This window comes from Hyaena hyaena, unplaced genomic scaffold (assembly GCF_003009895.1).
Source record: "Hyaena hyaena isolate Hyena2069 unplaced genomic scaffold, ASM300989v1 scaffold_108, whole genome shotgun sequence".
Taxonomy (NCBI): Eukaryota; Metazoa; Chordata; class Mammalia; order Carnivora; family Hyaenidae; genus Hyaena; species Hyaena hyaena.
The window spans coordinates 555992-698130 of record NW_024080741.1 but is presented as its reverse complement, the minus strand read 5'-3'; the positions used below and the strand labels follow the sequence as shown (position 1 = coordinate 698130).

At 45.9% G+C, this 142139-nt stretch overlaps 4 protein-coding genes across 8 annotated transcripts in view; 3 read left to right on the top strand and 1 right to left on the bottom strand.

Annotated features, from left to right (window-relative positions):
- The window catches only part of ADIPOR2 (adiponectin receptor 2), a 125707-nt gene extending 107476 nt beyond the window's left edge, over positions 1-18231 (top strand). For all 4 annotated transcript variants that reach the window (XM_039236330.1, XM_039236326.1, XM_039236327.1 and 1 more), the window contains exons 3-8: positions 2711-2830; positions 7959-8130; positions 10549-10735; positions 11000-11187; positions 13202-13395; positions 15344-18231. In XM_039236330.1, the coding sequence (XP_039092261.1) occupies positions 2711-2830; positions 7959-8130; positions 10549-10735; positions 11000-11187; positions 13202-13395; positions 15344-15472 (990 nt within the window). In that variant the 3' untranslated portion in view covers positions 15473-18231. The remainder of the gene's footprint in view (positions 1-2710; positions 2831-7958; positions 8131-10548; positions 10736-10999; positions 11188-13201; positions 13396-15343) is intronic.
- LOC120234467 (cytochrome c oxidase subunit 7A2, mitochondrial-like) lies at positions 4506-4910 on the top strand. Its single transcript, XM_039236331.1, has one exon. It carries the CDS (start codon positions 4514-4516, stop codon positions 4763-4765), a length of 252 nt encoding a protein of 83 aa, XP_039092262.1. The 5' UTR covers positions 4506-4513; the 3' UTR covers positions 4766-4910.
- Positions 18232-22757: 4526 nt separating the features above from the next.
- On the bottom strand, positions 22758-135713 carry CACNA2D4 (calcium voltage-gated channel auxiliary subunit alpha2delta 4). The gene is made up of 38 exons (XM_039236349.1): positions 135538-135713; positions 131746-131827; positions 129712-129828; positions 123363-123422; positions 121820-121982; positions 121350-121481; positions 111509-111569; positions 110697-110847; positions 108909-108983; positions 107907-107996; positions 107681-107794; positions 107110-107188; positions 105502-105635; positions 103686-103763; positions 102842-102922; positions 102198-102272; positions 98840-98926; positions 98214-98285; positions 87289-87350; positions 86162-86229; positions 83752-83797; positions 83562-83659; positions 81208-81301; positions 73333-73428; positions 71104-71231; positions 67360-67440; positions 40327-40388; positions 39279-39323; positions 39053-39115; positions 30293-30363; positions 29826-29901; positions 29243-29295; positions 28831-28886; positions 28494-28514; positions 25871-25988; positions 24062-24174; positions 23652-23734; positions 22758-22862 (listed from the first exon to the last, which is right to left on the bottom strand). Exons 1-38 carry the CDS (start codon positions 135711-135713, stop codon positions 22758-22760), a joined length of 3366 nt encoding a protein of 1121 aa, XP_039092280.1.
- On the top strand, positions 47860-64064 carry LRTM2 (leucine rich repeats and transmembrane domains 2). 2 transcript variants are annotated; one of them, XM_039236351.1, is made up of 6 exons: positions 47860-47901; positions 54528-54712; positions 55224-55365; positions 57946-58536; positions 61480-61893; positions 62976-64064. In XM_039236351.1, exons 3-6 carry the CDS (start codon positions 55299-55301, stop codon positions 62996-62998), a joined length of 1095 nt encoding a protein of 364 aa, XP_039092282.1. In that variant the 5' UTR covers positions 47860-47901; positions 54528-54712; positions 55224-55298; the 3' UTR covers positions 62999-64064. The 2 variants fall into 2 exon arrangements, with proteins under 2 accessions (XP_039092282.1, XP_039092281.1); XM_039236350.1 differs by having other exon boundaries at positions 61480-61957.
- Positions 135714-142139: the final 6426 nt, after the last annotated feature.

Here is a 142139-nt window from a genome sequence, read left to right as displayed (position 1 = left end):
ACATGTTGAACATGCATAAATATTTGAGTTGTTTTACATTTTATATGTAAATTGATATTTTGTACTTTAAAATCAGTCGGCTAATCATTTTAAGCTATTTTTTTTTCAGTTTTCATATAATTGATTTAAAATTTTTTAAATTATATATTTATTTTTGAGAGAGAAAGAGAGCGAGGAAGGGGCACAGAAGGAGGGAGACACAGAATCCGAAGCAGGGTCCAGGCTCTGAGCTGTCAGCACATGGGCTCGAACCCATGAACTGTGAGATCATGTCCTGAGCCGAAGTTGGACACTTAACTGACTGAGCCACCCCAGCACCCCATGTTTGTTTGTTTGTTTGTTTGTTTGTTTATGAGAGAGAAAGAAAATGTGAGTGGGGGAGGGGCAGAGAGAGGGAGAGACACAGAATCCGAAGCAGGCTCCAGACTCTAGGCTCTGAGCATCAGCACAGAACCTGACTCCGGGTATGAGCTCAAGAACTGTGAGATCATGACCTGAGCTGAAATCAGATGCTTAAGCAACAGAAGCCTCCCAGGCACCCCGTATTTGATGTTTTAATGAAGTTTATCATTTTAAATGTTTTTTTTTTTTTTTTTTAATTTATTTCTAGGAGAGAGAGAGAGAGAGACAGCGCGAGCAGGGGAGGGTCAGAGAGAGAGGCAGTCACAGACTGAAACAGGCTCCAGGCTCTGAGCTGGCAGTCAGCACAGAGCCCAACGCGGGGCCCGAACCCATGAACCGCAAGATCATGACCTAAGCTAAAGTCGGACGCTTAACCGACTAAGCCACCCAGGCGCCCCTGAAGTTTATCATTTTAATCTTATGTTTTATTAGGCACAATCCTTTAAAATTTTTTGTTGAAAAAGTTTTAAAGCATTAATTAATTGAGTCCACAGTGAAGTATGTAACATATTACACAGAGCTGTTCTCAGGGCTGTGGGGAAGAAGACCACAAAGACCCTTAAAATCTTGTTTAGGAAATGATCCACTACAAAAGTAAAATCCAGTCAAACATGAAATAAAACCGTGTAAATCATTGAAACAGAGTTGTAATTCAGATGTTATATTCATTGTCAAATGAGAGTTGCAGACTTCAAGTGTTAGAGAAGTTCAGAAGTGGAGCCAGTTGCTATGGGTTAGGTAGGGCATATACATTCTCTGGTAAAAACTGCTTCTTGATTGAGGGGGGATTGAAAAACTCTTAAATATTACAGTGGTTTGTAGCCCTCCAAAGGGCCATAGCACATAAACATATAATACAGTATACCTGGGTTAATAAAATTTTCTGGGAATGGGAGAAACAATCTAAAAATGCCTGGGTGGGGGAAGGTAGCAATCATGAAATTAAGGTTGAGAAACTGGGCACCGAAGGGCAGACAATAAGTTTTAGGTAAGTAACAAAGGGAGGGTGTTGTATAAGTAAGAATTGTAGAGCAGAGTCAAGATAGCCTTCTTGGAGAACATAATTTTTTAACAGTTGAGAGTGGGTATGTAACGTGTTTCACATGCCTCTTAATACTAAGCACCTAGTTATCTTGAAAAGTAAAGAGTAGGAAAATAAAATATTAGGATTTCTTTTTAAACATGTTCAAATTAAAGTGTTGTGGTAGATTACTGATTGTGCCTGCATGTTCAGCCTTAACAGTTTTCTGACTGGAGGTAGAAGGTATTTTCATTTCTTCATGCAGTCATGTTAGCAGTACTATTTATCTAGCAGACTTATTAGATATGGAGTTACTGTTCTCTTGTGCTTTCATTATTCACTGAGTTGCAGAATGTCAGTCTCCCTAGGGAATAGGGAGGACTGTAGATTAGTTTTAAACACCTCTTTTAGATTAGAAATGAGAAAATTGAGGCTCAGAAAGATTGAGAGACCTGTATAAAGTTCCATGGATACTAGTGACAAAACCAGACTTAGTACTGCTTAGGTCTCCTGACTTCTGGTCAGTTGTCCTTCTCACAGTACCCTTCTGTCTAGTATGAAGCTTCATCTGGAAAAAGAAGTCTTAATTTCTTAAGGTCTAACCAGATTGTCATTTCTTTCTTCATTTTGTCAATAGTGTGGAAAGACATTGGGCGGGGGGGTTTTTACTTTTTCACTTTAATAGTCTTAACCTTAGGCAACTTATTACCTCTTTGCCTAATGCTTTTTATGTGTTAAGTGGGGATAAGAATACTTATCTAATAATAAGTGGCTGTCAGGATTAAGTTAGATGGCCTTTATAAAGTCCTTTCTTTTGGTTGGCATATTTTAAGAATTGAGTAAATGTGTTTTTCTTTTTTTCCCTTTTTCCCCCCTAGAGCACTTATCACATTGCATTACAATTATTTATTTTATATTCACCAGGTGGGGTTCCTGGAGATTTTCCCCTCAGTAATTTCTCAACTTTAAATGTTTAGTAATAATATGTAATCTGTGAATATATTCTTAAAACAAAAAATGAACCATTCAAGCTACCCCAGGAATTTGGTACTGAAACATAGGAACACTCTTGTATTTCATTTGCCTGTTAGAGAAGAACTGAGTAACTGTTATTCATTTTTAATAGTCATAATTCTATAATAAACTGACTTTACTTCCCATATTGTTTGAGGCCTTGCTTTGACCTTAAGAGAGAATTGTTTCATTATAATTTTTCAAATAAAGTGTATTGATTGTTTTATTTGGCCCTGGTCTCTGTCCCTGACTGCTTCTACGATTGCCTTACAGATCTCTGAGGAACATGAATGCAATGATGAAGTTTCTCAGGAAGATGAGGGGTTTATGGGCATGTCCCCCCTTTTACAAGCACATCATGCTATGGAAAGAATGGAAGAATTTGTTTGTAAGGTAAGATGGCAGTTTCTTGTTATTCCTGTGCTATATACTTAACCCTTTCCAAACAGCAACTTTTAAGGAGAGTTGCAGTACCAGCCTATGGTTTACTTTGGGGATAATCTGTGGCAAAATGGAGACAGAAGCAATCTCGTGACTTTAACCCTGGTTAAGACAAAATACATTTGCCTGCCGCAACCATGATAAAGTTGTGATAAAACTAGAATATCCATCTATGAACAAGTGTTTCCTGATGTAAGTTAACAGAGTAGATGTCTTGTTGATAGTTTAGATAAGACAGGATGAAAGTTGTGTGTGTGGGGGGTGAGGGGGTGATGCTTAGATATACTGAAGCCATCTCCAATTCCCTTGAATCTCTTTTGTTATTTGGCTGTAAAGGCAAATGTGCTAATCTTTCTAAAGATTCCTTGGCTAGTCAAACTACTCTTTAGATAGAAATTTCCCGTTTTTCATGCACATCCAGTATTTCCAATTTAGCTGGCATGTTTTCTGTCTCTGAATTTTTTCTTCTAATGCATTATGTGATTCTTTAGGACCTATTATGGGGACTTTTTTCCTTCTAAATGGTAACTGAAATTGGGGGTGCTTTCTTAGAATAGGAACACTGGTAAATTTACAGCTTCTTGATAATCTGATTATTAGATAGGGCTCTGAGAGATCTAAAGTCATAAGTCAGTCTGCCTGTGTTTGTATGTGTAAATAGATTAATTTGTTAAACATTTCTGGGGAACTCTTGGTCATTTAGAGAGAAATTTTTGTGACTCTTATCTTTCTCAGGAGTTTCATGAAATCAAGACTTTTTATGCATATGGACCCTGAAAACTAAGTTAGGTTTTCCTGCGTTCACAGTGGTGGTAGAAATAATTGGGGTCAGTTGACTCTAGAATACTATACTTTGGACAAGAGGATGAGAAGAGAACATTATAATCCAAATATAGACATCCCTTCTAAGATAAAGGGATGGATGGAGAGTGGTGAGGGAGGGATATAAACATGGGTCTACTTACAGCCCAGGAAATTTTAATCAGTGTTTGAAAGTTGGTGAAGGAAGCCAAGCAAAACAAGAGATTCTTTCTAGTGATTGCTGTCTTAGGAATTAACATAAAAGGATGTAGAAGATATATTTTGTTTTTCAAAAAGCAAATTTGGTGGTAAATCTCTCAAAGTTGAATACTTAGTGTCTGGGCCATTAGGGATTTTTAATATTTATAGATTAGTGGGGTGCTATAGTTAACTTGACTCCCTTTTTCTCTTTTTCTGAACTGAGAGTAAAGAATAAAGCAAATAAAACTTTCAATGTAACAGCTAATGGGAGAATAAATAGGGCATTTGTTTGCTCCAAACTATGATTTACTGAAGAAAACTGAATGGAGCACAAAAATTATTACCATTCCCTTATCATCCTCTAGCAGTTTGTCTATGAGAGCAGACTGAAGGGGCTTCTTGTGACATGGCATTCTCTAAGCTTGCTCTACCTGCTGCCGTGGTGCACCTGAGTGTACTTGACAACTAACTGGGTCTAGTGACAAGAAAAAAAATTTTTTTCTTGGATTGAAAGCAAGTAAACAGAATTTAAAATGAAGTGTCCTGTGGCCTTGTTCGTATACTTACTTTCCCTTTTAAAAAAGCTTTTCTGGTGTTCGGTTTTCGCGGTTGGTGGGTAGTAACCGAGCCAACATGCTGTGGACTCTGCTGGCTCTTCGTCAGATTGCCCAGAGAACCATAAGTACTGCTTCACGCAGGCAGCTTGAAAATAAAGTTCCAGAGAAGCAAAAGATATTTCAGGAGGATAATGGAATTCCAGTGTATCTAAAGGGTGGAGAAGCTGATGCCCTCCTGTATAGAGCCACCATGATACTTACAGTTGGTGGAACAGCGTATGCCATATATCAGCTAGCTATGGCTTCATTTCCCAAGAAGCAAGACTGACTTCAGTTTATCATCTCAACAGGCAGTTGGTTCAGTTTCATTCAGCTCTCTCTGGACCAATAATTGATAAATAACTGAGTTCTTCTTTGGGGATCAATATTTATTGACTTATACTAACTGCCATCAATAAAGCAGTCTTTACCATTAAAAAAAAAAAAAGCTTTTCTTACAGGAATAGGGGAAATAAAATCATTTAGTCTTTATTGAGTATCCAAGTTTGAGCATGGTCTCTTTTTCTCCAGCTTCTAAAATTAAGAATAAGTGTTTTTTGTGTTAGTGGTCTAATACAAATCCAGTGGACCATTAGGGATTTTTGATATCAGATATATGCAGTACCTTTGTTATGCTTATAAATACATTTGTATTTGTATTTTTTTTTACACCGGGGGGTAGAAGAGGATGCCTGTTTGGGTTGGCATTTGGATTGACTCCAAGTTGAGAATTGAGGGTGCAATGTCCGTTGAATAAGACACTAATTTCATTATAATTATGAAAGTGTAGCTCCTTGGTTCAGCTTAGACCATTAGAATGTTTGTTTAGAAATGGAGAAAAATCACTCTGTTATATGCAAACATAACTAGTAAGAAACTCAACATATTCTTTCTGACTGCAAAAAGGGAGCATTTAGGCTGTGTGGGATAAAACAATAGCACTTTTCATATGGTCACAGCAGAGCTGTTTGCATATTGTAAACTACATAGCAATTGTGAGAATTGATTTCTCTTTTCCTCTCCCTGTTAGATTATAAAATTCTCCCAAAGTGAAACAGTAGCATCTTGTAAAGTTAACATTAACAGTAGCTGTCTTTTTTCAAGTAAAAATTAGATAAAGGAAATTTCAGTATCTTGGAGTGTTCTCTCTTTCTCCAGAAAGTCCTTATACCAGTAGACATTAAAAATCTAGATTAGTCTTTTGGCATTATTATTATTTTTAACTGTATATTATAAACAAGTATAGAATGGCCAGATTTGAGTTAGAAGGTGAGAGAGGAAGTGGGGAGGCTACGGAGTGAGTGAGTTTTAGTAGTGTTAAGAGGGCCACTTCTACTGTTGAATTCTCATTTCCTTTGGAGTTACACAGAGGATCAGTTCTTTTACAAATGTATTTCAGTAGAAAGGATCAAGGATAGCAGAGAACTGGAAAATGTGCTACAAAAGTCTTTTTGCACCATAGAGAGAGCGCTCCAAGTTTGTATAGCCTAGCCGTGTTATTTGTCATAAGAATCCTCAGGGATAAAGGTGGGAAGACATTGTCTGAGCTTGAAGCCTGTAGGTAGACCACGTACCTGGCATTTTTCCTTGTATCTTTATGGTTCATAGGAGTAAGTTAGTTCAGGATTAAGTGAGCCTTGTGATGTGTGCTCTCTGGGCTGAGAGACATTAAAAGAAACAGAGTGCAGGGATTGACAAACTTATTTTAAGAATGAGTACCAGGGGCGCCTGGGTGGCTCAGTCGGTTGGGCGTCCGACTTCGGCTCAGGTCATGGTCTCACAGTCTGTGAGTTCGAGCCCCACATCAGGCTCTGTGCTGACAGCTCAGAGCCTAGAGCCTGCTTTGGATTCTGTGTCTCCATCTCTCTCTGCCCCTCGCCTGCTCACTCTCTGTCTCTCTCAAAAATAAACAAACATTAAAAAATTAAAAAAAAAAAAAAAATGAGTACCAAATTCCTGATCCCTTTTCTGTTAGAGTCTTTGGGGGAGGGATAGTGAAGAAAAGGGGAGGCGGTGACAGGGCTCGAAGGGCAGTGAAGGTTTGAGTTGCTTTGCCATCTCTTTAGCACGATTGAGGGTAGATTAGTCACTGACTCCTAGTGATAGGCTCTGGGGATGGTCCTGGTGACATACCACCTGTGGGCTGGGTGGATGCTGGGGCTTGCTTTGAGTTATTTCATTTGATCCTTATGAAGGAATCAAAGTATTGTTGCCTTCATTTTATAAATGAGGAAACTGAAGCTTGGTGATTTTCTGATTAAAGCTCTTTCAACTAGTTAATGGCAGAGATCCAAGATTTTGACTGCTGTGCACTTTCTTCATCATGTTTGTTGTGGTAGGAAGAGAAGGGAGAGGGAGAGATTTTAGCAGAAGGCACAGAAGTGATTCCGATGTGAAATGTTGTTGGGGTCCAGGAGCAAATGTTCAAGAAAGAAATCTTGAGACATCTTTGGTGCAAAAAAGGTGGTTTTATTAAAGCACAAGGGATAGGACCTGTGGGCAGAAAGAACTGCACTAGGGTTGTGAGGAGGGACTAAGTATAATACTTTCAAGTTGGGAGGGGGTTAGGGATAGTATAAGTCTCTAAGGAGTTTGGGAGCAAGATTTCCAAGACCTTGAAGGGCTAGCTGTTAATAGGAAAAGGCCACTTGTCATGAGACCCTTCAGATGTATGTCAGTGGGCCGTATGCTTGGAGAATGATTGCTAATAGTTACCTTGGGGACTGGGGGTGGTCATAGGATCTTGGAGTTCAGGCTAATGTCAAGTTAAGGTTGCTTTTTGCCTCCAGCACAGTATTAACATTGAGTCCAGTGAGTTCCTGGAGGGAGGTCATTCTGCCTGTTCCAAGTACTTGTCAGTGGGCTGTAAGTTATAAGGAAATTTAATTTTTTTCTTTGGCTTTGTTTTTCACATCAATTTTGTATACCACTGCCCTTATTGGCCCTTGAATGATACAGGGATTAGAGGTACTGACTCCCCATCACAATAGAAAATCCATGTATAATTTTTGACTCCTCCAAAACTTAACTATTAATAGACTACTGTTGACTCGAAGCCTTATCAATAACATGAACTCAACACATATTTTGTATGTTATATGTATTCTATACTGTATTCTTTAATAAAGTAAGCTAGAGAAAGAAAATGTTTTTAAGAACATAAGGAAGAGAAAATTCATTTACAGGGCTATACTGTAAAAAATCTGCATATAAGTTGACCCACGCATTTCAACCCCACAGTCAGGGGTCATCAGTTCTTTTTCCACCAACAGAAATATTAAGTATAAGAATGGTAATATTTAATATCACAGGGCATTTTCAGAGGTAAAGTCTTGTGGATAATGAAGGAAGGAGAATTTGTATAGGTTGACCCTTCACTCTGCCTTTAGCCAAACTGAAACGAAGCTTGAAACCACTGCCTTAGGGCAACCAGTGTTGCTTCTTTGACATAACCACAAAAGTATTTGATATTCTTCTTCCAGGTATGGGAAGGTCGATGGCGAGTAATCCCTCATGATGTACTACCAGACTGGCTCAAGGATAACGATTTCCTTTTACATGGACATCGGCCCCCAATGCCTTCTTTCCGGGCTTGTTTTAAGAGCATTTTCAGAATACACACAGAGACAGGCAACATCTGGACCCATCTCTTAGGTATGTAATATCAGTGGTGTCAGGAACTAGTGATTCACTATGTTCTTTTTTTTTCCCCACCCATGTATTTGAGGGTTAATGATAAAACTTTAAAAAGGTATTTGGGACTTGCCCTTTTGTTTTCTGGATTTCTGATGATAATTTCTTATTGGTTTACTGTGTGGTTATCCTACTTTGCATTTTGATTTTATTATACCGAAGTCATATTTTTTTCTACTAGATTTTTAACCTTGTCCTTGAACCAGGCCAACACCATTTTGCTCTACAAAATGTGTATAGTATTTTAATGAACAATGTGAGGAAGGTGATTATTTAATAGAATTAAGCTGATTTTGGGGGCACCCCGGTGGGTCAGTCAGTTGAGCATCTGACTTCGCCTCAGGTCTTGATCTCATGGTTCGTGAGTTTGAGCCCCATGTTGTTCTGTGCTGACAGCTCAGAGCCTGGAGCCTGCTTTGGATTCTGTGTCTCCCTTCCTCTCTCTCTCTCTCAAACAAAAATAAACATTAAAAAAGAAAGAAGCTGATTTTTCAGTCATTACTTTATAAAAAAATTTTTTTATGTCTTTATTTTGAGAGGCAGAGAGCAAGCAGGGGTCAGAGAGGGAGACACAGAATCTGAAGCAGGCTCCAGGCCCTGAGCTGTCAGCACAGAGCCTGATGGGGGCTCAAACCCACAAACTGTGAGGTCAGGATCTGAGCTGAAGTCAGTCACTCAACTGATTGAGCCACCCTGGTACACCCCCCCCCCCTTTTTTTTTTTTAAAGTTTTTAATGTTTATTTTTGAGAGAGAGAGCACGTGTGAGGGAGAGACAGCAAAAGAGGGAGCACATTTAACTTCTTAATTTCTGTGCCGTCCTTCTATTAAATGGCCTTTTCCTAAGCAATAAGAAGAAGAGCAGTTTAAGAACTGGTTATGAAATAACATAAATAGGCACAATTTATTGTCCTTAACTTTTGAATCTGTTGAGTCAGTGGATAAGACCAGAGACGCATAATATTCCATGACATCTATTGATAGAGGAAAGCTGTATTTCTTGCCAGGGTTTGGAGGTATTAGAATTCATTGCAAAACAAACACAAAATGGACTTTTTGAAAGCTGGGCTCCAATATATGTGCCAAAAACTTTTCTTTCATGTTTTCTTTTTTAAGTTTGTTTATTTTGAGAAGTAGTACAAATAGGGGAGGGGCAGAGAGAGAGAGAGAGAGAGAGAGAGACAGAATCCCAAGCAGGCTCTGCTCTGTCAGCGTGGAGCCCAACGTGGGGCTCAAACTCAAAATGAGATCATGACCTGAGCCATAATCAGGTGCTTAACTGACTGAGCCATCCAGGTGCCCCACCAAAAACTTTCTAAATGAAATTTTATACTAGATCTAGAGGTAGAAGATCTAGTATAGAGGTAGAAGATCTATGGTGTTTTTGTTTGTTTTTTTGGATTATGCTGTTAGAGAAAGAAGTTACTATATTCTATAAACTCATTTTTTAAATAGTTTATTGTCAGGTTGGTTTCCATATAACACCCAGTGCTCATCCCCACAAGTGCCCTCTTCCATGCCCATTACCCCCCGGTCCCCTCTCCCCTATACCCATCAGTCCTCAGTTTGTTCTCAGCATTCAAGAGTCTCATGGTTTGCCTCTCTCCCTCTCCCCCACTATTTTTCCCCTTCTTCTCCTCCATGGTCCTCCGTTAAGTTCCTCCTAATCTACTTAAACATGCAAACATATGGTATCTGTCCTTCTCTGCCTGACTTATTTTGCTCAGCGTAACACCCTCAGGTTCCATCCATGTTGCTACACATGGCCAGATTTCATTCTTTCTTATTGCCATGTAGTATTCTATCATATAGATAAACTACATCTTCTTGATCTATTTGTCAGTTGATGGACACTTGGGCTCTTTCCATGATTTGGCTATTGTTGAGAGTGCTGCTATGAACATTGGGGGTACATTTGCCCCTATGTATCAGCACTCCTGTATCCCTTGGGTAAACTCCTAGCAGTGCTATTGCTGGGTCATAGGGGAGTTCTGTTGTTAATTTTTTGAGGAACCTCCACACTGTTTTCCAGAGGGGCTGCACCAGTTTACATTCCCACCAACAGTGTAGGACAGTGCCTGTTTCTCCACATCCTCGCCAGCATCTAGAGTCCTCTGATTTGCTCATTTTAGCCACTCTGACTGGCGTGAGGTGGTATCTCAGTGTGTATAAACTCATTTTTTGAGGCTGAGGAGTATAGGGTACCAACCATGTATGAAGTAGACCAAAATTTTGGATAAACTTCAGTTATTTGGAAAATTTTTCTTATGGAATGTTTGATTTAGATATCATTGTGATTGTGAAGGACTGAAAGCCTAATGAACACAGAGCACTGATTCTTCACAAGGATAATCTTTTCTCTTCCTATATTCTTTTCGTAGGTTGTGTATTCTTCCTGTGCCTGGGGATCTTTTATATGTTTCGCCCTAACATCTCCTTTGTGGCCCCTCTGCAAGAGAAGGTGGTCTTTGGATTATTCTTCTTGGGGGCCATTCTCTGCCTTTCTTTTTCATGGCTCTTCCACACAGTCTACTGCCACTCAGAAGGGGTCTCCCGGCTCTTCTCTAAGTAAGTATCTGAAAGTCTACATCGTAGTCAAATATTAGAGTCAGTGGTTAGGGGAAAACATCCAGTAGAGTTGGCAGAATTCTTGATACCATCTGAAGGGAATGTAAAAAAAAGTTGTCGTTGTTGTTGTTGTTTTTATTTAAAGCAAGCATCCTAGTTTGCTTCTTGGTTGTTACTGCTAGCTCATGTCATAGGGGATTAATTGGAACCTGTAGTGGGCAGTACATTTTAACATCAAATGGATTTTTTTCCCCCCTAATTTAGACTGGATTACTCTGGTATTGCTCTTCTGATTATGGGAAGTTTTGTTCCGTGGCTTTATTATTCTTTCTACTGTAATCCACAACCTTGCTTCATCTACTTGATTGTCATCTGTGTGCTGGGCATTGCGGCCATTATAGTTTCCCAGTGGGACATGTTTGCTACCCCTCAGTATCGAGGAGTAAGAGCAGGTAAGAGATGTGGGGGTTTTACACTGGACATTGATTTATTTGCCAGTCATTTATTAAAGGTCTACTTGACAAGTCTTATGCTGTGTACTTGTGATGCAAAGATACTTAAATTTAAGTCATAGTTTCTATTCTTCAGGGGCTTTTAATGTAGTGTTCCTTAGTTATCTTAAAGTGCTAGAGTTTAGAGTATTGTGAGCTTTATGAACTAATGCATATATTTTGTAATTCATTTGAGTTAACGGCTGTATGCTGTCCATTAGGCAGTGAGTGGCTCTGTAACCTTTCTAAAACAGTGATTCTTACTCTCTCAGCTTGGAGTGTATTTTTTTCTTAGTGATTGGTTCTTTTGTTGTTATTATCATTTTGTTTTATATTTTTATTAAAAAATGTGTACTGCTTTAGGTAAATAAAAACTTCATACTGATTGTATTCTACTAAAGTAGGCACCATACATTTCTTCTGATGTAGAGATAAAGAGGCTTTTCATAGTTAGAATAATGGCCTGTTTAGCTAGAGATCATATGGAAAGCCAAAAGGCTCTGGCTGAGCTTTCCTATAGAAGTATGGAGTTCAGAGAGACATGTTATGGATTATGTTTCCTTTTGACCTTTAAGAAAACAAAAACAAAACATTGAGTATTAAAATCCAAGCTGTGGTTCATTTATAGTTACCTAGAAGGTTAGAAGTTAGAATTTAACTTTTTGTTAATGACCATTGTTAGCAACAGTCTACCTACTTCCCTTTTTAAGTGATTATATGAGCAGATAACCAGTGATCAGGATTGGCTTCCAATAGTAACTTAACTGTGGTACTAAGCTTCCTTCAGCACATGAGATAAGAGTACAGCCAAACATTCTGCTGTGATACGCATCAGAAGAACCAAGTTCCTGAGGCTCTGACTTCCAAGAATGATAGTCAAGACCGCTAGAGCCTTTATTAACCACTTAAAGGGAAATAAGTGAAACAGTATCATGATGATTTTTCTTTAGTGAGGGGTAGAGGGAGGAAAAGGTTTTTATTTAGGCCTGCTTGATTCCTTTCTTTTGTGAGATGAGCATTGCCATTTTCCTCTTCTCTTATAGATGTATGTGTATACATTTATTGCTGCATACCAGCAATGTATTTGGTAATGTCCAGAGCAAGTAGTATGCTCCTTGTCATGTACGTTGAGTTAAACATCATTTTTAACTGTGTCAAAATGTAGGAGCAGTTACTGGGTGCTACAAGATGTTCCTGTGGTGTTTTGATGGACACAGATTTGTGTATATATTCATAAACTCACACATATATAAATTACTCCGCTTTTTTTACAAACTTTTACTTAACGTTCCATTTGTCACAGTCTGGTAATTTTTACTTTGTTTTAAGTTCATTTAAAAAAATTTGCTGATTGAGATCACTCAGTTGATTTTACTAATCTAGTTTTAATCCAGAAGTTTGAAAAACACTGCTGTAGATGATCTGGAAGGCAGTAGGGCTGTGGTGGAGTGATTCTGATAGATGTCTGTACCAGATTGGTACTTTCTGGCGCTGGGAGCTTTCCACAGCAGTCCTGCCTTCCCCCCTCCACCCTTTCACTCTGCTCCAACCCCAGGAATGTCTGGTGATTCAAAGGGAACATAAAATATGTAAAACTGCTGTTTTGCAATCTGTGTCTCTAAAGAGGCAACATTTAGGGAAGTTTAAACAATCTCCTTGAGCTGCCTGTTCCTGAAACACTTAGCGACATAATTCTGTACCCTTGGAGGACTGCTGACTTGTTAAGCTAAGCATCTCTCAGCAGGAGGCTCCTTGCATTGGTAAATAGATATACCTTTTAGAACTTAGCTGTGCTGTCTGGTGTGGCAATGTCCCAGAGTTTGAAGAACGTTTTTCCTTTCAAACAAGAAGCTAGTGTTGCATCGCGCTTGAAATATTCAGTTTATAGAATTACTAGTACTGTGTTGTAATATTGATGACTTCTTCCTTATTTCTCTTCTGCATTTTTGCTTTATTCTGTTCTTACAATCGCTAGGAGTGTTTTTAGGCCTTGGCCTGAGCGGAATCATTCCTACATTGCACTATGTCATCTCGGAGGGATTCCTGAAGGCTGCCACCATTGGGCAGATTGGCTGGCTTATGCTGATGGCCAGCCTCTATATCACAGGCGCTGCCCTATATGCTGCCCGCATCCCTGAACGCTTCTTTCCCGGCAAGTGTGATATCTGGGTAAGTATGACCAGGGGCAGTTAGTGTATATACATACATATCTGTTAGTTGGTTATTGGCAGACGGGGGAGTGAAGTAATTAAAAAAGTTGTAGACTTAAAATCGAGAGGGGCGCCTGGGTGGCTCAGTCAGTTAAGTGTCCGACTTCAGCTCAGGTCGTGATCTCATGGTTCTTGGGTTCAAACCCCGCATCAGGATGTGTGCTGACAACTAGCTCAGAGCCTGGAGCCTGCTTCAGATTCTGTGTCTCCCTCTCTCTCTGACCCTCCCCTGCTCATGCTGTCTCTCTCTCTCAGAAATAAATAAAACATTAAAAAAAAATTTTTTTTTTTTTTTTTTAATTGAGAGACCTGTATTCTGGCTGTAACTATCCCTCAGTAGTTGTATTTCTCTGGATAAGTACAGTGATGGCTAACATTTACTGAGCACTAACTTGGTGGCTGGCATGGTACTGAGTGAGCACTTTATACAGATAACCTCGTTTAATACCTTGGCCCTATAAGGTATGGCAACTATTATTGATGTTTTCATTTTGCAGATTAGGAAATGTGGTTTAGGGAGACTAGCAGCATTAAGACAAGTTACTCCTGGGTGGTAGGAGTAGAATTTGAATCAGGCTACTAATATCAGAGTCTGTACTCCGTATACTACACTGAATTGGCCATGCGTTTAGTTTGTTTTGGTTTCCTCATTTATAAAATGAGGGTGCTGGACTAGAGTTTTTACCAAAGTTCTTTTTGATACTAAAATTCAGTGAATTGTAATGAGAGATTGAATGTGTATATGTGTGTTAGGTTACAAGAGGAGGTAGAGCTAACTAAATTGTGGTTAAGAGAGAAGGAGAGGGGTGGAAAAGAAATAGAAGGGGCCAACAGACTGGAAAATTTTATAGCTGAAATTGGCCTGAAACATTTTCAATAGGTATAGAATTAGAGTGTTGTTGGATATGAAGTCTGACCTATGGCATTCTGTTCCTCAAACTTGTTGCTCATTATTATAGGCTAAGCTGATCACCTAGTCTTCTAAGTTTAATGTAGCCCTCCTTAAAATGAAGATAATACTAATTTAGGCAGTCTTACCAGATTCTAATTAGTTAATTTATCTTTGATTGCATCATCATCATTTTGACATTGATTATGGAGGTAATTCTCCCCCCACTTTTTTGGGGAGAAAATCCCCATTGGTTTCCTAGGAAGCCTTTCTTGGGATGTGACTTGTGGGTACTTCTAGTTTATACCTCTAAAATCAGTGTCTTTCCCTTGATGAATACTGTTTTTGCAACTGTACTTTTTCATTTTGAGAGTATAATGAGAATAGTGTAATTTTTTTAAAGTGATATTTGGTGCACTGAGCAGTTGATAACCCCTCTTAAGAAATGAACTAGCATTCAGAAGAACAAGTTCAGTCAGAAAAAAGTGTCACATGCTTGTAGACCAGTTTCTTATTTGAGAAGGAATTAAAAGGCCCTGACTTTTGATATAGTATGTTTTCCATGTAATTCCAGACTTTTAGAGCTGAACGGATACATGTTTTGACCTTCTATGTAATCCTGGAAATCCCTGTAATTTTTCTGAGAGAGAGCAACATTTACATGGCCATAGCTCTGTCCATTGCTGGGCATGGAGGGATCCTTGGGCCTTTGGTGTCTGTTGGCAAGAGTGTGTATATGTCATTTGCCCCTGAGTTCACCAGATACTGCAGTGTTACCTGCGCATATCTTCATGATGAGAACTTAGTGGCAGCACCTTGATTTCTTTGGGGACGGCTGGCCTTCATTTCAGTAGAATGTGATATGCCTAATGAATGTTCCAAGATCTGTGGACACCTCGAATTTGAGCTCTGTCACCTCCTTTCGCTGCCCTGCTCAGCACAAATGATCTGAAGACTCTTTAGCAGACTTTAATAATGAATGGATTTCTCTCTTCTCCCCACTCCCCCTTGCTTCCAGTTTCACTCTCATCAGCTGTTTCACATCTTTGTGGTTGCTGGCGCTTTCGTTCACTTCCACGGTGTCTCAAATCTCCAGGAGTTCCGTTTCATGATCGGCGGAGGCTGCAGTGAAGAAGATGCACTGTGACACCTTCCAGAAGCCAGGGACTGTGACCCTGAACCAAGGCCTGCGGCGCCTGCAGGCCTCTCTTACTGGCCATCGATGCCAGTGCCAGAGGAGCCCCAAAACTTTGACAGCCTCATGGGCTTTGTGATGCCCACGGGGCTCCACCTGGTACACGGCTGAGAAGAGAAAACAAAAATAAATCATACCTCAAAGGATGGAGTGCATCAATTTGGAGAAAAGGAGAAATGGCCCAGACCTTGACTTATACTTGGGATCTGTCAGTTGAGGGTTCTGCAAGACCCTTGCCAAACTGGCTTCTGATCCGTGTCATATTTATTTGTAGAAGATGGGAAAACAGTTTAGCTGGTGGTGGTTCTTCTCCCTTTCTCTCTCCTTAAATCAGTAATACAAACCAACTTAGGTGAACATTTGTATCCTATTAAAAGGGTGGGAATGTGATTTTAGATGCTCTTTTGGGAGAACAAAGAAATTCATGTAAATAAGATTTCTAACTTACTGTTTAAATAAGAATTTATATAAATGTTTAAAACATAGGGGTAGGGGAGGGAAGGGAATTTTTGTATAGAATGAAACATGCAAGTACCACACACTGTTTCAATTTTGCACAAAGTGACTGTAGGAGGATCAGGTGATGGCCCCAGAATGTATAATGCCTTGGTGCACCAAGGTGCCTTCTAAAGGCCGACATAACCTTGGACCCGGGTGGGGAGGGTAGAAAGTATAGCCCTAGCCCAGTGATCACATGACCACTCTCATGTCTGAGAGCCTTTGGGAGTCCTGAGGTAGAGGGAAGCTGTATGTGTTTTCTCAGTGGAAGCAGCACGTGAATGGCTAACAGGATGTGTTAGACAAAGGCTCTGGTTAAGGTATCATTTGAGAGACTGACCAGTTTTCTGTGCTGATAGTGACCCCTTCTAAAAAGTAGAGCCGTCTACTTGGGAAAGTCAATTATGCCAGCAAAGAGGTAGTGGAGACAGTAGAAGGAGCTCTGGAAATGTCCTGATCTGATTACTTCCTGGCGTCATATTCAATTTTGTGGTGATTTTTATCTGATTGCAGGGATGTGAGTTTTCTATATCCTTGCTGTAGAGCTCTGGAATGCCCTAGAAATTTCCTTCTGTTAAAGTCACTGTCCTAACTCCCTTTCTTCCTTCTGGGAATACAAATGGACCTTTCCCTGGCATCATAGTTCCTGGCACAGGAGCCAGCTACAAAAGAGATTCTGACTTGTCCAGGTGCCTCCTGAGCTCATTTACACAGGTTGGGAGAATGCTTCCTTTGAATCAGGAAAGATGAATTTCACCTCTGTCATCACTTAGTGAGCCTAGTTTGTGACACACACATCAGCTGTCCTTCGAACAAGAAGCCCAGTGGAGCTCTTGTAAAGCAAGGTCTAGTACCCACCATGGAGTTTTCAGTGTTCTCTGAACCCCAGTTTTGGGGGATAGCATGATGGGAAATTTTAAAAGAAAATTGTATATTACTGCCAGGGAATCTGGTACAGTCCTTCAGCTGTGTCTTTAAAGAGTTGCCAGGAATAGAAAAAGATTTCTCATGCCCCAGAGGTACCCTGTTATGGTATCAGGGAGAGTGGTAGGGGAAGGGTTTGGTTCATAGAATCCTGAGCTTGGCTCATAGGCGAACCACTGACATAGCACTCGTCTTAGGTTACTTGCTGTCATCCAAGACTCTAGGTGATTGAGTTACACCCTGGGGATTGTGGGCTTTAGAGGGAAACATTGAGGCCCTGAGCACAGGCACCAGCTCCCCCAAATAGGTTCCTGGGAATATGGGGAGGGCCTTCTGTTCAGTAATGAGTTTTCTTGGTCATTATTCTCTTTTTTCTCCCCTTCCAGTCTCCAGCAAAAGCTGGGAACCAGAAAGAAGGACTCCACTGTAGAACTTAGGAGGAACTTAATAGTATTTTGGTTCTGAATAAGGTAAACTGCCCTGGGTGCTAGGGGACCCAGCAAAAGACTGAGTGGGTGAACTGGTGCAGTGCCTGACAGAATAAAGAACAGTATTACTCCCTTTGAGGGAACAGTCCAGCAGGTCAGTGGCCATCAGGAAGAAAGCTCACTTAGTCTCATGGAAGCAACAGCACATATCAGAAGCCAGACTTGCTCTTTGGTCACGCACTTTGGGATATAGGGTGTAAGATGCAGCCCCGTTAACAGCACCAACAGAAGTAGCGGTTTCCGGGCGCAGTCACCCCACACCCCAAAGGAGGAGCTGAATCTGGTTCAATATAGCACAAACTGTTAGGAAAAATGAAATTAACATCAATGATGTGTAATCCAGTAAAACTCTCCCTCTTTAGGGTGTGTGTGTGTGTGTGTGTGTGTGCGTGTGTGTGCGCCCATTTATATGTGTACGTTTATGTGCAACTCACTACCAACAGCCTCACTGTGCACTTGGTCTTCACAGTGCTTGCTGAGAACTCTCACCAGGTTGGCGCCTGAATGCCTTACTCTCAGCATCAGAGGCTTGCTTGCTCTGTGCAGATTTTTAATTTTCTTTGTTGGCCCTAGGCTGATTAGGACCTCTACAGCTTCATTCTTTCACCATTAAATAGTGGCCTTTTTCAGTATTTTCCCCCTTCCCCTTTATAAATTGCTGAAGCCACAAAGCACATTTTTGGGGATCATAGAAGGTTAGGGTTCCAGAAAGGCCTCTGTGTGATGGTTCCATTCATCATGGGATTTCCCTTACTTGCTGTATTCTCAACTTCTAATAAAAAGAACCAAATGGAATATGAACTTTTGTTGTGTACTTTTTTACTGATTCAGCTTACTTTCCTTGAAGCCTTAATTTAGACACTGAAGCTTAAGAAATTTCCAGAGACTTCCCATTCTCAATGTACAAGTCGAAGGATGCCCAACTCAGTTTTCCTGACCTTTCTTGAACTTTCATGGCAACTGGGAGCAGTTGTAGAATGAATGGGGAGCTAACTCCAAGGACAGTTTTTAATTTATGGTTAAAGTTTATAAGAATAATACCTAACATAATGGACACTTCGTGAAGGTTTCTGTTGAAGGACTCTTGACATCTCAGATACTCCTTAACCACCTCCCTGTGAACAGATTAGTATTCACGCATTTCCTGGATGAGGATACGGAAGCTCAAAAAGGCCAAGTCCAACTCTTGTGCCAGCACTTGTTACAATAAGAAGTTTGGGTTAAATAGTCTCATGTATGTTGACTTAAAGGTTTGGGGATTTGTTAACCCTTTGTGTAATTTATGAAAGGAGAGGAATCCCTGCCCCTGTGCCTTGAATAAATTGTTTTTGCAAGGGGAATTTCCAGTATTTGAATTCTCATTTTTAAGTATAGATCTAATTTTAGGGTTTCCCTATATATTATCTGTGTATAGAACACTGGATTGCATTCTCCTCTTTTGAGACCCTTTTAAAAAAACTAGTCTTGGGGCGCCTGGGTGGCTTAGTCGGTTAAGCGTCCGACTTTCGCTTAGGTCATGATCTCGCGGTTCGTGGGTTCGAGCCCCGCGTCGGGCTCTGTGCTGACTGCCAGCTCAGAGCCTGGAGCCTGTTTCAGTCTGTGACTCCCTCTCTCTCTGACTCTCCCCTGCTCACGCTGTCTCTCTCTCTCCTAGAAATAAATAAAACATTTAAAAAAAAAAAAACTAGTCAAAAATTTTGATGTTTTTATTTTTCTGAGAGAGATAGCATGAGCAGGGAGGGTCAGAGAGAAGAGACACAATCTGAAGCAGACTCCAGGCTCTGAGCTAGCTGTCAGCACAGAGCCCAACGCGGGGCTCAAACGCATGAACCGTGAGATCATGACCTGAGCCGAAGTTGGATGCTCAACCGACTGAGCCACTCAGGCGCCCCTCCTAGTCTTGTTCTAAAAACTCAATATGTTCCCTTTCTCAGGTGATTTCCTGTGGATATCGCAAGGGAAATAAAGGACAAGTTTGAATTTCGACTTTATAGACTGCCAGGGCTCTGATTTCCTTTTAAAGAAGCTCCTGGCAATGTTGCTTTAAAGTTATCCTAGAAATAATATCCTTGTCTCTAGAATATTTGGCTTCAGTTATAGCACATTCTGTATTTTCCTCCCCTCACTGGTCATGAACTGTTGACCACTGCTCCCTGTGTCCAAATGTATGAAGTTTTACTGCCTTCAACTTTTTGACTTGGTGGAAACAAGGCCAGTCTGCCTCTGGTAACTTCTATTTGTGATGGCCTCGAGCAGGGAGTCGGGAAACTGAGGAAGCAGGGAATCTAGCTGCACAAACATGAAAGCCTCTCATTATGGCCCACTGTCATCCCTGCCTTAGCTATACCTACACGAAAAAAGAGGTTCAGAGTCAGGTTCTGCCATTTGCCAGTGACCTAGGAAGAGGTTGTTCTATGTCCCTAATATGCCTTTTCTTAGCTGTTAAAACGGGCTTATAAGATACTCTGCATCTTTCACTGAGATTAACATTTCTCAAACGTTACATAGTGGCTGGCATTACTGCCAAACTCTTGCTCTGATTCCTCCTTTTTGTGACCACCTTCCGTATATTTTCTAGTTTTAAGATCTGTCCATTTGCTAAAACTTCACTTATTATGAAATAGTGAACTCTTACCTGAAAGCACCTCTATTAAAATGTACAGGATTATTAGGTGGAGCTTGTAGTATCACTGGTACTGAGAACACAGGATGTGACAGCAGCTCTGAGTTATTGGTCATCCAAAGGTATGCAACATTGTAAAGAAAAGAAATGTCAAGATTCTGTCTTCCAGAATCTTGTTCTTTATTAAATGACTTTGGTTTTAACTTTGTTCCTCTGAAATCAAAGTGATGGCTCTTTAGCTTGAACTAGGCTGCCACCTGCTGTCCTTTAGTGGTTCTGTTAAAAGAAGAAAGGAATAGTTCTCACCTCAGGAGCTCAAGAGAACATTTTATTCAGCCAGGCAAGGAACAAGGTTAGTTTGTCAGAAGTGGTTCATTCCTTCCATTGGTTCTAGAAGTGATTTCCCAGTTTTACAGTCTCCTCTTGGCCACGCAGAAGCATGGGGATAAAGCAGACAAAACAAGGCCAGGAGCTGCCCCAGCACTTCTAACCTTGATTTTTAAGTTCTATAGCCATGACGGTGGTTACGTTTGCCTGAAAATGCCCTCCCTGGTTGGGCAGGGAAGACAGGCCTTTCAAAAGACAGGATTGCTGTTTTAGGGGAGAAAGACCAGCAGCCTGTGTCTGGGAGTTGGTAGTAGAGGTTGGATCCTGTTGGAAGCCAGGAACGTGGAAAGGCAGGGGGGTGGCCGTGGGTCCTGGTTGGTGGTGGTGGTGGGCAGGGGCGGGGGGTGCTGGAGCAACAGTTACGAAGTGTTTATGCTGCCATAAGGTCTTCTTGTCATGATGGTGGCGAAACGAGCTATGGTAACCGAGGGGGCTGGAGAAAGGTTTCCCTGATGCTTTCTCAACCACCTGTGCCAGGTGGACACCTGTGATCTTTGTCTATCATTCTCGGCATCCAAACTGTCCCTTCTTGCCCTTACCTCCATGAAACAAGGGAATAGAATAATAGCGGTTAACATGTAATTCATGCTTACTGTATGCCCAGCAAATTGCGTGAATATCACACTCAAACTTCATAGAGTTCTAGTAATTTGCACCCAATTTTCAACTCTGTGCTTCTATAATATGGGGCTAATAACAGTACATTATTCGGATGGTTATTGTGAGGATTAACTGAGTCAATACCGGTTACTTACTAGGTACCTGTAAGCCTTAGCCGTTTCTAGCATTATTTTGCCTCAAACTGGCTGAGCAGGTGAGCTTGAGTCACTCTCGTCTCTGAGGCTCGATTTCTTTAACTATAAATGGGGCTGTTAATGCCTACCTCGCAGGCTTGTTGTGAGACTAAATGGTGAACGTAACGTCATATAGTCAATAATACAAGGCATGTTACAAACACTGCAGTGAATGCACCGTACAGAGTGGGCCTACTCTAGGGAAATGGCACCATTTGCTGCTGGGCAGCTTGTGCTCTGAATTGTGGAGGGCTGGGAGGAGGGGCTCCCTGACGCAGGCCCTGCACGCTGTCCGTGCCCATCGTGGGACTTGGCTGGACCTCCTCACTGGGGGTTGGTTAAATTTAAAGATCTGAAGCCACCTAAGGATTTCTACATGGTTCTATCTTTAACATTGCTCTCACAGTGGAGACCGCTGTCTCTTAGGAGCCAGGGCTGAGGGAGAAGGAGGAGGAAGCTGCAGGGCCTTGAGACCCCTGGGGGGAGGTGTGGATGTGGAGAGGGAGTTCCTAGCTAGAGCACCCCTCCCAGTGGACTCTGAATATTGGAATGTTCCCTGAAATTCCAGCCCCAGCAATGGAGTCTGGTAGTGTCTTGTACAGATTAGTGGCTAGAAAAAGACCACCATGGGACCCAGACCTCCTGGGGAGTCTGGAGCTATCCCTCAGGAGACCCCTCACCAGTCCACTGTGAAGGACTGTTCTTTTTCCTGGGGCCTTTCTGCTTGGCTGCAGCTACATCTATACTTATGTCACTTACATCACCTTCTTAGTGCAGCAGCTGTATATTTCACCCTATTGGCTTTTTCTTAGATGCAAAAGTTCCTGTACGTTAGGGCTTTGTGAAGACATTTTTAGAAGTTTTAATAGCAATAGTCTGCATATATGCCACAGTAATATAAAAGGATTTAATACCTGTAGGAAAAGAGTTTTTCCCATTACTGTTTACTTTCCTGCCTTCTTTCTGCCTGTCTCTGTTTCTCTCTCTCTGTCTCTCTCTCTCACATGCACACACACAACTTGTTTGAGCAGCAGCTAGGAAACTGAGCTACCCTCTACCATGCATCTCATTTTGAGAAAGCTGTATTTCAGGTTGGTGAAGCATGTTCTTCATCTCACTTTCTGCTGTTGGCCTCCTTCCGCCCCCTCTTTCTCAGTACCTTTAAGTTCTTGGATTCTACTGAAGTCCAACCAGGTTCATTAGAAACAGCTGACCCTTGGCTGGGTCTGGACTTCCGGAAATTATATGGAATTGAATTCTTTTGTCTTGGTCCAAGTTGAGCTCATGCTGGGCTCCTGACGAGGACGTAGGAAGGATGGGAGATGCCCATCGACGCCCTGGAAGGTCTTTGAGACGTGGTTTCTGGTTCTGTCCAGCAATCTCAGGAGGCAGCGACCATTAGCCCAAGATTGAGATGAACAGTGACCTGGGTGCAGTGAGGTGGATCCCACATCAGTTGCTGACTCTTTAGAATCTCTCTGCAAGGACCATCTCATCAAAACAGAGGTCAGATTGGGCAGGTGTCACCGCAGCAGCTGGGGTGGCAGCACCCAGGCACACACAGGCAGCAGGAGCATGGGGAGCGAGGCTGAGAGGTCCGAGGTGCCGCCACAGTCCTGGGCATTTTCCTGTGAACCCAGAGCAGAGATGAAAGGGGAGCGTTCAAGATGAGGCAACCATCCCAGCTAGAGGAGGCAAGGAGTAGGGAGGAGGGTCCCTGGGGTGAATAGAAACCAAAAACCTGGAGAAAGAGGGAAGTTCCAGAAACCAGAGGAAGCAGTCACCTTTAGACTGCTTGCCTTTTAGGGAAAAGTAGATGCTGTACACTCAGCCCAAAGCTGGGCTCAAGCCTCTGCTTGTCTCCAGTCTTGGAGCAGCTGTGGGGCCATCCTCTTAAGAATGACTTCGGGGAAGCCATCAACTCTGGAAACTTCTCCGATGTGGATCATTTGTGGCAGTCATGGTCAGCAAAGACAATACCATGTGTAAAGCACCCAGGTTAAGGTCGTAAGCTAAAAGCACCTTACATAGTGGGTGTTCAATTAATGTCGCTCACCATTAGTATTACGCATATAATGGTTTCTTCCTGTTTGCTCAGATCATTTGGAGCTAAGTGCAGTAGTAAGAAGAGCAATATGGGGAAGCTGTGTTTTAAATCACTGAGGGCCCAAACCCTGGGAAATTTGGCCCTCCTTGTAAGAGCACCCTTGGCTCCTGGTTGACTTAGTATTTGAATGACACAGGGGCCCAAATGTAAATGCGAACGCACGAATGTATTCCACAGAGGTGCATGTGTATGGTTGTGTTCGTAAGTGTCCAGAAGCACTCCTATCTGCAGGTGTATTGGCACAGTACCAGAGCTGAGGATTTGGGGATGAAGACCAAGTCCTGCCCCTTGTCGCCCCTCCAGCCCTCACCTCTGGATGGAAGGCATGACAGGAATCTGGTCTCCTGCGAAGCTTCTGGGAGCGCATCCTCTCACACTTGACAGAGGCATTATGTGCAGAATTCACTGTTAAGGTGAACACCTCACAACAGGAATGGATTCTGGAGATTCTAGAGACCAAGTTCAGGAAAAACCTATCCTTGGTGGGACCAGCTGCCTTGCAAGCAGCTTCCAAGGTCAGAAGGCAGCACTCAATGGTGGGGGGATGGGGTGGAGGGCTGGAGAACAAATCATGACGCTCTGTGGGGGAGGATGGGATGCTGGTGGTGAGAGAGGCTGGCCTCGGCTTCTCAAAATTTGAGCCCCTCAATGACGTCTCTTTCACCTCCACCCCTCCCTCTGCCCGCATATCCTGGAGGAATGGAAGGATTAGAAGGATATATTTGACTTCTGTGGCCTCCTGCAGCACTAGTGGGAAGATGCTACAGTCACAGGTGGGGTCTGTCACCAGGAGGAGAAGGTTACTACTGGGAATCTGTTGCATCACAAATATCCTGCAGCAAAGAGAGAGGTGTGTCATGGAACTTGTCTATGGCAAGCTTGACGTTGAGCTTCTAGGGAGAGAATTTGCGGACACTTAGTGTGGAGTTGGGCTGGCCGAGGAAGGAACAGAAAGATGAGGCAGGTCAGATCAGGGGCAACCGCAGGGACAGTTCTAGGCAAAGATCTCAGTCCTCTTGGCTTATTTTACCCACAAGCCTTTGCTGTCATACTGCTTCTTTCTAGCAGATTAGAGGTGAAGAAATCCAAACTGGGACATTCCTGAGAGTGAAAGGAGTTGTTGTAAATATATGAAGGGACAACAGGCATACATCAAGACTGTCCCAAGCAGTCCTTGCTCGTGTGGCTGTCCTTGCTTTGGGTGATGATGGTGGAGGCAGGCCTCGTTGGAAAGATGCAGTGCTCAGTCTTGGCCACAAGGTGGCAGAGCACACCCACACACAGCCCCGGAGCCCGCCAGAGGGAGGGTGTGAAGGATTAGGGAAGGCCTGTTATGCACTAGGCCTGGTGCATTATATAACAGTAGCTGCCACTTCCTGAGCATTTCCTATGGAGTGGATGATTTTACACACACGCGCGCGCGCGCGCGCGCACACACACACACACACACACACGTGAGCGTATTCAGCCTTCACCGCTCAGTATGAGGTTGGTATTATTCCTGTTTCGTAGCTGAGAGGAACAGTCTAGAAGTGGTTAAATAACTTGCCCAAAGTTACACAACTAGGAAGTAGCAGAGCTAGTTTTTTTTAACTCAAATCTGTCTACTCTATAGTCTTGGCCTTATACCATTCCATTACTTTATCCTCATAACAAACCTTTGAGATAAACAAATAACAATAGTTCCAAGAAAGCTGTTATGGTGAGGTTAAAATCCCAGGCATTGCACACTAGTATGAGATGGAAATCTGACTATCTCATGCCACCATCTGAGGTGCTACACTATAAAATAATTTGCTTGAGGTCTAGAGCTCTGAGGTACATCCTGGGAAGCCCCTGGTCATGGCAAGGCTGGCTGAGGGGACACCTGAGAGAGACCCAGGACAGAATTTCCCAGGTTGGGAGGTCCCAGAGGTCGGGGTGCGAGTCGCCAGGAGAGAACTTTCTCTAAGGCTTCCCTGTCCTCCTGGGCCAGGGCTCGGCAGAGCCGGTCAGATCTAGCAGCCTATACAGGGAAGAAGGCCCTAGTCTGGGCAGGGCCACACACAGCTCCAGCCCCGGGAGTGGAGAGGCCAGGTGACAACGCTACGAGTCCTCTTCCAGCCCACCCACCCCCTGAGAACACCTTCAAACTCGCTAGTTTCTCTGCACAGAGATTTCCGAAGGAGAGCTGACTAGTTTCTTCCCTCAAAGCTGTCCTTGACTTCGAGGGCTCACAGATGCAGCCGAGCTTGCCTGGCCCTGACACTGAGCTGCTGTGGGCTATGCAGGTGTGAGTGAGACCCACACTGAGGGTGTCACCGAGAGAGGCTGTGGAGACTTTGGAGGCTGAGGTAGGGCGGGTGGGCCTGCATCTGGTCCCTGGACCAGCCCTTCCTCCCAGGTCCCCTAAGACAGCACACTGAACCGTTCAGCGCCCCCAGTTGGCCTGCCCTCCGAGACAGCCCACATTTCCTTCACTAAGGAAAGTGAGAAGCCAAGACCCTGGGAGCATGGCTAGGGATGCTGGGAGCTGCCCTTGGGTCTTACTTCTGGCAGGCCCCACACTCGATGACCCCGTTGGTCTCCCGGATGGCCGTCTGGTGCACAAACACGGGGTACTGTGTGTCGCAGGGCTGCAGCATGTCCTGTTTCTTGTGCTTGTGAGCTGCAGGGAGACAGAGTCACACATGGGGACGGGGCATTGCTGAATTGGGAGGGCCTCAAGAATCCATTGCCTGGGGGGGTCTCTGTGCCAGCACTGCCGGGGCAGGGGCAGCCACTAGGCAATGAAATGCCCCTTTGTCCATGTGCGTGCAGATAGGCCCCTTGTCAGGAGTTACAGAGAGGGGGCTGGGTGAGAGAAAGACAGGGACGTAAAAGGAACGGAATAAACGCAGCAAATGATATCACAGTGGGGAGGGCAGCAGAGGGGGCGTTGGGGGCCTTGGGCTCTCAGTTGTGTGTGATTAGCACACCAGCCCTGTGATCTTGGGGAAAGCACCTCCTCTCTGGAAGTCTGATCCTCAGTGTAAGCTGGCTGGTTGGGAGGAGGGGTGGAAGCAGACCTCTTGAAGGCGCCCATGAGCACTGACATCCGGGGTCCGAGAGGAGAGCAGAGGCAGTAGGAGTGCCAAGGGGTGGCTGCGGGAGACCCCTCCCATTCCCATTGAGTACACGTGACATTTCTCAAGTCTACTACAGTGCTCTGTAAATGCAGCTCCCGGACAAGCCCTAGGCTTGCTTCCTTACCCCCGGGGCCAGTGATGAGCAGAGCAGCAAGAGCTGCCCGGAGCTGGGGGAGGCCTGGCAGGGGAGGTGCCAGTGCCCAGAGCCACCTGAGCCCAGGAGATACAGCTCCCAGGCTTTGGGGCTCCCTGGTGTCTGTGCGGTGCGCTTGAGTCCACGCAGAAGGGGGCAAAGGATGGAGTGAACTCTGCTAAAGGAAAAGTTGAGGCCCTGGAAGCCCAGTGCTGAAGGACCCACATTTGCTCCTAAGGTGAGCAAAAAGCAAAAAAACAAGGCTGGTTCACAGGCTGAGTGACATTATTTTTGTTCAAAATAGCACTGTTTTGTTAACAGCACTTCTCTGTCTTCCAGGCACTTATGCCTTTCCCTTTGCTCTGAGGGCCCATCTGTGAAAGAGGGGGTGGGAGGTGGGCAAGTATCACTCCCATTTCACAGACCCCGATGTCAGAGTCACCTAGGTTAGGAGGTCTCAGAGGTAGTAGGTGAGCTATAGGTCTCCCAGACTCCCAGACCTAGAAACTTCCCACTAGACCTTGAAGGGGAGGGGAGAGGAGGCTGCAGCCAGAGAAGCCGGGCGTCTGCATACTCGGTCAGGTTCCACCAGACCTTCAAGGGCTCCTCCTGGGCAACATTGCTGTCTGGGCCCCCTCGGAATCTGAGAGTGGGTGCTCTGGCTAAAGCCTGCAGAAGACTCAGGGCTGACTCCACTCCTTCCAGGGCCCAGTTACACTGGCTTTGTCCCCTGAGCCTGTCCCCTGAGCCCCTTTGTGTGGGTAGGTTATCTCAGTGACAGTGATAGTAACAATGCCAAACCATGATAGGGAGAAGTGGCTTCCGTGCAGCTGGGAAAGGGCATCAGGGCCTCACTCATCCGTGTCCTTGGACTCCAAGTCAGCACTGCTCACTGAGGACATGGATGAGTGGCCAGACCAGGCCCGCTAGGCAGGAGGGAGATGCTCCAGGGACAGCTGCCCTGAGGATGAAAAATTCTGAACAAGCAGATTGAGGGAGAGCATTCCCAGTTTTTGCAAGATGCAGCTGCTGGCAAAGAGAGAAAGATAAGGGAGGGGAGCTGTGTCCCCCCCCCCACCCTGTGTTCCCATGCAGAGGGGAGGAGGGACCTGTTTCTAAATGGGTTGTGACACATGATTCCTGGTTCCTGTCACAGACACCATCAGGAAGCCAAACTCTTAACAAAAATGGGGTGGGGAGTGCAGCCCAGGCAGTGATGATGTTCCAGAACCCCACGGAAAAGGCTCTGTTAAAGTGGAGAATTGAGCAAAACTGGTTAAAGCAAGACAGTCCTGTGTGCTGGGGGAACCCTGTGCCAGCCAGGGACATGGAAGCCACTAGCTTCCTTTTTTGCATTTAAAGATCAAGTGGCCGCACTCTCCTGGGAGGGGCAGTCCAGAGTCACAGTTGATCTTTGGTTTGTGGTCAGGCCTTTGGAGGACAGTGTCCTCAGATACAAGGTCACAGGAGATGTATTATCCCCAGAGTGTCCCTGTGACCAGACCAAGGCCTCCACCTGCCATGCCTTCAACCCCAAGCACTGCTGGGGGCGCGGTGGACACCTGAGCTGGAGGCATCACTGTTTTCTCCTCTGCGTGAGGAGACTTGGTGGCTGCTCACCCTTTTCCTCTTGGACTCATAAATGTTCTCACCCAAGGAGGTGGCTTGAGTGTTCCTTCTCCTAGGGTAGGACTGGACTTGCGTGGGATGAGATCTGGACCATCCCCCCACCCTGTGAGGAGTGGGGCTTTAAGCTGGGAGAAGCCCTCTGAGTTAGGGAGTCCCCGATGAAGAGAGCTCAGCTTTCCTTGGATGCACGCCTGAGATGCAGAGCTGAGGACAGGCCCTTCGCAGTCCCTCCCACACACACCCCCCCAACCCCCCGCCGGGCTCCCCAGTGAATGCTACTTACACTGATGGAAGACCGCTTTGGCTGTCCAAGACATGAGGCCCAGCACAGGGTGGGCATGATGTCCCACGAGGACAGGATGGCACGGGTGGTGATGTCACATGGGATGAATGATGTCACGTGCAGCAGTGGTGTCCCAAGATGGTGTAATGTTGCCCAGAGAGGTGAGGGGAGCCAGGAGTGATGGGGAGGCAATGAGTGAGAGATGGCCCAGCAGGGTGAGAGGTGAGCGATGGACTTTCCAGAGTCCCTGTCCCCTCTGTCCTCTGCCCAGAAGTGACAGGTTCTACTGAAATGGCTTCGATAGTAAGCGCTCCCTTTTGTGGTCCCGTATACTCACCCTCGGCCCCACTGTGTACATGCCGGGAGCCCCAGGCACTCCAATCAAGCAGGAGCCTGTCAGATGCAGAGCAGAGTCCGGAGAGCTGCATGTCCTCCCCATCTGGGCCCTCAGGGCTGGAGCACCAGAGCTCCCCGATGGCCCCTGGGTCAGGCCCTCTCCTCCAGGACACCCTCTCCCTGCCTGAGGCTTGTAGGTGAGCAGAGGGCCTCCCAACCTCTGGCAGCAGAGTGTAGGGGGCAAGAACCATATGTGCCTGGCCAGTTCCACCCAGGAATCCTGCCTGCCTCCTCTGGGGTTGTGGGGATCCCAGGCAGCTCCTGCTCAAAGGGCTCCCTCATAAGCCATACCTGCATGAAATGCCCCACCCCACCCCGCCCCACCCCCTGTCCCAGATGCAGACCCCACTCACAGCAAGAGCTCATTCACTAGCCACCTGGTAGCAGTCAGGAGGGCGGAGATTGGCTGGGAGGGAGAGGGGACACACAGTTAAGCCCAGGACACCAGGACCCTGGCGAGGGCTTCCCTTGGCACCACCATTAAAGACCACGGGGAAGCTGGGGGAGTTCCCCCTTCTGCTGCCCCCATCCCCCACCCCTTCGAAGCAGAGGGAGCATTTATAACAGTTATCTGATAAATTCCTATTGTAAGGCAGACACTTAGGGTTAAACAATGCCCATTTAGAGGACTAGTCAAGTTCTCTTCCTGATGAGCCACTTGGTGACGTTTCTGGTGCTGGTGAAAGCATTAGCAACTGGGGTTAGGAACAAAGCAAGAGAGGAGTTATGGTCTGCTTTCTCTGCCAGAGGTCCTCGTTATCTCATGAGCTGCCAGAACAATTCCCTGAAGCCCCAGAGAGAAGACCTACTGGCCTGGGGAGGAGATCGGCTGAGAACAAGGAGCAGGGGTGCAGGAAGAGGTTGGACAGGACTTTCTGATCAGAGTCAAGAGTGGGGTCCTGGGGCTAGCAGATGGGAGTCTGGGGTGACACTCACGCTGACCAGGGGCCGGGCCGCGCTGTGGTGGTGATTTGGGGGTTTGCACATGGCCTGGTAGTCATACATAGTCACTCTGAAAATCAGAAACAGGATCTGGGGAGTCCAGACCCTCCCCTACCCCCTGCCCCCTCCCAGGGAGAGGTTTGCTGCAGGGTTTTCATTCACCAGAATTTGTGAGGGTGCATGAGTTAGGATGGGCAGATCAGAAAAGTACATCTCACACGTTGACTGCTTTAAAGAAGCTGAACGGCAAATTCGGTTTTCCCTCTAAGGGCCCATATGACCTTATACCTCTCTCTACCTCGTGTCAAGTCCCTGGCTTCAGAAAGGTTGCTGTGGGAGCTCTTTGGGGCTTTCGCTATGGGTTTTTGAGGTCAGGATCCCGATATCTGTCGGGACCATTTAGCATCAACTCTTGCCTTTTCTATGTGTATTCAGTCTGGGGAGAAGCATGTCCCACTTACTGGCTGAACACCCCCATGCTGAGCAGCTGGGTCATGAGAGCGCCATCCACCTCCCCCAGGAATCTTCCCATCTGTGAGGGAGAGAGAGGGGGGAGAGGGAGGGGAGAAGGAAAGGAGGGATGGAGAGGGAGGGAGGGAGGGAGGGGGTGGGGGGACACAGGGGGAGATGAAGGGGAGGGAACAGATGGAGGAAGAGAAGAAGGGGGAGGGAAGGGGGTGAGAGACGGGCAGAAGGGGGAGGGAGGGAGATGGAACTTGATGAGGACTTCTAGGTCCTCCACATTAGGCCAGGGCTCATTTCTGAGCTCCAGATTAGTTGCCAGTTGGGTTTCCCCTCAGATTCCTTTCAATATAATCAGAACCATATCCATTCCACCAGGTCCTTCCCTCTTTAACCTCTTCTGCCATATTCTCTATCTCAGTCCTTTTTAAACTCTAAGTTGTAACCCATTAGTTGGCCATGAAATCAATCTAGGGGTTGCAATCAGATTTTGTTTTTTTTTTAAGGCACAGAATTCCTTTGAACAATTTCGGGTGACTTGCACGCTGTTAGGTTAAACAGGTTTTACAAAATTTGGTTTGTTGTATACGATGCATGTGTATGTCCTAGATCGGATGTAACATGTATTTCTTTCTGTGAATCATGGTCTAAAAAGGTCCACAAACAGAGTTCTGTCTCTCACACTGGCATCCACATCACCCAGCTGAATCCTGTTTGCAGAACTCTGGAGCTGCCTTTGATCTCCTTCCCTCCCCGCTCCCTCCACCTTTCCAATTGATCAGTGTGCCCTGTGGGTTCGTCCGTTCACCTGACTCCTGGACAGTGACTTAACCCAGACCTTTGTCAATGGCAGCTCACTCCACCCTCCCGACTGGGCTGTCTCCTAGTCCCCAGCCCTGCTGCCCGATAACCTTCCTCAAACACGCTGGGATTTGGTCTCTCTCTTCTTCATTTCCTAAAGAACAAAACAGGACCCTCCTTCCTGCTCCATCCCTTTATTACCCAACCAGCCAGTACTGGTGAGTACCCACCACTGGGTGCCAGACCAGGCAGTACCCTCCACATTGTTGACACTCAAGCCTGCTGTGCTCTGGCCTCAGACTGCCCTCCAGCTGCACCCCTACACCAACCACCTCGCCTGCCTTGGCCTCTTGCTTCTGTGGTTTCTCAGCATGGCAGAGTGAAAGAGCCTGGACTTAGGATCTGGATTTTGACTCAGATCCTGGCTCTGGCACTGCCCACTGTGTAGCCACGCGTAGGTTAGGGGCTAGCGTGTACCACTCATCACACACAGTGAGGGCTCTGTATGTGGTGGCTGTGTGACAGGAGAGGCTCCAGGCCTTGGCTCTTCTCTCTGCCTCAATGACCCTTCCTCAATCCCACTCCAAGGAGCTTTACTTGTCCTCCTCTAGAAGTCTTTCTTTTCTCCCCTTTCCAGCTGGAGTTACGGCCTCCCTCCTCTGCCCCTGGAAACCGAGAGGCTGATGACTAAGGCACAAGGAAGTAGCCATGAGACAGCTGGATACGATGAGACTCTTCTGAGCTCTGTGCTCCCTTTGGCCAGAGGCTCATCTGTTCTGAGGCCTGAGAGGCTTCTTGGAAGAGGGCAGCGGACAGACTAGGGGACAACAGGGAAGGGGCTGAGAGCATTGAAGGGAGAGGAGAGCAAGTGAAAATGTGAGAGGCATCCAGTCCCGCTGCTCTTCACAGTGCGGCCCTGAGCCCACCTGGAGTCCCTTCAGCTCAAGCGATCCCTCTCCATCAGCTGCGGATTGATAAATTTTGCTGTTCCAGTGATCAGATGTCTGCGCACTCCTGAATTACCAGACAGTGAGATCCTCCAGGGCAGACACCCACCTCCTGCCTTCCCATAGACCACACAGTGTCTTGTTCGTGGTCACTATTCAGTGTGTATTTGCTGAAGGAATGTGCGAGTGAATGGACAGGAAAATGAATGAGTGACCTGAGTACTCTTACTGGGAAAATGGAGCAGGGTGGAAAAGAGGCTCCTGATGAAGCTGGCCGCCCAGATTCCCACAAGGCTGTCCCCTCATCTCTCCTGACTGTGGGCATATTCACCAACAACCTTGTTGTTCAGATACTTGATTCTGAGAAGACAGGCTCCTGGACACTGGGAAAAATGTATCCTCCTCTGTACATACACATTCACAACGTGACTTTCTTGGATATGTCACTCTAGCAGAGCATATCCATCCCTCCTTTCTTCTTTTGGTAAGGCAATCCTGACTTGAATTATGGTAGCAACGTGTTCGGCTAAAAGACTACATTTCCCAGACTCCCCTGCGGCTGGGGCTGGCCAATGAAATGTAAGCAAAGTTCCTGGGTGAGACATCCGGGAATCTGTTTAAAGGGAGATCTACAGGAGAAGCACCTCATTCATGGCTGTTGCCTTCCCTTTTCTTCTTGTATGGAAAGTGGACATGAAGGCAGGAACTCCCATGGCCATGTTGTGATCTTGAGGATGGGGACACCTGGTGACCACACCATTCTAGGCCTGGGCTACTTTTCTTTATTCTTTCACACGAGAGGATAAACTTTTAATTTGTTAAAAATATTGTAGGGGCTCCTGCGTGGCTCAGTCGGTTAAGTGGCCAACTTTGGCTCAGGGCATGATCTTGTGTTTTGTGGGTTCAAGCCCCACATTGGGCTCTGTGCTGACAGCTCCAGAGCCTGGAACCTGTTTTCTGTCTTTCTCTCCCTTTCTCTCTCTCTCCCTCCTCTGTTCTCAAAAATAAATTAAAAACAAAACAACAAAACAAAACCATTAAGAAAACACTGTAGTGGGGGCTCTATTCCTGACAGCAGAACACAATTCTGTGCTGATAGTTTCATTTGAACTTAATCAGAGTGAATTAATGCCTCAAATAGGTAAACTGATTAGTTCCTGACCCTGCAAAGCCAAAGTCGAAACACTCAAACTTGAGTACCCTTGTCAGTTTAGTTCCCCTGGATTGACTGTGGCATAGCACCCAAAGCACAGCACAGCACAGGGTCTTGCCTCTGTCCACCCACAGCACAGTACAAGGGCTCTGGAAGCTCCAGGTCCCCATGCCAGCTAGGTTTGCTCAGAGCAAGGCAGGGCTCCACTTGTACAGGGGCCAGTCCACAGATAAGCAAGCAATGGACTGCCCGAGCTCTGGGGCTGCATCCAAAGGGCTTGGGGCTTTCAGTGTTTTCAGTCTGTTATGAGGTGGGCTTGAAATGGGGCCCTGTGAGGTGCCACCCAGGGCCTCAGGCGAGAAGCAGATGGGGCAGGTGCTGACAGAGGACTCAGAAATGATGAGTATTCCTGCTGGCTGAGCAGCAGCCCTGCGCATAGGCTAATTTGCATGCCTCTGTGAAGCTACTATCCCCAGAGGGAAGGGAGACCAGAGGGTGGGGGTGAGCCCTCAACTCTGGAATGGGGCAAATGTCTCACAGCCTCTTACCCAGGGACAGCCTCAGTGTCTTCTCTACAAAGTTAAGGGGTGTGAGGATTAGGTGCAGTCACTGTGTGTGACTTCATCAGGACCAGTTTCTTCTTGTTCCTTTCTAGTGTACAGCCCCACCTGGCTCCCCTGAGCTGGTCAGTCTCTTGACAAGTGCGTGTGGCCCCACAGTGGGGCCAGGGAAGCATGTCGGGGAGTGACCATTGGCACCACACTCTGGAGAGAGCCGCCCAGAGGGCCTGTGGCGTGATGGGCCACCTCTGGGGCAGGTGGCCAGCTGCATTTTTCTCTGGAAACACCAAGCCTGAGCTGTCCAAGTGAGGCTGCCCTGATCTCAGAAAGGCTCTGCTGCCAGAGCGTGGGGGAGCATGGGGATGTGCTAAGACCAACGGTGAGGGCTGGTGGCTGGAGGGCGTGGTCACCAGCATGAGCCAGGCAGAGAGGCTGGGGGCTTCTCCTGCACTGTGTCCACCATGCCCACTGCTCTGGGAGTGTGACTAGAAGACTGGGGGGGGGGGGTGGCGCATGGTTGGTAGGTGTGTCGGGAGGCAGGGAAGGAGAAGGGAGAGCCCAGGAAAACAGGAGCTGGGGCTTAAGACAGGCACATCAGAGGCCCTGGTCTGAGGATGAGGTCAGCATTTTGGGCTGGGGATGGAGAGGGAGAGGGTGCCATTCCCTCTGAGAGATTCAAGTCCTCAGGGAAAGACATCATGATGGGGCATCTGATTTTTTACCTTTGCTGCCCCTTTGAGGTCCATTTTGAAGCTCTCCACGGGCAAATGACAGGACTTGGAGTCCCCAAATGCAGGGTGACAGATGCACTGTAAGCATTACAAAGATCTATAGAGCTGTTGTCACTCTCTTGGCCCCAGCTGTCTGTTCTCTTTCTAGGCCCCAACAGAGGGCTGTAACCCTGTCATCCATAGTTCTTTATTAAAAGAATGAGCCCTGGGGCACCTGGGTGACTCAGTCAGTTAAGCATCTGACTTCAGGTCAGGTCATGATCTCCCAGTTCACAGGTTTGAGCCCCGCATCGGGCTCTGGGCTGACAGCTAGCTCAGAGCATGGAGCCTGTCTTTGGGTTCTGTGTCTCCCTCTCTCTCTGACTCTCCCCTGATCATGCTGTCTGTATTTCTCTCTCAAAAATAAATAAAACACTAAAATAAATAAAAGAATGAGCCCTGAGCTGGAAGAGAGTTCCAATGGGACCAAATGTCTAAGCAGCAGGCCTGGAACACCACCAGGGCCAGGAGGGACCCAGGCCGCCCCTCCCTGGGGCAGACCACAGATGTGCCCTTGGACATTGCACTCACACTATTCGCTGGGCAGGAGGGCCACAGTGAGGAAGGGCTGGGAGGGACTTTGGGAAGAATCTTTGCATCCGGAGCAGTGACAAGGTCCCTGGATGGACCTCAGCAGGGACAAAGAATAGTCTGGGCCTTCTGGCACATTAGCCCAGCTGGGAAAGTGCATCCAGGTCAACAGTAGCTGGCATTCAAGCCTAGAAAGTGGCTGTCAGACTTCATCGCACATCAGAATCATCAGAGATCTTGTCACAGCACAGTTGGTGGGCCCCACCCCGGACTTTCTGATTCCCTTAGTCTGGGTAGGGCCTGAGAACTTGCATTTCTGTCAAGCTCCCAGATGCTGCTGCCGCTTCCAGTACCCCTGTCCCCCAACACTGTGAGGCTTAGAGGTAAAAGGGGGGAGGAATGAATGAGTTGGCCAGGCCATGTGGTTCTTGACAGCATTTGGGTGTGTTTGAGGAGGCGGAAGGAGTTTATGGTAGAACAATTCTGAAATGACTCCCAATGAGTCCAGCCTCTTGGGAGGTTGGACCTAGTAACTTGCTTCCAGTGAATAAAATAAAGTGATGGGATGTCACATCTGAAACTAGGTCCCAAGAGACTGTGACTTCTACTTTGTTCTCACTCTCTCTGTCTCTGGCTCTTCTTGGCTTGCTCACTCTGATGAAGCAAGTCGCCATGTTGTGAGCTGTCCTGTGGAGGGGCCCATGTGGTCACTCACCATGTGAGTGAACTTGGAAGCTGACCGTCCTCTAGTCAAGCCTCGACATGAGTACACAACCCTGGCTGACACCTTACTTTCAGAATCACGGGGTCAGAGCTGTCCAGGATGAGGAAAGAGGAACTCCATCAAGAGACTGCTCCCAGAGTCCTGGCACCAGCCTTGGAGTTTAATCCGGGGCTTGGGATGCCTGGCCTTGGCGTTCAGGGTCCTAGAGGCATTGGTCCTAATTCCATTAGACTCAGCGAAGTGCAGCAGAGGGAATGAACTCTGCTCCAAGCAGTAACAGAGTGGCCTGGGGTGGGTGCCCAGGCCACAGGAAGACTGACCACCCGGGAGGCTGGGGCTTGTGGCCTGCCACGTCCCCCAGAGAAGGCCGATCTCCCTGTGGTCACCGTCACTGCCCTTTACTGGTATTTCTAGGCTCAAAGCCTGGCTTTTCTATAGCTGTTGGTTTTCAGGTTGCTAACCTCACGTTGCAGCCTCAGTTTTAACTCCAGGATAAAATGAGACTAATACCATTACCAGAGATGATGGTGGTGGTGGTGGTGGTGTGGTGTCCCCGCTGAGGCCCCAAAGTGGGGGAAGGGAGGGAGTGGAAGCAATGGAGTGTCAGAGGCCAGGGTAACTGAGCACAGTGGGGGCTTGGGGCTCTGGAGGAGCTTCTGGAAGTTCCCAACCCTATGATGAAGATTAAATTCCATTTCGTTTACACCCTGCTTCATCCTATAAAGGATTTGGGATGGCTTTTAAAACTACATACAATGTTATAATAGTTGAGAAAACAGGGATAAATAAGCTAAATAAACACATACTTTATAAAATATAAGTCTCTAAATAATTGTTTTTACAAATATTATCCAAAGTTGTGCCAACTTGTGAGCAAATGTGATCTGCGTAGGACCAAAGGGGCCCAATGGGTGATGCAAAGAGCCCACCTCTCCAGATGTGGGGGCCCCACGCTGGCTTGGTTTCCTTCTCTGCAAGGTCATCCCTCTGCTTCTGGAGCAGCGTCAGCCAATGACGATCCAAATCTGGGTCGCCACCTTTTTATGTCAGCCCCTGAGCTAAGAATGTTTTTCTATTTGCAAACGGTTGGAAAAAAATTTTTTTTTAATTCATAATGTTTCATGACACATAAAAATGGTATAAAGTTCCAATTTCAGTGTCCATAATTCAGTTGTATTGGAACAAAGCCCCGCTCATGGTTTCCATACGGTCTATAGCTGCTTCTGCACTGTGGCATCAGAGCCGGGTAGTTGTGACGGGAGCTGTCGGGCCTGAAACGCCTAATGACACACTATCTGGCCCCTTTCCAGGAGACACTCGCTAAGGCTGTCCCGGAGCACGGTCTCCAGGCTTGCCCGCCCTCCCCCTACATCCTGCTGCTCTCCTCACCAACTGTCAGCCTTCTACTCATGCTCTGAAACTCTGGCTCCTGAGAGCCAGCACCACAGGCACCTGGAGACAGGGCGGTCGCAGGTCCCCAGGGCAGCAGGGATCAGCACATGAATGACTGAGAGCATCAGAGCCTCCTGCAGCCTCATCCCATCCACTGGTTTCAACCCCTGTCATCACCCATTTTCTCCCAGAGCTACAGACAGATGCTAAAATGGACTGGTGCTCTGTCGGGCTGCCCTGGGGACTGCGGGGAATGATTGGCAGTTCCCAGACAGGATCATCTGCAGCTCCTACCAGAGGAAAATGGGGGAAACCATCTTTCTCTTCACCACAGCTGCTGAGGAAAGCTCTCCTCGAGGAATCAGTTTCCATGACCCATTGGTGCTTCTTCCTCAGGTTCCCTCTTTCCCACGTCCCTTTCCTATGCTATGGGTCCTCCATGTTCTGATGGTTCCTTTGGACCCTGGGCCCTGCTTGGGAGAGGCCAGAGCACCAGCTGTGGCCCATGTGGAGACAGCCATGGCCAGGACCTTGCCCTGTGGCTCTACCCCAGGACTCAGAATCTCGGGGCGAGGAGGAACTTAGAAAACATGTAGTCCAGCCTCCTTACATCAGAGAGGGGGCAACTGAGGCACAGATAATGGGAGCTGCTTAGACAAACTACATATCCAGTTAGTGGCCAGGATCACACTGGATCAGATTCCATATCCCTTCCCTTGAGCATCAGGCTGGAGGCCCTTTCAATGCTTTTGGTTTGTTAAGAAATACTTTCGGTGAATATATTTGGGTTTGGTTCAGGTTTGAACAGCCTTCTTTTTTAGTTTGATTCCTGGCTAAATAAGCCACTAATCTGGGGGCTCAGCAAATACAAAATTATGATTATACTTTCTTTTCTGCCTTTCTGAGTACATGCTGGGTCTGGGGAGACATCCGTGTGCCCGAGGGAAGGCTAGGTGTGCAGCCAGGCTGCTAGATGAAAGAGGATTGCCTCCGTTCATTTATTTCCTCTCTAGCAAGCTGAGGGTCAGTCTTGGTGGGTTAGAATAGAATTTTCCTCAAGGGAGGTCTAGACAGAAGAGAGTCCAAAGTGGGACAGGCTTGGTCTTTCTGGGACCAATGAAGATAGAAGGGAAGGATGCTATAGTCTGAATGTGTCCCCCAAATCCACATGTTGAAACCTAACCCCCAAGGTGATGGTAGAAGGTGGGGCTTTGGGGGAGTGATTAGATCATGAGGGTAGAGCCCCTAGGAATGGGATCAGTGCCTTTATCAAAGAGACCCGAGAGCTCCCTTGCCCTTGGCGCCATGTGAGGATACCACGAGAGGTCTGTGACCCGGAAGAGGGCCCTCACCCGAGCACACCAGCACCCTGGCTTCTGACTTCTGGCCTCCAGAACCATGAGACATAAATTCCTGTGTGAACCACGCAGTCTGTTCATGTTGCAGCGGCCTGAATGGACTAAGTGGGGAGGGGACGTGATGGAGGGCAGTGGGGTGACGGGCAGTATAAGGGAGTGTGGACTCTGGGAGCCAGCGGCACGCCTCGGCACAGGACACATGCGGCCCTGAGGTGGAGCTTGGCCTTGCCGATGCTCCTCATCATGTGGGCAGATTCCCTACCCACCATGGGATGAGGCCAGATAAGGTACAGACAAAATAAAGAGGTAATGTTTTCTCTGACCATCCGAGTGGAGAAGTGTCTGAATTTTGTGATCTTGCTGTACGGACTTCATTTTAAGAAGAGACCCCGTTTTCTTCAGACCATTTACTCTCATCTGCTCTATGTCAGGATTACTTCCTGGGGCCATTAGCCCTCTCCCTGACTAGCCTGGCTATGGGGTGACTTGACTGCCCCCTAATTCTACTTCCCCAATTCCTTACCTCCTGGGACCTCTCTGAGATCAGGATGAAGCCATTGTTGTCGATGACGAAGCAGTCCAGGTTCTGGGGAGAAACCCAGGAGGAGGTCATGGCTGGGCCCTGACGCCTGTGTGGCCTGCCCGTCCCGGCGTTCGGGAGGGCCGGCCTGCGTGTCCAGTGCAGAGACACCTGACGTGGCCCACACTGCAGGGAAGGATGTGGTTGGGGGGCCTGTGGAAGAACTTACACTGTCCTGGCAGCTCTCTGGGCATGGCCCCTCTGCAGTGCCGCACTGCAAAGAAGAGGAGAAATTGTAAATTGTGTATACCTACGTATGTGCATCTGCACGGTGTTGTGTGTGTGTTATATTCGCATACAGATGTGGGGTTTACACTGTATGTGCTTGGTGTGTGTGTGTGGTACATGTGGTATGTGGTGTGTGTGTGTGTGTGTGTGTGTGGTATATGTGGTATGTGGTGTGTGTGTGGTATGTGTAGAGTGTATGTGTGCAGTGTGCATGTATGGTGTACACGTGTGGTGTGAGGCACGTGTGAAGCTGTGTTAGTGGGATCAGGGCAAGGAGAAGCGGGCCCTCGCTGGCGGGTTCAGCCTCGTCTGAGGGAGCCACGGCTGCTGCGGCCCATGTGTGAGGAGGGAGGTCAGCCCCACGGCACTGGAAGCCTCCCAGGGTGGCTCTGGAGACTCCTGGTCTTTGTGACCCCACCGGATGTGGAGGGTGCTGCTCGGTTATGGAGCTGGTGTCCCTTTCCCTCCCACCCCTTCCGTCTTCATTCTGTGGTTTCCTAAACCCTCTCAAAGTGAGGACACAGCAGCACACAGACAGGGCCATTGCCCAGAGGGACCGATTCTGGCCGGAGGAGCTTGAGGGGGGCAGCAAGGAGGCCCAGGAAGTGGGGAAGAGCGGGTTCAAGGGCTCTGGGCTCTGGGGAGGGGCAGCGGGAAAGGAAGGGGTGGAGTGAGAAGCACAGGATGGACAGCAGTCAAGGCCCCCGGGTCTTGGCTGGAGGGACTGAGGGGTGCGCTGCCTTCTGCCTGGTGGGGCCTGCCTTTTCCCCGGGTCTGAGCTGAGACAGAGCCCCTGGCGAGGAAGGCCAGGAGTCCACAGGCTGAGGCGTGGGGAACTGAGCCAGGCAAAGAAGGAAGGGATCTGGGACAGCAGATTGAGGGCCCAGGAGGTGGGTCGAGAGGCAGTGGGGGCAGCCCGAGGGAGTTGCCCTCCTCACCCCAAGGTGGCAGCCATTCCTTTGGCCTTGGCCTGGCACCTTCACACCCACCTGCCGGGTCGCTGCCCAGAATGTGCGTTGCAGGAACTCCAGCCTCATTTGGACGCCCACGGCTGCAAGGAAGTGGGGAGAGGGAGGGCAAGACCATGGCCGTGTGTTTGGGGAGTGGGGTAGTAGGAGGGAAGAGACAGTGAGAGAAAAAAATAGATCCAAGTCAGAGAAAGGAGGTGCATCCGCAGGAACTGAGGTGAGAGGTAGCACCGAGCTGAGTCAGATGGCAGCGTGCTCGAGAGCCGAGGCTCCTGGGGAGTGGGAGTGGGGAGAAAAGCAGACGGGCTGGTGGCTTCTGTCTCTCCGTAGCAGGCAACACCAGAAAATTCTCAAGAGAAAGATGAGGCCCAGGTTCTACAGAACAATGAGGACAACACTCTCCTCTCATCTTGGGGAAATCAAGGCAGGTGCACTGGGCACTTCATTCTCCCTTTTCCCACAGATGGAAAAACAGGCAGAGAGACTGAGCCATTTGCTCAAGGTCATCGGACCAAAAGTGGTACGCTGAGAGTGGAATTCAGGGCCCCTCATGGGGCTTTCTAGATTTCAGGCCCATTCCTGCTCAAGGTCTCCCCCACTTTGTAAGGCTCTTTCCTTGCTGAAAGGTATGATCCGGTTTACCCAGGTTTGCAGGTAGGTTCCAGAAAGCTAGAGATGCTACCAACTGGCAAATGCTACTGTTGATGATGCCACGTCCAAGGGCCACCCGTGCCTTTTTGGTTCCCAAATAGTCTCGGAGGATGAGAGCTGGAGCTCACATGCTAAGAGAAATCTGAGGTCAGAGAACATAACAAAAAGGCAGGTTATATTGAAAAGAAAAGGAATAAAAAAAACTAGGTCGACTTCCTACTGTCTGGAATAATAATATTGAAAATTCTGAGTGCCAGTCACCTTCACATCCATGAGCTTATTTCATCCACACAGCGGACCACTTCTATTCTTATTCAGACTTCACAGCTGAGGAAATGGAGGCTTGCAGAGGTGATGTGCTTGCCTAAGTCACCCAGCCCCGAAAGGCAGAACCAGGGCTCAGCTGGGTCTGGCCCTAGGGCTCTTAACTGTCTGTTCTCCAGGCAAGCACTCTCCCACCTGGGGCTGTGGTCCCCTCATCCGCACACTGTGCACGGATCTGGGCTCCTGGCTGTTATGCCATATTCATGAGACATTGTAGGCACTCCAGTGACCACTCATTGGAGAGATCCTCCATCATGGCCATTCTGACTTGCCAAAACTCAGGAATGGGCTCTTCTAAATGGGCTGGAGTTCTGGAATGGTACAGAGATACAGAATTGTATCCTTTTGGTTTTTCAATATGGAATGATCCTAAACAAATATTATGAAAAAAATAAATGAGACAAAGGAAGGGTCAAGGGGCCAGAGTCCTGTCCCTGGGGTTGCCAAAGCTGTGATCTTTGGATTTGTTTCTTCAGTTACAAAATGAGCCATGATTATACTTGCCCTAGGAAGGCAGAATGAGTATGATTGTTGAGGCTCAAATAGATAAAGAAGGAGACTATTATTCTACACTAGAGCCTTGGTTCTCAAACTTTGGCATGTATTAGAATCATCTGGAAGGTTTGTCCCTGTCCCCAGTCTCTCATTTAGTATGTCTGGGGTGAGGCCTGAGAATTTGCATTTCTTTAAAAAAATATTTTTAATGTTTATTTATTTCTGAGAGAGAGACACACGGAGTGTGAGCCGGGGAGGGTCAGAGAGAGAGGGAGATGCAGAATCCGAAGCAGGCTCCAGGTTCTAAGCTGTCAGCACAGAGCCCGATGTGGGGTTCGAACCCCCAAACTGTGAGATCATGACCTGAGCTGAAGGTGGCTGCCCAACCGACTGAGTCACCCAAGTGCCCTAAGAATTTGCATTTCTAAAGTGTTTCCAGATGATGTTGATGTTACCCGTCCAGAGACCATATTTTGGGAACTAAAAATGTAAAAATTGTAAAGCAATGCTGTTTGATTGAACTTTCTGTTCTAGACACTGTCTCATACAGTAGCCACTAGACACATGTGGCTATTGAGCCTTTGAAATGTGGCTGGTACGACCGAGAGCCTGAATTTTAGATTTTTAATTTAATTTTAATTAATTTAAATTTAAATAGCTACATGTGGCTGGTGGTCACCATATTGGACAATGCGATTCTAGAGCACACAGACAAAACCAAGGCCCTGAGAGGCCCCTTCCCTCCTTTGGAGTCTCATGGCGCTTCTGTGCCTGGAACTTTGGCTAGCCTTCTGGAACAGGTTCTATGATACGGGAACATTTGAGCTTTCTGTACACTTCTTTAGGCTGCAAGGTTCAATGGCCGAGAGGAAGGGTGGGAAGGGCCCAGGCACACCCACTTCTTGGTCATGACAGAGACACGAGACACACAGACACAGCACGTGGTCAAGTACATGAGGCCTGTGCTGAAGGGTCCAGCGCTGGTGACCATACCCTATCCTCCCTTCCATGCTTCTCTCTAAACTTGCAGGTGGCTCCTCACTTTCTCTCCCATTCTTCCTTTTAAATGATATTCATTTTAGACCATTTGTTTCATCTGTAGAAGAAAGCTGAGTACAAGAAGAGGAACCTTCTAAAAATTGCCAGAGAGGAGTCACACCAATGCTTAGAATGATCAGAACTTTGGGCTACTGACCGCTGTCCTTGGCTTCCATAGTCAAAGAGCTTTCAGACGATTCCTTAAGGGAGACTCTGCCTGCTCATGGAATCATGACATTCCTGAGCCAGAAGAAACTCTGTGACTCTAACAGAGTCTTGAGAGGGTGGGGGTTAGTTTTTCCCTAATGAAACTCGTTTTGAGGCTCTTGGCTAGAAATGGAAGGAGTGGGGAACAAAGCAGATTCTGTGTCCCTACGTTCCATCTCACAAATGGACCAGAAGCCACTCTAGGGCAAGCTCCAGGTCCTTTGTATCTGGGTGTCCTTTGCAGAACTGAAGACATTCCAACTGCTTACATCTCCACTTGGGTCACTAAGAGGCATTTCAAACATCCCATGTTCAAAACTGAACTCTGGCTTTTCCTCTCCAAAATGTGATCCTCCTTGAGACTTCTCCATTTGGGGCATATTCCACTTAATTGTTCTCATGTTCCCTTCTTCAATCCAAGTTCTTCAGCCCTTATTCCAAAACACTGTAAGTCTGTCTACGCCACCCTCTGCTGCTACTATCTTGGGCCAAACCAACATCCCTCACTTGGATTAACGTGCTAGACCCCTAAGCAGTCTCCCTGCCTCTCTGCCGTCCGTTCCCCAATAGCCATGACAGTGATCTTTCTGAATACCAAATCACATCACTCCCTTGCTTAAAACCTTCCAATGCCTTTCCACTGGTTTTGGAACAAAATCTAAACTCATCTGTAATATGGCTTCAAAGCCCCATAGGAGCCTGCCCTGCCACTCTCTCCGATTTCAATATGAATCATCTTCTCCCTCAAACGGCTGTGCATCAGCTATGTTTCCTTCCTGGAATGCTCTTCTCCTAGAACTTTACATGGCTGGCTCCTTCTCATCATCCGCTCTCAGCCCAAACATCACCTCCTAGAGAGGCTCTCTCTGACCTCTCCAGACAGAGCAGCCCATTCCTTCATCATCCACTCTATTTCATCACTTTTAGTTTCTCAGCAACAGGATTTATTTATTTTATTCTCATTTATTGTCTGTCTCACCTTATTAGCATGGGGGCTAATAGTAGGCAAGGGGGAGTGAGTTCTGATCCCTGGCACCTACTATAGTACTGTGGGGCTCCATAAATATTTTTTATTTTACTTTTGAGAGAGGGAGAGAGAGCGTGCAACAGTTGGGGAGAGACAGAAAGAGGGAGACACAGAATCCAAACAGCTCTAGGCTCTGAGTGGTCAGCACAGAGCCCAACACGGGGCTCGAACTCACAGAACCTCAAGATCATGACCTGAGCCAAAGTCAGAAGCATAACTGACAGCCATCCAGGTGCCCCTCCATAAACATTTTTTTAAAGTTTTTTAAAAATTTATTTATTCTTGAGAGAGAGAGAAAGAGAGAGAGCAGGGGAGGGGCAGAGAGAGGGACAGAGAAAGAATCCCAAGCAGGCTCTGCACTGTGAAATCATGACCTGTCTTGAAACCACGAGTCAGACGCTTAACTGACTGAGCCACCCAGGCTCCCTACCACAACTATTTTGTGACCTAACTAAGTAAATATTTGTGAATTCCATTGAGTCAGCCACTTGACTGGGAAGCAAATTCTACAAGATCTTGCCATCTCTTCCCTTACCTTTAGGGCTTAGGACTGAGCTGAGCTCCTTCCTCCCATATGAAGCTTGGCCCTCTTATGGATCTGGACTTGAGACCCTAGAGGTTTAGCTGTGCTGATTCCCCTGAAGGCTTAGGAGGGAGCCCCCTAAGAAATGGGGACTTCAGGTGAGACAAAAAGAGCTTCCTCATGGTAGGAACTGCTAGATCCTGACAGCAGGGGCTGGTAGAGAATGGGGGAGGTAGTGAAGAGCATGGGGGCATCTTCAACAACAAATCGTCTGTTCTGTCATTCTCATTTCAAATTCGGTTCAACTCTTGCCTTAGAACCCAAACTGTACTTTTCCACCCAAGACACTGTGAGAGCCCAGCCTTCTCTTCCTGGGAGAACTGCCAGGGTGGCCCTTGGGTCCCTGTTCTGCTTGCTCAGGTGGTCGGCTCTTATCAGAACCTTACTGGACCCCCATCTCAGGAGAGCACCAGGCTGGCCACCGCCACCCCCACCCCCCCCACCCCCAGTGCCTCCTCTAAGCCTGCTGTGTGCAGGAGATAATACCTCATGGTATTATGTTTGCAGACGGGCACAGAACTCGTGGTGAAGAGAAATCCAAGCAAAGGGATCTAGGGAATGTGCGGCACCAGCTTCTCTGGGCTGCTTCCCCCAGTGGGTTATTAAGAGACCTCCCCCTCTTGCTTGTGCATGATTGGTCCTTGTTTCAGAGGCAGCCGTTGGAGCGCATGTCCCACTACAACCTGACAGAGGCAGAGAAATGATGCCCTTTCCTCCTGCCTTTCCTCTCTCCCCGCCTCTACACAAAGATCTCTGCTTCTCCAGTACGATCTTGTGCCTTCCTCCAAGGCAGCTTTTCTTTAAGATCCCCTTGACTGTCAGACAACCTAACAAAGAGCCTCAATAAGGCCACAGGCAGCAGACGGCTTATCAAGATGTACCTCTCTGTTCCGGGTCCTGGCTGTCACCTCGATGCTGCTTTGTCATTACAGATGGCAAAACAACACAGCTGTGCGCACACATACACACGCACACACAGAGAGACATGCAGAGAGCCATTCTCCCAGCGAGTCGGCACCTCCACACTTTACCCTCTAGCTCTCCTAGTTACTTTGTCTTTTCCCCTTCTCTGCCCTGATAACTCGGCCTGGAGACTGTTGAATTGATCAAGAGCTGTGAGATTAGGAGGGGGCCTTCTTTTACCCTACAGGCTGGTTTGCCAGCAGATGCTCAAGGTCATAGAGTGCCAGTAACAGAAGGAGACCCAAGATCTCAATCATTCTCCCGCCTCATTGTACAGAGCAGAAAATCAAGGCCCAGGGCTGTCAGGTTCATTAACTAGCTATTAGCAGTTAATAGCTAGCAGCAGAGTCTAGACTCCAGGTCCCCTGATGCCTAGGCTTGGGCTCCTTCTTCCCTTCTTTTCCTCATTCAGCTGACAAGAAGGCACTGGGGTGTGGGAGAGGCAGAGTCCATTTTCTGGAACAGTTCACAGTGTACTAAAGAAGAGAAACCAGCCCACAGAAAGCTGGTGTATGCTTTCTGTGATATGAACCGCAAAGGTGCCCCAAAGAAAGGCCATAGATTGGAGAAGGTTAAGTCTGTGGACCAGCCAGGAAAACCTGGTAAAGGAGGTGACTTTCTGGCTCAGCTTTTAAGAAGAGTGAGCCTACCCGTGGGGAAGGAAGGTGTTTCCTACTCGGGGAAGGAGCTGGAGGAGTGGAGGTCTGTTTAGAGGTAGGTGGGTGCGTTTAGCCTGGAGGGTAGGATGTGTTTGACCTCTGTGTAGGTGAATTCCCAGGTAGAAGATGCCCTCTCTCCTCCTGGGACAGCAGTCTCAGCCCCCGCTTCCATGTAAAGCAGCCGAGCAGACAGAAAGGACAGTGTGGGAGGGTCTGTCAGAGGCATCCTGGCGGTTTCTCAACCTGACCCCCACCCCTGCTCCAGTCTGATGGTGCATTTCCCAAGGAACATAGGTAAAGTGGAAGAGAGACACCAGGATACCCCTGACATATATTGCCAACAAGCCATGCCATCTGCATGTCAGACCGATTTTAAGAGATGCAAGGAGAGGTCACTCAGGGGGTCTGTGCTCCAGGCTGGGACTCCTCCTTTGGCTTAGTCTCTGGCGTCCTTTGCCTTTGGATCAAACAATTGCCATCTCTTGGAATATCAATTTCCCCAACTTCTTTGTCCTGATTGGTTAGTAACGAGGCCTCTGAGTTCTTGAATACCAGTCTCTTCCCTTGTGCAAGCCTATCCCATCTAGATAAGAGCTGGGAGCCTAGAGAGAATGTAAGCCAGGTAGGGGCGGGGCTGCATTTACTCCAGGCACTCCAGGGCTCACTCCAGACAACCTGTCAACCAGCTCCAGGCCCCTTAGCTCCCAGCGTGCCAGCCCCCGCATGTTACTTCCCTAAATAGCCCTGGTCTGGGGTCTTTGAGCCTCAGTGACCTATGTATGACCATGTGACACTAGCTCTGTGTGGCTCAGGGCCCCTATTCTGGAGGAACGTTGGGGTAGATGGGCTGCCCTGTGCACTCCTCCAATGACCTTCTCTGGAATAAATCAGGCTTTGACCCGGGAAAGGGTCCGGTTTTTCCTTCTCCACAGGCAGGATGGAAGATATTGCCCTGCAGATCTCTGAGTAGGAGACAGACCCAGATTCCTTAAGGGCCTCTCTGCTGTCTGGGTCCTGCCCCTTTTTCTCCAAAGGGAAGGAGAGAGAGGGGAGAGGAGGGCGGCGGTCGGGGACAGGGAGAGCTTGGAGGAAGGAGCATGGGGAAGGAAGATGGAGAGAGCCTTCAACAGCTTTCCTCCTCTCGAGTTGGAAGCGGTTAATCCATGGGTGCTTTTTCCACCGAAATGTGAGCATTTCAAGGGTGAGCGCTGCCCTCTGGCCGCAAGCGCCAGAGTGTGTGTGTGCGCCTGTGCGCGCGCGCTTGTGTGTGCTACTGTCGCTGTCATCACAGATGTACCCCCAGCTGTCACTCCATTGCTCCGTCTCTTCGCTCGCGCGCACACACGCGCGCGCTCTCCTCCTCTCCCTTTCTTCCCCTTTCCTATCTGTCTCCCTCTGTCCCTCCCTCTTTCCTTCTCAGTTTGCTATTGACCCAGCAGCCCCTTCCCCCTGGCAGCAGCGGCAGGCATTCCTTCTCCCCCGTGCTGTGCGCTGCGTGCCAGGTCCCTGCGCCCGGCGGACTGGGCACTCAGTGCCCACCACGCTCCGCTTGGCAGTGCTGTCTGGATTTCTCCAGGAATCCCAGGAGGGGCTCACTGGACGGCTTAGAGCTACTTGATTTAAGGAGCTTGCGGTCAGGGTGAAGAAAGGTGAGTGCTGTCCGCTGGAGGGAAGGAATGAAGGACTGGTGGGGGTGCAGGGAACGGGCTGGGACACAGGGAGCGGGGCCCATCTTTGCCGGGTCTCCTGGCGCTGTACGGACAGCGGCTGTTGCCTCCGGCCGGGGAGGGATGGCTGGGGTTGGGGAAGTGCTCAGGACCGGACATCTGGGGGCCCAAAGATACAGGACCCAGGGGTCCTCTGACCTCACAGCGCTGGGGAGGTAAGCTGGGATTCTGCTGGGGAAGGAGAGAGGAGAGGAGGGCAGTGCCAGTGCCAGTGCCAGATGACAGGCCAGGGGCGGCATAGAAACCAGTCCCTGCAGCGCGGGGAGTGCCAGCCAAGAGCCCTGTGCCGTCTGCCTGCCCAGCTCCGTGCATACAGCCTGAGGAGCTTGGGTGCTATGGGAAAGGGATGCTCCTGGTGACCGGGCTGGTACAGAGGACAGGTTGGTGGGGGGATGGCAGACTGAAGGACTGTGCTGTCTGAGCTCTGGGAATAGACCAGGGGCGGCCTCTCCGCAGGATGCCCTCAGCACGGGATTGTCGGCCTTCAGGCAGCTGTCCTTGGACAAGGTGCGGAGGAGCCCTTCCCTAGGTGGACACAGGTCCACAGCGCTGTGGGGGAAGCCTCCCTGGTGGGGGCGTGGCTGGGAGTGGACCACAGAGAAAAGCCCTGCAGCTCTTCCTTGGTGAGCCTGAGGCCCTGCTCCCAACCGGGCAGGGGCCTAGGGGCAGGGGGTGGATCCAGGCTTGTGAAAAGCTACAAGCACGTCCCCTAGAGTGTCCCCCAACTGCACACTGGGTCCTCTATCTTTAACTGGGTCTGGAAGCCTTATGCCATGGTGGGAGTTGTGGACTCAGCTTAGGGGGAGCAGGTGGTATACAGCCAAGCCCTGTCTACCTGGTTTCCCAGCCCAGTAGGGCATTGGACACCCTGAGTTGCAGCAAGAAAGTGGCTCTTAGCAGCTCTGGGGCCGTGTTGACGATGCAGAGAGGGTGGTCTGACCAGGAGTCCCTACTGCTCAGCTCAGTTCCAGTGGCTGCTTTGTCTTTTTCCTGAGCTAAGCTTTTCAGAGTTGCTGGGGTTGATGGTGAGGGTGGCACCTGGCTGTCAGGGCGTATTGGGCATTGCCTTAGCATGACTCAGATTGACACCGGCAGCTTAGATAACTACATAGGCTGTGGGGGGGCTGAGCACGTGGAGGGGGCGGGGGAAGTCCAGCAGGAGGGAAACCCGAAGCAGCTTCCTGCTCTTCCCACCCCACCTCCCTGCTGCCACAATCTCCAGCACTGCCAAAAGAGGGAGCCCAGGAAAGCCAGCCTGGGGGTGGCAGAAGGAGGGAGGTTTCTTAAGCAACCGATCTGGTTTCTTTGGGGTTTGGCTGGAAGCTGTGTCTGGGGCCCGGATGAGCAAACCTTATTCCCATTTCCTAGGCACCAAAGCCCAGGGGCCCTATAGGGCTGCTTTTGGAAGAATGGGTATCATGGGGAGGAGGCAGGGGAGAGCCTTTATGTAATGTTGGGGTGCCTGGGGAGGAAGGAGTTGGAGCAGAGGCAGTCTCTCTTCTTGGGTTCTCCCTCCTATCCAGATCAAGCTTCTTCTGTCCCCCTCCCCACCCCAACTGCCTCCTCCCCTCCCCCCAAGGCCAGATCCATGACCTCGATGAACTTGCTTAGTTTGTTCACAATGGAGACTGGCTCAGGTGAGGAAAGCCTCAGGGGGCTTTTCTGTTCTGATTAGCAGAGAATCTTTTTGGGATCAGGAATATTCAACAAGGAAACCAGGATGTAGGAAGCCTGAGGGTGAGAATGGGGTATGCATTTTGAAATGAACCAGAAAGATTTGCCTGTTCCAAGTACAGATAGAGAGATTTAAAAAAATCTGCTTCCGTGCTGCCTGGGCAGTGTATGTTATGGGGGTGACAGGCAGGAAGAGACTGAGAATGTTTCCTGGAAGGGCCCAGATGGCCAGACTGGAGGCAGCAGATGCAGAGCCCAGCCCTGCACAGTCCCCACCAAATGGGGCTCAGCTCAGGCCGCCCTGCGGTCCAGGTACCACTCACCATCTTGGTGCTTCTCACCTGCCTGTGACCTTCACCTTTCTGCAGAGTGAAGTGGGTGCATAGGCAACCATGAAGGCCCTTTCTGCTTCTAAGTTCTGTGAGTCTGGGTTGCTGAGGGTGTGCAGAAGGCTTGTCCTCAACTAGGAACACTTGACCAAAGTGAGAGATACCAGTGGAGGTGAATGGCAGGGCCCGCATGATGTCCTAGGGGTCAGGAACCCTGGGTTGAGGTACAACAGGCATTAAGCGGTTGTGTGGTTTGGACACCTGAACTGGGGAGATGCACACGACAGATGGGTGTGGACACCAAGCTGCTGGTGGGTGTGTTGGAGGTTTCTAGCTGGGGTTTGAGGCAGTTCCACGTGGAGGATTATCTCTGTCTTAGGAGGAACTGAAGGGACAGAAGCACAGAGAGGCCATAGCTCTGTACCATCCTAACATGAGCATTCGGGTTTGGGGGTTCTGGCTGGCTGCTCACGCCCAGGGGGCTGAGGCGAGGTGCCCCACTGGGGAGGTGGCTCCCACTCCCAGTCTCCAAGGGAGGCTGCACCCACTCAGCTCGGCGGGAGCACGTGGAAACTTCTGGTCTTATTGCTGCCTCATGTTCTATCACTACCCTCCACCCCTGGCTTCCCTGGGGCTCCCAGACTACCCTTCTCCCCTCAGCACCCAACCTTCTGCCAGAAGGGTTTCTAGAAAGCCCTCTCCCCTTCCTTTCCCAAGATCTTGGCCACGTGGGGCTTCTCTCCACTGCATCTATGATGTTACTGGAAGGAGGGGCTGGGAGGGGGAGACCAGGCTTATGTCTGAGTCCAGGACCGCACAGAGCCTGTTTCTTCACCAGTAGGAGGGGCATCAGAACGCCTGCCTCCTCAGAGCCAGTGAGACGATGGGGGAGGGAATGCTGTGTAAACTGTGAAGTACTGTACACAGTACAGCAACACAGCAACACGTCTCCTTTTTCTGCCTTTTCCTTCTTATCCCGAACCTCTGTGTGTAAGCAAACTAGGAAGAGAACATCCCGAGAAGGCTGTAAAGGCAGCTGAGTTAGTAGCTTTGTCACCAGACTGCTTGGGCCCAAAGTCGTATTCGTTCTTCTGCGGCCTAACCAGAAGCAAGTTACTTAATTTCCTTTGCTTCAGTTTCCCCCATCTGCAAAATGGTGTTAATAATAATATGTCCTCAAAGAGTTGCTATGAGGACTAAGGACACTATACACAGTTGTTTGTGGCTATGACCATTTCTTCTCTCCATACAGAGGCTTTTTGAAGGGGGTGCTGATGTCCATATCCTCCCCACTCGGCCCAGGTCACTGCCACTCCTGAGATGGGGCCTGGCTTTCAGAGACTGACGGGCATGGCCCCCTGGGAGGTGCTGGGGCCTGCTGGGGGAGAAGCAATCTGGTCTTGTGCTTCTCAAACTTGAGTGTAGGATCTTGTTAAAATTCAGATTCAAATTGGACCAGCGTGGACCAGAGTGGGGCCCGAGATTCCACATCTAAGAAATGCCCAGGTAAGTCCCATGGGCCATGCCGAGTAGCAAAGGTTCTCAGGGCTTCTCCATCTGACTGCTTGTGGCTCCTCGGCCCCATCCTCCAATCCTGGTTGTCTCAGCAAAGCCTGGCAGAGGAGGCCAGGGTTCCCTGCTGGGGCCCAGCCCTTCTCTCTGGTGTCTCTGTCTCTGGGACTGGGACAGTGAGTCCTGTGACAATTAGGAGCAGGTCCAGCATCCAGAGCCAGGAGGCTGTGGGACTTGGAGATAGAAGATCTTTCTGGCAGGACCTCTCTGCTCTTGTCTGTCCCCCATTCTCCATCCTGAGTGGGACTTCCCTCTCAGACAGTGTAAATTTATTCCAGCAGCTGGCCAGCGCCTGCTACAGCAGCTGCTCTCCTAATGTAGGTCACCCCCTTTCCTGATGAGGCTAGATACTTCTGGGGGTGCGAAGGGGTCCTTTGGTTGGAGGTGTGCTTGTGGGCAAAGGGCCAAAGAGCCAGGAAGGGCTGGGTTCTAGCCCCAAATCTCCCTAAAGGTCACTTCTATGATGCCCACAGGGGCAGGGCCAGCACCCTAGGGAGCACGGGTACAGCCCCCATCCCCCACCCACAGGCCTGGGGGACTTTGTTTTCATCACATTTCTCCAGAGATACCGGGGTCAACAGTGCCCTGCTACCTTGGAAGATGACGCCTGTGCATCTGCCTTGTGGCAACTTGCCTGACTTGCTTCGTACGGGTGACATCATCCAAGTCTGGGGAAGGGGCATCAGGACCTGCTCAAGGCCACTGTCTCCACTGATGGGTGCTTGCTGGTCAACCCCTAGGCTCACCACAGGGGTGACACTGAGGTCAGGGAGGGGTGAGTAGGGTGGAAAAGGAGAGCCTGCTTGAAAGAGGGGAAGAGACTCAGGTGGACATAGCTCCTGGGCTTGGGAGAGAGGGATTCTCTGCCACCTATCTCCTTGCCGGAAGCTGGAAAGAGCAGAGTGGAGGCCTGGATTGGGTCTCCAGCACCCTTGTGGGTCTGGGTATAGAAGAATTCCCAGGACAAAGGTTGCCCTTCAGGGCTTTCCTTAGACCTCACTTCTAGGCTGGAGGTGCCCCTGTACATTTGTCTGCTAGGGGCTTCTGGGACCCACCAGGCATCTCTCTGTGCTGAGTGTTGGCATCTGAAGAGGAGTGCTGGAGGGCTGCCGCAGGGCATGTGTGTGTGCACGCGTGCGTGTGTGCGTGTGTGTGAGCATGTGCCTAACTGCACAGCTCTCTGTGGGTGTGTGTTTGCACCATGTGCTATGTTGGAAGCTCCATGCACGTGTCTGGGAGCCTATGTGCACCTTGCCCTGTGCACACATACGTGTCTTCCCATAAGGACCATTGCTGGGTGACAGTCGCCAGGGAGTGGATGAGCAGCCAGGGTCAGAAGCCCATGACCTATCTCTGACCTAGGGTCAGAGCAAGTTGGTCCTCATCTTTGTGCCTTGGATGACCACCAAGCTGCCTACTATTGTATGGGTGCTGTGAGCCCTGGATGTAAGGGCACTTGCTGGAGTAAGAGCTCATTCTAGGGTCAGGGCCTGAGGGACACAGAGAGGATGGACACTGGTGTCTGCGGTGGAGGTCTGTGAAGGCTGTGTGTGGGGGGTGTCTGGCCATGAGCATCATGTGATGGGCCATCTGCTCAGGAATAGAGAAGTAGACCCATGCGTGAGGTTGATGGGACCAGGAAGGAGGAGTTACATAGAGCTGCTGCAAGTTGCTGTCCCCTCCCCACAGAGGAACGGAACTGGTGTTTCCTCACATCTATCATGGGCTCAAGTCCAAGCTGGGCGCATTCGCCTGAATTCTCTCCTAAGGTAATGTATGCTAAATATAGTAAATGTTAACTTTCCTCTGTTAATTAAATGGATCCACATAGAGATTCCACCCATGAAGTATTACAGTCATCACTTTTAGAGATAAGATAACTGGAGCTCAGAGAGTGTACGGGTTTGTTTAAGGTTGCACAGCTAAGGAGTGGTGGACCACAAGGAAACTTGGAGCCTTGCCTGCCTGGGCTTCTGAACCAGGAGCCTGTGGGGGCCTGGCCCTGAGAAAACAGCTGGAGAAGACACCTGAGCTGCTATAAGCTTCTTCACATTTCAGCCCAAGGCCTGGCTATCCATCCAAGAGTCAGTGTGGGGACCCTGGCTGTTCCCCATGCTCCATGTTGGAGGCCAGTTGTTGTGATGGTCTCTGCCAGCCTCTGGGAGGCCTGTACAACCTGGAGCACTCCCCGGTGGAGGAGTGGGGGGAAGGCAAAGCCAAGACCCCCACACACCAGGCTGCCCTTGCTGGGAGCACGGCTGAAGGTTCCGCGGGGGGTGCTGTGTTGTATGTGGGTTTTGCCACCAGAGGAAGCTGGATTCAAGAGTGGGGGCTGGGGAGGCAGTGAGAGACACTAGGAGCTGCAGCAGGACCCAAAATGCCTGAGGGAAACCCACTTCACTGGATGCAGAGACCTCAGAGCTGAACGGGTTAGCTTCCCAGCAGCCCCTTCCATCTCCTCAGCTGCCTGCTTAACTTTGCCCCTGGCTCTGGGGGGAGGGAGGCAGAAGAAGGGGGTGAAGAGAGGGGAGGTTGCAGCAGGCAACCAGAGGAGCCAGCCAGAAGCAGTGGGCTGAGAGAACTCTGCCCTTTGGGAGCAGGAGGTGCTGGGCTGTGGGCGGGGTCTTCCCTGTCCTCCCTGTCCCCTTCCCCACTTTGTCTCAGCCTGCTGCAGGGGCAGCCACCACAGTCCCCTCTCCCATCCCTCTGCTGGGGCTGGGAGAGTGGAGGCTCTGGCCTCCGTGTGAGGGCCTTAGCCATATCTGGAAGGAAATGAGGACCAGAGGAGGGCCCGTGTCCCTCTTAACTAGTCATAGGGTTGGGGCAGGGTGGGTCCTGAGACCCTAGACAATGTGAGTACCCCTCTTTCGTCATCTGAAGAGAAACCTGCCTTCCTGCAGCCCCAGGGCGGCTCCAGCCCTCCCTCTGCTCCGAAATCTCCTCCTCTCCTTCCTGCCTCTGTCTCCTGCATAGACAGCTGCTGCAGCATGAACTCCCTGAGCTGATGAGTCTTATTATAGCCCAGCGGGCGGAAGACAGAGCACCACACCTCACCTCCCAGGCGAAGGTGGAAGGGAAGCAGGAGGCCATCGGGCGGCAAGAGCGGGGCCTGGGCCTCACACCTGACCCAGCAGCAGACTGCCTCTTCGGGGGCCATGGTAAGAGCAGCGCTGGGACGGGCCATGGTGTCAGTATGGCCTCACTCTGCTTACCTGGTAGACAGACACCTCAGTTTCCACGCATGTGACATGAGGGAAAGCCCACAAAGGAGGCCATATCATTCCAGAAACATTTTCGAGATCAACAGACAAGAGAGACAAGAAGAGAGACCGGGGGGGGGCGGGGGGGGGAGACACTGGAGAGGCCACTGCTGGCGATTCCTGAGTCCCACACACAGAGCCCAACGCTGTGCCACAGGCCAGAGCCTGCCCGCCTTGCCTCCCCAGTAGCCCAGGGAGGTAGAAGGATTCCTGGCTTCTCTGCCCCTCGTTCCTCTCCCCACACCTCCCCCCACCACAGGGAAACAGCTGAGCTGAGAAGAACAGGAGAGGGAATGGCAAGGAGTGTAAAGAGACACCGGGCCCTCTTCCTAACCTCTGGGCTAGAACGGGGCCTCGAGTGCCTGCTCAGCACTTTCTCTCTCTCTCTCTCTCTCTCTCTCTCTCTCAGGACTGACAGGTAGCACGCACTGAAGGGCTCCTCTCTCCCCAGGGGTGCAGGGACTTGAGAGCTGTGGCATTCACCATGCTGGCCCGGGGCAGTGGCCCCGAGCAGAGGACCAGGCTTGCCCTGCCGTGGAGGCAGATTTCCTGTGAGTACGGTGGGGTGGGCAGGAGGCAAGGATGCATGCCAGGCTGCGGGGGGCTCTGGGAGGCCAGAGGTTTCCTTCTACAATCTTGCCCATGCTACTGGCATCTGCGGCAGCCAAAGGAAGAGTCACTGCTGATAGCTTTAGTGGTTAACCTGGGAGCTGGAGGCCATGTCAGGTGGATCTGTCTCCCCGGGTGGGTCTGTTTCTGTGCCCAGAAGTCCACCCCTGCCCCCAGCAGTCCGGTTTGGGATAGTCCTGTTGTTCTAATGGCGAGTCTCGCTCTTGTCTTCCATTGGCTGGGTGAACCTGGAGACTTCTCTTCTGCCTCAAACTTCCCAGCTCTGAAATGGAGGGACCTAGAGAATTCTTAGGTTGTGGGGTTGGAAGGACCTTAGGGGTTGGGTCCCACCCCCTCCTTCTGCATCTGAGGAGACTGAGGCCTCCATTTCTTATAAGAAAGCCTTGAAGTTGTCAGGTTGAAAGCCCTGAGAATTCTCTTCATATGAGGGAGAGGGCCGAGGTCCGTGAGGACCGGTTTGCCCATGGCTGCATGGCTAAGAGGTAAGACATGGTCCTAAAGGACATTATTCTGCCCGACTTCTCCCCTTGTCAGTTCAGCCCTGTGATGCAGCTGCCCCACGACATAAACAGCCTGAATTATTCACCATGTGAGAGTCACTGATCCCTGATCCACTCAGATCCCCTTTCAACCTCATTCTGGAATCATTCAACACCTTGCAATACAGGATTATGTTTTCTGGTCACCAGAGCTTTCATGTCACCCTGAATTTCTCAGGGGTGGGGAGAATAATGGCTTCTGATTATGTTGATCCTTTAGAGAAGGAAGCTCAATGGATTGAATTTTTTCCTGTGGAAGGTGAAGTCTGAAGAACGTTGATTTTCAAATGGCATGGTGGAGGTCGTGTGGGGCAGGCTGACCTGGCAGCAGATGGGCTCCGTGGGGTCAGAGGATGAAAGGTAGCAGCAGGTGACCCCATGTGGCCAGGAAGGGTCACCAGTTGGCTCCCATGGCCACGACTGTGCTCATTTCCCCTTGAGAATGAGGAGGCTCAGGTGTCAGCCTTGCAGTCTGCTTCTCAGCTGTCAGTGACCCAGCAGGCAGGTGTATGTAGGGGGGACAGTCCCCTACTGTTTCTTCAAGCTCTGCTCTTGGGGACAACAAACATCTACCATACACAAACTCATTCAGACACTCAAGTTGGGGTGGCTGCTGCCTGTCTGGGTAGGGCCACCTGGGCCATGAAGTTCTGAACTTCTCTATCACTTCCCTGGCTAGGGTCTTTCCTCTGGGCTTCTCTTTCCAAAAGAAAATGGCCACACTACTGCTTCCTTCCTTTCTGCACTCTCACCCCCAACTTGGAGCTGCACTAGGCTAAGACATGCCATGCATGGGAGAGAAAGAGCACAAAAGGGTACTTCCCACCCCTGGCCCCCTACAACCTCCCACGTGCTGTCAGATCTGGATGAATCCCACATCCAAGATGGGGCCAGTAATTTGCCAGACCGGGTGCTGCCTTGGTAAAGTTGAACTATTTTGAGCTCATCCCTTTTCTCTTTCACAGTGAGCAAACGTCTCTGATACTCAGGAAGACAGAGGAAGGAGAGTTTTGCAATTACTCTGAGAAAGGGCTGATGGACAATAGAATGAACTGCTCTGTTGTGATTGCTCTTTGAGGGCCCCCCAGCCCTTTCCCAGAGTAGGCTCTGAGCTTGCTTACTCAGAGGAGTCCTGGGAAAAACATGGGACCACAAATGGAATGCTGTTAATGGGTCCATGCTGCAGTCTTTAGGAACAGGAACCCAGCCTAAGTGCATGGCTGGTTTTAGAATGAGAATAAATGGGAAAATTCTGGACCTATGGTGTGCAGTGGTTTGTGCCCAAGTCTTCTTCAGCATGGAGGTGGAATTGTGCATCTTATCCTTATAATTTCCACAGTGGTCTCTAGTGGGACCCTAGATGGGCTTGGGCTCCTGGTCTTCATGCTTCTGTGCATGGTACGTCTTAGCCTAGTGCAGTTCCAAGTTGGGAGTGGGGATGCAGAAGAGAAGGAAGCAGTAGTGTGGGCATTTTCTTTTGGAAAGAGAATCCTTCTCTGTGATATTGAGAGAGGAGCAAGTGAGTAGGCTTCTTTGACTACTAGATCCTTTATTTTGTCAACATCTATGGTGTCAGTGGGACCTAAGTTCCCAAGAAGATCAACCATTGGAGAACCTGCAAGCTGGGACATCTTTGTGGAACAGCATTGTTTGTCTGCTGGACTCAAGTCTGCTAGTCTGCAGGATTGTACTCCACTAAAGGAATTCCTTTGCCAGTTATGCAGGGAGGCAAGGAGCCCTGTTGACCTTGTGTGATGTCCAATAATATAGACCTGCTTCATGCTTGTTGATTATCTTTTTATGTGGTCAGTAAAGGTTTGTGCATTGACTTTAGCTTGGGCCAAAGCAGATAAAGTCAAGAGGCCATTATGATACAAATTCGAAAGGAGGGCATAGAAGCAGGAGGTGGTAACCCCCCAGCCTGTTGCTTTCTTTCCACTTCTCTGTTCCCCTCCCCTCCAGGGATCACCTGCTGGATCACCCTGTATGCTGTGGAGGCCCTCCCCTCCTGCCCCTACTCCTGTAAGTGTGACAGCCGCAGCCTGGAGGTGGACTGTAGTGGCTTAGGCCTCACCATGGTGCCCCCGGACTTGCCCGCTGCCACTCGAACCCTCTTACTCTTGAACAATAAGCTGAGTGCCCTGCCTAGCTGGGCATTCGCCAATCTGTCCAGCCTACAGCGGCTGGACCTGTCCAACAACTTCCTGGACCAGCTGCCCCGTTCCATTTTCGGGGACCTGACCAATCTTACAGAGCTGCAGCTCCGCAATAACAGCATCAGGACCCTGGACAGGGACCTGCTGCAGCACTCGCCTCTGCTCCGCCACCTGGACCTGTCCATCAACGGACTGGCCCAGCTGCCCCCTGGCCTTTTTGATGGACTCCCAGCTCTGCGCTCCCTATCACTTCGCTCCAACCGTCTGCAGAACCTGGACCGGCTGACGTTCGAACCCCTTGCAAGCCTGCAGCTGCTGCAGGTTGGGGACAACCCCTGGGAATGCGACTGTAATCTTCGTGATTTCAAGCACTGGATGGAGTGGTTCTCCTACCGAGGTGAGCATAGCTAGTCCTGCCAGCGCCAGCCCCTGGCCCAGCACACTTCCTGGAGGCTGGGTGCTGACTCAGGGCTGGGGTCTAGGGAGAAGGGGGTGGCCCTATCTCTCCACCAGCGGGGCTGGAAGAGTCTCAGCCTCAGCAGGGCAAAGAGGCCAGTACTGCTTTCTTTCCCTCCTGGTCTACTGCTGTGCTTTCTTCCCTGCGTGCGCCTCCCAGCTCCCAGCCTCCTTCCTGTTCTTTTTCTTTCAGACTGACTCATTGTAACTTGATCTCACTTCTGTAGGTTTCATGAGGCAACTTAAAGACTCAGTATAATTTTTCTCTGCATCCCACCAGGTATGCCTCTGGGCTTCCCTGGCATGGTAGGAGGAAGAAAAACCATGCTTGCTCTTCTGAATAATACAATAATTTCTTAAATATCCACAGTTTCAGGAGGGTGGAATATAATTTAAATCCACAGATAAAACCAAATTTTCATTTTGATGATGACCTCAACTCTCTCAAGAAATTTTATATTCAAAGCTTTTAATAAGCCAACTGTCTTTAGTTTTTTGTTTAGTGTTTATTTATTTTTGAGAGAGAGACACACACACAGAGTGTGAGTGGGGGAGGGGCAGAGGCAGAAGGAGACACCGACTCTGAAGCAGGCTCCAGGCTCTGAGCTGTTAGCAAAGAACCCAATGTGGGTCTCAACTCAACTGTGAGATCATGACCTGAGCCAAAGTCAGACACTCAGCTGACTGAGCCACCCAGGTGCCCCCAGCTGTCTTTAGTTTTACTCTTTTCCTTCCCCCTTTTGTTAACCTGGGCAAGTTCTAGAATGACTATAAAATGGAATGGAAAAGGAGGGCAAAGAAGTGAGCATAATGGTTAAAAGTGCCAGATCTGGGTGTAATATGTGGCCCTGTCACTTACTAGCTGTGTGATCCTAAGAAATGTCTCTGTGGTAGTGTTCACATCTGTAAAATGGGGCAAATAACAACTATCTCATAGACTCATTATGAGGATTAAATAATAATGCACAAAAAGTGTCTTGAAAAGTACTTAGCCTAAAGTAAGTCCTCCACAAAACTTCTTCATTTATTTGTTCATTTGTTAGTAGTAGCCATAATATTAAGTGGACTTAATAAGACACAATTTGGTGCCCAGCACAAAGTAGATGCTCCATGAATATTTGCTGAACGAGTGAATCAATGTGAAGAGTGTTAATGCTTTTCCTCAGTCTCACTCCTTTTGTTCCATATCCAGCCACCATTTCAATTATTTGGGTGGTATTGTCATGTGTTAGTTATTCAAAAATTTTTACAAACCGTAAAGTGCCATAAAATGTTAGTCACTATGACAATTTCTCCCATTTTTGTGAGTTGAGAAATAATAATGTAGTTTCCACTTTATAAGTATCTTTGCATGTACGTTATCTATTTTAATCCCTATAGCAGTTAACTGAGTTAGCCATTCTTATTTTATGGCCAAGAAAACCAAAAATCAAATACAATTAAATAAATTAAATAATTTGTGCAAGATGACATAGCCAGGATTCAACCTCAGGTCTTGGAGCAAGAAGGTGAGGTTGTCCCCATCTCAGCACCCAGCTCCTGCCTATACAAAGGCCCTTGGACACATTTTGCTGGATGTAAGACCTGCCATAGGTCACCCAGGCAGTCAGTGGCATAGGAGAACTAGAGACCAGGTGTCTTTAGACCCATGTGTTATCCCGAGGGAACATCCTTGTCCTTTCATATAGTCAACAGGAACTGAATTCTCAGCACAAAATGGCATGGAATGGGAATGTATATTTTTGGAAATTTTCAATAGTACAGTTGTTTTCAACTTTGCATTTCTTTAAAAAAAATTCCTGGGGTGTTTTCATCAGCATCCCAGGAAAAGCATATCTGTTTTATGAAGAGGCTTGCAGCAGCTGTGCTGGGAGATGGAACTGGGAGTTATGGACTAGCAGGAGCACACTCATCAGGAGTTATTTGGAAGGGGGTGTCTCTTGCCTGCATCTAGATTTCACTGGAAGTGGATAGAGGGCCAAAATCTGACTTTGGCATCCTAGGGGATTCTCCTCAGCTTCTCACCCCACCCATGTTCTTCATCTATATGCCTTCATGACTTCACTATCATGTGGCTATCACCATTGTCATGATGAGCCCATGCACATATTGCTGCCCACACCCCCTCATCAGCACTGCTCCCTCTCCTTTGCCCTCATGGGTCTTCAGGATTTCCTTCCAAGATGCTGCTTCACTCAGAGATGCTGTGGTTGGGGTGCTGATGGGCTCCTGTGTTGCTCTTAAAGAGGAAAAGGAAAACATTATCACCGGACCTTTCTCCTCCAAAGAGATGGTCTTGGGCAACCAAAAGTTTCTGCGTGGAAGCAGGGTGGCTGTGACAGTGGCTTTGACTTGTCCTTTTGTGAGAGGGAGGAGCTCTGGAGTAATAAGATACTGTGGAGAATAGTGCTCTTGGTTTACAGATAGGCAGTGAACAGGCAGATTCAGGGGCAAGGAGAAGAGAAGAATTGTCGCCTGGGCAGGCCTTTTGACTCTATCTTTGCATTGCCAACTCTTCCCTGAGCACCTCCATGTATTAGCATTGCCTTACTCTTGTGGGTCAGTCTGACACTGGAGGGGACAAGCTTGACTGAAATGGTTGTGTGTTGCTCTAAAATGGAAATAATGGCAATATCCATTTCATACAGCTTCTGTGCAGATGAAATGACATGATATATGTACCTTGCCTATCATGGTCCTTGGCTTAATAAATGCTAGTTTTTCTTCTCCCTTCCCTTGCCATTGATGTGATTCCAGGACTGACTGCATTCCTGATAGAAACTAGACCTCCCGGGCCTTCTGTTTGGGGGACTTGGGGATGGGGAGAGGGAGTCCAGGTTCTGAATGTCTGCTCAGCCCCTCCTTGTTTTCTCCCTGGATGCAGGGGGGCGCCTGGACCAGCTTTCCTGCACCCTACCCAAGGAGCTGAGGGGGAAGGACATGCGTGTGGTCCCTATGGAGATGTTCAACTACTGCTCCCAGCTGGAGGATGAGAATAGCTCAGCCGGGCTGGATATTCCTGGGCCACCCTGCACCAAGGCCAGCCCTGAACCTGCTAAACCTAAGCCAGGGGCCGAGCCTGAGCCAGAGCCCAGCACAGCCTGCCCCCAGAAGCAGAGGTATCGGCCGGTGAGCGTGAGGCGGGCCATCGGCACAGTGATCATCGCGGGGGTTGTCTGTGGCATTGTCTGCATCATGATGGTGGTGGCTGCTGCCTATGGCTGCATCTATGCCTCCCTTATGGCCAAGTACCACCGGGAGCTCAAGAAGAGGCAGCCCCTAATGGGGGACCCGGAGGGTGAGCATGAAGACCAGAAGCAGATCTCTTCTGTGGCGTGAGAGCCCAGCCCCACTTGGCCTAGGTAGGAAGGGCAGGGAGAGCATGCTGGGGATTGCTTCAGTAAGGGCTGGCCCTTCCCTCTACCACAGTCCCCTCCTCCATTCTCCTCCCCTGCCCTCCAGCAAACAAGCTACAGTGCGGTTGTCTCCACGAACTTCCAAGTCTCTGCAGAAGCCACCCTTGTGCTAAAGGCTCCTGCTCATGCTCCATTCTGAGCCATCAAGTCTCTGTAACACGTGAGAGATCTCCCTAAGCTTTTGGCCAATAGGGAAGAAAGGATATGTGTACAAGTGGAGGCTTCTGGACTCTGTTCTCCTGTTGCCCTTCCTGCCCTGGCTGTAGTCACAGTTGGGTGACTCTCCCTACCTCCTGCTCATAGCACCTCATCTGTATTTAAGGGTGGGTTGGAAGTGATACGGGGGCCAAGGGCCAACTTCTGTGACCCTCTTCTAAGCCAGGAATATATTCTCAGCTGCCCTTAGTGTCAGAGTTGGGTCCAGCTTTCAACTGCTAGTACTAATGTACAATCACACCAGCCATGGCATCTGGACCCAGCACTAAGAAACATGATTATAACACACCCCCTCTGCTGAAGCCATTATGTTCCTCTATCTGCTACAGGCCACACCAACTGCACTGCTCCTGGAATTCACTTATCCGCTCTCACACACACTCAGCATCACCAGCGCAATTACATCAATTGGAAACTTCTCTCTCTTTCTCGGTCTCTGTCTTGTCTGCTTGTCTGTCTACCTGTCTCTCTTTCTCTCTCTATCTCACACACACAGAATCACATGGACACAGAGGTCATGAGAACCTGGGGAGTAGAGACATGTTTCCCCCTTGGGTCTCTAGCCCTCAGGCTACAGAACCTTGTGCTTGCTCACCACAATCTTCTCAAGTCAACAGGGGGGAGAAGCACACACCGACAACACAAGGCTTCCTTTGAGATCCTCTGAAGTGGGCCAAAGTGGTGCTGCTGGATGAGACTGCCTGTCACCATGGTAACCCTCTCACACCTCTCCTGCTGGGTTTTCCAGGGACACCAGCCCAGAGGCCTTGAAGCTACAGCATGTGTGGATGGCAGCCTCCTGGGAGCCCAGGCACATACGCCACTGGGTGTTTCTTCAGCGCTAAGGACATCATCACTGCCAGGCCCCGTGGGGACACCCACCAGTTCCACTCCTATAGCCTGCAGCCCAAGAACCATTGCCCTGTACCCCTCACCCCTCCATCTTCAGCAGCTCCAGCCCTGGGACCTTGGGGCGGGGATTGGGTCATGATTGGTGGCATCTTGGGAAAGCAGGTGGTCCTCGCCAAAGCTCACTGCCTGCCAGCATATTCCAAGCAGACCCCAGGGGCAGAGAGAAGGCTGTCACATTCTGCTTAGAGGCCTCAGTTGTGGGGCTCCTTTCCCAGGGTTTTATGTGCTCAGAAAGGCTTTCTGGAGGTTTTAATTGCACCCGAACTGGGTTCCAAACCAGAGCATGGGCCAGTGGGCCTGTTTGTGACTTGTAGCCTACACCAAAGGGGCCGCAGGTGAGAAGATGGCTGTTTGGGGCTTGGGAGGTCATTAGTCCTCTCTTGTAGGTCTGTCCCTTCCCATGAGTCTGATCTCAGATGAGTACTAGGTCTCCCTCTGCTGGACACAAGTTTTCCCAAGGCTTCCGGAGGGTCAGGAGGCATCAGGCTGGTTTCTGGCTCCAAGACGGTAGTCTTGGTGGTGGCCTGGGAAGAGGCCGCTGGAACACTGAGGTCAAGGGTCTGAAGAGGAACAGGGCAGGACATGGAAGGCCCACCTTGCCTTGCACCCCTCGATTCTTCCACCTCATAGGGGACCATGGTGGGTGAAGGGGGTGGTGGGGGAAGGCAGGGAATGCCTTCAATTAGGCCTTTCTCCAGCACAGGCTGCTTAGCAGGCTGCTAAACATGTCTCCTGAGGCTGGGGGCATAGTCTTCCTTCTTTCCAGCTGATACCAGATCTAGGCATTTTCTAAGGGAAAAAGAGGGGAGGGGTGGGCGTTGTCAATGGTGGTATCTTCAGCCAGAGACAGAAGATTTTTAAAGGCAAAATTATATTTCTGGTTTGTTGTTTCAGAAGAACAATAAAGACTGTATTTTCCTATGTATCTCCTGGTTTCCTTGGGTGGGGAGGGCATGTGGGTGCTGGGAGAGTGGCTTCCTGCCCCCTGACCTCCCCAGGAAGCTGCAAAAATTGCTGCAGGATGTCACCCCGATGTCCAGACCTCCATAAGACACACAGGAAACTCGCCCGAGGCCTTGCCTTGGGGCACTGTTAGGAGAGATGTGGAGGGCTGAGCCCTGGGTTAGAACGGGTTCTGTAGCTGAGTGCAGCATGTCACCCATGTGCTGGCCTGACAGTACGGATATGTGAGCCTCAGGTTGGTGCTCCATGTAGCACTGGAGAGTGAAGGTCAGCTGGAGACCTGTCACTGCTCGAAGCCCTTTGTGTGCTCATCCACCGTGGCAGTCAAGGACAGATGAGTGGATGAGGTAGGAAAGAATGCATTTGCCCAGAGGACACCACTGTGTGATGGGAGGTGGGGGGAGCTTTCTCCAAGAGCTGTTGGTTAAGTTTTATCAGCTTTGGTGAGATTGGGGGGCAGGGGGTTGCTAACATGAAGGAGGAATCCCTTTTAAGCTATTATCCTCTTACACCTTCAAGACTGACTTTAGGGACAGGCAGATGACACTCTGAGCTTTCAAATATGATCCTCCATAGGATTCAGCAGGTGCAGCAGTGGCGGTGGGTGGGGGGTACTCAGAATTATGAACTGGAGGGCTGGGGCTGGGGAGACCAGGAGAGGAGATAAGTCAGAGGGCCAGATCTCTGGGGTTGTTCATTCATCCTAAGCTGGAGTGACTCACCTCCAGGCCTGGACTGGCCTCTGGCTGATTGAGTCTGGGTTATATGGTTCATTAGTCATCAGAAACCAAGAAAGAATTTTCTCCTTTCTAGGAGCGTTTCTTTGGATGATATCCCAGCAAGCCAGGAGCAAGCCCTAGGGAGAAGTGAGCTATCCAGGTCCCCTTCCTGGCACTCAGCTGGACTCCCACAGAGCTGGGCTGTTTGCCTTTCAGAGGTGGTGACAGCTGTGGGGTGCTGCCCTCCTGAAGCCCTAACAGGTATAGCAGACCTGAGAGACAGTCTTCCCCAAGCCCTGATGCAGAAGCAGAGGCCAAGGTCCCTCACTAGCCTGGCACAGGTCTGGAGAATGCACAGGTGTGTCATGCACATCACTGCTGTGCGTGTGCACACACGGGTCTGACGGCTAGGCCCATTTGCACATAGGCAGAGGGAGGGGAGGAGCCCTCATGCAGCTCCAGAAAGCAGGCTTGCTGCTAAAGGCCTCTGGACAGGGACACATGTGTACTACAGGACACGTGCTAGAGAAACACACTTGCAGTTTATGGTGCCACCATCGTTATGCTAGGCAATATTCCCCAAGTAGGTCTGGAGGGCCTGGGAAATTGAAACTGGATCCTGGTCAAAAAGATTCCCTAGAAATTCTGCATAAATAGTTGATAAGTCACCTGCTTAGAGATCAAAATGATCCCTCTTCATTCATCTGCCCTTCTGTGTGAACCCATGGCATTATGCATACATCTGGCATGTAGCTGGTCCCTGTAGCTGATCCAAGTACCTGTCTCCTACCTTCTCCCTTTGCTCAGTGCACAAAATCACACATGCAGCCCACCTGGCAGCCACCATGCTCACTCAGTCTTGGAGCTCACAAGCACACGGTGTCACTGGTTTCCAAGGGATGAAACTGTCAGGACTGAAAACAAGCTGCCGACCCTGCTTTCAACTATCAGCCTCCTCTGGCCCCAATATCAGGGAGGATGAGCCATTTGCCAGGGAGGGAAAATTGCAAAAGAAAACCCTTCCCAAAAAGTTGAAGTATAAGGTCTCTAGCACTTCATTCTTTTCCTATCACGTCCGTGCACCCCAGAGTGTCAGAGCCATTGTCTACAGTGAGTTAAACCGGAGGCACCAGGACACGGTTTCTATGGCAACCCCTGGAGGCTCTGATTCAGCTCAGACTTAAAAATGATATCAAATGATTGGAGAGTGCAGGAGAACCCAGCCAGCAGCCTGACCCCTGTCCCCTCTGGTTCCTAGACTCTCAAGTCTAGCAGGAACTAGAAGGTCCACATCACAGAGGGAGGAGGACAGGCACAGATTTCAGCTGGGACCACAGAACAGTCTTTAGGGAAGCAAGTTCATGTCCAATTTTGGCCTATAAATGGGTTTGGAGTTAGCGTACTGTGGCCTGAGTTTAAAAAGGTGGCTGAGATGGTCCCTTCCAAATGCTGTAGTGGGAAGGCCACCAGCGGTGCCAATGTTTCCTCAGGCAGGAAGATAGCCTTGGGCAATCTCTGCCAGACCCCGGCCGGCTCCTCCCACCTCCTGTGCCCTGAATCCAGTCTTGAGGGACAAGGTGCACCCACCCCTGCCTGCCCCTGTCTGGTCTAGCTGCTGGAGCCCTTTCACATGACTCCAGACCCCTGGAGAGGCAGGACAGGACCCATGATGGCTGATGTTTGAGTGCCCACTGGATTGCACACCCTTGCAGAACACAGTTGGCTCTGAGACGGAAACTGAAGCAAGGATTTATATTGAGGGTTGAGGGCTTCACCACACAGGCCTGATGGCACTCAGGTAAGGAGGCACCCATGCAAAGGACTCTTTTAGATACTAAGAAACTACCAAGTCAGGGCAGTGTGGGAGGTTCATTGGGTGCTCTCATCACATTTGAGGCAAATGGCAACATGGGGTAGGAAGCTGGGGCTTAAAGAGAGGCAGCCTGAGTTCAAATTCTAGCTTCATTAATTATTAGCTGTATGACTTTGGGCAAATAATTTTTCTGTCTCAGTTTTTTTTTTTTTTTTAATCTGTAAAACGGAGCCAAAAGTATTGGCTTAATAGGATCACACTGAGGGCTGAATGAGATGCACCTGGGGAGCAAGTTCCCAGGTGCCTGGCACATATTAAGCATGAGTTCCAGGTTCTTACTTTAGGGTCTGAGTCACAAGCCCAGCTCTCCCCACAGGAGGATGCTAGGCCCAAGGTGGTAGAAGTGAGAAGTGGCACACAGAGAGGTGGTGAGGAGGTCTGGGTTCCAGTCTCTGTCCTGTGGAAATTGGAGCAGATCTCAACCTATGTGAGCTTCATTTTACTTTACTAAATTCTTTTGGATCTAAGGTTTTATGGGTTTATAACAAAATGGCTTGGGAGGACTCCTTTCTCCTCCAGTCCCACATTTCACATAGGAAAACTTATGGCTGAGGGCTGTGTCCCTTGCAGACTACAGGCAGGGTCCTTCTGCTATTACCGTGTGCCTTATTCTTGACATTGACTCACAGCTCCCCAACCACGGTGGCGCAAAGGGCAGCTCCTACCTGCAGCAATAGCTGTCTTCTTGTCCACCGTCACGGCCACAGCGGTGCTTGCTGTTACTACCATTGTCTGGCCTGGACTTTCTGGGGAAACAAAAATTGCTAAGTCAAGTTCTCAGTACCTGGGGAAAAGTCTGTGGTTGGGTAGTGGTTGGGTAGGCTGAGAAGACAATATAAATGCCAGGTGAGGGCATTCCTTGAATAAGTCAGGGCGAGGAGGGCAGTGTTTGGGGAAGCTGTTGCCATGATGGCTCTGTTACCATCGACCACTGGTCTTTGCGGAGTGCCTGCCAAGTGTCGGGCACTGCCACCCTCCTGTGCAGATCTGAACCTGCCAGATAAATACACCATGGCCCCTAGCCGCCCAGACAATGCAGTGTTGTCCTCATCATGAGGACACTATGAGTTTGCTCTCCCTCAGGGCAGCAACTGTCTGTTGGCTGTTGCCTTACTTGAGCTCAGAGACACTGCTGTGTCCCTCTCAGGACATGCTCCACCCAGAAGACTTGCCTTCTGTCAAATGATTCTTTCTAGCAGAAGGACAGGCTGTGTTCCAGGACTCGGTGGTGGCCGATCCTGGGTTGTCCTTCATCAGTCACATGAGTCAGGGTGACACTGACAGCCAGCCCCTCTGGAGGCCAGATGGTAGGGTGCACCAGACACAGACTATTGCCTGACACCTCTGAGACACTCCATAAATCCTGGTCATTGGTGGTGATTATCAAACCATGTCTTTCACTTGCTTTACAGATTGTTGGTGTGCTTCTGGGACACTCTGCTGGACTCTTGAAGGGCAAGGGGCTTGCCTTGAGCTGCTCTCCACACTTTTTCTGAGAGAATCGGGCCACCATAGGTGCAAAATTCAGGTCTACATTAAAACAGAGCTTTCTGGCTCCAAGGTGGTATGGGCTACTATATGACCTTGGGCTTTTAAATTTTCATCAGTCCAGGGACATGGCTTTGCTTTTCAAAGCATTTTTGTCTAGCCAAGTTCCATTACTGAAAATTCCAAGAAAGGGGAAAAATTTTATCAGGTGATATCTTGTTAGAATGTCTTTATATATCAAATGTTGCTTGAAACAAATAGGTCATGAGAAGCTTGTGCGGAAATCGTCTGCTGTGGCGAAACTTAAATTAGCCAGTTTCCTCATATCTCTTTTGCTAAGCTCATCCGTCACACCTCGTTATAATCAAATATCCCACAGAAATCCAAAATTACTTTGATACTATAAACTTACAATATGTAGCATTGTCCTTGATTTGAGGAATTTGCCATGATAAAATGACAATAAACACAGAAGTCAGCTTCCTCATCTTGCCTCTAGAAATGTCTAGAAAAAAGAGTGATAGGCCTGAGGCACCTGGGCATTAGTGAGGCTCTGCTCTGTGCTGGCAGATTTCTCAGGCACTGGTTGCAAAAGACGTCTCTGTGTGGGCAGAACTCAGCCCACCAGGCCCCAGGCAAAGGGCAGCAGAGTCAGCCTGGAGAGGCAGAGTGAAGCCTCCACTCACCCTGGAGGTGACTCCTCCGCCTCCTCGGGGTACCCACCCCCCATTACAAGGAAGCTGTTGTTGTCTTCTTCCTTGGGGGAGAATGGGAGTGTGCAGAGGTGTCCACGTGTCTCTAAGCATAGGCAGGAGCTAAAGCAGCAAGTGAGGGTGTGAAAAGAGAGCAAGCTCCTGCCTCCCTACTCAACCGTCCCCCCTTCTGGGTTGCCAGCTTCCCTCCCTTCTCCTTGTGGCTTAGTTCCCCACCCACCGCCCTCCTACCTCTCCGCCACAAAAAGCAACCCCAGCAGCCTTCAGGCATGGGCCCAGTGACAACACAGGTAGGAGGGAGCCATCATCATGGGCTGGGGGCGGGGGCCAGGGCTTCACTCCAGAGAACTTCCCCAGGACCCTGCGGGAGCCCCTCCTTGGGGAGCCCTTGATCCTGCTACAGAAGGTGACAGGAAGAAAGAGCTGCCTCTTTCTGGCTCTGGGGGGCAATGTGGGGAGGGGACCATTACTTTGGCTTTGTGAGCCTCTCCTGTAGGCTTTCACTGTGAATAACAGCACTCACTTCCTCTAACGGCTCCTGGCTTGCACTTAAGGTGGGCAGAACTTGGGTTAAGCCTGGCTCTGTGGCTCCCTAGCTGTGTGATCCTGGGCAAGTCACAGAACCTCTCTGAGCCTCAAATTTTTCTTGTGGAAGAAGAGAATAACAACACTTACAGTGTTGTGGAGATTAAAGAAGTTTATATGCTCTAGAACATTTTGTAAAACCTATTAGTGTTGCATTCAGTGGGGGGGGGGGGTGGGGAACAGGCATAGGATGGAGAGGTGGGCTTAGGCACAAAGTGAAGGAGTCAAGAGGACATAGAGGGGGATCTCCTGGGTCTCCCCAGCCTTTAGCTCAGGGCATTTCTCTGTCAGGAAGATGGAGGATGGTTTTGGTGGAAGTGATGGCTGGGGGATTTTGGTGGAAGGGCATCTCCATTCCAGGTGGACTCCCAGCTGAGTGCTCTCCTTCTCCCTCCTCCCTTCCTTCTCCTCCTTCTCTCCTTCCCCCTCCCTCTGTTTCTCATCCTCTCCTGTCTTCCCCTCCTTTTCCTCCTCTCCTGCACCTCTTCCCCTTTCCCCTCCCCCATCTCTTTCTCTTCCTCCCTCTTCCCACTCCTCCTCCTCTCCCTTCCTCTCCTCTCCCTCTCCCCTTTCTTTCTGTATCTCTTTGCACTCTGACCTGGACATGGATATTTATAGGCTCTCTTGCTCCGCTGTGCTAGGGTCAGTTTCCCCCAAGGTGATCTGGTGGAGAGCTTGCTCTGCTGCAGACTCTTGAACTCCTGGATGAGTCCCTCAACCTCTCTGGGCCATAGAGTCTTTGAGTGTACATTAAGGTGAAGCCTTGCATCCTCCAGATCCCTTCTCCCTTGTAAACATTTTGCAATTTTAGAGGTGCTCTGTTAAAGTCACTTAACTTTTCTTTATTTGCGCTATTTTCCAGCGTGGGTTCTGGGGGTTGAGAGTTGGCCCAGTGCCTGGAGCTGTGAAACCCTTCCTGGGCTTTGGACTTACAGGGATTTGGATACCAAGTTGGTCCATGGGACCAATCTTGGCTGCCCTACTTCCTACTCCGTGAGCCCCCAGTGGCCTGCCAGCCAGGAGGTGCCCAATTATTACTGGGAGTTCTTGAGGAGCAGACGGGGGGCCCAATGTTGCTTTTCCTAGGAGACTCCAAGGGAGTGGAGACCCCAAGGGAGTAGAGACCAGGCTGCTTTCTCTGGGAAGAGGTGTGATGGGGCAGTGAACTTGGTAAGTACAGAAGTCCTCTGATGGAATAGATGGAATAAGACCTGTTACTTTCATCTGGGAGGTTTAAGAAATTTTCAAAGATGTTTAGAAATAGAAGGATCTTAAAGATCAACTCTACTAATATCTACCTATTTGGACTTTGGGCTAGAATCCAGCTCTTCTTGACTTTTGGGTCAAATCTCTTCCTTTGTGCCATGCTGGATTTTTAAGGGCTAACTTTGGCTGCTAGCTAGGGGATAAAATGATCTGTCATATATTCAGGGTAGAGACCAATTGTGTGATAAGGCATGAATGAGCTTTTCCAAGTTGCTAACGTGTCATGAGGGAGGGTTGGAAGGGGACCTTGAAGTATGGACATTCTCTCCCATGTATGCTCCTGTTTCCCACCGAAAGCACCCATAGGAAGCTTGCTCTGGTCCCAGCTCAGCCCCAGGACACAGAGGTGCAGATTACCTGGGGCCTCTGCTGACCTCAGATTGAAGACAAAGCTGCCCGCAGGATGCTCAGCAGCCTGGCGGTACCACAGAGGGAAGTGGTCCATGGTGAATATGCTGGCTTCATCCTCAGGAGTCAGGAACTTTCTGCAAGGAGAAAGATTTGGTACCTCCCCTTAAATCCGAGAACATGTTCATCCTTCTCTCTTTTTACACGAGGTCATCTTGGCTGGGCCAAGAAGAGAGATTCATCTCTACTTTGGTAGAATTTCAGACAGACAGAAAATATTAGCCCCTAAACTAGTTTTACCCCATACAATGTTCCTCAGCAATTCCTGCCCTTTCCAGAATCAAATACTGTTGTACATGATGACACATTAGTAGCTAGAAGAAGCTATAGAGCCTGTATTGTGAAAGAACACCTTTAAAAAAAAATGAAAACTCCTTTGCCTGTGGGGTTTATTTCTTTTGGATATAGTGTAATTTCTTTTTGTCTGGTTAATTGGCATGTCTGAATGGGGAAACTGTAGTCAATTCTATCACTGCACAAATTCTGCACAAATTCTCCCCAAATGGTTACTTCAAAAGTCATTGCCTCTAGGGTTTAGAACACATTATGAGTTATCTTTTTTTTTTGAACAGCTTTACCTTGCTAATTATGGTTTTGCATTCCCTGAACACAGCAGCCAGCAGAAGGGAGTGCTGGTCCAGAAGCAGAGTGGGAGGTAGGGAGAAGCTGGTTTGTGGATTAAAAAAGACACTGTGGATAACCCACAAGGTGGATAATTGAAGTTTGATTTTAAGAGCACTTGGCTTACATGTTCAAAAGAAGCTGACCTGTACAATTCCTGAGCTGCCAGGCATGTCATGGTCTAGGTGAAGGGAGCCCTCTGGAGTTGCATGGTGTCCATGCGGCTATTTGTGGTGGCTGTGACTATAAGCCAGGAGGGTCTCTCTGTATTGAGATTTCTCTCTTCCATTCATGGAAACCTTTCAGAGAGGATGCAGGGAAATACCAAGGATGCTTTTATCCCCTTCATACTGCCAGGTGTGGTTCACCCTGTCCAACTTTGGCCAGACAATGACATGGGTGTCATTTTCCGTGTGGGGGTGGAAGTGTAAGGGAATGGAAGTACCAGTGGTAGAGAACAGGAGGGGTAGTGAGTGTGGGGAGGCCAGTTCCCCACACTGCTCAAGGCCTTAGAGTGAATCTACAGTTTACCCACCAGATTGGGTCCATTGAGCCATTTGCTATGTCTCTAACAGGGCTGTGGAAAGGGTTAGCAAGACAGCACTCTCCTCTGTTCACCTCTCTGGGAGTGAGGGCAAGTGGGGTGAGGAAAAGCCACTTGATTTGTCTTCCGAGAAAGCCTCAGCTTATGAGCAAGCATGGATCTGTCAGAGTCCTGGAAGAAGCTCAAAGATGGCTCTCCGGGGCCGAGTGTGCTTGGATTCAGTGAGAGGAGCAGTGAGTGGGCGGGAGACTGTGAGGTGCCTCCTCACTGTTCTCCTCCAAGTGCCTGGTGGCCTCTGCCTATTTGAGTCTGGTGGTTTGCAGAGCGGCAGGTGGTTCTGCTCTCCCACCTGCACCCAGCACCCTTTTCTGGCTCCCATCCTCCCTTTACTGCAGTGGGGAGGACACCCTGGCAAGCTGGTCTCCCAAAATGCAGGCTTTGCTGGGAGCATGGTCTCTTAGCCTCAGCACTATTGACATTTTAGGCCAAATAATTGTCGTGAGGATGTTTCACAGCATCCCTGGCCTCTGCCCACTAGATGCCAGTAGCAAGCCCCCATCCCTTAGCTGTGACAACCAAACATGTCTGCAGACATTGCCAAATGTCCTTGGGGTGGGGATAGGGGAAAAATACCCCCAGTTGAGAGTTGCTGGCTTAGGGGATATGTAAGTTGTTAACAAAAGAGGGGACATGGCCAAATAATTTAGCTTGTCACATAGAGACTGGTCCCTGGGAGAAAAACAGCGCCTAGGTTTCCTTTTGTGGAAGTGATTAACCCTTCCAACTTTAGTGTCTCAGCCACTCTCTTTCCTGACTGGGCCACTGTCCCTCCTTTCTTGGGGACACCTTCAGGATGATTCTAAGCCTGGTGGAAGAGTTATTTTTCTGACCCTCCCAATCTGCAAACCACAACCTTTCCACCCTCCTTGCACTGTGGGGCTCCAAGAGTCTGCCTGTCCACATGCCACAGGAACACCCGTCAGGGATCCCTCTCCCTCTCCAGCGGGACTCACTTGTCGGAGACCTTCTCAGAGCCCACAAATAAGCTGCTTCTGAGGAGGCCGGCCCGGGTGCCCAGGAAGGCCATGTCCACCACCTGTTCGGAGTCACTGTGAAGCAGACAGAGCAGCTGTCGTTACCATACAGTGAAATGATAGGTCTAGGAAGAGGGCATAGGGGACACAGGGAAACCTGTAGGCCTCTCCTGGTTTCTGGCCTGCTCTTTGGGGTGGGCGACAGGGGATGGACAGGCAAGTTGATTGCTCAGAGGGTTGCACACACATGCACTGGCCAGCCTTTGTGAGCATCATGTTTGTTACATCTGGTTGACCGGGATCCCCTGGGCAGCATCTCCCCTTGTTAATGGGGTCCCCTAAGCCTCTGCTTTTCTACTTTTTTTTGCTCCTAATTTGACCATCCAGGTTTTAGGGGAGTTGGCTTTGGAAGACAGAAGGAATTCAGGAAAAGATATTTTGTCTCGGACCTCAGGAATAGGAACTTCTCATGACCGGCACATACATGACACTTCAGAGTTTTAAAGCCCTTTTCACATGTTTACCTTAATATTGAAATGTAAAAGGAGGAGAAGACACTGTCTACATCCACCTACGTGAACCCAGTGGGCTTTAAAACCTTGCCAGCAAGATTTGAGAAAGAAAATCCATTAGCTAGCTGGAGTGTAACTAGTTTTTCTCATGGTCTCAAAGCCAAACTTCTATGATGATGGTACCAGTGGTGGGAGTCATCACCTCTTTTTTTTTTTTTTTTTTTTTAATTTCAGCTTTTTTGAGATATAATTGAGCACAATTATAAAAGTTTTTAAGTACTTATCATGGTTATTTGATATATGTATACATTGTGAAAGGACTCTTCCCATCTAGTTAATGAACACATCCATCATGTTAGGTATTTTTATCTTTTTTTGCTGGGGTGAGAATATTTAAGTTTTATTCTCTTAGCTAATTTCAATTATACAATACAGTGTTATCAACTACAGTCTTCATGTTTTACTTTAGATCCTCAGGCCTTATTCAGCTTGTAGCTTAAACTTTGTACTGACCTGTCTTTACCCAACCAGCCCACAGCAATCGCTTTTCTTCTCTCTGTTTCTATGAGTTTGACTTTATTTTATTCTTTTAAAGATTTTCCAAATAAGTGATACGATGTAGTATTTGTCTTTCTTTGTCTGGCTTGTTTCACTTAGCATAACGCCCTCAGGGTTCATCTACATTGTCATAAATGGCAGGATTTCCTTCTTCATGGCTGAATAATGTATTTTTCACATCACACATACCACATCTTCTTTGTTCATTCATCCAATGATGACATGTTGTTCCCATATCTGGGCTATTATAAATAATGCTGCAATGAACATGGGGGTGTAGATATGTCTTCAAGATAATAGTTTCATTTCCTTTGGATAAATAACCAGAAGTGAGATTGCTGGACAGTACTGTTATTAATTTTTTGAAGAACCTCTAAACTGTTGTTTATAGTGGTTGTACCAATTCACGTTTCCACCAGTGGTGCACAGGGTTCCCTTTTCTCCGTATCCTTGCCAACACTTGTTGTCTCCTGTCTTTCTGATAACATTCTAACAGTGAGGTGATAGCTCACTGTGTTTTTGATTTGCATTTTCCTGATCATTATTGATGTTGAGAACTTTTTCATGCATCAGTTGGCTATTTGTAGGTTTTTCTCTGGAAGAATGTCTATTCAGTTCCTCTACCCTTTTAAAAAATCAGATTGTTTTGTTGCTATTGAGTTGTGTGAGTTTTTAAAAAAATATTTTGGATATTAACCCCTTATCAGATGTAATTTGCAAATATTTTTTCCCACTGCATAGGTTGCCTTTTTATTTCGTTCTTTTTCTCCCTTACTTGCTTTGGCTAGGACTCCCCTACTATGCTGAATAACAGTGGTAAGAGTTCCTTGTTCTTGATCTTAGAGCAAGAGCTTTCAGCTTTTCATTGTTTTCACCACTGAATATACTATTAGCAGTGGGCTTGTTATATATGGTTTTTATTTAATTACTTCTAACTTTATTAATATTCATATGCCTAGCCCAATTTGCTGCAGGCAATTACCTAATTTCTCTTAGTACCTAGATCAGTGGTTTTAGTAAGTGTATAAGGTAGGCAAGCCTGACACAGGGTTTGAACTCCTGAATGCTGAGATCTTGACTTGAGCCAAAATCAAGAGTAGACGCTTTACTGACTGGGCCAGCCAGGCATCCTGGGGAAGTATTTTTTCTTTTAACCAAGGCTCAGCTGTATGGCTATTGAGTTATCCCTAATGGAATTCTGTTAAGAAGGCTGTACCATGCAATGTTAACTGATAGTACCCAGAGCTGGATTAAAACTCTTGGTCTACATTCTGGAAAATCACTGAGGTCTGAAGATACAGATGGGGTCTGCCTGCTCCCCTCTGATGTTGTAGTAACCAGAATTTCCAAGGGTGGGGCCTAAGGACTCTTTCTCTAAAAATCTTCCTGATGCAATTCTTTATTCAAAAGTACTACAGAATAGTCTAATGAGACTCCTGCACCCATAAATTAGCTTCAACAATTACCAGTCTATGCCAATCTTGTTTCATCTACAGCCTCCTGCAGCCCTCAATTAGATTATTTTGAGGCAAATCTCAGATACTATTTCATTGATAAATATTTTAATTTCTATCATTAAAATATAAGGAATGAAAAAAATCATTAATGGCATTATCACACCTAAAAAAAGACTCCACAATTCCTTAATAGCATAACTAATCCAATAATCCACAGTCCTCATGATTTTTTTTAAAAGCTTATTTGTATCAGAATCAGACTAGGGTCTACAGTTCATATGTCTCTTTTCTTTCTCTCTCATTTCTCAATCTCAATCTAGCTATATATACTAATTGAACTGTAATCCACTTGCCACACAGTTCATCCATTTAAAGTGTACAATTAAATGGCTTTTATTGTATTCACAGAGTTGTGTGGCCATGACCAGTCTATTATAGAACATTTTCATCATCCCCAAAAGGAACTCCAAACACCTGTTAACAGTCATCTTTAGTCGCTTTCAACCTTCCTTTCTCTTCTTGCCCTTCCTTCTTTTTTCCTTGCAATTTATTTGCTGGAGTAGGTTGTTTGTTCTGTAGAGTTTCTGCATTCTGGGTTTAGCTGATCATGATGCTGTGGTGTTATTTAGCATGCTCTCTTGTCTCTTATATTTCTTATAAACTAGCAGTAGAGCTATGGGTTTGATGTAGGTTTGAGTTATAGTGGTGTGTTCTTTGTCAAGAGGCACACACTATCTCATTGACTAGAGGTTGCAAGATATGGATATTCTTTGGTTTCTTCCTTATTTTATTTGTACCTGAAATACTTGATCAAAGATAGACTTCTCATCAATATTTGGTTATCCTGAGATGCAACTTCTTCAGAAGAACCAGGATAAATAATTGAGTCTCGGTTTATTTGTCAATTTTTAGAATAATGAGTTGGTTTCCTAACATTTTCTGAAGATGACCAAAAAATATTTTCTTTCTCCCTAGTATCATTATGAACACAGGATTTTAGCATACTTAATATGTTTTAATCCTTTGTGGTTGTCATTACTTTTGCTGCTTTAATTGTTCAACTTTAACCAGTGAGAGTTGCTTCTGGTTGGCTCTGGGGTCCCACTGGCACAATCTCATTATAGTCTTTAGTAACTTCTTACATCTGTTTATGACAAGATGCTCCTGGCTCCTTTTGTACATTTCTTGCCCCTGTCTTGAAATAAGTCATTTCTCCAAGGATCGCTGACTCATTTTAATGAGAACTTCTTACTATGCACATTGAAAGTCCACAGTCTGGGTCTGGTATGCTCACCAAGGTTGGTCTTTTCAGTGTACAGGGCTAGTATATACTTTTTGTTTCTTTAAGAGAAAATAATCATGAGTTCATTGAAACTTCCAATTCATATTTGGCAATACATATTCTTTGATTAAAAAAATTTCCATCTCTTTTTCATTTGTTGAAAACCTTAGTTCCTAATGACATTAACACAATACTATTTGCTCTACCCATCTATATAGTTTGAAAATACAGTGCCACTATTATTTCTAGCAATGTGGTTATTGAACATGGTTTATGAGTTTGTTTATTTATTTATTGTTTATGGTTCCGTGTTTTTAAGTCCCTTGAAAGAATCCATCTATGTATAGTTAGTTCATGAACTTGATACACAGCTAGGTTTATTTGTTTCATTTGTTTTCAAATTTTTAGAGCTTATTTTTTAAAATCTAATTTTGTTTTATAATGATATAAAACATTTACATGGTTCCAAAGTCAAATATGCAAAATGAAGCATATTTATGCATGTCTCTGTCTCTACTCCCCTGTTCTTACCCCCCAAAGTAACTTTGGTTTGCTTGTCTATAGTTCCATTAAACATATATATGTACATATACACATGTGTCTCTGTTTATATATGTGTAAGTAACTATGAAAATATATTTGCATTTCCTCTTTTTAAATAATTAGTGGAGATGTTATACACACTTTTCTCCATTGGCAAGACCATTCCATAGCAGTCTATAGATTTCTCATTTTTTATAGTTACATACTATTCCATTATGTGGATCTTCCATGGTTTATTTAACTAGACTCCTACTGATGGACTTAGGTTATTTTCTATCTTTCACTGTTGTAAATGGAGATGTAACAAAAAGCTCATGTATATATCTTTCCTATTTTTACTAGTGTATCTTTGGGATAAACACATTCCTAGAAGCGGTATTGCTGAGTCAAAGCATAAATGCATATACAATTTGTTAGATATTGCCAAATTCTCCTCCATAACCATTGAAATATTGTGTATACCCATTGACAATATACAAGAGCCTGATTCCCCATGGCATTGCCAGCGGTGCATGTCAACAAACTTAGATGATTATCAATCTGATGAGTGATGAATATAATCTTGGTACAGTTTAATTTGCATTCCTTTTATTATGAGTTCGATTGACCATTTTCTCGTATATTTAAGGACTATTTGTACGTATTCTCTGAAGTGTCCATAATCCTTTGCTCATTTTTCCTATAAAGTGGTTGGTCTTTTACTTCTCTATTTTTGAAGTTCTTCATTTTTTGTGAATAAAAGATAGTAATCTTTTATTTGTTTTTTAAGTTGTAAACATTTTTCTGGTTTCTCATTTATGTTTTCACCTTGCTTATGTTTTTATGTTGTTAAATTTATCAGTCATTCTCTTATTGCTTCTGGATTTTGAGTCATCATTGGGAAAGGTTTCCTAATTCCTAGATTTTAGAGCAAGTGGCTCATGGTTTGTTTGTTTGTTTGTTTTTTAGTATTTATATGGTTTCATTTTTTACATTTAAATTTCTGAGTCATTTGTACTTTGTCCAGATGTATGGTGTGAGGAAATAATACAATTTTATCATTCTCTGTATGGCTCTCAAATCAGTTATTAAAGAGTCCATTTTTCCCCCTCACTGGTTTGCCATGATGTCTTCGTCATAAACTAAATTTCCACATGCATTTAGATGAATTTCTGGATTTTCTATTTTTTCCTCTTGGTCTGCCTTTCTATTCACATGTCAGTACTACACTTCATAAATTATATGTTTTAATATGCTGACAGGGCAAAACTTCCTTTGTCGCTTTTCTTTTTCAGGAATTTCTTGACTATTTTTCCAAATAAACTTTATAATCAGTTTACCTGGATCCATAAAAATACAGATTACATTTTTATTGGGATTGCATTAAACTTACAAATTAGCTTAAAGAGGATTATTGTCTTTGTGATGTTGATTCTTCCTATCCAAAAACACTGAATACCTCCCCATTTATTCAAGACTATGTTTATGCCTTCCAGGAGTGTTTTAATATTTTCCTTATGTAAGTTTTGGGATATTTCTTATAGTTTATACCTAGGTGTTTGATTACATTTTATTTTTTGCCCTCCTAAATAGGAATTCTTACATGATATTTTTTAATTTAATTTTGTTTTTATAGGTAAAGGATATTAATTTTTGGATGTTCATATTATAAACTGCTACTTTATAAATTCTATTATTGTTTTACTAGCTTTCCTATAAATTCTGCTGGGGTTTCCAGAAATATAATCATATCACTTTCTTAAACAGAGATAATTTACTTCTCCCTCTCCCTTCTCATTGCTTCTAGGTGCATTCTCTTGCATGGTTACACTGACTAATACCTTCTGACCTTGTTAAATAGTAATAGGTATATGGGAATGCATGTCTGAGTCCTGTCTTTAGTTGAGAGAGCCTCTAGCCCCATTCAGATGTTGGCTTTCATATGTAGGTCAATTTTAATTTTATTGATTAGTTTTTAAAAACATGCGTGGATATTAATATTTGTTCCAATTTTTTTTTTCTGCATCTATGGAAGTGACTTTCCCCCTTAGCTTTATTAGTATGCTATTTTATATTAATTCTCCAGGTCTTCTTTTCTAATATACACTTTGGTTAAGAATATTTGTTCTTCAGTGTTTTTCAACATTAAAAACATCTCTGGCTAATCTCTGAACTTGGGAACATAAAGATCATGCCCCTTCTCTCCAAACCAGTGATCCAGTCCCCTAGACTCCAGACCCAGGCTGCCTGGTTTGACTCCAACTTCACACTTGTGAGGCAATATGACCTTGGGCAAGTTGTTTATCCCACCTTGCCTTGGTTTCCTCACCTGTAAAATAGGGATAATGATAGTATCTATATTGGAAGGTAGTTATGAGGTTAATATACCCTAAGTACTTAGGACAGTGCCTGGTCTGCCATATTCTTTTTTTTAAATTTGTTTTCTAGCTTCATTTAATTTTGTATAGGTAATACATTTACATGGTTCAAAATTGTACTAAAAAGTTATGTTATACAGTGAAAAGTGTCTCTTCCATCCCTGTTTCAGTTACCCATTATTTTAATAAGCAGCAGTTAATGAGAACTCTTTCCTATTTGGATTTTCATAGATGTTTTACATACATACACACACACACACACACACACACACACACATACACATGTACAGATATACTGTTTTCCCTCCTTTTTAGAGAAAAGGTTTCATACTGTGCACAGTATTCTTCATCTTGCTTTTTAAAATAGGTCATTGTTTCATATAAAATTCTGTTGTTTTCATTAGGAGAGCATTAATTAACTTGAGTGTCTAGAGGAGTTTGACATCTTCATGATGTTAATGTTGAAACTTCCTATTCAGGAACAAGGTGTAGTCCACTGCATTCTTAATCTCATTAATATCTTGTGCCCTCCCAACATGCATGTGCACACGTGCGCACGCGCACGCACACACACACACACACACACACACACACCATTCATTTCTTCTTTCTACCTGTCCACTAAACATGATAGCACAAGTTAAATATCAGCAAAGGGAGTGAGGAAATCTAAGGCGCTGGGAAAAACCAAGTTTGTACTTCATCATATCTTGACCTTGTGTGCTGGAAATTGAGTCCTGCTTGAACCACTCTTTCCAGGGTACTTGGCAAATAGGGTTACACAGCTACAGCCCAACCCTGAGAGAGATATTCTTGGAACAGGCTGCTGCAGTGTGGGTGGGGGATCTGGAGCCATGCCGGGGGTGGGGGGTTGGGGGGGCACACTTGGTGTTTTTCCAGAGGGGAGAGCAGCAGCACATGCAGGGTGTGGAAGCTGTGCCAAGTTCCTGCTTTACTGGGGCCTGTGTGAAGGAAGCTCTCACTCCCCCCATATCTGCCCACTGTCATCACCTTCATCTTGGACCCGGTTGTCTCCTGAGCTGCCAGCCAGGGAGTGGGAGGGACCCTGACTCAGCCAAGGGAATCCTAGGGGTTGGAGCTGCTTCCCTCCACATAACCCTCAGCCCCACCCAGGACTGACATACTCAGAGGTGTTGAGAGCCAGCGCTGTCCAGTAGGCTTCCATGGGGGCCGTCACCACTGCATCAAGCAGTACCTCCCGCACCAGTTCCTCATCACCTGGGGGCAAAATAAAAGGAGACCAAACCACGTATTTCCTCCATGATGTTGAACACAGCTCATCCACCCTTGTGAGGAATCTCGACTTCAGGGAATGGGATGAGCCTCATACACACATACGTGGGACACATAAAGCCATCTATGTGAGCTTGAGGAAGCCATGTCATCACATCCCCAATCCCAAACAACATGTGAGCAGAACTAAGTGATTTCTAAGGCTCTTCCCAGCTCTGGTATTCTGTGAGATTAGAATCCTGCAGGGACATCAGACTTTGCCCTGAATCCAGGCTACTTCTCCTCTCTGCTGCCATCAGTTTGCAGCCTGATCATCACCCTCCCAACACGCTGGCCTTTAGCCAGTTCTGTGCATATGAATTTGCCCCAGAGCCTCTGTGCATGCTGTTCCCTGGTCTGAATGCTTTCCTCCAACTCTTTGCATGTGTAACTCTTTTCCCTCTTTCTTTAAGAAAATGATCTACTTTTATTGAGGTGAAATCTATGTAACATAAAATTAGCCAGTTTAAAGTATATGACTCAGTGACATTTAGTACATTCACAATGATGTGTAGCCATCACCTCTGTCATCACCCCCATAGCAGACTCTGTACCGGTGAAGACACTTGGGTCACTCTTTTTTATCCTCAGCATCAGTAACATTGCCTGAAAGAGTTAGGTGCTCTATAGTTTCCATACAGCATCCTACTCATGGCACTTACCACAATTTGGAATAACCTTATTTACACACATATGCTTGCTTCTTTGTTATGTGGTTTCTCCACTAGATTACAAGCTCCATGAGAATAAGGGTCTCATCTGTTTGGGTCATCTCTGTAGCTTCAGTGCCTACCCCAGGCCTGGCATAGAGTACACGCTCAGTACAGATGGAATGAATGCATGCGCAAATGAGTGCCCTTTTGGGCTAGCATGAGGCAAGGTCCTGTCTTAAGAGTGACACTTGCGGGTCAAGATGTCCTTTTCCTCTTCCAAAGAGGAAGAAGAGGGACCCTGCCAAGGGTGTGGCCCTGTGGTTTCACCAGTGCATCTGTGTTGGGGAATTTAAATTTAGCCTGAGAGCCAGGCACTGGAATATGCCAGCTGGCTAAATGTTCTCCTTTGTTGAGATGAGGACATTAGGGTACAAAGCATCAACATCAGCTAGGTGGTGGTAGGGACAGATCTAGGGGCAGGCTGATGATGCCCTTACACTGTGTGAACGTCTCTGTGGAGCCTTAACAGTGCCCAGGTGTAAGAGGCTTAAAGCAATCTCATTCCCTGACATTGGGACACACTCCTGCTGTCACAGTGCCAGGAACTTAGCCAAATTCATGGCCCCATAGAGAGTCTGGTTCTGCCTTTTTCTCTGAAAATCTCCCTGTTTTCCTTAAGCCATGAGTGCGTTCCAGGGATAAGACTACTTGACAGTAAGTAAAGTCTTCAGTGGCTCAGCCATAAAAAAGAGTGAAATCTTGCCATTTGCAACAATAGGAATGGATCTAGAGAGTATAATGCTGAGTGAAATAAGTCAGAGAGAGACAAATACCATATGATTTCACTCATATATGCAATTTAAAAAACAAAACAAAGAAAAAAGAGGCAGATAAAAAACAGACTCTGAAATACAGAGAACTGATGGTTACCAGAGCGGAGGTGGGGTGGGGGGGAATTGGGTGAAATAGGCAATGGGGATTAATGAGTACACTTATCACGATGATCACTGAGTAATATATAGAGTTGCTGAATCACTATATTTTACACGTGACACGAATATAATACCATATGTTAATACTTGAATTTTTAAAAAATTGATAACGATAATGAAATGAAATGTCAACAATTCAGCACTTAAAAAAACCACACATCGAGACCTTACCCATCAAGGTTAGTGTATTTTTTTCTGATTTCACTTAAAATTTTTATATAATTTTTGATAAATGGCATAGTAAAACTCACATGTAGTCAAATTTTTAAAAAAAGAAAAAAGTGGATAGAACATAAGAGACTCTTAAAATACAGAGAACAAACTGAGGGTTGCTGGAGGGGTTATTGGGTGGGGGGATGGGCTAAATGGGCAAGGGGCATTAAGGAAGATACGTGTTGGGATGAGCACTGAGTATTATACATAGGGGATGAATCACTGGAATCTACTCCTGAAATCATTATTGCACTATATGCTAACTAATTTGGTTGTAAATTAAAAAAAAATAAGTAAGTAAAGAAAAAAGAAAAAAGAAAGTCCTCTGTGGGTGGGACCTGCACTCACATTCCAGATCTGGGTCCTTCCCTGTCAGGAAGCGGACTATGGCCTGCAGCTGGCTGAGCTTCCGGTGGTCCGGGTCAATATCTGTGATGCAGTAGATCCTGAAGCCCAGGAGAATCAATGTTACCTCAAGAAAAGTCCACCTTTCTCCCTCCATTCTCTATTCCTTGCTAACAGCAACTTTCCCACTTACCAGTCACCGGCCAGAGTCAGATCTGGGTGAAGCAAGTCGTGCAGGCCTGAAACCAGAGTTCACACTCAGTATGGTGCTCACCTACTGTTGTGAGGATGTGCACCTGAATTGTTTACAAACAAGCACCAGGAAGCTTCTCTAGGGAAGGGCTGGGTTTTATTCTTCCTTGTTCTCAGCTCAGAGTAGGGACTCAACCAATAGGATGGTGCTGGTTTTGTACAGATCATGCCTTTGTCCATGTTGCTCCTGCTTCCTGAAATCCTTTTTCTTCCCATTGCCTCATGTCCAAATCCCACCTATTTGGACCTCTCTCGAAGAGCTGCTACTTTGAAACCAGTGATTTTCACTTCATTGGCTGCATTGCACCCAAATGAGTTAAATAGCCAGTCAAAAATAGAACTCAGAGATGAGCCATGTCTGTTTTGTATAATCTCTGTAGCCTCATGCTATACCTACACTAACCATGTGCTCAGTGCACATTTGTTGATTGAATGAGTAAATGAACAAATGCCTTACTGAGCACCTATTCAGTTCTCAAAAATAGGTGCTCAACTGAGGTTTGTTAAATTGAAGGAAAGGAGGATGGAAATGCCAAGGAGGAGTCTGTGGAGTCATTAAAAGGGGATGCTGGACTGACATAGACATAAGGCAAATAGCTACAGGGTGATGCTCCTTTCTCCACAGTAAGCCTGGTTGAGTTCATGATTCCAAGCCGCTGGATCACTGGTTGGTCTCACCCATGGAAGTGGATGAGGGATATCACACTCTGTCCCCTGCAGGTATGTAACCTGAGAATATCTGGGTACAGAGAGAAAAGTATAGGAAGAGAATTGGGTGGGGGGACAAGCTAAATGGGCAAGGGGCTTTAAGGAAGATACTTGTTGGGATGAGCATTGAGTATTATACATAGGGGATGAATCACTGGAATCTCCTCTACCACTGGAATCTACCATGAGGCCCAGGGAGTTTGATTGTTTGGGGACAATGGAAGACAGGGAAGAAGTATGGTCCAATGTCATGGATGTGTGGTGTGAAGGGGTGAATGCAGGGGTCACACGGAAGCATGTGGATGGGCACAGGGGGGTCTTCCAAGGACAACTGCTGGAAAAGTGGCATCTACACTCGGAGGTGAAGAGTGGGTCCAAGTTAGGTGGGATAAGAGGGTGGGCACTGCAGAGAAGAGCATTTCAGGAGAGAGCACAGTACATGGGAAGATCTTAAAGCTTAGTGCATGGGGAAACGACAAAAAACAAAACAAAACAAAAAACCAACAAATCCAGAAGGCCATTTTAAGGCCCTTTAGCAGTGACACAATATAATCTGGCATTTCTAAATCCCTCTGGCAGAGATTTACAGTTGGAGGCTGCTGTGGTTATCCAGGAGACAGGTAACAATGACTACGGTGGTGGCAGAGAGATGGAGACATGAGATGCACTCAAGAGGTTATGAAGAATGGGCAGAATGTGGGTATAAAATGGAACTGTGGCCAAACCGTCCCAGGACTTCCTGAGATATCCCTGAACCCCGTATAATAGTTTTGTTCTCTCAAGGTGCTCAGGCAGCTGTAAGTCAAGAACTGGTTGGGTTAGGGAGGGTGGGGCCCTTGCTCCCCATCTTTCCCCACATTCCTTGCTATTCCTCTCGGTTCACTTCCCATGAGTTCCCTACTATGGGTTGGGCTGTGTCCCCCCAAAAGATATGTTGAAGTATGAACCCCAGTACTTGTGAATGTGACCTTATTTGGAAATAGTGTCATGGCAGATATCAAGAGTTAAGATGAAGTCGTTAGGGTGGGCCCTAATCCAATAAGACTGTGTCCTTGTACAAGGTTAAATAGAGAGACACAGAGGAGAAGCTACATGTGATGGTGAGGACAGAGACTGAAGAACTGTAGCTTCAAGTCAAGGAATGCCCGGGGCTATCAGGAGCTAGAGGCCAGGAAGGATCCTGCCCTGAAGGTGTTGGAGGGGGCATGGCCTCCAGAACTGCAAGAGAATGCATTTCTGTTGTTTATGCCACCCAATTGGTGGTACTTTGTTGTGTCAGCCTTAATCAACTGCTACAGATTTGCTCCTTTTACTCTTCCCGGCCTCCTTTGTCATGCCTTCTGACAGGTGAAGTTCAGCTCTGTTGAAAGAAATACATCCCCTTGACCCACCTCCTCTGGTCCAGCAAACTTTCCACAATAGCAAGTCCTGGGCTTTGCCGGCTTTCACAACTGACTGGCAGATCCTGCAGCCCTGGCACATGGGACACACAGACCCCTCCTTACCAGTCAGCCTTGCTCTGAGACTTTGCTCAAGTCCAGGACCTGGGAGACTCTGGCTGTGCCCCAGGCTGGCCTTGCTCAATGTCCCAGGAGAATCCATTTTCCTTCCACACTGCTCACCAGTATTGGGCACAGACCCACCTTCTTCCACAGTTGTGTTCCCCAGGAGGATGTATTCTCCGTGGCCCCGGGACAGCACCACTCCCAGACTGTGGGGAGAACAGAGAACACAAGTGCTCATCAGCAGCAAGGGCCAAGCAATGTCCAGTCCACCTCCTTGGCCTTCAGCAACTTGGAGTCTATGAGTGTTGCCCTTGGCCTCACAGGTTGTCTTCTCTAGAACTAAAGCAGCAGTTCTATGCTTCCATAGGCCTTTCTTCCTGAGAAGCACCCTGTCAGTTCTGTAGGTCAAGAGCCCTGTCACCTACCATTTTAGACAAGATTCATCCCAAACCTCTCAGAAACCTCCTGAAATGTGGAGAGGTTTCTATGTCTTACCGGTTCCTACAAATAGGAGAGTGCTTCCCTGCCTGGTGAACCTCACCATGCTTCCCTCTTTCTCCTGGTAGAACATGGTTGTTAATGTTTGCTGAATATCTGAATTACATAGGGAGCTTTAAAATATACGAATGCCAGGGGCTCATTCCAGAAATTCTGAGTTCGTTGGTTTGGATGGAGTCGGGGCATTGACAGTTTTGCAAAATTCCTCAGTATATTCTAATGAGCAGTCTGGGTTGGGCACCACATTTTACTGAGAATTGAGGTAATTCAGAAATAAGGGCCATTTGTTTCCTGAGCTATATAATGCCTCATGCTGAAAACAGTTGGAAGGAACCAAAGAGATTTTCAGATTTGATCTTTCATTTTACAATTGTTTACACTGCTTTAAGATCTTTAAGTAGACTATGTCCTACAAACCACAAAGAAGTAGCTATTTTTACCTTCATTTTACAAACAAGAGTCAAAGACAAAGAGAAGTTAAGTAACTTGACTATGGTCACACAGCCTGCTAGGGTTGCAGTTGGGACCCAAACCCAGGCAGTCTGGCTCCAGACCCTGCAAAGTAGAGTGCACTGGCAAAGCAGGTCTAGACCTCAAGTTTCCTGAAGGCAAGCCTGGGTTTTTTTTTTTTTTTTTATGTTATTATAAAATTGCCAACTAAATATGAATAAATTAATTCCCCAGATCTGGAAGTCCTGCCCGGAGTTGTTGGTATTTATGTTCCAGCCACCCCACTTCCCCCTTTCAAAAAAACATGGGTCCCTCACCTGAAAGGTGTGTCACTGATATCTGTGAAAAAGTAGTCATTGGTCAGGAAAAGAACTCTCTTCTGAAAGAGAAAAGAATATTTGCTGGAGAGACTGACCATGTCACCTACCTCCTCATCTTGGTTTTCATTGCCTGTGTGCCACTTCCTTTACCTCTGACACATTTTCCTGACCACCATGGGCATGCCTCACCTTGTTGACCACCGTTAGCCCCAGCAAGCTGCAGCTTTGGGGCTGACTGATTAAGGGACCAATGTCTACACCCTTGCTGTCCCATAAAGTGGCTACTAGCCATGTGAGGCTATTGTGTGCTTGAAATGTGCAACCGAGGAATGGAAGTTTTAAATTTTAGCTCAGTTCATATAAATTTAGATAGCCAACATGGCTAGTGGCTACTGTATTGGACAGTGCAGGTGTGAATAGTGATGCTAGGGTTCATACGGGACCAGCTGGTGCTAAAAGCTTGTGGAGCTCATTTGTGTATGACCAACCTACAACCTCCCCTTTCTGGAATACAGCTGAGGGAGAGGGGGTACCATTCCCTCCCCTAAGCCCTCCCCAGGGGCCATGTCACCCTTTTACAACTTCTTTTTCCTTTCAAAGCTGCCATCTTTTTGGTTTCAGCAGAATTGTGTAAGTTAGGGCATCAGGTAGTGCAGACGGTGGTTCAGGGCCAGGACTGGGCATCAGACAGATCTGGATTTAGGGCCAGCTTGGCCACTTACAAGCCATGTGCTCTTGGGTGAGCTCTTCACTTCAATTCTAAGCTTCAGAATTCTCATTTGTAAATCAGGATTAATAATAGTGCCCCATGTAGAAGGCTACCATGAGGTGGTGAGTGCGTCTTTAATGGATGGGGGTGGGTCCAGGGAAGAGCAAGTTTTCTCTGGGCTCTGAAGTTCTGTGGATTGTCCTATCCACGACAAGTTTATGCTGTTGGGAATGTAACATGTTCTTATCCCCTTCTCGTCTTTCTGGCTTTTAGAGTAAGATGTCTGAATGGGGTGCAGTGGAAGTTGGGTGGCAAAAAAGGCTTGTTTCTGCAGGAAACTGCTTTAGATTAAACCAGAATTAACAGTTCTCCAGCACCAGCCTCATCCCCATGATGCTTCTGCCTTCAGTGCCTCAATCAGAGCCTCCCTCATAGCGGTGCTGGGACAGTCGGGACCAGCAAGGGCTCTGGTGGCCTAGGGAGCCCAGTGTTCCAAGATGGGGCTGGCTGGAGTGTCAGAACTGGAAATTACCTTTTATATTTTTGCTTTTTGATTTATTTTTTTTTAATTTATTTTGAGAGAGACAGAGACAGTGCAAGTGGCGGAGGGGCAGAGACAGAGGGAGTGATAGATTCCCAAGCATGCCCCATGCTGCCAGTGCAGAGCCCAATGCAGGGCTTGAACTCATGAAACCACAAGATCATGACCTAGGCTGAAACCAAGAGTGGGACCCTTAACTGACTGAGCCACCTAGGTGCCCCTCCTTTTTTGACTTATTAAAGAAAAAGGCAAAATGTACAGATCTTAAGTGTATTCTTCCATTAGTTTTGATAAACGTATATATCCATGTAGTTGCCTCTCCAGTCAAGACAGAGAATGTTTGCATCTTCTAAAATCTCTTTGCCTCATTCCAGCCCATCCCCACACCACCTCTCTAAGGGTGAACTCTGTTCTGAATTCTGTCACCTTACATTGGGTTTGCCTGTTCTTGCAGTGCATACCCTTTTGTGCCTGGCTTCTTTTGCACAACATAACATCTTTAAGATCCACCCGTGTTGTTGTGTGTATCAGCAGTGTGTTTCCTTCTGTTGCCAAGTAGCGCTCGTGTGTGGGTATGCCAGCTTGCCTTTACACTCACCTACTGTTGGGCATCCGGGGTATTTCCAGTGTGGGGCCATAATGAGCAGCTTTAGCTGCTCCAAATATTACTGACCAAGTATTTTTGTGGACATGTTTTTATTTTGCTTGATAAATACCGAGGAATGGAATTTCTGGGTGATATGCTAAAAGTGTTTCCTTCATAAGAAAAAAACCTGCCAAACAACATCCCAAAGTTGTTTTTATTATACTTCCACTAGCAATATATGAGTTCCAATTTCTCTACATCTTTGCCAGAATGTGGTGTTATCAGTCCTTTAAATTCTAGCAGAAGGTATGGAATGGAATCTGATTGCAGCTTTAGTTTGCATTTCCTTGATGACTAAGGATACATAGGGTCTGCGCAAGTATTTTGCCCATTTTTTATTGAGTTGTTAGCCTTTTTGTTAACAATCTGTACGAATTCTTTATGTATTCTGGACACAATCTGGGCCTTGCTTTTTTCATTTTGTTAATGGTGCCTTTTGATGAGCAGAACTTGTTGCTTTTGATGAAGTCTAGTTTATCAAATTTTATTTTATGTTTAGTGTTCTTCATGTTTTATCTAAGAAATCTCTGGATAAGGGTGCCTAGGTGGTTCAGTCAGTCAAGCCTATGACTTTTGGTTTTGGCGTGGGTCATGATCTCAGTTTATGAGACTGAGCCCTACATTGGGCTCTGCGCTGACAGTGTGGAGTCTGCTTGGGATTCTCTCTCTCTCTCTCTCTCTCTCTCCCCCTCTCTCTCTGCTCCTCCCACACTCTCTCTTTTTTTAATGTTTTATTTATTTTTGAGAGAGAGATAGAGACAGCATGAGCAGGGGAGGGTCAGAGAGAGAGGGAGATACAGAATCCGAAGACAGGCTCCAGGCTCTGAGCTAGCTGTCAACACAGAGCCCGACGACGTGGGGCTCAAACCCACAAACCGTGAGATCATGACCTGAGCTGAAGTCGACGCTTAACCAACTGAACCACCCAGGTGCCCCCACACACACACCCTCTTGAAGTAAATAAATAAACTTACAACAATAAATCTTTGGATAACTTCAGGTTGTAAAGATTTTCTCCTATGTTTTCTTATAGAAGACTAAATTTTCGCTTTTACATTGAGACTATGACTCATCTCAAATTAATTTTTCTTTAAACATTTTTTAAAAAGTTTATTCATTTATTTTGTGTGTGTGTGTGTGAGAGAGAGAGAGCAGGGGAGGAGCACAGAGAGGGAGATAGAATCTTAAGCAGGCTCTGCACTGCCAGAGGGGATGGAACCCATCGCAGTGTTCAAATCCACCAACTGTGAAATCACGGCCCACACAGGCGCTCCTCAAATTAATTTTTTTTTTATGGTGTGAGATATGGCTCACTATTTATTTTCTTCATACTTTATTCAGTAGTTCCAGCTCCATTTGTTAAAAAGACTTTCCTTTCTCCATTGATTTGACAAGGCGTCTTTGTTGAACATCAGTTGACAATACGTGAGTTTATTTCCAGATTCTCTATCCCTTTGTCTATTCCAGGTTTTTGTTGTTGTTGTTGTTGTTAAAGATTGTTTGTTTAGAGAGCACAAGCAGGGGAGGGACAGAGAGAGGAAGGGACTCCCAAGCAGGCTCTATGCTGTCAGTGCAGAGCCCAGTGAGGGGCTCCATCTCATAAACCATGAGATCATGGCCTAAGCTAAGATCAAGAGTCATGGGTGCTTAACTGACTGAGTCACCCAGGTGCTCCTATTTTGTCCATTTTTATGTCAATACCACCCTGCTTGCCTACTATAGCTTTACAGTCAATCTTGAAATCACATAGTATGAAACATCTAAATTTGTTCTTATTTTTCAAGGTCATTTTGGGCATTGTTTATCCTTTACATTTTTGTATAAATTTTAGAATCACCTTCTCCTGTTCACTTCCTATGCTATATCTAGAAGTCTGTTCAAATTTTGATTGGGATTGTATTGGAGTTACTGATCAGTTTGGGAAGAATGGATGGCTTAGCAATATTGACTAATAACCTGCAAACATCATTATATATTTTTATTAATTTAATCTTTTGATATTCTTTCTGCAACATTATGTAGTTTTCAGTGTAGAGGTTATATATGACTTTGTTAAATTTATTCTTAAGTATTTTATGTTGTTTGATGCTACTGAAATTAGAACTTAAAATAATTTATTTCCAATTGTTTGCTGATACATAATGCAATTGATTTTTATAGTATTGACTTTATGTTCTGTTAACTTGCTAAATTTTATCTGTTAGTTCTAGTAGTTGTTTTGCAGAGTCTTGGAATTTTCTAGTAAACAATCATCTTGTCTATGAATAAAGACAGTTTTACCTCTTACTTTCTAATTTTTGTGCCTTTTATTTTGTTTCCTTGCCTTGTTGTAAGGATATATACTTGCAGGGTCCAGTGCAATGTTGAACAGAGGTGGTGAAAGCAGACATCTTTCCTCTGTTCACATTTTTAGGGAGAAAGTGTTTAATATTCCACCATTTGAAGTTTGCCTTTTCATAGATGCCTTTTACCAGATTGAAGAAGTTTCTTTTTGTTTCCAGTTAAGTTTTGTCAAATGCCTTTTCAGCATCTATTGAGATGACCATATGGCGCTTTTCCCTTATTCTGTTAATGTAATGAATTACATTAATTGACTGACTTTTTTGAATGTCAAAAAAGCCTTACATTCTAGGGATAATTCCACTATGTGTTATCATTGCCATTTATTTTACACTTGGGTACATTATAAGCCCTACAATACAATGTCAAAACTTTTGCTTTAAATAGTTGTTTCTTTGAGCAGTTAAAAAAGTAAAGTCTCATATTAATGCACACATTTACCATTTCCAGTGCTATTCATTTCCTCATATAGATCTGAGTTTCCATCTATGTCATTTTTCTTCAGCCTAAAGAACTTCCTTAAGCACTTCTTATAGGTCAGGTCTGATGGTGATAAACTCTGTTCTCTTTTATAAGAAAATGTCTAAATACACATCTTTATGGAAGGATATTTTCTTCATACATAGAAATTTGAGTTGAGAGTTTTTTTTCCTTTTGGCATTTAAAACATTTTATTGTTTTTGATGAGAGGTCAGCCATAATTCTATTATTGCTTTCTTCTAGCTTCTTTTAAGATTTCCCCATATCTTTGATTTTCAGGAGGTATATTATAGTGAGCCAGATGTGGTTTCTTTTTCTTTCAATCTGCTTGGAGTTTGCTGAAATTTTTATATCTGTTCAGTGATGTTTTTCACCAGATTTAAGATATTTGGGGCATTCTTGTGGCGCCTGGGTGGCTTAGTCGGTTAAGCGTCCGACTTTTGCTTAGGTCATGATCTCGTGGTTCGTGGGTTCGAGCCCCGCGTCGGGCTCTGTGCTGACTGCCAGCTCTGAGCCTGGAGCCTGTTTCAGTCTGTGACTCCCTCTCTCTCTGACCCTCCCCTGCTCACGCTGTCTCTCTCTCTCTCTCCTAGAAATAAATAAAACATTAAAAAAAATTAAAAAAAAAAGATATTTGGGGCATTCTTTTTGCAAATACTTTTGTTCCATTCATTTTCCTTTCTTCTGGGACTCTAAGGACATAATGCCAGACCATAGGTAAGTGAGGGATAATTTTTTTCAAGTATTTTTTCAAAAATTTCTTTGTTCTTCAAAATGGATAATTTATATTTATCTGTCTTCAAATTTACTGTCTTTTTTTTTTCCAACTGCTGATAAGCCCATCCAGTAAAAATTTCATTTCAAGTATTCTACTCATCAGTTTTAGAACTTCCACTTGGTTCTTATGGTGGTTTTATATACTGTGTCAAATTAAATAAGCTGGATCTACTTTTCCAGGTTTACTTCGCATTACAGTTCCAAGTTAGGGCTGGCCAAAAGAGAAGTTTGCATGAGACTTGATTTGTAAGGCAGAAGGGAAGTAGCAGCCATTTTACATGTTAAAGGTAAGTATGGCATATTGAGCCCTTGCAGCTTGCTCCTATCTGTGGTCTTCCCCAAAAGAAACTTCCCCAGCTGCCACTGGATCTCCTCCTTCAGCTTCCCTGAGATCTGAGGCTGGTGACTGTATAGGTTCACTTGAAGGGCACTAGCTCTTTCTTGCAGATTGCCATATCCTTGTGATTGGAGGTAGGGAGAGACAGATGTGGGTTTTAATTGTGCTCATGCTTTCTATTTTTCACCTTGGGTTTCAATTTGTTCTTATTTGCCCTCGCATTTCATCCAGCTTCCTTCCAAATTGCTAGGCCTACTGACTTATGATGACTTCAAGCTCACCACTCGATGCAGAGACACCAGCTTTATAGACTTCTTTGCCAGCAACAACAATTTCATAATGTTTAACCCCTGGAATAAAACCTTATATTCATATCACTTGTCATGGACCAACTTTGATCAAACCCTAACTGTTTCTCTGCTGAGACTCTCCATCTGTTCACTCATTCTGACTATCTTTTCTTTTCATTCCTTGTACATACATATTATATCTGCTATAAAGTCCTTCTAATCCAACAGCTGGTCATCTCTGGGTCAGTTTCTAAGACTGCTTTTTCTTTTAACTATGTGTTACATTTTCCTTTTTCTTCATGTGCCTGATAATTTTTATGCTCTACTGGCCATTGTAAAGAATAGGTTGGATACACTTTGTCTTACTCTTCAGAGTGCTGATTTTTATTTTAATCAGCAGATAAATAATTAGCTGGTCACCTTGAGCATGTGGAGGCTTGAATTTACATTTTTGTTAGGGTGGGTCTGTTTCAACTTTCTCTTTAGGTCTGGAGTGAATCTCTTGTCTTGAGACATAGTCTTTACTCCTAAAATATAGCTCTTCTGTGCTTTCAAAGAAAATCCTGAGGTATTTACCAAGCCTCTTCACCTTGGTGTGACTTAGACTCCAAACTATCTTCATTACCATAGGCATCAGTTGAAACCCCTGTTCTGATTTTCAGCTTTTCAACTATTGCTTTCCCCTGGGTACTTAGAGTTTCCCTTGTGTATATGTACTTTAAGGCCAGTCAAGAATTTGAAAGGAGTTTGTCTACCTATGTTAGGGCCAGTGCACCTGTGGATCCCTCATTTCTGGGGTATCTTCCTTCATTTTCAGACACTCTGAGAGCCCAAATTCTCTGTTCACTGATACTTCAAGATGGTGACTATAGCTTTCTGCTTGAGTTATAGTTATTTCATTTATATAGACTGGGGCATCCCCTTCAGGAAAAAAAAAATCCACATAAATGTGTATTTTACCCAGTGTAGTTCCCTTGATTCAAGGGTTGAAGCTTCTTCAACCCTCGCTTCTGCCTGCCTTCGATCACTTTTGAATGCCCTTAAATATTTTTTAAAATATTTTGTCCAAATTTATAATTGTTATATGCTGGAGAATTAGTCTATTGCACGCTACTCCCTCATAACTAGAAATACAACTTTTTGATAATATTTTAAGGCTGAGGCAAAAGGAAGAGAGGAGTGGGGCTGTCTCTGAATCCTGTTAACAGAAAGAGAACTGGAGAGGTTTGGTAGATGAGAATAAAGAGGTGTCAGAACAATCTCCCCCTTTAATAGATTGCCTCCCTTTGCTGGAAAAAAAAAGTAAGTGAGTGAGTGAGTGAGTGTGTGTGTAACAGAGAGAGAGAGAATGAGAAAGTGCCACAGAGCTGCCCCCACATCCCCGCCTCTGAATTCAGTACATAGGGATTAGAAGGTACTGGAGGAAATGGGGCAAAGCTGCCTTAACTGCCTATGCCAGTTGCTGGTGTGTGTGTGTGTGTGTGTGTGTGTGTGTGTGTGTGTGTGATGTGCGCATCAGCAGGGCTAACTTGGAAAAACCTGAAGGCTAGTAAAGAACACTGTCTGTCTTCTTTCCCTGCTGCTATTATTTGTTCTAAACTATCAAACAATATGTAAATGATGAAAAGAGCCCCAGATAAGATGCTCCAGGATACTTTATCTGTTTTTACTTTCTTTTTTTTTTCTTTTTTAAAATAAAGTTTTAAATTGAAGTAATGAACTTCCTTCCTTCCCTCCTTTCTTTCTTTTAGAGAGAGAGAGAAAGAGTGTGCAAGTGGGTGGGGGTAGGGAGAGAGAGAGAAAGACTCTTAAGCAGACTCCATGATCAGTGAGGAGCCTGGCACAGGGCTTGATCCCATGATCCTGGGATCATGACCTGAGCTGAAAGCAAGAATTGGATGCTCAACTGACTAAGCCACTCAGGTGCCCCTGTTTTTCTTTTAAACGTGTCCTAGGATATCTAGCTGGGATACTACTGATGGTTTTGAAATTATGACACTTATTACTGGTTTACATTGGGGAAAACAGCCAGCTATCAAAATGACCAATAGAAGGTCTACAGGCCAAAGCTGGACTCCTTACAATTTGATATCTTAGATATTGGCCCAGATTGTGTTTTCAATATTTTTGGAATTAAATTCACATTTAAAAATATACATTCTTAGCTGTCTCTTTTAGATGGTACGTGCAACTCTTCAGTTCCCAGCACCACAAAGGCTTATCTCTCTTACTCACATTCCTGAACACAGCCTATCTGACCCCATAGGTTTTGGAGTTTGTGAGCCCTCCTCTAAGTCTTGCTGGGTTGCCATTACCGTCTTGTGAATACAACCATACTTACTTGTCTGGTATTTAAGGGAAAAGGTCTAAATTGATCCATCAGAAGTAAGAAAACATGTAAAATCTCCTAGATAAAACAACAAAACAAGCTACCACCTGCCAGAAGTATGGCTTAAATGAAAGCAGATATTCCCACAATGCTTTAAGAAAGCTTCCCTTGGCCTATATCTGAAAAGTGTTTCTACTGAGGAACAAGTTTGTGAGGTGAGACACACCACTGAGCTACAAGGGCTGGGAGAGACTGGCAGGCGAGAAAACAACAGGACTGTCTGTGACTCTTAAAAAGAGAAGACACATAGGGGAGACAGAGCAATTGGTAGGGAACAAAATGTAGCAACATTGCAGAGCGGCTTCATAATAGATCAGAGCAGCAGGAGGCTGGATAGCACAGTAGCGGCCACATAGCTAAATGTCCTACACATAGAGTGCAGGTGTGACAGCATGGAAGTAAAGAGATAAAAGATTAGAGAGTTGAGTTATGATATAATGAGGTGGAGGGAAAGGAGAAGACAATGAATTTTAAAGATGGAAACAGAATTCTAAAGGGACTCTTGGGGAATCTTTAAGATTGGAGAGTGAGTAGAGAATTCAGGGCCACACTTACCAAAAAAAAGCCTTATACATTAGTGGTTAAGAATGTGGGGTCTAGGGGTGCCTAAGTGGCTCAGTAGGTTAAGTGTCTGACTCTTGAAGTCAGCTCAAGTCACAATCTCAGGGTCGTGGAATTGAGCCCCATATCGGGCTCCAGTCTGAGTGAGGAGCCTGCCTAAGATTCTCTCTCAATCTCTCTCTCTCTCTCTCAAAAAAAAAAAAAAAAAAAAAGAGTATTATGTGGTCTAGAATCAGAAGTATGTGGGGTTTGCAATTAATCATCTACGTGGGTAAGTTTTTAGCTTCTTTGAATTTCCTTATCTATAAAATGGGGATAGGATAGTATGTACTTCATAGGATTGTGAATGTTAAGTGAATACTTACAAAGTGCTTAGTCCAGTTTCTAATAAATGTTAGCTACCACCACCACCACCACCACTACTAAGTAGTAGTAGTAGTAGTAGTAGTAGTAGTAGTAAGTTATGGATGCCTATGTGTTATGAAACGTACATCATGTCGTGATCATGATAATGATAGATCACCCTACTTCATGTTAAAGCACCCACATGCCAGGAAGCTTTTGTTAAATTGCACATTTAACCTGGGTGGTTTATTAGCAGCAATGAACACATTTCAAAGGGATGGGCAGAAATTTGAGGAGAAGTTCAGACTGTTTGGATCTGGTTAGAACTCTCAGTTGGTGGCTTTGAGAAGTGGGAAGACAGCATGAGAACATTGGGCACTGGGAGGAAAGGATGGAAGACATACTGTACCTACTTTGTAAGTCAGTCTGAATTAGATATAGTATAGCCATACTCCAATCTGTCTGGGAGTTGCTGTCTGCCAAGTGCATGTTAAAATTTTCATTATAGCCACCTGAAACATTTTGGTTGGGCTGGGTTGGGAAGAGCTCCCTCGTGCATGTAAGCAGAAGTCTGATGGGATAAAGGTGGAGGTACATGGAAGAAAACTTTACTTTTTTGGATGAACAGAAAGAGCTGCTATTGTCCAGTCTGCCTAAAGGAGACTTTCCTCAGCCCAGAGCTTATAAAAAGCAGGCATCTGCCACAGAAATCAGATACTGGTCCCAGTGAAATTCAGTCCATGTGTCTAAGGAGAATGCAATGAATTGCTTTTCCTTTCAATGCTTTCTTGTTTGACTTCCGTGGAGGTTTGTGTTTGTGGAAGAACTTGGGTCTAATTGTTGCAGACAGATGCCTGTGTTCTTTTAGCTGAGGCAGATGGGCAACAAGAGGAGGAGGTGGGGGTGGTTGTGAGGGAGGAGGTGACATTTGTAAATATGTCAAGGGACAATGAAAATTCAGTGAAAATGCAGTGGAACCTTTTAAATGAGAAGATGAAATGATCTTCTATAAATGATGTGTGGAACTGGAGCGACAGGAATGGCATCAGTGAGTGTATTGATTCTTGACTATCTGTGGTTACAGTGGATGAAAATCAGCCCTATGGAGTGACAATTATTTTCAACCTCTTCCCATAAAACATGATTTCAAGAGTTGCTAACAATTTATGAAATTAAGTGTCGCTTTTCTCCTTTCCATTACAAACAACAAAAGGGCCAAATAGCAGGCAGCATCATGAAGAAAAAAGAGTTGTAAATGCCTTGAGGTAAACCTACTGCTTCTCTTGGTAGTCTCTGAAGAACTGGTAATTTCATGGCCTGATTTTTCTCTGGGGTTGATGCACATTTGGCTATGCTCTCTAGTCAAGCCCCGTAGACTACAGCAAGCACTCAAGACTTAAGCTCTAATTAAGCTAGGTCAAAGTCCCTTATCACCTCCTCAAATCTCAGTCCACTGGGATGCTGCCCTCTGAGACCAGACCCTGGTTCTTTCCTTACAGCACCTTACCCCTTTGTCCAGTGGAACCTTCACGTCCATAGAGAGAGAACCTGTTTCCCCATTGATCATGGCTGTTCTCAGCTTCAAGAGGAAAGATAATGGTATTAGTTCCCTGGCTCACACTGGAGGGTGGAGGGATTGAGCTTTATTGACCAGAATGGAGGCGATCCCTAGGAATAGTTTCAGTTCTTCCCTTTTTCTTTTAAGCAGAATACATAGGAGGGAACATAGACCTGATTCTAGGTTCCATTGAGCTTATAGTTCCAGACATTCACCAAGACAAAGCTTCCAAGTACACTGATGTATGAGAGAATATAGTGTCATATTACTGAGACATAATTTCTTCTGAATAAGCTTCTGACCCCAAAAATCAGAATGAAACATGACTAGAGCTCAGCCTCTGTGGTTTACAGACATGGCTCATTCAGCTTCAGCACTCCTTGAGATTCAGTAAGATAATGCTATGTTGTTATAGTTGGAAGAATTGCCCATTACAGAAATTGCTTCTGGTTTGGGCTTGGAAAACCTCTATGGGGAGGAACAGGGTGGCCTCAGAGCTCACAGCTCTGCAGCTGGCCTGAGTATTGGCCATAGAGCTACAACCGGCTCCTCTTTCTCCTGCTTTCCCCACTCACGGTTTCAGCTCGGTCTTCCCACTCCACTTCGGAGAGATCCACACTGTTGTAGTTAGGTTTGGGTTTCAGTTTCTTCCCATCTCTGTACTGGAATGGGCAAGTCAGGAAGAAAGACATCAGGTTAAAACATAAGACCCTGCTATAAAGTCTTACAGTTATATTCATAAAATCAAATAATCTCAGTGATTCTTTAAAGGTTATCTGGGCCAATCTTCCATCTGATGCAGCATTTCCCTTCCCAACATTTGTGACAGATGGTCTCGTGGCCTGTGAGTATTTCCCATGATGAGGAGCTCCCTATTTTTTGAGTCAGCCTGTTGTAGTTTTGGACAGCTCTAATCATTAGAAAGCTCTTCCCCCATACAGAGCTGAAATCTAGCTCCCAGTTACTTTTACCTATTGATCTTATTCTTTCCCTGGAGCTGCACATAATGTTTTTCACCTGACAACTCTTGGATTTTCGAAGGTGCTTGTTACTCTTGACTTCACTTCTACAAGCTAAACATTCCCAGGTTGCAGATGCCTCAGCTCCCTCTGAATATGCTCTACTTTGTCCATGTCATTCCCAAAATGAAGTGCCCAAGATGAAAGTCAATATTTCAGATGGGGTTCTGACCAGTGTAGTGTGGGTGTGACCTGTGTGGACCAAAATATCATATGGCTTTGACTGCTGCCTCTGATTCTACTGGATTTTCAGAACAGCGGCACTGCCCTAATAGCCCAAATCAAGTTCTCAGTCAGTTAAGTGCCCTTGGCCTTTCTCACGTGGTGCACTGTTAAACTACATCTTTTCAGTATTATGTTTGAGCATTGAATATTTTGCAGAACTTTCCATGCATCCTAATACATTCATCTTGTTAGTTGCAGCCCATTGTTTAGAAGAATACTGTCTGAATACTAATTTCTTCCCTTAATGTATTATCCATAACTTCCAGACTTGGTGTCATCTGGTTTCTATGTTTTCATCTTATTGATAGAATTCTTCAATGGGACAAAGCCAAGGACAGACAAATTCTGCAGTGCCTAATAAAGACCTCCCTCCAGCTTGACACAGAGCCATTAATCAAGTCTTTGAATGCTGCTGTTTTTTTGGCCCTGACTTCCCTCCTTCCCTGCCTCCCTTTCTCTCTGTTATCAAGACAGATATTGTCAAGGTATCTGCTACTAGGTTGGCAGCACTTCCCAGGTTTAGTTTAATAATAGATCAAAAAAGGAAAGGGGATGGTTTATTATCAGAGTAAATTAAGAATTAATCAGAGGGTCTACTTTTAGCAGAATGAGGCCCCTAAAGATGTTTGAAAGGTTGAAGTCCCTTATCACTGTTTATCTTGCTTCTATCAGTTTTTTCTTTTTTCAAGGAAGTGTCGCCTTATTTCTGGCCTTTCTGGGAGATTTGCACGATCCTTCACTCTTGTCCTTTTCTCCCCACCCATGCTTGGATGGTGCTCCCGTTCCGGGCCTTGGTGATGCTCGTGCTCATGGCAAACAGCACTGCCCTGCCATATTTTATACCAGATCTGTTTCTTTTGAGTAAGATGCAATACTACTCATTCATTTTTATTTTCTAATTCCTGATGATACCTGAAAGATCATCTTTAGCTCCTCTTATTAAAACCATAGCGCCACTTAGTATAACTTGGAGCATGGACAGAAAGATTTCAGGTCAAAAGTAAGGCTCTTGATCCTCTTTCAGTTATTACTAGGCAAATCCTCTATTATTTTTATTTTTAACTTAACTATTGTTCTCCTTAATACCTACCACAAACTGATAATGCTTTCCTTAGGAATCTCAATATGGTGGCTTTACATAATGTTTGTTATGTAATAGTGTTCTACATGGTATTTTTCTCTAATCATTTCATTTGTGTAAGTCTATTTGTGTATACTCTATTTCTTTAATTAGATATAACCTTTTGTTTATAGTATTCTCAGAGCATTATAAGGTCAGACACCCAGTAGGTCCACAATATTAACTGACTGGTTGAAGTTTTATTTTCATCTAGATTATATAGATGGAGACAGATGAGTTTGGGACCAGTGCCCTTCAATTTTACAAGTCAGCTCCATGACTGACATATTTATTTATTTTTCCCAGTGAGTCATCTTGTTGCCACTGGGACTGCCCCCCCTCAAGAACCCATCGGTAGAGAAGTCAGTGACTCATTATGTGTTCAGATGCTTTCCCAATAGAGTCTGAATTGGGAAGACAACATGGCTTCCAGTGTGCCCTGATATCTATTATGAACTACAGTTTGCCTTAAATAGCTCAGTCAGTTGCATTATGGACACTCGGTATCTATCTGAACTGGAATGGAATGAAATGTAGCTTAGACTGATTTCTCCAAGTGGTACCTGGGGCGGATGAGCCCCCTAGTAAGTTCTCACAAAGGTACTCTGCTAGGTATTGTCTTCAGCTGCCATCTCAATTCAGTGTGAGACTCTAAGGGGAAAGGGCTAAGGTTCCTGTAAGACTTAACTCCCTTCTCTTACTCCCCCAAACAATCACACTGAAAGGTATGGCCATTGTCATCAACAGCAGCCAAGTGCCAGAACCAGAGGTAGCAGGGAGCCCCTAGCCCTGGAGGCAGAACTTTTAGATAAAATGATGCAACATTTTTGGCCATCAGTTGTTCTGTTGAATGCAAGTGAAAATGCCCCCATGTATCAGGATGGAGGGAGCAAAGAGGGAGGCAGGAGTGTTCAGGAACATATCATCCCAAGAAAAACTCAGGGGAGCCTCAGCTTTACTGCCCCCCACCTCTCATGAGACTCTTCACTTGCCATTTTTATTGTTAACTCGATGTTCACACTCTCTTGAGTGGGATTGGGGGGTCCCTAGAGTTCTGCTGATACCACTGTCAGACTCCAAAAGGAGTGCGGAGCAACTGAAGCAGTGACGGAAACGTAAGTGGCTTGTCCTTCAGGGAAAGCTGCACATTTCATTACATGCTCTCTGGACTGTTCATCAATCAGTCCACCTATTTTTGCTTTGCTTTGCCTGCTAGATTATAAGCAATTTGAAGACAGGGACCATGACTTAATTTTTTTTTTTATTATTGAGACAGAGAGAAACAGAGCATGAGTGGGGGAGGCAGAGAGAGAGGGACACGGAGTCTGAAGCAGGTTCCAGGCTCTGAGCTTTCAGCACAGAGCCCCACACAGGGGGGGTTCAAACCCATGAACCGTGAGATCATGACCTGAGCTGAAGTCAGATGCTTAACTGACTGAGCCACCCGGGCGCCCCTCCATTGGGTTCTTAAATGGAGCCCAATGTGTGTTCATTGTTTTAACTGGTTTTATGAACCTTCCCCAAATCCCATATAGTTAAGATCCCAAAACAAATAAGATCTGTACCTACCAAGGGTCGGAGGTCAGGATGAGAGAGAATGTAGCCATTGTTAGTATTCAAAAAGGCATATCCATGCACTCCAAGCTGCCAAAACAACAGGGTTTGAGGGACATTAGACGTGTTGTTTGGGCTAGAGAACTGGAGCTGGGCAGGGGTTGGACTATAGGACTGTTAAAGATGGCAGCTCACAGCAGTGAGTTTTCCAAATAAGCATATGACTGAGCCAGCACCATGCTTTTAGCCATTAATTTTGAATTCTCTTCTAAGTTTTACTGTTTGTAGCAGCCACAATAATACATATCTCACTCGGCCTCTTCCCCACCACATGCTCTAGGTGCTTTGATGATGTAATCTCATTTGTTCCCCAAACAAGACTGCAGGGCATGGAGGAGCACATTGAAAACTGAGGCACCAGGAAGGGAAAGAACGTGCTGAAGGCCACAGAGCAAGTCAGAGCTGGTGGTGACACAGGGTCCCAGAGATTCAAACCACTGCCGCCAGGCTCAGGGCCTGCACGTCTCTGGGGAGTGGGATGGTGGGGCCCCGTCCCCGCTCTAGGTTGGCTGCGCTGCCTGCAGAGGGACTCCTGAGCCTGGTAGGGCAACTCCTAGGGAGACTGTAACCCCCCACCCAGGCATCGGATCCAGGCTCACCTTGTACCGGGGTGCCAGCTTCATCAGCTCTCTCAGGGCCACATCAGAGCCCACCACACCCAGAAGAATGCCATGGGATCGCTGGAAAGAAAAACACCTGGGTTAGGGGGAGACCTGGCTTCCCTGTGCACAGGGCTGGACTGGACCCTTGGCCTTCCCAGAACCTGGAAGAGGAAGCCACTTCCTTATATGACTCTTCCTCTGCAGTTGGATATTAGGCTGAGGTCTCTGGAATAAAAATATAGATATACCAGAAGAGACCCCAGGAGGAATCTCAGCTGTAAGGAAGATTAATTTACAGTACTAATATTTAAAAGAAATACAAAGTTGAATAAAATATTAATTTTCATAGCAGAGGCTGAGTGTCAGAATCTGAGGGACAATAATCCATGGATGCTCTGAACATACAAGGACTATAAAGAAACATTTTCTGACCGGATGAAGGATGGGAGGCTCTTAAAAGTCCTTCACTAGAGGAATCCTCAAATTAGAGGCTGCCCCAAACTGGCAGGCTAAGTGTTGTTCTGCCAGAAGGTTGGCAGGTGACATTTCTAGCGGGACAGTGGTCTCAAGTGCAGAGAAAGAAGACAACCCCAAAATGACAAAGCAGAATCACAAAGTGAGTTTGGGAAGTATGGACCCCATTCCACCTCTCACCCTCACCCCTCTCTCAACCAAGAGATTCTGATATAGGTGGTTGGGCATAAGGCTTGGAATCTGAATATAAAACCCTCTTGAGGTGGTTCTTATGCCCAGCCAATCAAGAACCATTTGGTCTAAAGATGCTAGCCAGGGGCCCCAACTTCTAAAATCTGTTGCAACTTCTCAGAGAGTGGCCACTCACCGTTTCATTTTTTTTGCTGAAGACTGGCATGGCCACAGTGGTGAGAAGCATCAAGCTTTGTGCTTGCGAAGTGAAGAGCTGTCAGGGAGGAGAGCAAAGGACACAGAGCTCAGAGTCCACAGGGTGGAGGACCCACAGTCACCAATGTCAACTATCACTGAAGTGTCACCTTCCAAAAGGAGGAAGAAACCACAAGTGAGGTTCCCCTTCTCTACAAAAGGAGAACTGGCAGAAATGCTGGTGGAGAGAGGTGGGCTGGGGAGGGGACCAGGTCAGTGTCACTTAGCAATGACAGTCCTAAGCCAGGGCAAGTGTCAAAACCCCAGAACCCACAACCCAGCTCCCAAACATGCTTGCAAAGTACTCTTGTCTTGGCCATGCCAAGGATGAGCATGAGCCATGGAATGGGCCCATCTCACACATGCCCAAAATCTCTGCTACGGACCCAAGGTTGGCACAAATGACAGCCCAGGGCAGTTAAGAAGGAGAAGGACACTGACACAGAGCCACCTGCAAACACAAGTGCATGCAGGAGGAAGCACAGCTCAGGGGCAGGCCATGGTGTAGTTGTAGCTGACCTTAGGGTCACTCCTTACACACATGGGACAGACCTACAACCTTTCCTCACTCAGAATGCCAGAGCCACATCATTCCCCACTTCCAAAATGGCCTTCCTCCTGACTGCCTCATCTCACTGTGAAGTTCCTTCAGCCTTCTTGGAAGGGGCTCTGCACAAGCACCCCACTTTATCATGAAGATAGGTCCTTACAGGTGGCATGTGCAGGTATGTTTAATATGTGTGATCTTCAGGATCAACCAAAGGAGGGTCCTGAGCCATGGACACCTATAGTATACTTTCTTGGAGAATGAAGAAGTTTTTAAAAGTTGAATATATTTGACATATAACATTGTGTAAACTTAAGGTGTTGTTGCTTTGATACATTTAGATATTGCCATCGTACTGATGTTATTTACATTACATAACTATATTAGGATATTGTCTATATTCATTATTCTGTGCACAAGTCACTAACCATCAAATCTCTTCCCCTTCCTCATCTGATTTTTCACTTTAGAGTTTGGAAGTAAGGTTTTCTGAAAGTGAGTGGTTTCAGTTAACCAATGTTTTACTAGCTACTGGAACCAGGAGGTTGGCCAAGGGGATGCAAGAAGTAGCCTGGGTCCCTGATGACCAGGAAGCTCCTCATCAGCTCTGGGCTGGCCACCTCTAAAGTTCTTTTACATGATGGAGAAGTGCGCTTTTCTCTCATTTAAGTCATTATGTTCAGGTCTCTCTCAATCCCAGGCTGAGACATTACCACTGAAGCAGGTGACTATGTAGCTGATATGATTTGAGAAGTGCCAGAAAGGTCTCTCTTGCCCCCACACATCTCATCTACTTTGGTTATCTATGCCTTTGTGTAAGTCACTGCAACCCAAGGGCAGTCTCTGAAAGTGCAGGAAGGAGAGCACCTGATGAAGCCATAGTATCTCAAATTACTGGTTAGATACCTTTCTTCCTGAAACAAGTAGGAGAGAAGGACAATGAGGGAGGTGAGGACAATGGGAAGAAGGGAGGAACGAGTCTGGAGCAGAGGTGCTCTGTCCATGGAGAATAGCCTTGGGCAGGTCTGCTCACGGTATTTCTGCACCTCTGGGGGTAGCATACAGGCAATTGGTCTTCTAGTGGGCTGAGGGTATTCACCCCTTCACGCCATCTCCCGAGGAGGTACTCTGCTTACCCCTCTCTCCTGACCCAGGAAGTTACCTCTTATTCCCTGGAGCCCCTAACTCTGGAGCAGGGTCAAGCCCCCACCTTGCTGTCCATGTAGGCTTCTGTCCAGGTGATGTCATGGTCATGGTTGATGACCATGGGGCGGCTGAGCACATGCAGGTACTCCATCACATTCTCCTGCGCGTCTGCCAGTGTGGAGATTTGTGTGTAGTAGCCTGGCAGAGAAAAGGGTCATATGGTTGTGGAAAGCTGGGGGTTCCACTTGGAATCGCTCTGCAGGGCCCATATATGCTCCCCCAGCTGTTCTCAGCTTACAGGTAGGTTGGGCCTTCACTAGGAGCTTCCCTGGGCCACAGGGAACTACTTCTCCCAAAGTTATGCCCTTCCCCAGGGGCATCAGGAGGCCAGTGGTGCTGCCTCAATCCAGGATAACTCTGGGGTGCAGGGGGGGGGCTCTCAGTCCAGAAATGCCACAGGAGCAGCAGGGGCTTAGTGGCTTGGTTTCCCTCTCACAATGATGCCCTCTTCACTTTCTTACGGGGTCATTTCCCAAAAGGACCCTCTCCTGCAGGCAACTCTGACTTGGGGTCCATTTTCAGGGAGTCCAGTTTAAGACAGTAGCTGGGTGTCCCTTAAACCTACTATCTCTGACCACTGTCCTTCTTTGGTTACAGGGAGGAGTGCTATAGCGTTTTGGTTGTAGCCATGGTGATATTTAAAAGAGCAAATGGCTTATAAGGCTATCACTGACTTAGTACATGTTTACCTGTCTGGTCTCATTGCGTATCACCTCCCACAAAACACTCACTCCAACCTCTAGGAAGTGAAAGCATTTTCCATTCCCAGCATGCATCTTATCTCAGATCCTTTGAACATGTTCTTCACTTTGTCTGGAACATCCTTCAATGATCTGTATGTCTGGCTGAGTCCTACCATTCTTTATGTCTCAGCATAGACATCACTTCCTTTAGGAAGCCCTCCCTGCCACCTCCAAATGGGGGAAGTGCCTCTCCCATCGCTCTCCCAGCCCCTGTGCATTTCAGATTATATCACCACTGATGACTTGTCTGTTTTTTCTACTGGGAAGCAGCAAGAGAAAGACTGAGTCTGTCCTGACCACAATTTGGAAGCTTTGCCAGGCACCATAGTACCTGCTCAATAAACTTTGGTTGAATCAAGAGGGACCAAGTTGGCATTGCACAGCCCAGGCCTTTGGCTCTGGCCAGAGACAGACGAGGACTACATCCAAAACATTATTCTAAAGAAAATGATGACCCTCTGCTTTTTGTCTGGAAGCAGAACCAGAGTATATGGGCTTAATTTCCAACAAGAGGAATGGAGGCTAGATATGAGAGAACTGACATTTAAACTGTGGGTCTCATCCCTACATCACTCTGCCTGTATTGTGATTCATACAGGCTTTATTTGAAGAGAGAGTTTTCTCTTCTGCAAACACTGGACAGATGACCTCTCAGTTTCATTTCAGGTGACTTTATGACTTAGAGTCCTGCAAGGGTAATCAGGTATTTACTTACGGTTTTCCCGGGGCAATGTACATTTTGTTAGAAGGAGGGGCAGATACTGTCCCTTGATGCAGCACCTCTGTAAGGCCCCGATGCAGGAGCCATGGCTCAGAACCTCCAAAGACTTGGTGCAGGCTGGAAGGAGCTCTGCTCACACACCACCTACCTTTGTTGTTACATGCTATCCATTTCATGCGGTCAGCGAAAGTCACTTCTCTTCCAATCAGGTAAGTGAAAACTCGAACCTAATCCACAAGACACAGATGCACTCAGCAGCCATAAGTAGTGTTATAGCCATAAGTAGTATTAATATTATTTATGTGAGTCTTAGATGTCAGGTCAAGCACTTTGCTGACTTTGGATTCTCCACTCTCATCCTTTTGACCAGAAAGAACCCTGAGGCCCAGGCAGCAATGGGACTTGCCAGGGCTGTGGTGATGTGGGCTAGATATAGAGTGGAGGGTCATTGCCTGGCAGTTTTCATCTGAACACCACATCTGGTCTCTCACCCTGCACTGTCTCTCACATGAGTCCTCTGTGCCTAGCATCACCATAATTTTGGAATGCCAATCTGGGACATACTATCTGAATTTACTAATGTGTCTAATGGGGCAGGGCATTTGGACTCAGGGCAAGCCTGTTTTCTCTGGGCACCACTGGTTATCCCATGCAGGCAGTAGGAAAACACTTCCCTTGGTCTCTTCCCCTGCCCCCTTGACCTCCACCGGAAGGGTAACCTTGCGGTCAGGCCAGTTGTACTTCTCAAATACTGGCTCATAGTCCTCCACGGCCCCATCAGTGATCAGCATGATGGCCTGGTTGCAGAGGCTCCCTTGCCGGGCCTCTTGGAACTGTGTGGGGAAAGAGCAGGCAACATGACTGCAGCCCAACAACTGCCCTCCCCACATCTCCACCCCATCTCCTAGCCCTTCATTCTCCCCCAGCTTTGCCGGGTGTGGGTACCTGCTGCAGGATCTGGAAGGCTTCTGTCAAGGCTTGATTCACGACACCCACACCCTTGACCATCAACTCATCTACCAGCTGTTTGAAATGCTGTCATGGGTAAGAAATTAGAGGATGGTTAGTGGATTGACAGCCAAGGAACCTTCCTCTTTGGTCTTAATTTCAGAGGCTGTTTAGAGCTATTTGCCCAGAATGTGACTGCAGGATCCATGTCTTCATGATCCAGCTAATTTCATGGCTGGACCCTACAACAGATGTTTCTCAAGATGTGCCCCCAAGATAAACAGAGAGTGTAAGTAGCTGAGTGCAAACACATCCCCACTACTGGAAGTAAATGCCAAGTGTGAGCCCATTCAGTGCAGGGAGGAAAGTCCACACAGACCTGCTGGGAACCAGCATCCTCAGACCCCCAGCATCCTCAGACCCAGCCCAACATAACCCAATGGTGAGCATTTCACTGGAGAAACCATGGAGGCCACTAGGGGCTCCAGTGACCAACCTGGGGCTGGGATTCAAGAAGAAGCCAAACTCAAACTCTCCAGTCACAAAAAGAAGGATCTGTGACATGCAAACTTTTCCTTTTAAAAAAGTTACCACATCCTCTCCTCGTCCTTTGAGAAAGACTCAATCCAATGGGTTTGAACTTCTCTCCCTATTGGGGAAGTTCTTCATCAAGACTGATACAGTAGAAAGGCCCACAGAGGAGGCAAAGAGGAAAACTGAGTCTCGGATAATCCACAGAGTGAAAAAGCAGTTCTGAGTAAGTGTTATTTCCCTTGGATAGTGTCTCTCTTTGCTCACGATTTGTTCTGATAAGCAGGCAGCATATTTATGAGGCAACTTCTTGGGTGTATTTACATGGGTAACTGCCTTGCCCTCTTTCCTAGTGTCATGGGAATAAGTAAAGGAGGCCATCAGGCAGTCTATTCAGGTGACTGTCCACCATCCTAATTGAGCAGGGGCTCAGAAGCATCAGGCACTCACCTGATGGTAGACACTCACCTCACGATTGTCTCGATCTGCCTGGACAAGGATCCCTTTAAAACAAGGCTCGATGTAATGGATGTAGTCACTATACTGCAGTTGCAGAGGGCAGAGGGGACAGGAGAACAGATAAGGTCAATTTGGAATCTCGGGCAATTCACAGGCTACCTAGGCACCTGTGTAATATTATCTTGGGGTACCCTATGCTTCTGGCAGTTTTTTCCTGAGTAGAGAGAAAGGAGTATAGAGAATAGTGGGGCCTAAACTCTAAAAATTCTCCCTCAAATCTCAGTGTTTGTCTTCTCAGGTGGCTCAGTGATGTCCATCTCCTTGAACACACAGAGAACTCGAAGGTACAGAGAAAATTCCTTTGGTCTCCGCTCCTAGGACCAGACAAAGTACCTTCCACAAGAATCCCAGAGCCTTTTAGTCCTTCTGTGTTCAGACCCCTCCCCAGTGCCTGGGTCTGGGGATTAGGAACTGCGTTCTTTTACCTTTTGCCTTGCATTTACGATCAAGATCCTCTAGCTGTCAACAGGGAATGGGAAGGGGGAAAATGAATGACTACTGCCTTCTTTTTCTTAATCTCTCCATTTCCCTATAGTTAAAATTCAAATCTTCAAGTTGTCTTTAATCTACTTCTGTTTAAATATGAGAGAGAGAAAGGGAGATAACGGTGACACAGTGGTAGGAATGCACGCAGGTTCTAGGGCAAGTGCTAGGGTGTTCTGGGGAAGGTCAGGAACACATGTTTCTCCTGCCTCTCCTCCCCCAAAGCAGGAGAAAGATTGGGAGAGAGGAGGGGCAGGAGCACACTCCCACTCCTGTGGAGTAGTGGGGCCTGTTCTTGTAGCTGTCTTGTCACTGCTGCAGGTCATGTCTAGGGACAAAGGTGGTGGAGCTGGGGAGGGCGGGGTCCAGGGGTGGTGCAGGTGGGTAAATGTTGCAGGCCTCAGGGGAGCAGTTCAGGGATGATAGGGCCCTTCTTACTCCCAGGATGAACATCTTGAAGTTAGACCATTTTGCCTTGGTATTTCTTTACTAGATACACAAATTCCATTGAAGACAAGCATTTTCAGCAATGTGACAAGCTGATCAGGAAAGCTTTGGATCAGGTGGCCTTCAAATTGATGCCCTCAAGGTGGCAGTCAGCTCTGCCTCCTTGAAGGGCTGAACTGGTCAGCTCTTTCATTGCATTGAAGGCATTCTCCTGACTTGCTATCTCCCCACTTCTTTCTGCTTCACTCCTCTCCTTCATTACTTTTCTAAGACAGGCAGAGTTATCCTCAGGAAGAGTTGCCGTGAAAGCAGGACTAGGGTCTTCTGGTCCCTTTCTAGCCCCCACTACCTACATTCCCCTTCTAATGTGTCTGGATTTGGTGGGATGAAGGAGGTGGGAGGACTGGGAATTAAAAAGCAAGAGCCCAAGGCTCACTCATCCTAAGCATAAAGGAGAGGCTGTTCCAGTGTTGGGTACCAGTCAAGAGCACATGGATGGGGGTGAGTTAAGTATTTTCTCAGGGCCAGTGCCTCTTAATTTTTATTCCCAGACTCATCTGAGAAATTGATGAAATCTGTGGAATCAGAAAAGTGGATGCACACATTTTTACACATAATTTCAGTAACTCTTTGGACCTCTTGAAGCCCATCCTTGGTCCAACCTTAGGATGGAAGTCTCAGCTTCAGAGAAGAAAATCATACTACAGTGTGAGGCATCAAGTGATTGTAAGTACAGGTCATTCTAGTGCAGGCAGAATGGTTTTTTTTCCTGAGGAGAGCTATTCTAGAACAGGAAGTTACATTTACCGCAATGATATTAACAAAGTCATTCTCCCCCAGTGTGTCCAGGATGGTGGCAATGGTGTGCTTGGCAATAGTCATCCGCAGCCCCTTCATGCTGCCACTCGTATCCACCACAATCACTATGTCCTTGGGAGAAGTAGCAGCTTGTATGTACCTTTAACAGAAAGAAAGCACAGGTCCATGATGGGAAAACTAAAGCCAGAACAGCCACCCAACTGAGTCTCTAGTTATTTCTATTCAGATTGTGGCTCAAGTGTACTCAAGATTCAGGTCAACAATCCATCAGTGCCAGCTTTTATCATGTCCGACAACTACTCAGTGTAGTTCTAAAGCCATTTTGGGGTCAACAATTGAGAATGTGCTCATCTAATGGACCTGTCAGGTGGGAGGAAGGTTCGGTCCTGGTGGTAACCCCTGTCCTCTTTGTTTTGGACCAGCCAAGCTCCTAATAGGGCAGAGGTAGCAGGAAGGGAGAGAGCTGGATTTTACCCTCAGATTCCGTTACAAATCTGCCAGAGGAGGGGTGTGGAGGGAGAGGAGAGTCTGGCAGAGGATTGATTTGGAGACATCTCAATGTGCTGGAAGGAGGTTTGGGGTGAGAAAGACAAGTGTGATGAGTCCTGGAGCAAGAGCAGCTGCAGAGAAGAGAAATACAGCTGGCAACTCTTCCTGCTTCTGCATTGGGTTCAGGTTCTACACACCTGAGGCTCTTGGCTGGTGGTGGGGGTAGGGTAGAGACTGGAGGAGAATTAGGCAGAACCCAAAGGTTATAAGAGAGATGCCAGCACCAGAGACTTTTCCCCTAGAGCTCTTACCAGCCACGATTTCTGCAGTCGAAGGCAATGACTCCATTCTCATCAGGTGTCCATTTGATGCCTGGGGAAATAAAGGCTGGTTCTTTCAGCAGCTTAGTAAAGAGCACTGGTTGGGTGGTGATGTCCAGTTTGGTCACCCCCAGGGTAGGGACAGCAGTGGACCTGGGCAGCAGGGTGTGGGGCCACTGTAAGCTAAGGAGGAAGGCCGACTTACAGAGGGATACCTACCACCCACACTCCCCAGACCCAGAGTTGGGGTTACTTTCACAGGTCGGCCCCCCAAAATGTGATATCTGGGACTCATTTGTGACTGAACCTCACATCAAGGCGAAGCCTGAAGGAGGTGTGACAGTTAACATCCACTACCATCAGCAAAGCATGAACAGAGCAGTAAACAGCCAGTACTCTGCTCTCTAGCCCACCTGCTTTACCCAGCTTAATTAAGCTCACTGGGAGAAGTGATTTGGCTATAAGACTGCAAGCTCCTTGAAGTCAGGGTTTTCCAGTGTCTAGTGCGGTGTCTAACATAGTACCTAGCAGAGTTGATGCTCAATAAATGTTTGTTACATGAATGAAAAATGAATGAATGAGTATGAAAGGTCTTGCCTTGAGCACTAGCAGAATGATTTTGTCTTATTCATCTGATCAAAAACTTGGGTCAATGTACACAAAGCACAGATAACGCTGACATGATCAATGATAGAATCTCTTTTGAAAGATTTTTTTTTAATGTTTTATTTATTTCTAGGAGAGAGCGAGAGAGAGACAGCGTGAGCAGGGGAGGGTCAGAGAGAGAGGGAGACACAGACTCTGAAACAGGCTCCAGGCTCTGAGCTGGCAGTCAGCACAGAGCCCGACGCGGGGCTCGAACCCACGAACCGTGAGATCACGACCTAAGTGAAAGTCGGACGCTTAACCGACTAAGCCACCCAGGCGCCCCTCTTTTGAAAGATTTTAATGATTGGGAATAAAGGGTTCAAAATAAGGAGATTAAAAATAACAGGTGAAACTTTAGTTGGTTATGTTTGGGCTAGAATAAAGGTTGTGTCAGTACCATGAATGTTTAGAGTCTCCAAGAGATCGTCCTGTTCCATAACAGTTAGACTTCAGATGAGATACACCCTTTGCTGGTCTCTCAAAGGTAGGAGGTTTTCAGAGATCATGCCCCAAAACTAGACAAATGAAAGCAGAGTCCCAAGAATGAGGGGCAGGGGTCTGGGAAGCCAGGAGCCAAGGCCTGGAAGGAAGAAACAGGACTAGAGGATGGTGGGAGCTTTAGTAACAACGGTTCTGATGTAGACCTGCAGACAGCTGTGAGAAGTAGGGTCCTACAAAGGACACATTCCTATAGCAGCAGCACAGGTGTGAGGAATCTGATCCTTAGAATAGTAACGAGGAGGAGAAACTGCACCTAAGGTTCTAGGTTCTGAACCAAAACCTTAGAAGAGGGTTTTAGTGGTCCTGGTGGGGGTACTCTCAACTCCAAGAAGAAATAGAAGTGGTCCTCTTAGGGGAAAGCGTGCCTCTTGAAGTGGTAGGGCCTCACGGGCAAAGATTACCAAAAACATGAGAAACAGGCAGTGTGGTGAGAGGCAGCAGAAGCAAGAACCATCAGATACAGCCTCCTAAGGATTACAGATGTTGGAACTACCAAATACAAAGTAGAAGATAGCTATGTTGAAGAAATCATCAGGAAGAATATATAACAAGAAGTGATTAGGAACAAAGAAACATCCTTAAGAATATGGAACGTTTTTCTAAATGTTGAAAAAAATGCATAATGGGCTATGCAGAGGTAAAGAGACAACCCATGCATTTGAAGGATTCCACCAGAGGCTAGAATGAGAAGGTCTAATATATGTCTGGCTGGGACTATAGAAAGAGAAAAGGGAAAGCATGAGGAAAGACAATGGCCACAGAGCTGACATTGGCAAATGCTCTAGGACTGAGAAACAGTCCGAATCCACAGATCTAGAAAGCACAGTATATCCCAAGCAGGGTAAATAAGATATCCACACATAGACACGTAGTAGTGAAACCACAGAACTCCAAAGGCAAATACATACATACATACATACATACTTTGAAAACAGCCAGAAAAGCTAGAATACTTACAAAGGAAGAGCAGTTAAACTGATAGCAGATTTTCATAACATCAGTGGAAGCCGGAAGACAGTAGAAACACAGTTTTAAGGTGTTGAGAGAAAATGATTGCTAATTTAGAAATGCATTCATTCCTGGCCAAACAATCATTAAAGAATACAACAACTTTGATAGAGACCAAAAGTGTTGTTTTTCGAACTCTGCTTGGGATTTTCTAGTTTCTCTGTGTTGTTATTTATTGCAAACTATTTCTCAGGGGTGTGTCATTAAATGTAAGCTTAGTCACTTGTGTCCAAAAAAAAAAAAAGAAAGAAAGAAAAAGGACTTGGCCTTTTCTGTTTAAATGAGAGGATAACAGGAAATGATTTGTGTAACTTGTAAAGATTAAAAAAGGATGAATTAAAAAGCAAAACAAAAAAGTGGAGATAAAATAAAATGGATATAGATAAACAAAGCGGGAGCATTTTACCACCAAGAGACCCACCAGATAGGAACTCCTGACATTTACCTCAAGAAGGAAAAGGATCTTGAAAAAACATTTTGAGATGCATGAAGGAATGGTGGGCAAATAAAATAGTAAACAAAGATTCCACTCCAAATAGGCAATGTTTGTTTTAAGAAAGAGCAATAGTATCTAATTTGTGGGAATCAAAAAAGGGATATATTACATGACAGTGGAATAGACAGTGGAATAGCCAAGGTGGGAAAAGTAGATGTAAGCACAAGAGTCCTAAAGCTGTTTTGTGACTGGAAGGAGATAAAAATATTATTTAATTAAAACAATTTTTAATAGTTTATTGTCAAGTTGGTTTCCAACTTGATGACCCAGTGCTCATCCTGTCAGTGCCCTCCCCCATGCCCATCTCCCCCCTTTCTTTCCACCCCCCATCAGTCCTCAGTTTGTTCTCAGCATTCAAGAGTCTCTCATGGTATTATTTAATTTTAACTTTATAGGTTAAGTATGCCTGGTAAAATTGCAGGGGTAATTACTAAAAGAAACAGAAGGATAAATTCCAAACTTATTGAAAAATAGAGAAGAAATGAGGGAAGGAGATATTTATAAAAAATGCCAATCTCTGTAAAAGACAAACAAGGGGAAAGAGGAAACATAATAATAGAAGGACAAATAAAAATTTTAAAAATCATATAATGGCATGTTAAAAATATCAATACAATATGTGTAAACATGTTTAAGTTGCCAACCAGTAAAAGAATTGTCAGTCTGGATAAAAATTGAAAAACTATGAGCTATTTTCAAGACATATGATTAAAGGAAAATGACATAGAAGGTTGGAAGTAAAAGGAGGCAAAAAATATATATCGCCCAAATACTAACCGAGAACAAACTGGTATCATTCTATGGATATGGGACAAAATAGACTTATAACAAAATACATCATAGGGGCTAAAGAGAATCAAGCAGACATAAATCAGCAAAGATATAAAAAATTTAAACAGAATTTTTCATCCAACAATTAGAGCACACATATTCTTTTCAAGCACACATGGAATATTTATAAAATTTGATGACACACTTGGTGGCATCTCAACTAATTTCACATAAATCAGTACCACATATGCCATGTTTTCTGGTTGCAAATAAATTAAATTAGAAATTAATAATAAAAAGATAAATATAAAATCTTTATATATTTAGAGATTTTATAAATTAAAACAATTTTTATTTTATATACATAAAGAGAGATTCCCAAGTAAGGTGCTCAGTATGGAGCCTGACACAGAGCTTGATCCCATAATCTGAGCCCAAATTTAGAATAGAATGTTCAACCTACTGAGCCATCTAGGTGCCCCTAAAATACGCTTTTAAATAACTAAAAGATCAAAGAAGATATCACAGGGAAATTTAAAAATATTTAGAAGAAAATGATAATTTAAACACCACAATGACACCAAAAACACAGGCAATAACTTCTGTGTATGAGAGGACACAATCAATAGATTGAAAAGACAACCACAGAATGGGAGATATCTGCAAATTATTTATCTGCTAAGAGGTAGCAGATAAATATAAAGAACTGCAACTCAGGAACAATGAAAGCAAACAATCCTATTCAAAAATAGGTAAAGGACTGGAATAGACATTTCTCCAAAGAAGACACACAATGGCCAATAAGCACATGAGAAGATGCTCAACATCCCTAATCATTAGGAAAATGCAAATCAAAACCATGATGTGATTCAATTTTGTTTTATTTGGTTTTGTTTACATGATGAAGATGAGGAGGAATTGGAGCCCTTGTGAATTTGGTAGAAATGTAAAATGGTGTAGTTACTAGGGAAAACAGTATGGAAGTTCCTCCAAAAATTGAAAATAAGGTTGCTATATGACCCAAGAATTCCATCTCTCAAGACATCCCAAAATAAGTGAAAGCAGGGTCTCAAGTAGGTATTGGTACATCCCTGTTCATAGTAGCATTATTTGCAATAGCTAAAATGTAGAAGAAGCAGCTCAAGTGTCCATCTACAGATAAATGAATAAATGAAATGTGATCTACAATGAAATATTATTCAGTGTTATAAAGGATGGAAATTCTGATATATGCTACAACATAGATGAATTTGGAGGACATTACACTAAGTTAAATAAGTCAGGTTATAAAAAGAGAAATATGGTAGAATTCCACTTATACAAGGTACCTAGAGTAGTCAAAGTCAGAGAGACAGAAAGAAGAATGGTGGTTGCCAGAGGCTAAAAAGAAAAAGGGACAGTGAATTATTTTTTTAAATTGGTACAGAGTTCCAATTTTGTAAGATGAAAAGAGCTCTGGAGATGGATGGTGGTGATAGTTGCACAACATTATGAATGTACTTAATGCCACTGAATCATACACTTAAAGATAGGTAGGATGGACTCGTACAAATAATACTAAAATTTATGGAACTGCAAAAGACCCCCAAATAGCCAAAGCAATCTTGAGAAAGAACAAAGCTGATGAAATCATGTGCTCTGACTTCAAATTATACTACAAAGCTATAGTAACCAAAACAGTATGGTACTGACACAAAATAGACACAAAATAGATCAGTGGAACAGGACAGAGAGCCCAGAAATAAATCCACAATTATATAGTTAATTAATCTACAATAAAGAATGCAAGAGCATACAATGGGGAAAAGATGATCTCTTCAATAAATGGTGCTGGGAAAGCTGGATAGCTACATGCAAAAGAATAAAGCTAGACCACTTTCTTACACCATGTGAAAAAATAAACTCAAAATAAATTCAATATCCATATGTAAGACCTGAAACCATAAAATTCCTAGAAGAAAACATAGGCAATAAGTTTCAGTCTTATCAATATTTTTTTGGATAGGTTTCCTCAGCAAGGCAACAAAATAAAAATAAAATGGGACTACATCGGGATGCCTGGGTGTCTCCGTTGGTTGAGTGTCTGACTCTTGATTTTGGCTCAGGTCATGATCCCAGGGTCATGGGATCAAGCTCCACATTGGGCTCAGCACTGAGCATAGAGCCTACTTGAGATTCTCTCTCACCCTCTCCTTCTGCCCTTCTCCCCAACTTGGACTCACTTGTGGTCTCTCTCTCCCTAAAATAAAAGGCTTAAAAAAATGGGACTGCATCAAACTAAAAAAAAAAAAAAAAAATTGCCATGAAGGAATCCATAAACAAAAGACAACCTACTAAATGGGAGAAGATATTTGCAAATGATACACAGTAAGGAACTGATATCTAATATATACATATAAAACTCATAAAATTCAACAAAAAACCAACATGATTAAAAAATACACAGAGGACTTGAACAGACACTTTTCCAAGATGCCCAATAGACACATGAAAAGATGCTCGACATCACTAATCATCAGGGAAATGCAAATCAAGATACCACCTCACACCTGTCAGAATAGCCATTATCAAAAAGACAAGAAATAACAAGTGCTGGTAAGAATGTGGAGATAAGGGAACTCTCATGCACTCTTAGCAGGGAATGTAAACAGGTGCAGCTACTCTGGAAAACAGTATGGAGGCCCTTCAAAAAATTAAAAACAGGATTACCATATAATCCAGCAATTCCATATCTGGATATTTATTTGAAGAAAATAAAAATACTCATTTGAAAAGATATATGCACCCCTATTTTCATTATAGCACACTTCACAATAGCCAAGATATGGAAGCAACTTGTGTCCATCAATACATGAATGGATAAAGAAGATGTGGTATATATGTTCAATAGAATAGTATTCAGCCATTAGAAGAATGAAATCTTGCCATTTGCAAAGACATGGATGGAGATAGAAAGTATTATGCTAAGTGAAATAAGTCAGAGAAAAACAAATACCATATTTGAGGAATCTAAAAAACAAATGAACAAACTAAACAAACCAGAAACAGACTAATAGATACAAAGAATGAACTGGTGTTTGCCAGAGGGAAGGGGGTTCAGAAATGGGCAAAAGAGGTGAAGCAGATTAAGAGTTACAAAGTTCCAATTATAAAATAAATAAATAAATAAGTCAAAAGGATGTAATGTACAACATAGGGAATATAGTCAATAATATTGTAATAACTTTGTATAATAACAGAGGGTAACTAGACCTTTTGACAGGATCATTTCATAATGTATAAAAATATTGAATCATTATGTTGTACACCTGAAACTAATATAATATATATCAATCGTAATTCCATTTTGTAATTTAGGGTTGTAAATTTTATGTTATATGTATTTTTCTATAATTAAAAAAATTTTTTAAACCACCAGTAATAGCACCTGTGAGAGGCAGGAAAAGTAGAGCTTCTAGGGCCAAGGTATTGCCATAAATGCTTATTTTAGAAACAAAGAAAGGCTTAAAATTAAAGCTAAGTGTTTAATTTAATAGGTTAGGAAGAAGCACTGCAGAATACATTCAAGGAAGGGTAAAAGAGGAGATAAGGTAGAGCTGAAACAGATGACATGGAGAACAAAGAAGCAATAGAGAGCAATCCACAAAGACAAAGATGATTCCTGACTAACAAAACAGAGAAACCAGTGGCAGGATAATAAAGAAAAAATGAGTAATACTATAAATAAAAGGAGAAATAATTATAGATACAGCAGAGATTAAAAAGATGATAGGATAACTTCTTGGAAATAGTTTTGAAAACTCAGATGAAAGGGATGGGTTCTTAGAAAGAGTATTTTACCAAATTAAGAAGAAAGAGAAAGGCTTATTAGTCTTGCAAGTATTAAATATATTGAAGTGGTAATTTAAAATAGTCTCATAAAGAAAACATCAGATATACGGCTTTATAGATGAATCCTAACAAACTTTCAAGGAAAAGATCAGTCTAACTTATTTAAATGCTTCCAAAAACCAGAAAAAGAGGGAATACTTCCCAGTTTATTCTATGAAGCTACTATAATTTTGAAAACCAAAGACAGTACAAGAAAAAAATTTTACAAGATCATTTCACTCATGAGTGCAAAAAATCCTAAACAAGATCATTAATAAACTAAATCCAGCAATGCACAAAAGACTAATTTACTATGATCAAGTTACATTTCAAATGTTTTATTTTTTATTTATTTCTAGGAGAGAGAGAGAGACAGCGTGAGCAGAGGAGGGTCAGAGAGAGAGGGAGTCACAGACTGAAACAGGCTCCAGGCTCCGAGCTGGCAGTCAGCACAGAGCCCGACGCGGGGCTCGAACCCACGAACCGCAAGATCATGACCTAAGCGAAAGTCGGACGCTTAACCGACTAAGCCACCCAGGTGCCCCATGATCAAGTTACATTTTATATAAATGTAAGGAAGGGTAAACATTACAAAAGTCAATAGATAGTTAGACAAAAGACATAATAGGCATTCCACAGAAGAAGAAATACATACAACACATGATATATGAAGAAAGAGATACTCAGCTTCACCAGTGATCAACTAAAGGCAATGCCAGACCAGTGAAATACCATTTTACACTAAAATGTTATTAACAAAAACTTTTAATGTTTAATAATACTCAGGGTTTGAGAAAATATGGATCAACAGATTCTGTTATTCATGACTGGTGGGAACATAATTAGTGCAAGTATTTTGGAAAACAATTTTGCATAGCAATTCCATTCCTAGGTACATGCCCAAGAGAAACTCTCAGAATATGTCTCAGGAGACATGTATAAGAACATTCATAGCAACACTGTTCTTAAAAGGAAAAAAAAAAAGAACAAAACCCACCACAACAACAAACCCCCCCTGCAAACAACCCAGACAGGATCAGGAAGATGAATAAACCGCTATATTGGCCCCCAAGAATATGATGCAGAAAGAAATGACAAAGTACAGACATACGTGACAACCCAGGTGAATCTTGCTAGTATAATACTGAATGAAAAAGCAAGCTCTAACAGTCTATACTCAAAACCAGTTTAATAAATTTTAAAACTAAGCAAAACAAAACAATATATTGTTTAGGCAGATGTTAATGTGTTTGTAAAAATGAGATAAAACTAAATAACTAAGCAGGGAGCCAAAAAACTTCAAATAGAGGGAGAAGTTCAAAGTGCAGGATAGTTGTTACCTGGTCAGTTGAAGGGGGTGAAATTGGGGAGAAGTCAGGGCAGAGGCCGAGGTCCAAGGAGGAGCACATAAGTAAATAGAGGTTTGGTAACATTCCAGTTTTTGTGTTGTGATGTAAATATAAGTATTAATTACATTATAAATAAAAAGTTTAAAAAAACATTGAAATAGGCCTGCATGGACCCATGAGAACAGTGCACCATGATCGTGAACAGTCAATCTAATACTGTGCACCTGAGGGCTGATATATAATTATAAATGGATGTGGATGTGAGAAGTTGCCCTCCCCTCTTCCTAGACTGATAGGCCATATCTGGACTGTTTTGTCTGCCCACAAGTTGATGTCTCTGGATGTGGCAGAAATATTTGCAGGAATTGGACGCTGGAGAAGATCGGAGGGACGTGTGAGTGGTCTTCAAGCATTTGAAGGGCTGTTCCAAGGAAAAGGGATGACCTTGCTCGTTGAGGCACCAGAGAGCAGAGAAAGAAAGTGACTGGTTGTGGCTCTGGGCAGAGAAACAGGGGCATGCTAAAACCCTGTGAGCTCTAAGATCCCGGTGTCTTCCTGCAGAAGAACTGGCTTTTCCAGCTGGGGACACAGAAGGGTCTTTTAGGATTTTTTTCTGATTTCTGGTCTCAGAAAAACAGGGCTAATTCAAAACTTTCAGGAGAGTGTGCTAAAATATAAAAATGGATTGAAGTAAAATGCAAACCTTGTGGTAGATGTTTGTTTTCTACTTTTATTGGTGGACAAGGGAGCTTTCCCCATGCCATCTATTAAGTTGGCCACTAATCACATACTAACTGGTGGTGACACTTTGTGCATTGCTGTTGTGCACTTCAAGTGCATATGCTCCACTTCTCCAATTAGGATGTAAACTCCTTAAGATCAAGAATTGTTTTATCTTCCTTTGCATTTTCCACAGTGCTTTTCATAAAACAAGAGTTTAATGTGGGCATTTTGGGATTGGTTACTATGGTATTTGATAGTTTCATTTGTTCATTCATTCATTCATTCATTCAACAACTATTTATTGTAAATGTGGTTATTGTGTCAAAATGTGGGTTGGAGATGCTTTTGGATAGGAGGGGGGTCCATTCACTGGGAGTCTGAATGCCAGGGCCCATCTTCAATGTCTCCATTGCCTTATTCCCAGAGAAGCTCAGAAGACCATGGAGATGCCTCTTAATATCCTTACCTGGATAGATCCTGAAGAATCCAGTGGAACTGCCAAAATATTGCCAGGTCAATGTTGGGTCTCTCTGGAAGTTCTCCACAAATACAGTGTTCAAGACTTCAGACATGTAGACTCCATTTAAAATGTCTGGGTCTAAAAGATGAAATTACAGAAAGAACTGCAGAGAAACTAAATCAGAAGCAACTGTGACCAGCTCTTCACCGGCTGAACATACACACAGCCTGCAGTGCTGTTGTTTACAACTTCCTGCTACATTGCACTTGGAGAGCCCCACTCACACCCCCTAATACAGGATTATTGAGTTTTCTCCCAGCCCAAATTGGTGTAGAATACTTTTTCTTGCTCTCCCCAGTCAAGGAGGTTGGCTTCTCAGGAAAATGGAGGCAAATCTTTAAAACTCACCAGCATCAGCTAACAACCACAAAATGTTAGAGAGAGTGCCAGGTCACAGGGTGGGGTAGGAGAACTACCTTTGCTGTATACGTTGGTAGGCAGCTGCACGCTGCTGATGGAGGTATTCACCATCAGGTTGCTGAAGTGCGCATTGGACTCAAGGACAAACTCAGCCCCCAGCTCCACGTAATTGCCATTCTCATCCCTCTCGTTGATCAGGACAGAGTTGTAGTAGTTAAACTAGGGGTGGAGGGGAAATAGCAGCACAGAGACAATGTGGACACAAGAGATGTACAGGGTGAGAGAGAGAAAGAAATGGCACAGATCAGAGCACTCAGATGTGAGAGGTGGGGTCAGACAGACTGACAGCATCCATACAAGCAGCATCCGTGGACAACTGAGGCAGTGACCTGTATTACACATATGGACACATACAGATCCCAGACAGTTGGAGAGCATGGTTGATTCACTTGCATTTTGATGTAAGTTGTCTAGATTATTGCCTCAGTTCTCCACTTTGTTTAGCATGTGTGGGCATGACCAGATCAGAGCCAGAGAGAGGCAAGTAGAGGTTCAAGGCGAAGTAAAGAGACAGAGGCAGCCTCATGGGTACCACCAATTTTCTTCCATTGTGGGAGGGCTCCTAGGAACTCTCAGTAGGTCCTGAGAGGTGAGGCTTCTCTCTTTAGAAAACAGCCTGCGGCAGCCTGGGCCCAAGACACGGTCTGTGGCCCCCGTGTCCCTCTGAGGAGCCAGCAGTGTGCTTTTTGCCTCTAACATGCAGTGTTGGAGGGTCTACTTGAAATACCACATTTAGAGCCATGATCAGAGCCATAATCAGACCATCTTCCCCACTCCCTTCACACCACCTGGTTTACATCTTGAACAACCCCCTCAGGGCACCCTATGTCCTGCCGCACGGCACAATACTGCTGACTGCAAGAGCTTTCTAAAGCACCAATCGAGCTGTGACCCTCCGCTGCTCAAACCCTTCAGTCTGTGTCATTCCAGGCTGAGCTGAGGCCAGATTCCCATCTGTCCGCGTCACTTTTTACTTCACCATCCCCTGGACATACAGAGCTGACCATTTGCAATTCCCTCAATCTTGTGTTTTCTTATTTCAGTGTCTTTTCTTTTCCCTCAGCTTCTCTATGCCTTTCCTGTTCAAATCCCTCTCAGCCCAAGGCTGGTTCTAATGCTACTTTGTTTGCAGGACTTTCTGAACTTCTAACCCTTCCCTTCTGGATTCTTGTGACTCTGTTTACCAACTCTCATGGATTTGTTACATGCCTCATGCTGGAGGTATTTGGTCTGTGAGCTTCTTGACTTTTTATCTACCACATGGTGGTTGGACAAAAAATGTTTATGGAATGGGTGGATTGCCGCTCTATGTCCCCTGCCCCCACCCCAAGTCTTGAAAATTATCTCTCCTACCTGGTCCATAAATCTCTTCTGAAAATACTGGAGAGCATTTCAGAATCAAACTATTATAGGCTCATACAAATTCTGTGCACATTAAAGGATGGTGCTGGACTTCCCACCTTCTCCCACCCCTCTGTATCTTATACTCAGGGGACCTTGGCTCTTGGTTGGGGGTTTGGTGATTAGTCATTAACTCACCACCAGAGATTCATTGAATTCATGGTTCAGGTCAGCCTCCTCGGCAGCCTCTACCAGATTCTGAAGGATGGAAACACAAAGGGGAGAATGAATGGGCAAAACAATACTAGTAGGTTTTCAATAATTTCTACTTCTAAGAATATATCCAAGAGAACTGAAAACAGGTACTCAAACACTAACTTGTGAACAAATGTTTATAGAAGCACTATTCACAACATCCAAAAGGTAAATGCACGTTATTAAGTGAAAGATGCCCATCTAAAAAGGCTACCTACTGCATTCCAACTACATGACATTATGATGTTATGGAAAAGGCAAAACTATGGAAACAGTAAAAAGATCAGTGGTAGCCAGAGGTTTGTGGGGAGGGAGAGAGGAATAGGCAGAAAACAGAGGGGTTTTTTTAGGGCAGTGAAACTATTCTGTATGACCTATTATAAGCTAAATGAAAGACTCCAGATATACAAGGTTATGTACCATATGATTCCACTTTTGTGAAATATTCAAAATGAAAAATCTACAGACAGAAAGAAGATTAGTGGGGGGATGGGGATGGGGGAATGAGAGTGACTGCTTAATGGGTACAGGGTTTCTGTCTGGGAGTGATGAAAAGTTCTGGAACTAGATGGTTGGTGATGGGAGTTGCATAGATGCATAGAGTGTATCTAGTGCCACTGGACTGTACATTTATTTATTTTTTATTTTTTTAACATTTATTTATTTTTGGGACAGAGAGAGACAGAATGTGAGCAAGGGAGGGACAGAGAGAGAGGGAGACACAGAATCTGAAACAGGCTCCAGGCTCTGAGCTAGCTGTCACCACAGAGCCGGATGTGAGATCCCGTGAGATCATGACCTGGGCCGAAGTTGGACGCTTAAGCAACTGAGCCACCCAGGCACCCCCAGATTGTACATTTTAAAATGGATAAAATGGTAAAAATGGTAACTTCTATATTATGTGTATTTACCAAAATTTTTTTTAAAAAAGGGATGTTAGCATTACAGACATCATGGGAAGTAAGGGAATTAAAGGAGACACAGATAATGGAAAGATCCCTTTCAATGGATTGGAAGAATTAATATTGTTAAAATGTCCTTACTACCCAAAGTGATCTACAAATTCACTGCAATCCCTATCAAAATGCCAATGTCAGTCTTTATGGAAACAGAAAAAAAAAACCCACCATAAAATTCATGTGGAACCACAAAAGACCGTGAATAGCCCAAAACATTGCCGGGTAAGTAGAACAAAGCTAGAGGAATCATACTTCCTGATTTCAAAATATATTACAAAACTACAATAATCAAAAGAGTTGGTATTGGCAGAAAAAGACATAAAGACAAATGGAACAGAATAGAGAGCCCAGAAATAAATCTGTACATTTATTTAAAATTTTTTTAATCTTTTATTTATTTATTTTTGAGAAAGAGAGAGAGAGAGAGAGAGCATAAGCAGGGGAGAGGAGCAGAAAGACAAAGAGAGACAGAATCCAAAGGAGGCTCCAGGCTCTGAGCTGTCAGTGCAGAGCCTAACACAGAGCTCAAACTCACAGACTGTGAAATCATGATCTGAGCTGAAGTCAGGTGCTTAAAACCAGGCAGCCCTAATCCAGCATTTAAAATCAACTGACCTTGAAGGGTGCTAAGTACATACAATAGTGAAAAAGTCTCTTCAGTAAATGGTGTTGGAAAAACTGAATATTCACATGCGGAAGAATTAAATTTGACCCTTATACCAAATACAAAAATCAGGGGCACCAGGGTGGCTCAGTTGGTTAAGTGTCTGACTTCGGCTCAGGTCATGATCTCATGGTTTGTGGGTTTGCGCCCCGCGTCGGGCTCTGTGCTGACAGCTAGCTCAGAGCCTGGAGCCTGTTTCAAAATCTGTGTCTCCCTCTCTCTCTGACCCTCCCCTGCTCACGCTCTCTCTCTCTCTCTCTCTCAGAAATAAATAAAAACATTTAAAAAATTTTTTAAAAAACACAAAAATCAACTCAAAATGAAGACTTAAATGCAAGATCTGAAATTATAAAATTACTAGAACAAAGCATAGAGAAGAAGTTTCTTGTCACTGGTCTTTTGGGGGAGCATGTGACACCCAAAACACAGACAACAAAAGCAAAAATAGAAATGGGATTGCATCAAACCAGAAAGCTTCTGCACAGCAAAGGAAACAATCAACAGAGTGAACCTACAGTTGGCAAAACTGGAGAGCTACGTGCAAAAGAATGAAACTGAACCACTTAACTATACACAAAAATAAACTCAAAATGGATTAAGGACCCAAATGTGAGGCCTAAAACTATAAAATTCCTAGAAGAAAACACAGGGAATAATTTCTTTGACAGTCACCATAAAAACATTTTTCTAGGTAAGTCTCCTCCGGCAAGTGAAACAAAAGCAAAATTGGTATTGGGACCACACCAAAATAAAAGGCTTTGCACAGTGAATGATACCATCAACAAAACAAAAAGGCAACCTACTGCATGGGAGAAGACATTTGCAGATGATATCTGATAAGGGATTAAAATCCAAAATATATAAAGAATCTATACAAGGCAACAGGGGAAAAAAACCCAAATAATACAATTAAAAATGGGCAGAAGAACTGAATATGAATATGAATAGACATTTTTCCAAAGAAGACATACAGATGGTCAATGGACACATGAAAAGATGCTCAACATCACTAATCATCAGGGAAATACAGAATAAAACCACAATGAGATATCTCTTTGTACCTGTCAGAATAGCTAAAATCAAAAACACAAGAAATAACAAATATTGATGAGGATGTGGAGAGAAGGGAACACCTGTGCACTGATAGTGGGAATGCAAACTGGTGCAGCCACTTTGAAAAATAGTATGGAGCTTCCTCAGAAAATTAAAAATAAAATTACCAGATGATTTAGTAATTCCACTGCTGGGTATTTACCAAAAGAAAATAAAAACACTAATTCATCACCATCATCCACCTCCAGAGCTTAAAAAAGAAAAGAAAAGAAAAACACTAATTCAAAGAGACATATGCATTCCTAGGTTTATTACAGCATTACTTATAATAGCCAAGATACGGAAGCAACCCAAGTGTCCATTGATAGATGAATGGATAAAGAAGATGTGGTGTATATACAGTGGAATATTAGTCATAAAAAGATGAAATCTTGTTCTTTGCAACAACATGGATGGACTTAGAGGATGTAATGCCAAGTGATATAAGTCAGAGAAAGACAAACACTATATAATTTTACTTATATGTGGACATTCAGAAACAAAGCAAACAAAGAAAAAAGAAAGCGCCACTAACAAAAAAGGCTACTAACTCTAGGGAACAAACTGATGGTTACCAGAGGGGAGGTGAGTGGGAGATGGGTAAAATAGATGAAGGGGATTAAGAGGAGTGCTGATGCATAGGAGCACATGTACCCCAATGTTCACTCTCAACAATAGCCAAAACATGGAAAGAACCTAAGTGTCCATCAACTGATGAATGGATCAAGAAGATGTGGTTTATCTATACAATGGAATATTACATGGCAATGAGAAAGAATGAAATCTGGCCATGTGTAGCAACATGGATGGAACTTGAGGGTGTTCTGCTGAGCGAAATAAGTCAGGCAGAGAAGGATAGTTACCATATGTTTGCACATATAGATGGATTAAGAGCAACTTAATGGAGGACCATGGGGGAGGAGAAGGGGAAAAATAGTAGGGGAGAGGGAGGGAGGCAAACCATGAGAGACTCTTGAATGCTGAGAACAAACTGAGGGCTGATGGGGGAGGGGGGAGGGGGAGGGAAGGGGTGATGGGCATGGAGGAGGGCGCTTGTTGGGATGAGCATGGTGTTATATGGAAACCAACTTGACAAGAAACCATTAAAAAAAAGAGTATACTTATCTTGAAGAGCACTGAGGAATGTTAAAAAAAAAAGTCAAAGGACCTGAAGAGACATTCCTCAAAGAAGACATACAAATGACCAACAGATATATGAAAAGGTAGACAATCTCACAAATCATCAGGGAAATGCAAGTCAAAACCACAAATGAGATATCACCTGTTAGGAGGCTGTCATTAGAAAGACATAAGATAAAAAGTGTTGGTGAGGCTGTGGAGAAAAGGGAATCATTGTATTGTTGGTGGGAATATAAACTAGTACGGCCATATGGAAAACAGCCTGGAGGTTCCCCCAAAATTTAAAAATAGAACTACCATATGATACATATCAAAGGAAATGAAATCAGAATCTCAAAAAAAGATATCTGTACTTCCATATTCACTGAAGATAATGCCAATAATAGGGAAACAACCTAAATGTTAGTCAAAATGATATATCGCTCGCTCTCTCTCGCTTGCTCGCTCTCTCCTCTCTCTCTCTCTTTCTATTCAGTCTTAAAGGAAAACCTTTCTACTTGTAACAACATGGATGAACCTGAAAAACATTGTGCTAAGTGAAATAAGCCAGATACAGAAAGATGAACATTGCATAATATCGCTTATATGTGGAATCTAAACTGGTCAAACTCATAGAAACGAGAGAGTTACCAGGAGCTGGTGGGGGAAGGGCAAAATGGGGAGACGTTGGTCAAAGGGTATAAAGTTTTAGTCATGCAAGATAAATAAGTTGTAGAGAACTGAGGTACAGCAATATGACTTTAGTTGGCAGTTTTGAATTGTATTCTTGAAGTTTGCTAAGAGGGTAGATTTTGGGTGTTTTTATCACACATAAAAAATTTAATAAAGGAAGGGAGAGAGGGAGGAAGGAAGGATGAATGAAGGTAGGAAGGAAAGATGGAAGGGGGAGGGAAGGAAGGAGAGAAGGAAGAGATTGAGGAAGGAAAAGTGTGAGGTATGGATGTTGGTTAGTTTGGTTGAGGTGAATATTTCACAATGTGTATGTATATTATTGGGTCATCAGGTTACACACCTTAAGTATATATATTTTTGATTGTCAATTATATCTCAATAAACCTAGGGAATAAAAAGGACCTGAGCTCCTATTCTGGCTTTGTCAGGGGAGAGGTCACTAAGCATCTCTGGTTCTCTATTCATACATGTGTATATTGGGTCAAATAATCCAAGCCCCAAATCCTAGATGTGATGAAGAAATTTCACAGGGCAAAAATTATTTTAGTGCTGCTTTGCAGTAAATTTCCCCATGGCATCCCCATGGAAGGGCCCAACATCTGCACCCAGAGAGGCTTTTTAAACAGCACTGCAGATGGAAGGAGGCAAGCGTTACTGCTCATGTTGGTTGTATGTCAGGTCACTGTCCCCTTGCTATAGTCCAGGATGGGCTCTTCAGTCCCCCAGTATCTTCTCTGATGCTGAGATCCCTTGCCCCTAAGCTATAGAAAAGAGGCTACAAATTGCCACTTGTGGGAAAGAAGGTCTCAGCAACTTTGACACTGATGCTTCCCAGAGGGTGGATTTTGATGCTTCCCAGAGGTGGGGACCAGGCAGGACACTGGTCAGGCTGCAGCTTCCTTTGTCAGCACTGCCAGCTCTCTCCCTAACCCCTGCCCTCAGCCTCCCCTGCACAATCTACCACCCAGCTCCATCTCCTCTCTCCTTGCCTTCCTGGCTCCCAAAGGGAGTCCTTTTGGGGATAACACTGGTTTCAGATGGCCAGATCTCTGGCTAGGTGGAGCCGGAACTGTGTATCTCCAAGCAGCCAAGTCCCCACAAATATTGGGGCAAGCCCTTCATGCCAGGGGAGGGACACATTCTGTTACTAGCAGGGCCAAGCCAGGCTTGGTGGATGTGCAGTGAGGGAATCACCTGAGTGTGAAGCCCAGCACTATAGGTACTTCTGCTGCCTGGATGGCCCTCTGAGCACTCGAGAGCCATGATGGATGGGTTGGCATACAGAAGAGGAGAAGGTGGGGGGAGAAGAAAAGGGGAGAGGACAGAAGGGAGAGGAGATGAGGGAGCTCCACTTTTCGAGCTCTCCATTTAGTTATATTCCTTCCCTCCCACCCACCAGCCATCCAGCCACCCACCTGTTCATTCAGCAGATGACTCCTGAGCCCTCACTCTGTACCTGCTCTGTGCCAGTTTCTGAATGTGAGGTTGTGATGCAGAGTCCCTCTTAACACTGTAGGTTGATCCTATTGTATTGTACATTGTTTCCTAAGGCAGAGCTCAAATCTCAGGTCCCTTCTCTCTCCCTGTGCTTCCCATCATTTTCTCCTTTACAAGGGTCTTTTGGCTCATGGGGATACAAAGCAGACACTCATAAGGTAGGAAGAGGATGGTGTGGGGAAAAGGATGCAGGGCCACAACACAAAGTGTCATTTTGTTGTCATGGGTGCTAGGGCGGAACCCCCACAAATCATAGGACCTGGAGTACCTTGACAGCCTCCACTTTCCTGCGTAGCATGGTTTCCATGTCCTCTGAGAACTTCCTCACCAGCTCCAAGCCATCCACCTCCTTGATCCTCAGACTGGACTCCACATCCTTGTATTTCTGTGCAGGAGAAGTGGGAGAGATGGGCACCTGTGGTCTTGTATGTGAGTACGTGCAGCCTCCATCCTCCCAACCTGTGAAGTCTTGTTGACTGGACTAGAGGCAAGGACAGGCCCTCCCCTTCTTCTATAATATCAAATGTCCTCTCTGTTCCAGGAACTCTGGAGATATTGTGGTTAATATCCTTAAAAGGGAGTAGACTGGGGTGCCTGGGTGGCTCTGTTGGTTAAGTGTCTGAGCGTCTGACTGCGACTCAAGTCATGATGTTGAAGTTCATGAGTTCGAGTCCTGCATCGGGATCTGTGTTGACAGCTCAGAGCCTGGAGCCTGCTTTGGATTCTGTGTCTCTCTCTCTCTGCCCCTCCCCAGCTGGTGCCTCTCTCTCTTTCTCTCAAAAATAAACAAACATAAAATTTTAAAAAAAAACAATTTAAAAAAGGGAGTAGACTGAGGCTCAGAGAGGTCAACAAACTTGACCGAGATCACACAGCCAGTGAGTGAAGAACCTGGTGAGTGTCCAGCTTTCCATGTCTTTTTTTGTGCAGTCATGCTCCCTCCCTCCTCACAGGGACTATGAGACATCAGTTTATCTCTCCCTGATGCCTAGTGGTATCAGCATACTCCCTTCTCACCTCCATGTGACCCGAAATTCTCACTGCCAGAGCAGAGCTCAGCAGCAGCTGCAGTTGCCCAACAAACTTCCGGTAGCCCTAGGAGTTGAGATCTGGGATCAAGTCTACTCTCTGGGCCTACGTCTCTTACCTAGCATGTATCTAATGACCCAGTTTGACCACCTAGTTGCCATATGACCACTCATCTACAAGATGTCACATTTGCATGGCTTTAGAGCATGCTCTAGAATGCTTTTACCCAAAACGACGACTTAATTATGGCTGTATCTCCCTCACCCGGGGTTGGAGAGTACAAATGAGAACATGGTGCTTTGCAAGGTAGAAGTTGCACACGAGCTTGAAAGGTCAGAGTTGTCATTGCTACAGCGGCCTGTAGGGGGCGCAGGACTCCTGGCCCCGCCCACTCCCACCAGCCCAAGGACCAGCCCGCTCGAGGAAAGGGCTGCAGTGCGGCCTTGCCTAGGCATAAAAGCCTGGGATTTGCTCTTAGCAACATTTAGAAAATGGCGAAGATCGTACTCACCTCATGAATTAAATTGTGAATATAGAGCTCTTAGCAAATGGTAATAATAAAGAATGGCAGGCTATTATTAAAACCGGTCTGGGAGTTATAAATATTAGAGAAAATGAGGTTGTTTATAATCCAGTGAGAGGAGAGGCTTGGTGTCAATCTGCTTAAAAAGCAATTAATAAATACAGGCCGGGGGGGCTGGGGGGGGGCGGGGACCTGGTTCAATGTTCTCTCCATCAGGCGCTTCTTCCGCCCAGGAGCCAGGCACCGGTCTGTAGGTGTGGGGACTCTCCAGCGCCACAGCAGGGCTGGAGGTCCTGAGAACTGTAGCTCTGCAGGGAAGCTCTCATGTCCTTCTACTGCCCAAGTACCTGCAGGGCACTTACTGCTTTCTCCTTCCTCTGCATCCCCCTTCACAGTTGTCAGGCGAGCATCCCACTCTGTCTACACCTGCTTCCTATCCCTTTTCTTCTTCATAGCAACACAGCAACCCCCCCCCCCATCTCATCTAATTCCATCTTGGCATCAGCCTTTGGGGGAATCTGAGCTGACACTACCCTGTGCTCTTGGCCACTCCACTGCACTGCCTCCACTGACTTGCTCTGTGACTTGGGCAAATCATGCCCTCCCTGGGCCTCAGTTTCCCAATCTGCAAATAAGAAGAATGGATGAGATAATCTCTAAGACCCCTTGCAGTACAGGGGACTTGAGACTCTGCTTCTCCACCAGGGTCTGGCCATCCCCCTGTGAGCTCCCTGGAAGGGGGTTACTGACCTTCTGCAGCAAGAGAGAGCCCGAGTATTTGGTCACAGTGTTATACAGGTCCCTGCCGAAGGTGTCTGCCCACAGCTTCACTCTGCCGGGTAATGAAAGTACATGTGTATACACAGGCACACACACAGACACATAAATATGGAGACACACGCAGACATATGCACATACGCACATGCACGTAGAGCACCAGTGTGTACACACACAGTGCTGATACACACAGAGACACACACATAGTACCTAGAGATACCCACATACATACATGGATCACATACACATCGACCTACACCCAGAAACATACACAAAGAGCTACCATCCCTCATGGTCAGGCAGGAGACCCAGAGGACACTTTGGGGGCCCAGCAGCTACCCTCAGGGCAGGGCAGATGAATTGGGAAGCAACGCCTGATCCCAAACCCCCAAGGGTTCTGGTCTGTGGGTGGAGAACAGAGAGGAGAGAAAGGGAAGAGGTGGTGGACAGGCCCAGGCCAGGGTGGGGAGGATCATGAGGGTGGAAACAGGAACTGTTTGGCAGTACTGCAACTTTTTTTAAATGTTTATTTATTTTGAGAGAGAGAGAGAGAGAGCAAGGGAGGAGCAGAGAGAGAGGGAAGGAGGGAGACAGTTGCAAGCAGGCTCCACACTGTCAGCGCAGAGCCTGTTGCGGGACTGATTCCAGGAACCTTGAGATCACCACCTGAGCTGAAATCAAGAGTCGGATGCTGAGCCAACTGAGCCACGCTGGTGTCCTGGCACCACTGCAACTTCTCAATGGGCCCTGCCCTCCAGTGTGCCCTGTGCAAGGTCATGACTGGCCGCCAAATCCTCTGTTGAAACTTCAGAGGGGACATGAGCCAGGGACAGAGGAAGAGGCTCTGAGCTGCTACTGTGGAGCAGAGAGGAGGCCAGGTGGGGAGGGTGTGAGGAAGCAACCCCTCACCCTGGGTGCAGACAGCCTAGAGGAGAAGCCCTGATGTCTGATCCACCCCCAGAAGTGCACCAAGATCCTGCCACCTGAGCAGGCTGGTGGCAACCTGGGGTGAATATGTAGGACTGCGTCTGAGCCTCTCCAGATGGAGCAAAAGGAGCTTGCCCACATGATCCTGTCAAAGTCCACATTTATTCAATCACTCAACCAATAATTATTAAGGTTCTACTATGTGCCAGCCATTGTGCACAGCACTAGAGCCATATCATGGTCCTTCCTCACTGTTGTAAAACCCTCAGTTAGAGGGACATCTCTGTACATACAGATAGCGCAATACATGTTTGAAGGGGAGAGGTGCCAACAAACCTTGGGGAGGTTGGTGGGGGTGCCAGGAGGGTTGTTGGAACAAGTGGGATCTGAGTTCAGTGTTAGAAGTTTGGGAGAGTTTAGGCACCTGGGTGGCTCAGTCAGTTGGGCATTCAATTCTTGATTTCAGCTCAGGTCATGTTCTCACAGTCATGGGTTCAAGCTCCACATCGGACTTTGTGCTGAGTGTAGAGACTGCTTAGGATTCTCACTCTCTCCTTCTGCCCCTCATGATCTCCCTCTCACTCAAAGAAAGAAAGGAGGGAATAAAGAAAATAAAAAGAAGAGAAAAGAGAAAAGAAAAGAAAAATAAATTTGGGAGCGTTTCGCCTGCCAAAGAGATTTGGAAGAGATTTCTAAGTAGAGAGTATAGAAGAGCTTGGATGAGTAAAAAATGACTTCAGATTTCTAGCTTGGGTGATTGAGCTGATAGTGGTGTTATTGAATAAAGTTAAGAATCATCAGGGAGATTGAGAGGAACAAGATGGAGATGGTGGAAGGTGATGAGTATCTCTTGGGATGTATAGAATATGAGGTTCCTGTTGCAAGGCTACTAAGTGCTATGGGATAGGTTGTGCACTGCACAACTCCAGAAGGCACCAATTGCATCATATTTCGAAAGACACAAACTTGAACTTAAAACCTCACAAGATGTTCAGAAAGGGCTGTCCACAGGCAATGGTATATGAGTCTGACAAGTAGAGACAGGGCTGAGAGTCATTAGTACAGAGGTAGAGTTGAAATTCTGAAGGTATATGGGCTATTTCAAGGAGCGTGTGGAGCATGAGAAGACCTGCGAGTGGATGACAAACTCTGGGGGACACCAGCAATCTTGGGGGCAGGCAAAGGGGAAGCATTGCTTGGGAAGGACAGAAGGTCAGCTTAGGTGCCCAAGGAGACCCAGGAGAGTCATTGTTAATGGAAGTTGAGGCATTGAGGTTCAAGAAAAAGGGAGTCCGGGGAGATGGGGCCAGGAACGTCTACTTATTGGGTATGGAGGAGATCTTTGGAGATCTCGGTGCGAACAGTTTTGGGAGGGCAGTAGAAGCCCAGGCAGGTGGTGGAGGCTGAGGGCTGAGCCGAAAAGGAGGACACCGCTGGATACAAGGGAGAAGCAATGTCAGTGGGATGGAAGACGATTCAGCAGGAGAGAGAAGAGGGGGGATGTCAAGGGCCTGGCAGAAGTCTGGCTTCTAGGGAGAGGGCGGGTGCAGATACAGGCAGGTTTGAGGGCCAATAATCTAGGCCAACTGTGGCGGTTTCCACGTAGATGTCCAGTGTGCCATTCTTCTCAACAAAGACATGGATTCCAACCATCTTTATTCAGCACTCAGCCTGGAGTTCCCCTTCCACAATTCTGGCGTGCGTTCTGGGCCTGGAAAATTATTCTCAACATCTCCCTCGGCAACAGAGAGTGGGTGAAGCACAGGCCAAACGGACTTGCGTTTAGGTTCTGGCACTTCTGTTTAATGCCTACATGAACTTGGGGAGGTCACCCGACCTTTCTGAGCTTGTTTCCTCAAGTACAGAATAGGAAGCTATCACCCACCTCATTGCTTTGCTGTGTGGAGTAAAGATATCATTTATAAAGCACCTAACACTGTACTAGGCATAGAAGCAGTAGAGGTTATACAACCCGATGTAAACAATGCTGCTCAAATCCATTGCTCAACAAAGCTAGACATAACGTGTTGTTTGGCCTCCCTGTCTCCACTTGGGTTAAGACGTGAGGTTGATGGCTGGCCTTGGTAGCCTAACTATTTTGCTGGACATGAATAGCTGGGCTCATGTATGGACTGAACAAGCTGCCCCCTTCCCTCTAGAGTTTTCTGCTCCCCACATACATTGGGCATTTCTTAATAGGACCGCCTGAGCTAAGGATGGAAAGTCAGATACTCCCAGAGATATTGCACAGCAATTACACTTTATTCCAAAGTGTAAATGACTGATAGCAGATTCTTTCCTGGAGCTGGGCTGATTGACAGAATGTAGGAGGGGTCCTGGAAGGAGGCAGAAAGGGACGACTAAGATGACCAAAGTCCAATTTTACCCAGCTCCCGGTTGCATGAGCCATTTTGTCTGTTTGGAACTGCTTTACCCTTTCAGAAAGACAAATTTCCCAACAAATCCTTGGGGAACCATGATGATCATTTTGAGCTAGCACATCTCCCACTGCCAGAGGCCTAATGACAGTGATTATCCCCAAAGGAGCATCTATTGGGCCTGCAGGAGCTCGAGCTGCTGCTTGCCAGCCGGAGGAGTGAGGACCCTCACTTCAGTTCTGCCTGAAAGCAGCAGGTGTCAGGAGTGGCAGGTGCGGCCCCAGAACGGGAGCCGTGTGGGAAGAAGGGAAGGAAAGGCAGAGTGAAAGTTCCAGGGGAGAGCCCCAAGGAAGCCAGAGGTCCCAGTGGGAGGGTGGGCAGAGGATTGAGCTTTACAGGGGGAAGGAAGGGAGGAAAGGGCCAGAAGAATTTAGGGAGCCGGAGTGAACTGGATGCTTACGTCTCCAGAGGAATCTTGGTCTGCGCGTGTGTAGGGGACAGGGAGGTGCTGGAGAGCAGCAGGCACAGGATGACCATGATCTTCTGCAGGGAGGCCCAGGCCCCTGGCCACTGGCACCAGGGCCTCCTGGTGTGGGGGGCGCTGGTGTCTAGGTGGAACCTGGGGACTCCTGGCATGGTGTCTCTGCTGGGCTCACGGTGAAGGCGGGGAGAGAAGAGAGCAGTCTCCGATCGCCAGCTCTGTCTGCCTTTCACCCAGATCCTTGGGACATCCCTAGGCCTTCTGCCTTTCTGGCAAGCCTGGGGTTCCCCAGCTTTGTCTTCTCTTGGCTCCAATGCTTAGCAGGGGCGGGGGCTTCTCTCTGCCCTGTAGAGTACAGTGCACAGAGGAGCCGCTCCACCTGACTGGCAGGCTCCAGGATGGGGCTGATGGTCTGCGGTGGGGGGGGGGGGGGATTGTGACAAAATGAACCCGTTAATCCATTGGCCTCTCCTCTAATCCCCTGCCTGACAGCAGGGAGGAGGAGGTGGTAGAAATGACCTCAGCAGGATTACCCTGATTCCAGAAGACAGGACTTGGTTCATTCCATTAGGGGTCAGAGCACAGCCTCATACTTTAAAGAGGCAGCCCTGTTCCTGTAGACTTGTTCCTTCTGGACCCAAGGGGAGGAAGAGACTGTGACACTGGCCTGAGAACAACAGGGGCATCTGTCCAGTCCTCTGACTTAGCAAGAGAAGGAACAAATTGGGTGCCTGAGATGCTCAGTCGGTTAAGTGTCTGACTCTTGATTTCAATTCAGGTCATGATCTCAGGTTTGTGAGACTGAGCCCAGTGTTGGGCTCTGTGCTGACAGCATGGAGCCTGCTTGGGCTTCTATCTCTCTCCTTCTCTCTCTACCCCTCCCCTGCTCTCTCTCTCTCCTTCTCTGTCTCTCTCTCTCTCAAAATTAATAAATAAACTTAAAAATAAAGAGAGGCATAATAAATTGGTGTTTTAAACCTTAGAGCTATCCTGGGAGGTCACTGTCATCATCCCTGTTTTCAGGGGGCTCTTGAGGCACGGGGAGGCTCGGGGACAGAGATGGAACTCTAACTCTGGTTCACGTCTCCAGGCCTGCTACCTTTTGATGAAGTCATAGATAACATCAATCCTATGGCCCTCACCTCCCTCATGTGTTCCTGGTCCTAGGCTAAGGGACATATTTGCTGGGAAGCTAATGAGGCTTCAGAGTCCCTCCCTAAGGGGCAACATGTTCCTATGCCCAAATGTTTTGGTAATATACGCAAAAGTAAGATTGTCCAACTACAAGTGGTTAATAGCTCTGTCTCTTTCCATTCCAACTTCTCTGTCTGATTTTCCTTTAGTTGGGTGATATTTGAATGCCTGTGGACATTTTGGGGATCCAGCTGAGAGGAAGTTGAATTGGGGAAACATTTAATTTGGGCTTAGAGAGATATATTTCTGTAGCTCACTGTCACTTCCATGTATAGACAAGTTATCTGCAACCATCCGGGTATAGGAATGGTTTCCAGGAACACTCTTATCACTGCCAGTGCCTACACTGTTCATCAGGACGTGCAGGTGCAGCCTAAGTTTATCACGGTGTGAATGTCCTACAGCACCCACCGTTGGAAGTATGTGGGAGGGGAGGGAAAAATAAGGTTTGGAGTACTTTGAGCCAGAAGCTAGTCTGGCGGATTCTTCCGATGATCAAACAAGTCAAATTGCCAGCAGATGACTTGGTTCTTATCAAGGCCTGGCCAAAATAGTTCTCTTGTGTTAGGAAAGTAGTCGATGTTGAATGTATGTCATTCTAAATATGCCTTATATTGTCTTCTCTTCTGAAGGGGATTACACAGAACAGAATTTGACCAAAACGCTCATGTTTGTGGCCCAATCTGCTACTGGTGCCACATGGGCACTGCATGTGAAGTCTCAGTTTACACAGAACATGTATCAGTGCTTCTTAGGGGATCTGATACATCTTGTCCTGACAAAATCTGCTGGTTCCAGCAAAGTGGCACACAAAAGTGCCACCAACGCAGAGAAATGCCTGAAGAAGCAAGTGTTCTGGTGACAGAACTCCTACACAGATTCATCAATAAGTCAATGTTGTAGCATCAGAGTAATCTGGCTACACAATTATTTGGTTCAACATAACGTGGCAGCCGGTTTTTAAACGCATTTGAATTGTTCCTATGAATGCCTAATTTCAGATGAAGTTTACACGTTTTTCGGATTACGAATCATAGCAAATTTAGAAAAAGTACTACACAGGCTTATGGGGCAATTAATAAATAAGAAGAACGTGTACTTTTTTTACATACTATGATTTTTGTGGTATTTACCACCTTCTTAAAACGTGTAGTTTTGAGTGATTTTTTTTCATTCTAAATAAATGTTCACTTTCATATCTATTTTTGTATTTATAATTTGCATTCCTTTTCTGCTATGGATAGCCACTCCCAAAATTTGCAAGCTCCTGACCCCACAGCATCTGGCCCCTCACCCCCTTCCTGGCACCTGCTCACTGATGTCACTGACTTCCTCTAATGGGATAAGCATAGAGCTGCTTAGAAAGCTCTATCCATGCTCATTTTCTCCTTGCACAGACATAACGGTGGCCCAGGCTCTACCTAACCCTCTAGGTTTGCTTGAGAAGACCTTAAGGTACTTGTAAAGAAAAACACTGATGCTACAATGATGAGTAAAGGAACGTGATATCTTTTGAATGACCTACTAAGGTATTCCACCCTGCAAGTGCCTAACCAGCTGTCTAGAGAAAAATGCCTTTTAAATAACTCGGAAATAATTGCTTTGTATCATTGTTTGCTCTGGCCTATTTTGCTCATTAAGACCGTGGCCCAGAGGTATACTGCATGAAATTGGGAAATACTAGAGACTGTGGTGGGAGTGGGGGGAGTAGGGGAGGGTAGAGGACTGGAGAGCCGAATAACTTCAGAGAAAGGATGTCTTAGCAGGAATAAAATGAAACATGGGAGCAGAGCATAGAGCTAAGGGAATGATCAGTGCTTAAGACAGGTTTTTAAAACTCAGAACCTTCAGGGACTCATCCCTCAGCTATAGGCTAGGATGGAACTGATGTTGTGGCTTTATTATTTTTTTTAAGTTTATTTATTTATTTTGAGGGACAGAGAGGGGCAGAGAGAGAGGGAGTGAGGGAATCCCAAGCAGGCTCCACGCTCAGCATGGAGCCCCACGTGGGGCTTGATCTCACAACCATGAGATCATGTCCTGAACTGAAATCAAGAGTTAGGCGCTTAACTGACTGAGCCACCCAAGTGCCCTGTGGTTTTATGTTTAAGGCTATGAGGGAAAGAGTATTCCAATTTTCTCTCGGTCAGTCTTTCATCTCAAACTCCTCATAATTTAATCCATCCTAACCCACTTTCTTAGGGCATCTTCTTGGCATCAGGCACTGGAGATATGATACATAGAGCTGGCATAAAGATTGGACATGGTGCTTGAGATATGGCTCAGAGTCTTTACAAGAAGGCTCATCTCAAACACTCAGCTCAAGGGAGCTAAGTGCTGTGGTGCGTAAGCCAAGAATTTGGCAATGTAGTAGAGGGGACGTTATTTTCTCCTTATGGTGGCAAAAAGGAGGAGAGAAGTTTTAGGGAAGCCTTCACAGTGAAAGAGACATTTGAATTGGGCTTTAGCTATTTATCTTTTGAAGTTTTATTTATTAAGTAGTCTTTACACTCAATGTGAGCTCAAACTCATGACCCCGAGATTAAGAATCGCATGTTCTTCCAATTGAACCAGCCAGGTGCCCCTTGAATGTGGCTTTAAAAGATGAATAGGAGTTCACTGATTGGAGACTCCTCAATGGATAGTTATGAGGAACAGACAGCATACAAGAAACAGAAGGAACAAAAGTAGGAAACCATGGGCATGTTATGTTGTATATACACTTGTTGGAAAACACGGAAAATATAAGTTAGATGTAACTGTATACTAAGTTATACTTAATGGCTTAAAATAAATTTAATTACTGAGTGTGTATTTTGAGCATGGCCCAGTAGGAAAGGCTCTTCCATGCTGTGTCAGCAGGACAGCCTAATGGGGCTGGAGAATCCACATCCAGGGTGGCAAGTTGGTGCTGGCTGTTGGCTAGAACCCAGGTGGGGCTGAGGGCTAGGAGACTCAGTTTTCCTCCACATGGTTGCTCGGACTTCTTCATGGGCAGCTTGGGTTTCCTCAAAGCATGGTGGCTGGGATCCAAGAGTTAGAGTCCCAAGAGAGTAGGGTGGTTATTGTATTGCCTTTTATGGTCTGCTGTGGAAGTCCCTGAGCATCATCTCAATTGTATTTTTTGGTTTGTTAATTTCCAAAGTGAGGCAACACAGACCCTGCCACTCAGTAGCAAGAGGGTCAAAATTTTGCAGACATGTTTTAAAACCACCACAGTGAGGGTAGTAGGGTGAGGGATAAGGGAGGATGGTGAGGGTGGTTGTGTTGGGGGTAAGGGAGGCGAGAAAGGTGCAGGAGATGAGGCCGAGGAAAAGTCAGGTTACACCTAAATTATGAAGGGGTTATATTAGTTCTTTCTAAACTATAACTCAAATTTCCCCTGCTGCAAGTCCACATCCATTGGAAAGTATTGATTTATGGGTGTGGCAGTACAGGGGAACAGGAGGGTTGGGAAGGGAAAGAAACAAGGAAGGAAAAGGTATAAAAGAGCATAGTAGCTATGCTAAGCTCCTTTGTGCACAGGCTACAAGTGTACGTCTTTGTCCATCACTCAGTGAGCCCTGGTCAGTGAGAATACACAAGTTCTTCCATTTAGGGTAAAGCTTGGTAAGAAGTATGTGCATCCTGTCCTCTTCTTCCCTTGTCTCTCGTCCCCCTTCACCTCCTCCCCACTCCCAATCTTCTCCTCTTCTCCTTTATTTTATTGGTGACTGTCCATGAGTACTCAGCCCACTAGCTCCTCAAGGGCTAGCTTAGGTTGGAGCTCATTCATTTCTGGGCTTTCCCTGCCTGAGCAATGGAAGGGCAAACAATGGAACAAATCAGATCTCTACGCCTGATTCTATAACTGAGTATGACAAATCAGTATTTCTCACCATTCTACATCAATTTTCCCTTCATTCATTCCATGAATAGGAATGAGCACAGTCGTAGGCGAGGCACTGCGCCCAGATTCCATTTCCCCACTGGTCATCAAATACCTCCCCTACCTGCTTCCGAGGATAGCGAGGATCAAATGTGGCAAGAACAGTGTATTTTGTTGACAAAATATAAAATACACTATCAGGACTTCAGAACATTTTGTTAGCAATTGAGTCCTTTCTTCAAAATAAATTTTTGCAGAAGCCAAAGAAAACTATTTCAGCTAATGGCAACTCCATTCTTCTAGTTGTCAAGCCAGAAACTTTGGAGTCATTGTGACCCTTCTCTTCTCACTCCTGGTCCACCCAAGCCATTAGCAAATTCTGCCAGCTCTGCCTTACAAATATATCCAGAATCCAGCCATTGCTCCAACCCACAGCCACCACCCTGGCCCAAGCCACCATTGTCTCTTCCCTGGATTCTGGCTACATCCTTCCTACTTTTGTGCTGAATATCTTCTGTTTGTCCCTTTAGATTTAGGTTCTATGCTGTGTACCCTGCTCTGTGCCCTTAGAGTCTCATCTGTATGGACCACTATGGATGAAGCTAACAGAGAGCTCAGCTAACAGGGAGCCTCAGCAGATGCCTGGAAAGAGAGTGAGGTCTTCTTGTGCTGGCCACAATCTTCAACCCAACACTGCTGTGCCTCTTCATGTGAGCAACTCTGCACAACCATCTCTCTGTATTGACCAAGCTTCTTCAGGGAAATCAAACCAATAGGATGTGTGTGTATGTGTGTGTGTGTGTACACATACAGATTTATTATAAATAATTGATTCACACAATTAAGCAGGTTGACAAGCCTCAAGCTGGCTGGAGACCCAAAAGAATGGATGGTATATTTTGAGTCTGAGTCCAAAGGCCCAAAAACCAGGAGACCTGATGGTGTTTCAGCCCAAAGGCCAGCAAGCTTGAGACCCAAGGGGAGCTTTGATGTTTCTTGAGTCTGAAGGAAGGAAAAAAAAAAATCCCAATACCCTGGCTTGAAGGCTGTCAACTATTCAAACCCTCAACTGATTGGATAAGGCCCACCCACATTAGGGAGGGAGGGCAATCTACTTTACTTAAGTCTCTCTATTCAGATGTTAATCTCATCTAGGGGCACCTGGGTGGCTCAGTCTGTTGAGCTGTTGGACTCTTGATTTTGGCTCAGGTAATGATCTCATGGTTTGTGAGATGGAGCCGTGTTGGGCCTGCTTGGGACACCCTCTTGTCCTCTATCTCTCTCTGTCCCTCCCCTGCTCTCACTTTCTCTCATAAATAAATGAATGAATAGATAAATAAACAGTTGATCGCATCTAGAAACACCATCACAGATACACCCAGATTAATGTTTGACCAAATGGGTTGGCACTCTGTGGCCCAGTGAAGCTGATGTATAAAGCTGACCACCATTCTCACTTTAGGCTCCAATAGTAACTGCTTCCTTCCCATGACTTGGAAAGTGTTAACATCTCAGTGGC

Excerpts from the sequence above, each read along its gene's own strand:
- LRTM2 (XM_039236350.1), top strand. The coding sequence starts at position 55,299 with ATGCTGGCCCGGGGCAGTGGCCCCGAGCAGAGGACCAGGCTTGCCCTG. Across the intron at positions 55,366-57,945 it reads GCCGTGGAGGCAGATTTCCT|GGATCACCTGCTGGATCACC; the intron begins GTGAGTACGGTG and ends CCTCCCCTCCAG. Across the intron at positions 58,537-61,479 it reads GGAGTGGTTCTCCTACCGAG|GGGGGCGCCTGGACCAGCTT; the intron begins GTGAGCATAGCT and ends CCCTGGATGCAG.
- LOC120234467 (XM_039236331.1), top strand. The coding sequence starts at position 4,514 with ATGCTGTGGACTCTGCTGGCTCTTCGTCAGATTGCCCAGAGAACCATA.
- CACNA2D4 (XM_039236349.1), bottom strand. The coding sequence starts at position 135,713 with ATGCCAGGAGTCCCCAGGTTCCACCTAGACACCAGCGCCCCCCACACC. Across the intron at positions 107,189-107,680 it reads ACAACTGGCCTGACCGCAAG|GTTCGAGTTTTCACTTACCT; the intron begins GTTACCCTTCCG and ends CTTGTGGATTAG. Across the intron at positions 81,302-83,561 it reads GAAGGACCCAGATCTGGAAT|GTGATGAGGAACTGGTGCGG; the intron begins GTGAGTGCAGGT and ends TTTTGCCCCCAG.